The sequence below is a fragment of the Chrysemys picta genome, chromosome 5 (assembly GCF_011386835.1).
Source record: "Chrysemys picta bellii isolate R12L10 chromosome 5, ASM1138683v2, whole genome shotgun sequence".
NCBI lineage: Eukaryota > Metazoa > Chordata > Testudines > Emydidae > Chrysemys > Chrysemys picta.
In genome coordinates this window covers 38,633,827-38,778,005 of record NC_088795.1, presented here as the reverse complement: position 1 = coordinate 38,778,005, position 144,179 = coordinate 38,633,827, and the positions used below count along the sequence as shown (strand labels likewise).

Sequence of the window (144,179 nt, the reverse complement as noted above, 5' to 3'; positions counted from 1 at the left end):
TTTGAGTGGTAACAGCTAATTTAGACCCTATCATTTTATATGTATAGTTAGGATTATGCTTTCCAATGTCCATCACTTTGCATTTATCAACATTAAATTTCATCTGCCATGTTGTTGCCCAGTCACCCAATTTTGAGAGATCATAGAATCATAGACTTTAAGGTCAGAAGGGACCATTATGATCATCTAGTCTGACCTCCTGCACAACACAGGCCACAGAATCTCATCCACCCACTCCCTATCAAACCCCTAACCTATGTCTGAGCTATTAAAGTCCTCAAAGACTTCAAGATGCAGAGAATCCTCCAGCAAGTGACCTGTGCCCCACGCTGCAGAGGAAGGCGAAACCCCCCCCAGGGCCTCTGATAATCTGCCCTGGAGGAAAATTCCTTCCCGACCCCAAATATGGTGATCAGCTAAACCCTGAGCATGTGGTTAAGACTCACCAGTCAGACAACCAGGAAAGAATTTTCTGTAGTAACTCAGATGTCACCCCATCTAACATCCCATCACAGGCCATTGGGTATATTTACTGCTAATAGTCAAAGATAAATTAATTGCCCAAATTAGGCTATCCCATCATACCATCCCCTCCATAAACTTATCAAGCTTAGTCTTGAAGCCAGATATGTCTTTTGCCCCTACTGCTCCCCTTGGAAGGCTGTTCCAGAACTTCACTCCTCTGATGGTTAGAAACCTTCATCTAATTTCAAGTCTAAACTTCCTGATGGCCAGTTTTTATCCATTTGTTCTTGTGTCCACATTGGTACTGAGCTTAAATAATTCCTCTCCCTCCCTGGTATTTATTCCTATGATATATTTATAGAGAGCAATCATATCTCCCCTCAGCCTTCTTTTGGTTAGGCTAAACAAGCCAAGCTCTTTCAGTCTCCTTTCATAAGACAGGTTTTCCATTCCTCGAATCATCCTAGTAGCCCTTCTCTGTACCTGTTCCAGTTTGAATTTATCCTTCTTAAACATGGGAGACCAGAACTGCACACAGTATTCCAGATGAGGTCTCACCAGTGCCTTGTATAATGGTACTAACACCTCCTTATCTCTACTGGAAATACCTTGTCTGATGCATCCCAAGACCACATTAGCTTTTTTCATAGCCATATCACACTGGTGGCTCATAGTCATCCTGTGATCAACCAATAATCCGAGGTCCTTCTCCTCCTCTGTTACATCCAAGTGATGCGTCCCCAGTTTATAACAAAAATTCTTGTTATTAATCCCTAAATGCATGACCTTGCACTTTTCACTATTAAATTTCATCCTATTACTATTACTCCAGTTTACAAGGTCATTCAGATCTTCCTGTATGATATCCCGGTCCTTCTCTGTATTGGCAATACTTCCCAGCTTTGTGTCATCCGCAAACTTTATTAGCACATTCCCACTTTTTGTGCCAAGGTCAGTAATAAAAAGATTAAATAAGATTGGTCCCAAAACCGATCCCTGAGGAACTCCACTAGTAACCTCCCTCCAGCCCGACAGTTCACCTTTCAGTACAACCCACTGTAGTCTCCCCTTTAACCAGTTCCTTATCCATCTTTCAATTTTCATATTGATCCCTATTTTTTCTAATTTAGCTAATAATTCCCCATGTGGAACCATATAAAACGCCTTACTGAAATCGAGGTAAATTAGATCCACTGCGTTTCCTTTGTCTAAAATATCTGTTACCTTCTCAAAGAAGGAGATCAGGTTGGTTTGGCATGATCTACCTTTTGTAAAACCATGTTGTATTTTGTCCCAATTACCATTGATCTCAATGTCCTTAACTATTTTCTCCTTCAAAATTTTTTCCAAGACCTTGCATACTACAGATGTCAAACTAACAGGCCTGTAGTTACCCGGATCACATTTTCCCACCTTTCTTAAATATAAGGAACTATGTTAGCAATTCTCCAGTCAGACAGTACAGCCCCTGAGTTTGTAGATTCATTACAAATTCTTGCTAATGTGCTTGACATTTCATGTGCCAGTTCCTTTAATATTCTTGGATGAAGGTTATCTGGGCCCCCCAATTTAGTCCCATTAAGCTGTTTGAGTTTGGCTTCTACCTCGGATGTGGTAATATCTACCTCCATATCCTAATTCCCATTTGTCATCCTGTCATTATCCCTAAGCTCATTAAAGACCGAGGCAAAGTATTTGTTTAGATATTGGGCCATGCCTAGATTATCCTTAACCTCCACTCCATCCTCAGTGTTAAGCGGTCCCACTTGTTCTTTCTTTGTTTTCTTCTTATTTATATGGCTATAGACCCTTTTACTATTGGTTTTAATTCACTTTGCAAGGTCCAACTCTACATAGCTTTTGGTCTTTCTCACTTTATCCCTACATGTTATGACCTCAATAAGGTAGCTTTCCTTGCTGATCACTCCCATCTTCCACTCCTCGTAGGCTTTCTGCTTTTTCTTAATCACCTCTCTGAGATGCTTGCTCATCCAGCGTGGTCTACAATTCCTGCCTATGATTTTTTCACGTTTCTTGGGATACAGGCTTCTGATAGTTTTTGCAACTTTGACTTGAAGTAATTCCAGGTCTCCTCCGCCTTTATATCCACAAGTTCTTCAGTCCAATCCGCTTCCCTAATTACTTTCCTTAAATTTTTAAAGTTAGCCCTTTTGAAATCAAAAACCCTAGTCACAGATTTATTTTTGTTTGGTTTGGAGGGTTTTTTTGTGACCAGCATGATGGGATAGATGTAATAGCAATGCTGGTAGATCAGTCATCTCCAACAGAAGCAGGATAGGTAACATGTAAAGGGGTATGGCATCAGCAGTGAAGTTCATTTTCAAATATTATTCTTGCGGAATGATATCCTGCACTTAGCTGCTCTGAACTTTGATATTTCCTGAATTTTCAGTGAGCTAGTTTGCAAACTTTTTAATGGCATTTTCCAAGGTTATTTTTTTAAAAAAGAAAAACAAATTAAAGAGATTGCATGTTAAATAACTTACTACAGAGCAATAGAATACTGTCTTGTGCAAGATGTGTACTTTAACTTTTGAAATATCCCATACTAACCTTTCAATATAAAGAGGTGTTTTTTTTCTTCATGTAATAAAATCACAGACTAAAAAAAATTTACAGCCATCTGTAATAGATACATTAGGACAGAATAATCTAGGGAGATTTGAAACAGGTGTCTTAACTCAGAACCTCTAAATATTGGATGGTTTTAGACAAACCCTTAATGCCTATGTAGGGAGTTTTGGTCTGTTTGTTTTTTGTTACAGAATCTTATAACAATTGAAATGCTTTGTAAAAGAAGCAAAACACGCATAAACAATTGCTGGTTGGAACCATTTACTGAACTGTGAATAAATGTCTGCGACAAGCAGAGCCCAATAACTTTCTATTCTTTTAACACATTAATATTTTATAGTGATGTGTCTGAGACCACAAATTACATGCTTTCACTGCACACACTGTATAACTGTGTACAGTACTGTACAATAATATATTGATGGCAAATACATTAGAAAGAAACATAAGGTTGATAACACTATCTAATAACCTACCCATTCTATAGAGTGATTGTGTTAGAAATCAAATACTAGTAAGTGAAGACAAAGTGAACTATGCAATTTGAAGTGCGTTATCTCTTTAAGAAGGGTCTAAATGCTCTGTTTGTTCACCACATTCTGTTTAGAACAAATTGTTATTTTAAAGCATATAGCTAATTCTCCAACTCACACCCAGAATCAGAATCTCCTTGTGTTTCACGTACTGTATGTACTCATGCAAAATCATGTGTAGGTTATTATTACCAATTTAAAAATAGCATGGTACTCGGCTTCTTTAAAACCGTGATGCATCAGTAAACAGTTTTCTCTACTATCTCACCTAAATGTATCATTTTTAAATATTAGTCTATTACTCATTTTGTTTTGTTTTTTAATTACTGGTGTCAGCTGTAATTATTTCCCCCCCTCTTGTATTAGTGCCAATCAAATATTTATATAGAGTTTTCCATGAATGTCATTTTTTTGTAATTGTGAAGATGGACAGTTCCTGGATCTCACTACGTCTGCACTGCATGGCTTCCCCAATGGAGATTTTAGTGAACAGAGATGATATGCAGCAATGAGTTGACATATTCTGCACAGTCTGGTGCCCCTTTGCACTACTGGGCTGTGCAGACCCAGACACACTGAGATACAGTCAGAAATCCAGTCTGAAGCTGATAAGTGAATAGCTCACTGTAGTCAGAACCCTATATAGGAGGAAGGGACAACGTTTCTAGCACTTTTGAGAAAGAAAAAGGCAATTTTTTTTGTCTTTCACATTAACTGATCTTCTTGGGAAAATGCCATGTTAAACAGGACCCTGAAACTTCATATCACTTTGAGGTGTAGGGGACAGATGCATTCAGTGGAAGGAGAAGATTATTGACTTAGCTAGTTCTTCAGAGCATATCCCCTTCTAACCAATGTTATTTCTGTCTTGCCCAGGTTGAACTAGTTTCAGCTGCTCTTCATCCAGTTTCTGATCTCTTATTGGGATTATAACATCCTTATGATGGTGTTGGTTGTGTTTGTGAGAAAGGAGATATATAAGAGTGTGTTGTGTGCATGTTGATGGCATTGAAGTCTGTGGTATCTCACTACCCCTCAATGTGGTCTCATGTAGACATTAAGAGGGAATGTCGGGGCAGGAGCTGGATAGTTCTCTGTGTGACTGTACAGATGAGGATTTGGGGGAAGATGAACAATTGCCTATTTCTACTCTGAATCTGGAGAGGATTCTGTGCTATTCACTGCAGGGATGTCATGTTAGTGAGCCTGCAGTACATTGTGGTTAACTGTGCCAAAAGCTGAAGAGTTAAGCAATAGTAGCTTTGAGCTGTGGTCTGCATCCATTCCCATGAGGAGCTTATTTTTTTTTTTTTAATATCAATAAGGCGGTCCCCAGGTCGGAAACCTGATTGTGGTGGAGCTTGGCTGTGTCTACACTCATGATTTTGGATACAATTTTCAAAAGATCCTAAATGAGTTAGGAAGTCCCAGTGGGTATATTTATACAGCATTTTGGAGTGACTTGGAGTGAGCCACTTAGATGGGGTTGACAGACTTGGGTTAGCGGGGCTCATGCTATCACTCTAGAAATGACCTTATAGACAGCATTTTGAAGTTGCAGCTTAGACTGGAGCCCACACTGTTATCTAAGCTTTAGAGCCTGAGCTCCAGCTCAAGCCGCAACTTCAAATGCTGTGTAGACATACCCCTTGACTTCCAATGACACTGGCTTCCAAGTCACTTCTGAAAATGGGACTAAGTCTCATTGTAGGTCAATGTAGACTTTGGCTTCTAAGGCCTTAGGAACTTCTGAAAATTTGAGCCTCTGTTGACAACAATCAGAATAACAGTATGTTACCAGGAATGAAAATAAAGCTTGATAGTTTCTCTAAGGCAGTGGTTCTCAACCTATTTACAACTGTGGGCAGCATATGCAGCTCTCTATGTGTTATGTGGGTTGCATCCACACAATATATATACTATCTGTATGGCCCGGAGGATATCACATGGGCCACAGTTGTGTGCTGATTGGGCCACAAGCTGAGAAGCACTGCTCTAAAGGAATAATTGTAGAAAACAGCTTCCATAGACTTTGTACAGTTTATCCTGAACAATTTGGACTACAACAAGGCATGTCAACTCTTGGCATCTTTTTTTTGTAGAAGGTCACAGATCTTTATGGTTAGATAGAACCCAAAAATATCAGGAATAAATAGCAGAGTAAAGGCTCATAAACCTTATCCTTATAATGTATAAGAAATGGCACTTTTAATTACATTGTTACAAAAAGAAAATCAATACTTACTCATCAATCTGTGGTTGAGAGTTTGTTACCTTCCTGCAGTTCAGTGAAGATCACTAAATCAGTGTCCCTTTTTAGCAATTAAAATTCTTCTAAATGTGAAAAATATTCAAATGGACACTATCCAGAATAGCTTAAATAGAGTTTTCAAATTACAAAGATTATTCAATTGTAGTCCAAACAACATAATTTTACTTGATGCAATTTTTAAACTCTTTTCTTGTATCAACGTTATTACATGGCACAGTTTTATAAAATGACAACTCCTCAGATTCAGGAGTGATGAATCCCCTCTGACATCACCAAAATGAATGTGGGGAAGCTGGAAAAAAAGATTCAGAGAAAGAAAGAATAAATATGATAACTTTAAGAATATCTAGTGAGAAAGCTATAGAAAGTCTAACATTAATTGCTGAATTTCATGCAATCAATTACAAACCATAACATAGCCATATTTTGCTTAATGATATTCCTACTCAATGGCCCCTACACAATGTATCCAAGTAAAAATTCAGTACTCACATTTGTATTAATACATAATGGATCTTAAAATATTGATATTTAATGTACTCTGGTGTTTACCTGTATCTTGGTACTAACTATGAGAATTAGAATGTGCAATAGCACAAATACTGAAGTAAATTTAGCTACCAGGAATAATTAACATCAAGATTTTAATTGTTTGTATATGACAAGTTGACTAGCATTTGGGGAAAGTGAAGTTAGAAATAATGTGAAATGCTACTGAAACATTATGGGTGAAATTCTGCCTCAGTTATGCCTATGCAACAACTTGAAACTAATGAAGTTGCCAGGTTGGAACGGAGGGTAAAAATGTATTGCTCCAGAATATCTTTAACTGAAATCTTCAATGGGAGAAAAACTATTCATGGCACATTAGCCATATTTTTCTTTAAAAGGGGGGGGAAATTACATGGATACTTGATGTGTACCAAGCTGACCATCCAGCAAAGACTTACTAGCAGTTCTTCCATGTATAGAAAAGGTATTATAATACCCTAAAATGGAGGAACCCAACTCCTTTACATGTCATAAGCATCTGGTTCCCAATATTAACCAAACTAACTGGCATCTTCTAAATCTAAAGGAAAAACTGTGAAAACTAGAGAGCTAAAAGGATATCTTATCATCTAAAGATAGAAATTCTTGGAAGTGAAAACCAGCAACTCATGGATAAATCATTTGTTGGTATCATTCTTAGATAGATAGATACAATTTTAAAATGGAAAGTATAAACCTGTGGAAAAAATCACATAAGGATGAGAAACTATATGCCTGAGATTCATGTTTTTTACTTAAGAGGACCCTGGTTTCAAATTAACAGCAACAGCTCCCCCAAATATCCACATGCCAAGTTTTTAATCAGCTAAGGATAAAAATATGTATGACTTCAGATTTGTACAGCCATCCAGTCAGAACCAACTGCTACAGTAGGGTTTCTGGTTCCGTTTGGAAATTGCTGAACATATGAAAGAACAGCATTTGCCATTTCAACACCATCTCATGCAAACCTGAATCCTAGTGCTGATTTGACTTCAGAACTGAATCCCAGTCCTCAGTTTTTCTATCTAGATCCAAACACTGCTTCCTCATTCCTTTCCTAATTTAAACATTGATTTACTCCCTATAGCATTTTTTTCTCATTTGATGCTTCAACGAAGCCATAATGTAGGATTTGTGCCATAACATCCATTTCCATGGGATATGAGAGAAATAGTACCCAATGCCCAGTTATCAACCGATGCTCAACGTTAATGAATATCCCACGCTATTTCACTGCTGATTGACAGTTGACAGTTATTTTTTATTCTCCCCCCCCACTGACAATGTGGCAAAATCACTCAACATGTTGGTTCATCCTGTAGTTTGCTGCATCAGTCAGACTCAGCAGCAGGCATCAATTGACAGGGAAACAGAATTGACATGCTGTTAAAGATGGATGTGACGATAATCAGTGGGACAGAGTAAAACTAGGGTACAAAATATATAGGAATGACAGAGTAGGTCACACTGATGGGGGAGTGGCACTACATGTGAAAGAAAGCATAATTTCAAACATAGTAAAAATCTTAAATTAATCAATCTGTACCATAGAGTCCTTATGGATAGAAATTCCATGCTGGAATAATAAGAGTATAGCAGTAGGAATATTCTACCAACCACCTGACCAGGATGGTGACGGTGATTGTGAAATGCTCAGGGAGATTAGAGAGGCTATGAAAATGAAAAAAACCCACAATAATAATGGAGAATTTCAACTGTCCCCATAGTGACTGGATATATGTCACCTCAGGACAGAATGCAGAGATAAAATTTCTATATTCAATTAATGACTGCTTCTTGGAGCAGCTAGTTCTGGAACACATAAGGGAAGAGGCAATTCTTGATTTAGTCCTAAGTGGCACACAGGATCTAGTCCAAGAGGTCAATATAGCTGAGCTCGGTAATAGTGACCATAATGTAATTAAATCACACATTCCTGTAGGGGGGACAAAACCAAAGAAACCTACCACAGTAACATTTAACTTTAAAAACAGGAACTACACAAAAGTGAGGAAGCTAATTAAATGGATATTAAAAGGAAGTCACAAGAGTGGAATGCCAGCAAGCTGCATGGAAACCATTTAAAAATACCAGAATAGAGGCTCAAAATAAATGTATGCCCCCAAATAAAGAAAGTAAAACAGTAAGAGAACCAAAAAAGCCACCATGGCTAAATAACAGAGTAAAAGAGCAAAACCAATGAGGAGTCCTTGTGGCACCTTAGAGACTAACAAATTAATGAGTCTCTAAGATGCCACAAGGACTTCTCGTTGTTTTTGCTGATACAGACTAATATGGCTACCACTCTGAAACCTATCACAGTGTAAAAGAGGTGGTTAGAGGCAAGAAGGCATATATGGAGATATACCTATCTCATAGAGCTGGAAGGGACCCTGAAAGGTCATTGAGTCCAGCCCCCTGTTTTCACTAGCAGGACCAATTTTGCCCCAGATCCCTAAGTGGCCCCCTCAAGGATTGAACTCACAACCCTGGGTTTAGCAGGCCAATGCACAAACCACTGATCTATCCCCCCCAATCTTTTACAAATCTGCATATTTTACAAATCGGAAGTCAAATAGTACTGAGGAAAATAGAAAGGAGCACGAACTCTGACAAGTTCAATTGTAAAAGTATAATTAGGTAGGCCAAAAAAAAAAAAAGAGTTTGAAGAGCAAGTGGCAAAAGACATGAAAACTAACAGTATTTTTTTAAAGTATATCAGAAGCAGGAAGCCTGCCAAACAATCAGTGGGGCCACTATAGGATCAAGGTGCTACAGAAGCACTCAAGGAAGACAAAGCCATTGCAGAGAAGCTTAATCAATTCTTTTCATCATTGCAGAGGATGTGAGGGAGATTCCCACAACTGAGTCATTCTTTTTAGGTGACAAATCTGAGGAACTGTTCCAGATTGAGGTGTCAATAGAGGAGGTTTTGGAACAAATTGATAAACTAAACAATAATAAGTCACCAGGACTGGATAGTATTCATCCAAGAGTTCTGAAGGAACTTGAATATGAAGTTGCAGAACTAATAACTGTATTATGTAATCTATCGGTTAAATCAGCCTCTGCACCAGATAGCTAGTGGATAGCTAATGTGATACAGATTTTGAAAAAGGTTCAGAGGTAATCCTGACAATTGCAGGCCAGTAATCCTAATTTCAGCACCAGTCAAATTAGTTGAAACTATAGTAAAGAACAGAATGATCAGATACATAGATGAACATGATAGGTTGGAGAAGAGTCAACATGGCTTTTGTAAAGGGAAATCATGCTTTGCCAATCTATTACAATTCTTTGAGGGTGTCAGCAAGCATGTGGGCAAGGGGAACCCAGATGATATAATGTACTTAGATGTTCAGAAAGCCTTTGACAATGTCCCACTTCGAAGACTCTTAAGTAAATTAAGCAGTCGTGGGATTAGAAAGAAGGTGCTCTCATGGATCAGAAACTGGTTAAAAGACAGAAAACAAAGGTTGCTAATAAATGATCACTTTTTAGAATGGAGAGAGGAAAATAGTGGGATTCCCCAAGGACCTGTACTGGAGCCTCTGTTGTTCAACACATACATAAATGATGTGGAAAAGGGGGTGAATGAACAATGAGATGTAAAATCTGTAGACTGAAAAAAATTACTCAGTATAATTAAGACCACGCTGTCTGTGAAGAATTACAAAGGGATCTCACAAAACTGGGTAACTGGTGAACAAAATAGCAGATAAAATTCAGCGTTGATCTGTGTGAAGTAATGCATGTTGGAAAACATAATCCCAACTATACATACAAAATGATGGGGTCGAAATTAACTGTTACCACTCCAAAAAGAGATCTTGGAGTCATCCTGGATAGTTCTCTGGAAATATTTGCTCAATGTGCAACAGAGGTCAAAAAAGCTAACAATGTTAGAAACCATTAGGAAAAGGGATAGATGGTAAGACAGAAAAAATCATAATGCCACTTTATAAATCTATGGTACACCCACACTTTGAATACTGTGTGCTGTTCTGGTTGCCCCATCTCCCGTGTTAAAATTAGAAAAAAGTACTGAGAAGGGCAACAAACATGATTAGGATATTTAACAGTTTCCAATGGGGGGAGAGATAAAAAAGACTGGGACTGTTCAGTTTAGAAAAAAGGTGACTAAGGTGGGATACAGTAGAGGTCTATAAAATCATGAGTGGTGTGGAGAAAGTGAATAAGGAAGTGCTATTTATCCCTTTACATAACACAAGAACAAGGGGTCACCCAATGAAATTAATAAGCGGCCAGTTTAAAACAAACAAAAGGAAGTACTTCTTCAGACAATACACAGTCAACCTGTGGAACTCATTGCCAGGGGATGTTATGAAGGGCAAAACTATAAGTGGGTTCAAAAAAGAATTAGATAAGTTTATGGAGGATAGGTCTATCAATGGCTATTAGCCATGATGGTCAGGGACACAAGCCCATGCTGTGGGTGTCCCTACACCTCTGACTGCCAGAAACTGCGCCTGGACAACAAGGGATGGATCACTTGATAATTGCCCTGTTCTGTTCATTCCCTCTGAAGCATCTGGCACTGGCCACTGTCATAAGACAGTATGCTGGGCTAGATGGAACATTGGTCTGACCCACTATAGACATTCTTATATTCTAATGTGATTGGAAAGCTTGGCAATTTTGCGAACAGGGGCTGCTAACAGGGAGTTTTGCAAGGGAGTTCTCCAGGTTAAGAAGGAGCAAATACAGCACCCTTGGGGTACGTGACTGTCTGTAGTGTGTGTTTGTTTGTGTTTGGGGGTTACTCACTGTGTGCTGAGCTTGTGTTTGTCCATCTGGTTGGTTGGTTAGTTGGTTGTTTGAAGGACCTTGTGCTGTGGCTGGCAGTTGGAAGCTGTGAACTTCAAAGGAAGGTTTGAAAGCTAGAAGCCTCTGTTAATTGGCTGAGCCTTAGTCAGTGGTCAGGGCTATCAAGCAGGTTAGGGCTTTATAAAGCAGGGCACAAGTGACCAGGGAGTTTTCGCAAGGGAGTTGGGAAGGAGGCAAGGGCCCCTTGCTGTTTTCTTTAAAACTATAAACTAAACTACATTCAAAACTTCTTGATTTAAACAAAACCCTTTCATTAACCAGGAGACCATGCAGGCAGAAGCCCAGCAGCAGAGTGGGGGCTATTCAGTTTATTGCGCTGAGTGCAGCATGTATGATTACCTGCCCTGTGGGTGGGTGTCGTATGTGTGCATTCGGTGCAAGGAGCTCCTGGCCTTCAGAGACCACGCACGGGCTTTGGAGGCCAGGGTGGCGGAACTGGAGGAGTTAAGGGAGACAGAGAGGTATGTTGATGAGGCTTTCCAGGACACTGTAGAATTGTCCCACCTCTGGTCAGACAGCCCCTGTGTGGTTGAGGAGGATGAAAGGCCCAGGGAAGCAGAGCAGTCAATGGGAGCAGAAGGAAACCTTCCCATAGTTGGGACCCTCCTTCCCAGATGGTGTTAGGGTATCCTCTCGCACTGAGGTTACCCCTCCGGGGGAGGGAACTCCAGTCACTAGGAAAAGGCAGGTGTTAGTAATGGGAGATTCGATCATTAGAAACATAGATAGCTGGGTTTATGATGACCGGGAGACCCGTATGGTGACTTGCCTGCCTGGTGTGAAGGTTGCGGACCTTTTAAGGAATCTGGATAGACTTATGTGTAGTGCTGGGGAGGAACCGGTGGTCGTGGTACATGTAGGTACCAATGACATAGGGAAGGGTAGGAGAGACATCCTGGAGGCCAAATTTAGGCTGCTAGGGAAGACACTGAAATCCAGGACCTCTATGGTGGCATTCTCAGAAATGCTCCCAGTTCCACGCGCAGGACCAAGTAGGCAGGCAGAGCTTCAGAATCTCAATGTGTGGATGAGACGATGGTATAGAGAGGAGGGGTTTAGATTCATTAGGAATTGGGGAAACTTTAGGGATGGGGGAGCCTATACAGGAAGGATGGGCTCCATCTAAACCAAAGTGGAACCACACTGCTGGCACTTAACATTAAAAAGGTTGCAGAGCAGTTTTTAAACTAGGAGATGGGGGAAAGCCAACTGCTGCAGAGCAGCATGTGGATCGGAGAGACTTCTCTTAGAGGAGAGTCTATTGATAGAGATTCTCTAGGTTCTAGTCAGGAGCAAAGGATGGAAGAGCATAATGTAAGGGCCAGATCAGGTGAGAAACATTCACATAACGAATCAGACACATCAGAAAAGGGCAGACAAATAAACAGTGACAAATTTTTAAAGTGCTTGTACACAAATGCTAGAAGTCTAAATAATAAGATGGGTGAACTAGAGTGCCTTGTGATAAAGGAGGATATTGATATAATAGGTATCACAGAAACCTGGTGGACTGAGGACAATCAATGGGACACAATCATTCCAGAGTACAAAATATATCGGAAGGACAGAACAGGTCATGCGGGGGGAAGGTGGGGGAGAGTGGCACTATATGTGAAAGAAAATGTAGAATGAAATGAAGTAAAAATCTTAAGTGAATCCACATGTTCCATAAAATCTCTATGGATAGTAATTTCATGCTCTAATAAGAATATAACATTAGGGATCTATTATCGACCACCTGACCAGGACAGTGCTAGTGATGATGAAATGCTAAGGGAAATTAGAGAGGCTATCAAAATTAAGAACTCAATAATAGTGGGGGATTTCAATTATCCCCATATCGACTGGGAACATGTCACCTCAGGACAAAATGCAGAGACAAAATTTCTTGATACTTTAAATGACTGCTTCTTGGAGCAGCTGGTAAGGGAACCCACAAGGGGAGAGGCAACTCTAGATTTAGTCCTGAGTGGAGCGCAGGAGCTGGTCCAAGAGGTAACTATAACAGGACCGCTTGGAAATAGTGACTAAATTATAATAACATTTAACATCCCTGTGGTGGGAAGAACATCTCAACAGCCCAACACTGTGGCATTTAATTTCAAAAAGGGGAACTATGCAAAAATGAGGGGGTTAGTTAAACAGAAATTAAAAGGTACAGTGGACTAAAGTGAAATCCCTGCAAGCTGCATGGGCGCTTTTTAAAGACACCATAATAGAGGCCCAACTTCAATGTATACCCCAAATTAAGAAACACAGCAAAAGAACTAAAAAAGAGCCACCGTGGCTTAACAACCATGTAAAAGAAGCAGTGAGAGATAAAAAGACTTCCTTTAAAAAGTGGAAGTCAAATCCTAGTATGGTAAATAGAAAGGAGCATAAACACTGCCAAATTAAGTGTAAAATTGTAATAAGAAAAGCCAAAGAGGAGTTTGAAGAATGGTTAGCCAAAAACTCAAAACGTAATAAGAAAATGTTTTTTAAGTACATCAAAAGCAGGAAGCCTGCTAAACAACCAGTGGGGCCCCTCGATGATCGAGATACAAAAGGAGCGCTTAAAGACAATAAAGTCATTGCGGAGAAATTAAACAAATTATTTGCTTTAGTCTTCACGGCTGAGGATGTTAGGGAGATTCCCAAACCTGATCCGGCTTTTGTAGGTGACAAATCTGAGGAACTGTCACAGATTGAAGTGTCACTAGAGGAGGTTTTGGAATTAATTGATAAACTTAATATTAACAAGTCACTGGGACCAGATGGCATTCATCCAAGAGTTCTGAAAGAACTCACATGTGAAATTGCGGAACTATTAACTAGGGTTTGTAACCTGTACTTTAAATCGGCTTCTGTACCAATGAAGAGAAGATAGCTAATGTAACACCAATATTTAAAAAGGTCTCTAGAGGTGATCCCGGCAATTACAGACCAGTAAGTCTAAGATCGGTACCGGGCAAATTAGTTGAAACAATCGTAAAGAATAAAATTGTCAGACACATAGAAGAACATAAATTGTTGGGCAAAAGTCAACATGGTTTCTGTAAAGGGAAATTGTGTCTTACTAATCTATTAGAGTTCTTTGAAGGGGTCAACAAACATGTGGACAAGAGGGATCCAGTGGACATAGTGTACTTAGATTTCCAGAAAGCCTTTGACACGGTCCCTCACCAAAGGCTCTTACGTAAGCTAATTTGTCATGGGATAAAAGGGAAGGTCCTTTCATAGATTGAGAACTGGTTAAAAGACAGGGAACAAAGGGTAGGAATTAATGATAAATTCTCAGAATGGAGAGGGGTAACTAGTGGTGTTCCCCAGGGGTCAGTCCTAGGACCAATCCTATTATTCATAAATGATCTGGAGAAAGGGGTAAAAAGTGAGGTGGCAAAGTTTGCAGATGATACTAAACTGCTCAAGATAGTTAATACCAAAGCAGACTGTGAAGAACTTCAAAAAGATCTCACAAAACTAAGTGATTGGGCAACAAAATGGCAAATGAAATTTAATGTGGATAAATGTAAAGTAATGCACATTGGGAAAAATAACCCCAACTATACATACAATGTGATGGGGGCTAATTTATCTACAACAAACCAGGAAAAAGATCTTGGCATCATCGTGGATAGTTCTCTAAAGACGTCCACGCAGTATGCAGAGGTGGCCAAAAAAGCAAACAGGATGTTAGGAATCATTAAAAAGGGGATAGAGAATAAGATGGAAAATATACTATTGCCCTTATATAAATCAATGGTACGCCCACATCTTGAATACTGTGTACAGATGTGGTCTCCTCATCTAAAAAAAGATATACTGGCACTAGAAAAGGTTCAGAGAAGGGCAACTAAAATGATTAGGGGTTTGGAATGGGTCCCATATGAGGAGAGATTAAAGAGGCTAGGACTTTTCAGCTTGGAAAAGAGGAAATTAAGAGGGGATAAAATCATGAGTGATGTGGAGAAAGTAGATAAGGAAAAGTTATTTACTTATTCCCATAATACAAGAACTAGGGGTCACCAAATGAAATCAATAGGCAGCAGGTTTAAAACAAATAAAACGAAGTTCTTCTTCACACAGCGCACAGTCACCTTGTGGAACTCCTTACCTGAAGAGGTTGTGAAAGCTAGGACTATAACAGCATTTAAAAGAGAACTGGATAAATTCATGGAAGTTAAGTCTATTAATGGCTATTAGCCAGGATGGGTAAGGAATGGTGTCCATAGCCTCTGTTTGTCAGAGGGTGGAGATGGATGGCAGGAGAGAGATCACTTGATCATTACCTGTTAGGTTCACTCCCTCTGGGGTACCTGGCATTGGCCACTGTTGGTAGACAGGATTCTGGGCTCTTGGACCTTTGGTCTCACCCAGTAAGGTTGTTCTTAGGGGAGGGATAGCTCAGTGGTTTGAGTATTGACCTACTAAACCCAGGGTTGTGAGTTCAATCCTTGAGGGGGCCAATTAGGGTTCTGGGGCAAAATCAGTACTTTGTCCTGCTAGTGAAGGCAGGGGGCTGGACTCAATGAACTTTCAGGGTCCCTTCCAGTTCTAAGAGATGGGATATCTCAATGTATTATTTTTTTTTAAGTAAATGAGATTGTATTACTCTGTGTTATATGGCCCCTTGCTCTGCATAGAGAGGATTAATTGGCATTGAGGAAAAGCTTCAGGCACTTTTCAGCCCAGAAGAGATCACATAATTTATATAATGGGAGGCTCCAGTGTGTCATAAATGCACTGATATTTGAACACAGAAACTGACATTGGTTTGACTAGACCTGAACAGTTTTTTTTTAATACAGTCAAATTAAAAGACAGTTACAGTTAACAGTACCGAAAGTCTGTACTCAACATTGCAGTGCAGTATAAAGTATTCTCCATTTAAAAGAGTATTCTTCATTTTGGGCTAGATGTTGAGAGGTTCTGTGAACTCCCAAATGCCATTGAAGTTAATGGGTCTAGTCCTGAAGTGTAGGTGCAGGACATGGTTTCATTCTCATTTACCTTGGTGCAAATTTCATTTAGAACATTGGTTGGGAAGTCAATGGGACAGATTTTTGGTTGCATTCCCCTTGCAAAAAGCTAGTTGCGAGGGGAGGGATTACCCCAGTTCAATTATCCAGTTAAGGTTCACATGGTTAAGGGAGCTCTCTGGGTTAGAGCTGAGGTACTTATGCCACCTCATCTCCCCTCCAGCCCACCCCGCCCCATACAGACCCGGGCATGTCGAGTTGGAGTTAGTTGCTACATTTATACATAAAATTCATGACAGTTTCTATAGGACATATTGCCAAACATTCAAAATGGTGATCTGCCATCTGCATCTCTGAGAAATTTCATTTACAACATAGGTAAAAGTCAGGGCATTCAGACGAGTAAATCCCATTGCCTTTCTGAAATGAATAGCTTTAACATATGAGTTTTCCTTTCCCCTAATATGGAAGAGCCAGGCAGTGAGAAATCATTGGTTGTCACCTTTACTGTGACAACTCCATCTGGATATATCGCTTGGTAGACTCTCTATATTATAACTTGTATCCCCTACTATATATGCTTTCAGTTTCATTGAGGTCTCAGACAATATAGTATTCCTTGGTAAGTCACAGGGCAAGACATACAACGGTTGAGCCTACTCTCGTGGAAGTCAATAGAAATTTTGCAGAATCATGCCCCAGCTTTGTTTGTACGACAGAAAGAAGCAGAGAAATGAAGGGAAAGATGGAACATTAGAATCCTCAGTATCACTGTTTAAATTGCTTTATTTAAGTTTTTAAAATATTGTGGGCACACTTAGGAAAATGAAGGGCAAGGGTGATATCCTGTCTCCATTGATTTTGTTGGCAAAACTCATTTGGACTTCACTGGGGCCAAGATTTCACACTGAATAGAGTATAACCAGAATTGGAATTAGGCCAGGATTCAGGGACAACACCCACATTCTTGTGAAAAATGCCATGGGTTCTTTAGTGACTAACAGTGGTGAGGAACTTATTTTGCATCTCATCTAACTGACAACTCCCCTGGCACCAGTCCTCCTAATACCACACTGTGGTATTCAGTACTAACTCAGAAGAAAATATGCTTCAATGGAATCCCCAGACCAATTTCCTAGAGGCCTCTCATTCAAATACTGTGGCAACTATACCCTAGTTATCTTATGAGAACTAAGAAAATCCCAAAACAAAATGGCATGGCTGCCATTGGAAAAAAACAAACATTTTGAGTGGGACCGAAATGTAGTCAAATACGTACTCACAACCCCAATTTACAACCAGAAAAATCCCCTATGTGCTTTATTTCTCTGGAGCAACAGTGACATCTTGTGGATTAGTTTTAAGTGTGCTCCATGTGTGAGTCTTAGCTACTATCTCCACTCCCTGCTCCTTCTGTTTAAAGCTGGCAGTCTGAATTCAAATGGCATCCACGGCCATCTGTTCAGCACAACAGTAGACATGACAGCAAAAGAAGTGATGGGTAGCAAAACTGCTCATAAAGTATTATGCCAAGGGCTTGCAAGGAAATTCAGTTAGCAGGGTTATATTATTTGGAAATAGTATTTTAATTGGAAACTGACTTGTTAGTAGATATTACACATACTATATTATGAACACAGAGTAAAGCTTAGTTTGTACTTGGGCAATAAAGAATTGAAGTATCTGTGAGTCCTTTGAAGATGACAATATTCTGTTTGCAAGAATGCAATGAATTATGAATGTTGTTTGGGGTCTTGAGCCTCTTCAGGTTATTAAAACTTCTCTTTGTTTTTTGTCAGCAGCATTGATCATGACTTTTTTTTTACTATGTTTATGAACGTATTAATCCATTTGTAGCTTTATTAGGCTCCAATCTTCTTATTTTTTACCCAGCATATTGAATTTGTTGCTCCAGAGGATTTTTCATTCCAACTGGGCTTCAGTTATTCCTAGGATTCCCCTGGGGCTCTATTTTGAGTCTTTCTGTGATTTGCATTTGTAGACTTTCAGTGGATAAACATTATTGCCTCTCAAGTTCTCTACTATTGTATCTGTTCAGATGGCATTCAGCTCCTGCTGATCTTGTACAAGAGCATGGTGTTCTGTTAATATTCTGCATGACATTCAGTTACTTAAATCTTCACTTTTTAAAAATTTAATTGAGAGAAGACTGATCTGCTATTAATTAGCTGTCCAATTCTAAGGAATCATATTGATGTTAATGGTTTCCTTTGGTTATAGTTTTATTCCTACGTAACAAAACATACCATACAATTGTAGAGTATGAAACTTATCTTAAAGGGACAATGTCATATTGAATATTTGTAGATTGATCCATTTTAAAATTAGTCTATAGAGTGTTCTTAAAAGAACAAGTTCTGAATGTTTTAGATATTCATTTAAAATATATATATAATTACATTTGAGATAATATACCTGTGTGTGTGTTTGTATATACACACACTGCTCTAAATATATATATGCACCACAAAATACACATTTTTGTTTCTCTGTTGATATTTAGAAGAATCTTTTGGGCCTGGTTGTCCTCCCCATCCCCAGGGCTGGAGCACCCATGGAAAAAAAATAGTGGATGCTTAGTATCCACCTGCAGCCAGCTCCCACCATCTCCTCCCAGCGCCTCCTGTCCACCGGAGCCCTTCCAATCAACTCCTCCCTCTCCCACCCAGCGCCTCTCTTCTGCCGTGATCAGCTGTTTTGTGACATGTAGGAGGCACTGGGGAGGGAATAGCTAGGATGGGAGAGGGGGCAGAACTGGGAAGGAAGAGATGAGGCAGGGCGGAGTGGAGGCTTGGGGAAAGGGGTTGGGTGAGGGTAGGGTATGGGGTAGAGTGAGGGTTTTTAGAACCCCCAGGGCCCAGAGGAAGCTGGTGCCTTTGTTAACAGGAGTGTTGTAAGCAAAACATGAGAGGTAATTTTTTCACTCCACTTGGCACTGATAAGGCCTCAGTTGGAGTACTGTGTCCAGTTTCGGGCACCACACCTTGGGAAAGAGGTGGACAAATTGGAGAAAGTCCAGAGAATAGCAACAAAAATTATTAAAGGTCTAGAAAAAAAATATTAAAGGACCTATGAGGAAAGGTTGAAAAAAATGGGTTTGTTTAGTCTGGAGAAGAGAGGACTGAGTGGGGACATGATAACAGTATGTAAAAAGTTGTTATACAGAGAAGGTTGATAAGTTGTTCTTATCTACTAAGGACAGGAAAAGTAGTAATGGGCTTAAATTGCATCAAGGGAAATTTAGGTTAGACATTGTGAAAAACTTTCTAACTGTAAGGATAGGTAGTTAAGCACTAGTACAAATTACCTAGCGAGGTTGTGGAATCTGTGTCTCTGAAGATTTTTCAGAACCGACTGGACAAACACCTGTTAGTTATGGTCTACATCATTTGGTCCTGTCTCAGTGCAGGAGACTGGACTAGATGAGCTATCGTGATACTTCTAGTTCTACACTTCTATAATTTTTTGTTGTTCTAGTGCATGGGAGATCCCCCATTTTTCTGCTTTATCACACTCATGCACAATACTAGTGCTGCACCCACAAATAATACAAAGTGCTTTAGTGCCAATCACTAGGGTATTTGGGACCAGTATTGCAACTCAAACTTGGATTCCCTGCCTGGCAGTGCATAAATGCATGTGAATTATGCTGCATGTTTTTGCCTGTTCTGATAAGGGGTTAACAACAATTTCTCAGTATCATTACTCATCAACTTTCTTGTAAAAGTAACGGCATCTACAAGGATTTACTTGTTGGAATCAGAGCTTTAAAAGTGAATAAATGTTAGAGATGGCCACAACCCAAAAATCTACTAATCTTCTAAAGTGGTAATTCATCATATTTAGAAAAATGATAAATCAAGTGCTTTTTCTGCACCTCTAACAATGCATATATTTGTTTGGTGTTTTTAATCTATTAAAAAGAAATTGAGAGAGAGAACAATCCAGCAATTTGTCAGTTCCAGAAGTGGATTGTGTTGGATTCTAAATGTCAATTAATTAAATAATATTATAGGTGCAGTTTGTAAGTACTGTCATCATTTTTATTACAATCAGTAGTCCTTTTAATATTTCTAAGCATTATGATTTCTATTATTCTCTTGATGTACACACATTAATGTGACAGGGAGGTATGTATCAGAACAGAATATACTCCTACATCATCACTCACTATTTAGTGTATGTCTTTTGGCAAGAAAATGTCTTTTTAGAGATTAATTTTGCAGTTCAATTCAACCTGTCACTTTTTTTCAGCTAAACCTACCCTCATTATTTTGTACTGATCAATTTTTACTTCTGCATATTTACACACCTCAGTGAATCATGAGCACAAATACATTATTCTTGTTAATTATTGAAGAACCCACAATTATGCTAGGTGTTTTCCATACACTGTATAGGAGGATAGAGTTCTTTCCCTAATGGATGGATATCTAACAGTCACTGATATGCAGACAAAAAATGTAGATAAATATATCACTGCTAATATTTGTGCTCTCTATGAGTTGTATGTGCAAATATAGAGGCCACAGGTCTATTTGCAGGGAGATCCTCTTAGATTCCCTGTTTACATCTCTTCACTATTAGCTGCCAATATTTATGACCACTCTTTCAAGGAAGGCAAAATAAAGCTTTTTCTGAACTTAAACCAACTCGACAGCACACCAATTGTATTGTGCATGGTCCTATTCAGGACATTGAACAGTGGTCAGGTAGGCATATCCTGTGACATAGCTTTAACTGCATTTGTCATCTTTGATATCTTTGGGTGGATTGTTTCAGTCAGCTGTTGTGAGATGTTTGTGATATGAGAAATGCTTTTAGTAAAAAGAGAGATTAACGAAATGATGAAGGAAAAAATGATGTCAACATATTCACTGTATATCCTGGAGATAGATCCAAATGGCAGAGTTCTGATTTAGTCAAACTCTCCCTAAATTTAAGGTACTTATGATCTGCAGTATGGGTTAGGCCCCCTTGCAAAATTCAGGTCCAGAGTTCAGGAATCTCCAGATATAGGGTTTTGGTTCAAACGTATTTCAAGTACATACCTAATCCTCCCTCAAAACACATCCACTTTCCCATTTATCTCCATGTGTTCAATATATTTAATAGTACTGGTGATCTTTAACAATTTTTTGCTATGTAACTCAAGTGTAAAAACCTTGGGCTTTCTTAATTGTGGCTATGAAAAAAAATTACATTAAAATTCTCTGCAGTAAATAAAAAAGACAGGCCAAGGTTTTTAAAAATAGGCATCTATAGTTAGGCTCTGCCATCCATGTTTAGACTCCTAAACAAGTTTCCTGAGGTCCATGAGACCTGCTGGGTGCTCAGCACTTTTGAGAATCAGACCACTTATTTAGGAGCCTAAATACAGATTGCAAAGCCTAACTTTAGACTCCTGTACTTACACAATGTGGGCAAGATTTTTTTTATGGGCAATCCTATTACAGTTTAAGCCCATTTTTCCACTATACAATTTCAGGATAAATAGCCCTGGCAGAATTCAATGTTGTATTTGTTTGTAAATTTTATGGCTTATATATATTTTTATTTTTAACCTTTTAATTTTTGTTTTCAATTCTAATTTTTCAGTTTCATGGCACTGCAGGGGGTTCCCTGCATGGCCACAGAGTTGGTGATACCAGATCCCTGAAGGAGCAAGGAGTGGAGAAGGCTGAGGTCCTGGTTGGGCAAAGCAGAGCCCCCTGGCCAGGACCACAAGGAGGATGATGAACCCCAGGCTGCAGGGGGACAACTCTGCTGCTGAACGATTACTGCCTAATGACTTTCCCCATGGCTGGTGAATGAGCGAGCAGGGCTGTGACTGTGGGCACAGAGGGCTCCCTGTGCTGCTGTGGGGTTGGGATATGGGATCCCTGCAGGTGCAAGATGTGGGGGAGGCTGCACTTGTCAAATCATATTGATGGATATTGTCTCATCAATTTTCAGCGTGTCAGGTGAAACCAGCATTTGCCACTGACTAACACTTTAAATCTAATCCCACCAAGCCTAAGTATAGGTGTAGGATTATAAATGTAGGATCGCCATAAGCAGAATGGCAAATTGCACATTCCAAGGCTCTGAAAAAATTCAGGACTTTCCTTCATCTTTGTTCTGATAAGAGTAGGGTGACCAGATGTCCCAATTTTATAGGGACAGTCCCTATATTCGGATCTTTTTCTTATATAGGTGCCTATTATCCCCCATTCCCTTGTCCTGATTTTTTACACTTGCTATCCAGTCACCCTAGATAGGGGTTTTTCACTCTATCCAAGTTCACTGAAAGGATATCCTGTGACATATTCTATACTATAATAATATATATATATATATATATATATATATTTTGCATCTTTCACACTCAGAGTACCTAAAAGTCATTTTACAAAACAATGATGCAAAGCAGTAGAAAGCTACTGAATGACCAAAAAGTACCTAACAATTGCTTCTAACTATATGGTTTGGGGAATCAGAGAGAGTCACAATTACATAAATTACATAATTTCTCTGTTCTAAATATGATGCTGCTTTAAAATTTGGATAAAACATAGTGACAATTCTGTTTTATCACAGCTTTAAAGATGCTCTTTGATTAAAAAGAAAGAGAATACTAGACTGATTTTATGCCAAAATACCTATTCTCCCCAAAGGGCAGCAGCTATATCTACTTTGGTTTGCATTTCTTGACTTGAGGAAGTAGGATGCTTTTGGATCTAAGGCACATAGAGATGGGTTTTTATAATTATATAAAATTATATATATATAAACTGCAAAATGAAAAATATAAATTTCCTTAAGTGCCTATGTCCATTTCTCAGAAGAAAATACATGTAATTTTACTGTGTTCAAAAGGAAAGGAGAATCTGTACTCTAGCTGCTGTTTCCTTTTAGTTTGCAAATAGGGATGTGCCATTTAAGTAATGGAAACTATGAGGCATCACTGTACTTTTCCATCTGTGCCAGCTGGTATCTGTTTCTGGGGGCTGAGGAAGATGTTTCTTTAGTCTAGCATTGCATGCAGTGTTATAAATTGGGAGAAATACAGTCTCATTACAGCAGTGAATGAAAGCATTTACTGTACCTGTGAATGATGGGTGTTCTCTCACCAACAGAAACAAGAGGCACATATTTCACAGTTGTCTCATCTTCCTTTTCTGAAAGCACTTTCCTGGGAAATTAAAAGTGAAAAGTGGTGTACATCAATGCATCTTGTGCATTTAAAATACAATATACTCTTGCTGGGACAAATCCTGCATGCCTTATGAGTCATCCCAGTTAGATCCATGGACCTGCTTGTGTATGCAAAGATTGCAAGATTTATCCTCTTAAATGCTTGTCCACTTACTGTACCATTTTTCTTCTCTAAGAGTTATAAGTGAAGTGTCCTGGCTTACAAAATATACCCAGGCTTACAAGCCCCTTGTTAACACAGCTGTCTTTGGGCTCCCTACCTCGGAATCTCATCTTTCATTTAAAATGGAAAGAGGTGTGGGAAGCAAGTCTCTGTAGCCCAGTGATTCCCTCACAGTCGTCTGTAGATCATTGAAGTTCCACAGAACAGTTGCTGTGGTCCGTGAAGCGCTGGTTGGCCACAGGGTGTTGACTCCTCCCCCTCGTCTCTAGTTGATAAACCACATTTAAATACTGCTTTAATATTACCTTCCATGTGAGCAATTGCTGTAGTTACCACAGGATAGTATGTGGTTGCACATGTGAGGAGAGGTAGTCTGCACAATGACACATGGGAGGGGAGAGGTCTGCAGGACAGTATCTCTTTATCTGGGTTATGTTTGGTGCATGTATACTCGCTGGTGGGGATGACGAAAATGTCTTCCAGATCTGCCTCAAAAACTATGGTTTCCTCTGCTTAAAATGTTCATACCTCTGCAGCTGGGCCTCAGCTGACCACTGCTCACTCTGGGGCTTATTTTGCTACCTTTAGTCATGCTGAGGAGTATTTTAAACTGATGTAATCCTGTTGGTTTAAATGATGCAATTTGCGGAGTAAGGTGCAATTCAATGTAAATGTGACAAAATAGGGACCTTGGGCAGCTGTCAAGGTACAAGTGCACCTTTCACTGCCATGCCAGCTGCTGCAAGAAGTACCTTCCACCAGTTTGAGTAGTATATGGAAGGTGCCCATTATGTGTGGGAGACTGGAGGATTTTTGTGTGGGGAAGAGTAAGGGACATACAGATTTGGGGGGAGAGGAGGGAGGAATTTGGAATTGATCGATTTTCTGACAGAGGAAGCAGAGTATAGAATTGGTGGATCTTGAGGGAGCCAAGATGAAAAGCACTATATCCAGCTGAGGTAAGAAACTTTTAAAGTAGTTCCTTTTTAAAATATTGACAGTACATTACAGTTTTAAAGATGATCCACTTTACTTCAGATTGCAAGAGTTAAAATGTCAGCAGCAATGTGGACTGATGAGACCATTGTCATGAAATTATCAGATGGTGATGGCCTCACTTATCTGTGCTTTAATGGAGAGCAGGCCATATTCCTTCTGCCTGTAATATCTTATATGTCGAGGCATTCCCCACAGACACTTAATTTGTTCTTTGCCTTTCATAATTCCAACTTTTTGGCATATCTTGCTTTAGGTACTGTTTTATCAAGTTGTCTTACTGCTGCAACTCTATCAAGACATTTTTAGTGTCAGGAATGTACATTTAAGTTCCATTCTCAATATATTTTTAGCACCATTTTCTATAATGCTAGACTCTATGTTTTGTGTCAATCGATTTATGAAGTTTTTATATTAGAACATAAGAAGTACTACAAAGATAATAGTGTTGCAGTTGATACCCCCCCAAAAAAGATGGACAAACTTTACACTGTGAGTTTTTAGATATAACCAAAAACTGCATGATCTGCTTTCTGGTTATTATGGTGAATTTATTATTAATGTGAAAAGTTAGTTAAATGTGTTAAGTTCGCAAGTGTGCTGCCTTCCTGTTCAGTATAATTGATGAAAGCTTGCACAGTGTTCAGATACTTAGCAAACTAATCTCTTCTTGAGTTAGTCATTTTACATTATAAGGACCTCTGCAAGTTTCTGCAATTGATCTAAATTGTCATATTATGCTAGGGTTAGGATTACACTAATACTGTAATATCTGCTATAATCTTAAAAATTAAAACGTCCATGGCCAAATTCATCCCTAGTGTAATTCCATTAACTTCAATAGCATTGCACTCAGAAGGAATTTGACTGAAATCTTCAAACTACTATTCTTTTAGGAGAAGAAAGTTGATTTATTATTATTTTTTTTGTGGTTGGTTTATTTGATGATGATGATTTAACGGTAATTCTTATCTATCTGAGACATAATCAGGTTTCACTTTTTCTCATTTTCATTTTTAAATTGATCATCAGGTTTATTTTCTTTAGAATTGTTTTAGATATGTCATAATTAATTATGTATAGACATTGTTTGTGTTGAAGTTGGCTTACAATTATATGCCTGATTTTTACACACATACACCATCTTAGCCAAAATACAAGTAGTCCATTTGAAATTGAATGTTTCTTGAAATTGTGAGGCTAGAAAGAGAAGACATTTGGGAATCCAACAAAATCTAGGTGTTCTCACTTCTTGGAAATTTCTTTTTCCTTTGCTCAATAAAACCTCAAAGAAACACCAAATTTGGTTTAATCTGTTGATCTTGGTGAGGAGTGATGTCTTTGTATTTGGAGTGTGAGACAATTATTTATTATAATGGACCCTGAATATATGAAATCACTTCATTAATCTCATGAGAGCTGCTTTGTGAACAATGCATTAGTGTGACAAGGTGGGTGAGGTAATATCTGTTACTGGACCAACTCCTGTTGGTGAGAGACCACATATTTCAAACGACATATTGCTCTTCTTCAGGTGTGAAGAGCTCTGTGTGGCTTGTTTCCATCAGCAACAGAAGTAGGTCCAATAAACGATATTACACCAACCACCTTGTGTCTTTAATATCCTGGGACTGATATGGCTACAACTACATTGCATACAACTCAGCGTCATGTTTATCTGAGGATCTGCTATTTCAAAATCCTTTCCCACTGCCTGTCTCTGCTCTAGCTCAAACAGTTTCCAAGCTCCTTGTGAGTCTCTGTGCATCCTGTAGTTCCACAAGGTAGTCCAGTCACTGAGCAATTCTCAAAAATTACATTAATGACTCCAATTCAAGAAGTTACCTAACTGGCCTACTTTCTCCCTTGTTGACACACTGATTATAGAGTAGCATTGATACAACGTAGCCCGAATCCAACGTTTCTCAAACTAAGGAGCAGTCAAATTAGTACAAGGGAGAGGTGCAGGGTACAGGAGGGCAACTGGAAGTGCAGGGGAAGCTTCATGACCTCAGCTCTTCTGCAAACATTGTACTACATCTGAGGTTCTGTGGGGTCACTTGTCTTCCCTATCAGATTCAACAGTAGTCCCAAATAGGTAGTAGGGCATGTCACACGTGCGGAGCTGCATCACAGAAACCAGGGTGCCTTTGAGGAAAAGTACATATGAAAATGACAATAATCAAAGTTAAGAGAGAAACTCTGAATGATAAAGCTGCAAGAAACTCATTTTAAAATTGTAAAGTGGTCACAATCACCGTGCCCACCCAAGGAGGTGTATCCATTCCTGACTTGTTTTCTTAACACCAGGTACAGATGAAGTGATGCTGAACACAGTTTCACTCTAAGTCTAGACCAGGACAATCTTCTCCACCAATTCACAAGCCACAGTCCATCTCTGCTCCACATACACACTTCAAGATGATTTTTGAATGGGGGTTGTCAAATGCAATAGGTCTTTGTTATAATTTCACTCCAAGGACTATTATGAGCACATTGAGTGTCTGACATGTCTTAGTGCATAATTATATACCAAAAACTATTCTGTGAATGGTAAAGGGCTATATTTATAACAGCAAAATATCAACTCTGGCTTTTCTTTTAGGGGAAAAAAACCCTTTAAAAATAGTACTCACTTTAGGGCTTCTCCTGTTCTTTTTTAGTTCCGTGGCAAAATATTCTTTGACTTCAATGAGAAGATGATCAAGCTCTTTGTTCTACACGTGTATATGTTGCATTATGCCAAAACTGCATACCGTAACTCTATATTTAATTGTATTTTAGAGAGCTAGGATTTCTAGTACCTATAGCATCATAACTCTCTATTTGAGAAGTTGAATAACGTTTGATTTAGAATGAACATCCCAATTAAGCACTCACAGCAGTGCTAAAATTCGACACCATTTTGCATGTCTGCTATTTTGTGTTGTGTATTTCTTCACGTTGCCGCTTAGAATTTGTAATGCATTGTATATCTCTTGAGGTACGACGTCTATGGATTATTTATATGCATACAGGTATCTGTGAGAGTCGCCTTGACGCAACACAATCTGCAAGTAGAAGATAAATGGTATTAATGCCTATGACTACCCTGCACCCATTGCCACAGATATCCTGATACACAATATCTACACTTTATGTACAAATGTATGGATGCTATAAGCTCGCTCCTCACTGAGTTCCCTAATGGAGCCAATAATAAACACAGCCAGTGAAGGGGAAGGAAAGTGGAATATAGGACTGCATCTGCAGGACAGGCTGTCAGCCTTCAGCGGTGATAAATCTGCCAAGAGCTATAGCACAGCTGCTGAGCCACCTGCAATCCCCTCACATTGGGTGTGTGTGTGTCAGGAACTAGACATTGCTGCAGAGGTGGGGGCCAGCTGAGAGAGATGTACCAATTTGGCACATCTCCCAGAGAGCTTACACTTGTGGGACTCCCTGTAGAGTCCTGGTCATGTATTAAAGCTGACCTGCTCTAGAAAAATCTCTGAGGGAAGGAGCAGTGCTGACTCCTGCCCTCACCCTGGGTGAATGCTTCCATGAGGACAGCTGCCCTCATTCTCACAGGAGGATGTAATTGGCATCCCCTGCAGTGGGGTAGGGGTGAGGAATGAATTCTTCCCTAAGTTTTGGAATTGAACCTTAAGGGAAAAAATGCTGAATCTTAATCACCTATTACTTGTTTCAGCTAGTGACTAAGTAAAGTACTTGCATTCATTGAGGAATTGATATAGGCAGAATGTATTTTACTAGGTTTTACTTTCTGCTATAGCCTCATAGACATCTTATTGATTTGGGGGCCAGAATTCATGCAATGTTGTTCAAGAATATTTCAGAGCAAGGCAAACATTGCAATGCAGGTCACTCATTTCCTACACCTTGGAATTGTACTCTGACAACCCTTCTTAAAGTAAGGGTTTAAAGGTGTATTTGGAATTTAGGCAAGATACTGGGTTAACATCCCTGCTTTTGCCATGGGAGCATTAATGACCACAAGTGTTCAAGACCTCTGTTCTATTTCTCATCCAAAAGATGCCTGCAGCAATAAAGTGTGCCAAAGTACTAAACCACATGGTGGTTTATTGATTCAGAACTGACTCAGAACGGAGAGTGCAATCTCCATAAATACTTCTATCACTGTTGCTCCTGGGTGTCTCTGGGAAGTCTCCCATCCAAATAATGAAGACATCCAACTGCTGAGCTTATGAGAACTGACAATATCATGGTTTGAGTCAAGTCTGGCTTCCGGCTCAGTCTTGCTATGTCATCTTCTTCATTATTGTTATATTTGTGTGTGTGTGTGTGTGAACTATTTAACTTTCAACCACATTATTCTTGAGGTAGGCTCAATAATGGTTTGATTCCATCGAGCAGAACAAAGGTCAGCACTTTGGATGTGACTGAGAGAACAGTTACATAGCTTTTTTTTATTTAGAAGGAAAAAACATGTTTTCTTTTCAAAGTGTTTATTTATTTATTTATTTATTTATTTATTTGTAGAAACCTCCTGTCCAAGAGATACTGGGATTTTTATTGTGCAAATTTGAGGAAGTTTTGCTTCCCATTCAGTAATACAGAAGTAAAGAAGTGTTTTTTTAGGTAACATGGCCAGCAACCTGTGGGTATTAAATCTAGAGCTGGTTGGGAATTTTTCAACAAAAATGCCAATTTGTTGAACCCTGAACCTTTCACGGGAAAGAGTTGGTTACAAGAAAGATTTTTCAGGTTCAGGAGAAGGAGAGACATAGCGCAGAAAAGCCATTAGCTGGTTAGGGTACATACCTTGAATATGAGAGAACCAGATTCAGGTCCTTGCTCTGAATCAGGCAGAGGATTTACATTTAGATCATGTAGGTTTTTTACTAACAAGGAGATGTAGCAATTCAGTAGCTATCAGTTCAAGCCTGGAAATGTTTCTTTCATAGTAGTTTCTGCTTCTTTACAGGCCACAGCACTCTGTGTTATTAGCCTTAACTGGTGTAGAATCAGATGCATAATTGTGCCCATGATGGTGGGTAGAATGAGGCTACAGTCAGCTTTCTTTACAGAGTTGTTAATCCACAATCATTGTCATAGGATTGTAGACAAACTGAAATGTGGATACAATGGCCAATTTTGCTGGTAAGATTCCAAAAAAACAAACTAACATTTAATGAAAAAGACAGTTATTGCTGGAAAGTTATAACAAATAAGAGAGCTACATAACATTATAAGAGTGCTCCTTTAAACATTCTCAACACTTGGGTTTCCTGAGCTAGCTCTCTCGCACCATTTTTATGGTAATAAGACTTCACTAAATATTTGTATGTCATACTTGTGTAATGGAGTGCTGGATCAGGCTCCAGGGTTGAAATTCTGGCTGATTGAAGTAAATGGGAATCTTGCCACTGACTTCTGTAGGGCCAGGATTTCAACCCAGCTGTTTATTACTTGAAATCATTGTGCTCAGTATTCTTTTCTCTTCATCCCTCCTCTCCTTTCTTCCTCTTCTTCCCTTTACAGCAGCAACAAAGAGCTCTGTTTTTGTTTTTGTTTTAGTTTTTTAAGTTCATTGTTTTCCTATTGATTGTGTCCATCTCTTTCTGTAAACTACATACTTAGAGCAGCCCCAAAGGGTAGAAAATTAACCCCTACAATCAATGAAGCTTCCTGGAGTGTTCAAAGTGCAAGGGTGAAAGCAGTGTGGTTGTCAGCTTCCCTTGGGATGCAGAATGAGCCACGTGATTCAACTAGCATGGGGACTGACAGCCTTACCTTATTCCCAGTGCACCACCAGTCTAGTGTGTTTGGGAAAGCTGTCAGGCAAACTTGGTTAGGTTTTTGCAGCTCTGATTTCCCTATCCCCAAGAGTGCCTTTGCTAAGAGAAAGCATTGATTTTTCCATCCAGTGTACACACCTATGAATATGATTCATTCTGCTCTATTCCAAGTTTTGAGAGTTGTTATTCTTGCTAAAACAATCTTTTTTTTTTTTTTTTGAAGTCATGTATTTTCACCCAGCACACACACACACAAAAAATTACTTGAAGTGAAATAAACACTTTTTGAACTGGGAAAAATGTATTTAGTTGTACAGGATGGTTTCTGAGATAAGTTAATTTTAGACTTTTATTTGCGCATTTAAACCAATAATATTATCCATTTGGTTCAAATATGTGATATACTAAAACCCAGCACATTATTCAAAATAAGCATACGCAGTTTGAAAATAATTTCTTTTTCATCAAGTTGTGTCCCGTTATTGTGAAGTACACAATTAAAGCCATGTTCTGTCATCCTGACTTGTTGAGTAATACTTTGCTTGAGAGTGGGAATGGGATTTCTTGTGTGAGTAACTGGTCAGTATTGGGAATAAAGTGTTTCCCATCTGGCCCAGAGTCAGGATCTACCCATCATGAGTAACATTTTGTCCCTTAGCATCAAATTCTGCCTTAAATTTCATTCAGACTACCCTGTTTGTTAAGTATAAGTAAGAGCAACATTTGGCCAGAAATTCTTAAAATGCACCTCTAATGTTTCATGCATAAGAATAGCATTTAAAGAAAATTATTATCATTCTGAGGTTCTATAACTAACAAAAAAGGATCATACAAAAAGAGAGTATCAAAGAAATATGTAAACAATGTTATGAAAATGTGGGTAGAAATGTAAAATTACACAGCTTTGATGTATATTGTAAATAACCTATATTGCAAATAACCTAATATTACCAGAGCAGTATTATAGGAAAAATCTTTTTTTAAACCTGTCATATACACATTCTACTTTATTTTATATTTTCCACTTCTCCTTCCCTCCCCTTCTAACTTCATATTGAGCAGCAGCTGCAGAAATACCAGGCCAGGAAACCAGTAGTTTGAATGAAGGTACTTCTGAGTTTGGCTTTAGTAGAGTTGGTTACTAACCACAAAGCAAAACTGTTTTTATATTTTAAAAAGTCTAAATCATATGATAAGAAAATTTTGTAATATAAAATATTATCTTGCAGTGAAAGAACCAGAAATATAGAAGAGGAAGACATTTTTCTGTTTTGTATACATATTCTTTAGCTATTTACGCCATATATAGTGTATCCTCCAAACTTCAGCTAGTTTGGGAATGTTTTGAAAACTGCCATTTGCCTTATATTCAAGCCATAAGGCTGTATGAAAAAATCACATACAAATAAATACCAATGAATGGGCCTTATTGGTGTATGCTCCTTTCAACTGCATCCCAGCAAGAGAAAGTGCTGTGTTAGGATGGATATTTTGATTTTGTATATCAATGAATTTATCTGGACTTGATTCTTTAAGATCTTTTGACTCAGATTTTCAAAGCCCTGTGTATACAATTGCTCATGTACATTTACGTTCACCAAACCTGAGTTTGCAAATACCCAACATGCAGAAATCAAGTATTTTGCCCATGCATATGGCCAGATAGATGTGAGAACATATGGGTAACTGAGAACTTAAGTTAGGCCAAAGATATATAGGAAAAGGGGTTGTATAGAAAGAAAGGTCCTGATGAGAAAGCATCTTGTAGATTAACCAGAGAGATCCTGATATTATAACAGGAAACCAAGGCTAAAGAAAGAGGAAGTTAAAACTGTAGATGGGGGTATGATTTATTGTGGAATGAGAGTGGTAGGTATAAATAGTACAAGTTACAAGATCTCATGCACGTTCAGGTGTAAAAAATAAACTACAGAGGTCCTATTTTGTTAATAGAAGGAATTTAAGGTAGAGGAACCCACTTCCATACAGAATAGGCAGCCTTCATATAACTTCTTTGATTAGGAAAAACTTGTTGCTTTGCCAAGAGGACCATGAAATACATAGCCTTGGGAACAAGACTGAGAAGTCTGAAACAGGAAGGATCCAGGTGAAGATCAGGCTAGCAAGAGCTATGTGAAGTCATTGAAAGTCACTGAAGGAGTTATAGAAAAGAAATGGAGACTTGTAATTTACAGATTATATCCTCCCCTTTCCCCCCCACCCAACACACAAAATCAGCAGAAAAGCCTGATGAGCTTTTCTGAACAATTAATTCCAGAAGAAAACTGTTCAGTCGGAGCAAAAAATCAGAAGGGAAGACCACTAAAGACAGGAAATCCTGTAAGCTTCACCTCCTTACGCAGCATGGAGTCATCATGACTATCCGCGTTGTCTTCTCACGAGAGTCTCTGTCTTTCTCTTTTACTTGAATTAAACCATCAGAGAATTTGGCTCATAACGTTTAGATATTTTAAAGAGAGTATTACCTAGAAACATTTAAGTGCTGGAATTTGATTATTCTGCGGAGGTGTTTGCAGTCATTAATAAGAAATTCTTCTCGTCTGCTATCCCTTAACCCATGTGAAGTGAAAACATCCTTGAGAGAGGAGGATTTTCTGCAGGTTAAAATTCAAAATGTTAAATACAAGCATGAGAAACTAACAAGAAAGTTATATATACAAGAAAAGCCTAGTAGAAGGAGTCAAAGAAAAGTATTCATAAGTTGCTTTAGCTGGTGTTTTTACTAGTCAAGGATGAATCACGTTTCATTTTTGTGTAGAGGAGCTGTAAACCTAGTTTAACAATAAAGTCTTTACATGTAGAGGAAGTATCCTAAAGGTGTATTGGAGACACAGTCAGGGACAGAGCTAGATGAAGTTCTATGGATTCCTTCCAGATCTAACAACTCTGTAATTTTAATATTGGTCATGTTGAGTAAAGGTATTCTAACTTCAAATTGTCAGGCACTCCTATTGCACTAACTCCACTATCCAGTAAAGCTGGCCTCTTGGGATAGTTTTAGAACAGCAAACCAAATTCTTAATACTTTGGTTCACTCATTTGTTCCTCTTTTGCCTCTCATTTTTGTGAGGAAGCAGAGGATGCTGTAGAGGCCCTTCTGTCAGAGCTCCTGACTTTCGCTTGCAGAATTTCCTTTCCATTGCCTGTGATTGGTACAGGAATCTGTCTGTAACATATGGGGAGAACAGGCAGCAAAGCTTGTATCAGAAGCACTGGAGAATTGGACTTTGGGAAGAGATGAGAAGTATCTCAGAAATGCTTCTTGTTTCAATCAGGAGGACAGAGGAAGAAGCCAGAAGACACTCCTAATACTGGGCAAGGAATGGGAAGAGGAAGAAGGAGCCCTTTCAGCAGCCAGAGGATGGTAAGAGTAGAGCAACAAGATTTAGGGGAGAGGGAGCGTACAGAGGGAAATGCCTCACCTCCTGCAGCCTGTAGAGGCAATAGTGCCAACTCAGGATCCACTTCTCCATTGCCATCAATGCAATGAAAGGACTAAAATTGTTTTTCCATTGGTTCAGGGGAGACTGTCATAATATTTAAAAGCAATTATCTGGAAAAGTGTCATAAGGCAGGAGACGGTAACAGTTCCCAGAGGTAAAGTCAACATTATGACCTAGAAAGAAACAAGCTTCAGAAGGGATGAGGTTTCTGCTTACTATAGTTTCAGCAGAGTAAGGAGGGCAGCAGCCATAGAGGAGCAATTTGGATAACAAATGTATGATGAGATGCTGTGTGTAGCAGTCACAAAGAGGAAGATAATGTAGGATTGAGAAGGGCCTCAAGTTGGTGGTCAGTGATTACAGTAACTGGACTATAGTTTAGAAAGCATTGAGCTTGAACTGCTGGTCAAGAGAGCTGAAACCTTTCTGAAATCTAGTAAGTCTGCTACTTATATCAACCTATATTAGACTGTAATGGAAACTATCAGAATCTGGCTAAGGATGAGAGAAAGAGTGATCTCTCTAACTAGTTTGAAAATATAAAGCTAACAGCTTGTGTGTGTTGGTTGGGGTAGAGGATGTGGAGAGAGAAAGTTTAGGATCAGTTAACTAAATGTATTGTTTGTGTAAGATTGGAATGTGATTGGCTGGTGGCAGATCTGATCAAATATGTTGACTGAAGATACATATTTTGAAAGCTGTGCCAGTCAAGGGACTTTCAATCTTTTTAAGTGAAAGGCAAACAGATAAACAGGAAGGAGTAAGTAACTTTAAATACGTTGAATAGGTGAGAGCAGAATATGAATATAAGGAAAATGCAAGTTACTGTACTGTGCGGTTTCAGGTGGCATGAGAACTATTCTGTATAGATTGAATTGCTGTATGTAGACTGTATAAAGGTAGGAATACGCGTGGGATATAGAGGTACTGGTCTCATAATGTCCAGGGAGCTGAGTGTAAACACTGACTGGCGCATGATCTGGGCACTGAAAAAGGACATAGCATTGCTGTTTTGCAATCTGCCAGCTGGAAGCACCAGAACTTATGGAGTGTGCTGACAGCTGGGTGCACTAGGAGGGAGTTGGGCATGCAGGCAGCACACACAGCAATTCTTAGATATATAAATATTTTTTATCATAGATGGTGAATTAGTGTAAATAATAATCCCTGTATTACATACTGAAATATAAACCTGACAACTTCTGATCATAAATCTCCATGCATAATTTCTAATCTATTTTACACTGAAATTTCTGTGGCAGAATGCCTTCAAACACTGGCTGCATGCCCATCTGGTTGCAGGAGACTTGCACCATGAGAGCCAGAGGAACAGCAGCTATGCCCTCAAAGAGAAATGTGCAAAGCATATGGCCTGGCAGAATTCCTTTACCTTGGACAGGCAGGGAGCTTATTTGGGAGGGGAAAGAGTGTGTGTGTGTCGGGGGGGGGGGGGGGGGGGAGGGGGCAGTTCAGCATCTGGGGCCTTGTAAATGAATGGCAGTACATCTTTCAGCTTAACTTTTCCAGCAGCCATTAGGAAGACTCACTCTAATAAAGGTGATTGTTCTAGTTAGCAGAACTATTATAAATGAGATCGTGCTCTGTGATAGATGAGGCTTAGAGGCATTTAAATTAAAAGGGCCTGATCCAAATCCTACTGATGTCAATGTTTTTTTCCATTGATGTCAATGGGCTTCGGATCAGACTCAAAGGCAACCAAATCCAGATTTGTATTTGTTTTTTCTCCTTGCTGCAAAAGAGGATTGTTTTCTTGCTAAAAATTTGGAAGAAAAAATCATTATACATTCAAAAATAAAACGGACAGCAATTGTTACTTCAAAAAATGAGGGAGTTTAGGCCTATGGAAATATAATAAAGGTTTTTCATTAGGGAGTAGTAGTTAAAATAATAGTCTTGTAGTTAAGGCACTGGATTAGGACTCAAGACCGCTAGGTTCAATTTCTGTCTCTGCCATTGATTTCCTGTATGAACATAGGCAAATCACTTGCATGCTTCTTCAACCACATAACTGATTATTTACTGTCTCCAACCTGAATAATCTTTCAGAAAGCAAGACAATTCCATTAATAAATTATTACATTCAGTGATAGTTTGTGGGGAGGCAAAAAGGACCAGTGCATCATTTATAACTCAGTATCTTATTGTGGCTATTGTCATGGAAATGTATTGTAAGATGGTTTAAAATAGATGTTTAATTAATACTAGATAAATGGTTACAAAATGCATAAGAGAGAAAAATTAATTCTAATTGATCTGTCTGTATAAACTCTTGGGGAAGCTGTTTATATGCCCAATAACCTGAGCAATATCTAATCTGAGTTTATAGCCACAACTGTCTGATCATTTGTTCTATTGTGCAATACCCATTTATAACAAGTGGGATTTTCAAAAGTCCCTACAGGACGTAGCCACCCAGCTCTCATTGACTTTCAATAAGAGTTGGGTATCCTTAATCACTTTTGAAAATCCCACCCAGGAAACCCAACACTTTTCCTGGTTAACAAATTGTTGATTTTAATTGTTTGTTTCATTCCTGGGGAGAATGGGGAGGCAGTATAAATGTTCTTGGAATTGCATAACATTCTCTGAAGGAAAACAAACAAGAAATATTTAAGAGGGGTAGGGCGTGGGAAGGCAAAGCTTTGTTTCCCATGCTCCAGGACACACACATCAGATCAGTAAAAGAGAGTTCTCAGAACATGGAGCCAGATCTTCAGATATACCTGAGCTTTGCCTGGTGCAGTTGAACAGGGGCGAGAAGGTGGTTGTATGTCAACCTTTGTGCTCCTCTGATGCCTGAATGCACCTCAGGGCTCGACGTTACACCATCTTGTAACATTTAATTCCCTCACAACAGAGAGTTGGCTGGTCACATGGTGCTGGTTCTCCTCATTGGTTCCAGCTGCCGGATTGCATTAAATGACAGCATTAAACAATATTACTTTTTGATGTAGTTGCCCCAGGGAGGGATATAATGCATTTACAAATGGAATGAGAGGTGCTCCAGGAGGCAATCTCTGTATTAAGATTATACATATATAAACTTCAGAATTTATAGTTTATATCCATATCATAGTTGTTAATCTCTTTTATGTTGAACGAGCAACATTTAATTTAGCCCTCCTCTCTGAAGTAGTCCAAGATTATCTAGTTTTCTCATTTGCCACAAATCATTCTGAATTCAGAGACAGTAGCTGCTGTACCATATTTACACCAGGATAGAATCTGTTGCTCTGCCAGTCAGCAGCTCACAACAGTTTTGCGTCCACATAAACAGCAACCTCAGAAAGAAGCTGATTGGGTTCCTTTATCCCTGAAATTATCCAACAGTAATAAAATCTGGGAACTTCAAATTATTTAGCTGTTTCACAAAGCCAATGAATACATCTTTGCAAAGGATTCTCAAAGCAGGAGAGGCTCAGGGCTGGGATAACAGGACTGTGAAGGTCAGGACTGGCGTGTATTGGTAGTTAGCTCTGTGTTCTGTGCACTGCGCCCTGCGTGCACTATTCATAGCTCTAGTATCAGTCCTTTGCTTCCATGTGTGCTAAAATTCAGCAATAAATGTATTTAAGTAAAGCAGATCTTTGACCCCGACAGCTAGTGCTGCTTCTAGGACAGAAGTTCTTTGGAGGGACAATCAAGTATTAGTGTACTCCCACTCAAAGAAGAGATCTGACAATGCTATATATTGTCTATTTTATTTGAGCTCCTGATCCATTCTGACAAGATCTTTTATATTTCTGTCTTAAAGGTCTAAGCTGTTTCTCACCAGTGATGACTGATAAATGAAAATATTGGTTTTTAGAAAAATCACATCCATAATAGGTTAATCTAATCTTTATCAACTGAACTTGATAGAATGCTCTTGAAAAGTGATTGGGGATATCCATTGTAAGCATCATCAAGTCAGTGAAAAGCTTGGTTTAAGCTCCTCTTATAACAGACTGTAAAACTGATCAATGTGATACCTGAAAAATATTGGTGGATCAAAGTGGATGCCAAGTTTTTATAGTCAGAGTCTTCTTTCAGTTTATTGTATCAATGTACTTGACCGTATCACAAAATCTTCACAGATCCCCTCCAGAACAGAAAACAGCAGGTTTTAAAGTTCTTTGCTGCTCCTCCCCCACAAGCAGACTTGTAGATGAGTCCATATTTTAAAGTTCCTATGGTATGTGAGATGTATCCAAAGAAGCTTAAAGCAGCTTCACAAAGAGATCTCTACACATCAGTGAACTGAAGGCTTATTTAGTGTGTTGCAGGTTTCTTATATCTATATTTTCTTGCAACTAATTATAACTTCGATTTAATATTTTTGGTTCACTGTTATGTACAGCTACTATTGTTACATACAACATATACAGATCACTGCATTCTATTTTGCATTCTATTCTGTGGGATTGCATTCTATTTTGTGGGATATTCTCCCATGGCAGAAAGTATATATAGTAAGCAATGTCTAGTATAGAATGAGCATTTTAAGGGTATTGAGTCATGCCTCAGTGTGCTCATGTAAATCCCACTGATAACTGATTGTCGTTACCATGGATGGGAAGATCTGTATGGTTAAAAACCAGAATTTCTCCTGCCAAATCCCTGATCCTTCACCCAGTTCTAGAACTGAACTTGAATCGGTTTTTATTTTAAGGGTTGATAATGTTCTGATTTTGTGTTTTCCTTTTTTATAAGTGTTTGCACTTTTGGCTTGGACAAGGGCCTGAAGTGAAGTTATGGAAGTACCTTGAGAGAGTCTGTTGCTATGGCTAGGATCAGTAGTGGAAATCACATCACAGACAGTCTTTCAGGCTTTCATCCCCATTTTGTAGATTCTAGAACATTTCAGATAAACATCTACATTCTCACACACACCATATAAAGGGAGACTACACACTTGTGTGGGTTTCTGTATAGGTTCTATTGGCACTCAGCCAAGTTAAGCATATGCTTAATTTAAGCATGTCTATTCCTATTCAACAAAGCACTTAAGCAACTGCTTTAAATGCATCACCTGCTTAAGTCCTATTTAAGTCAATGGATTATCCACAAATGGCAAGCCCATGAAATACTCAAGTAACTATCTAAGTACTATATCAGTGATACATTTTATTATTAAGCATATTGAGACAGGTATAAATTACATTGCTGTAGATTTATTTTACAAGATAAGAAAGAAAATGCTTTTTATATTAACACCCCCACCTTCCAAACCCAAGGGGTCAGTTTAAAAATTATGTGAAGAAAATATTAACAGTGCCACTTCATAAGTAATATTCAAGAACATGTACAGTAAGAGCAGGGGCGGCCCTAGACTAGCTGCCAGCAACTGCCACCCTAGGCGAACCATGCAATCGGCGCCCCCTAAACCCAAGGGGAGATCTAGGGTGAGGTTTTTGGTAAACTTGGAAACATTTTGCCCCTTTTTTTCCTTTTAATATTTTTAAGCATTTTTTTTTTTAAATAGAGGCTTAATTATTCGGTTTGTCCATCCATCTGTCTGTCTAACCAATGTTTCTGAGATCAGATAAAATAGAGACATGAAATCAGAATAGATTTGTACACACAAATAATAGATTTGTACACGACAGCTAGATGATATTTCAGTCTGATTTCAAATAAAAATGCATTAAAAATGTTAATTATAATTTCTATTATTACAAATCCAAAATCATCCATTACGCTATCCTGCTTTAATTGCCATTACCACCACATCCAATATAGAAAGAAATAAGAAAATTCTTCAATGACCTTTAATCTGTATTAACAAAACACTCCAAATAAAAAACAATCTGTGCTCTTAAAACATGACTTTTCTTGCTTTAAGTTTTAAAAATTCAGTCATTAGTTCTTTTAGATCCAGTTTTCCAGCTATTTCATGCTCTGTTGACATTGTGGCAAGTCCAACAAGTCTCTCTTGCACCATTGTTGAACGCAGATATGTTTTTTATTAATTTTAACTTTGAGAAGCTACGTTCCCCACTACTACGGAAACTGGAAAAGTTAAAAGAATGCGTAGAGCTATAAAAATGTTTGGAAAACTGTGAGTTTATTTTCACAAACAAACTTCAGTACTTCTTCAGGAGTGGAATGTTTCTTACGTCATCTTGAAACAGCCTGAAGCTCAAATCTGTAGCATCAATGTCTTTTGAATTTTCATGAGTCAATGCTGACTTCGGTTTTATACAAAATTCTCTTATCTGTTTTTGTTGTTTTCTTTTGCAAGCTGTGGATATCATATAGAAAGACAAATAGTGACTCTAGCTGCTGCATCTGTTGAAATCTTTTGTCAACCAAGTGAATAGGTTGGATATTAGGAAAAGCTTTTTCACTAGGAGGGTGGTGAAGCACTGGAATGGGTTACCTAGGGAGGTGGTGGAATCTCCTTCCTTAAAGGTTTTTAAGGTCAGGTTTGACAAAGTCCTGGCTGGGATGATTTAATTGGGAATTGATTCTGCTTTGAGCAGGGGGTTGGACTAGATGACCTCCTGAAGTGCCTTCCAACCCTGATATTCTATGATTCTATGATTAATAGTGGTATAAAGGACTGCAAAGTAGAAATTCACTTTGAACCTTTGTTTTGGGTTCTGAATGGTTGTGTCTCATCCTTCATATGAAAACTGCTGTTTCTTTTGCTGAATACGAACTGGCTCTGGTTCAAATTCTGTCAGAAAGTCTATTTCTTCAGCAAGCTCGAACCGTGTTCTTTTGAACCGTTCATCACTTCTGAATTCCTCCAGAATATGTTTAGTTTATTGCAGTTTTTGAATAGCAGAATGAATGTTCAAGTTCTTTTCCTGAAGCTGCTTACTAATGAGGTTAATCTTGAAAAGGATATTATACCACAAAATGAGTGAAGTCACAAATTTTAACTTGGAAAGGCCATTTGCAAGAGCTTCTGCAACTGAACGTACCGTATTGCCAGATGATCCAATAAAGGTAGTATCATCAGAAATTTCAATTAGGGCATTATAAATGTTTCCAAGTTCATAGTGAAGAGGCTTCAAAGCATCAATTCGACTCTCCCATCTTGACTGACTAAGTGGTTTCACAATTAGAGAGTTCACATGGCGAGTCAGAATCTCCCAACGGCGTGTTGAGCCTGAGAAAAACATATAAACAGGTTGCACCAGGTCAAAGAAACTGCTTGCCTCCAAACAGCATCTAGCAGCATCATTAACAGCCAAATTCAGAGAATGCACACTGCAAGGAATGAAAAAGGCCCTAGGATTGATTTTCATCATTATCCTTTGCACACCAATGTCTTTACCCTTCATATTACCCCCATTATCATAGCCTTGGCCACGTAAGTTTTCAACAGATAATGACGTTGTTTCAAGCTCTTGTAGAATAATTTCAGTCATAAATGCTCCAGTCGTTTCCTTCAGTGGTACGAAACCCAAAAAATGTTCCTTTATGAGCACTTCAACATTATCTTCATCTGCAGATTTTTCCATATCCACAAAACAAATGATCATCGTCATTTGTTTAACATGACTCACATCTGGTGTACAGTCCAGTATTTTTGAAAAGTATTTTGCAGAATGGGCAGCTTCTACAATTGTCTTTTTAATGGCATTTGCTAAGATTTGAATCCGTTCATTCTGCATATTTTTTCCTAAGTAATGAACCTGTGTTTCATGATCAGTTATTTTATGTAGATGCTCCTTCATGACTGGATCAAACAAAGCTAGGTATTCAACAAATTTTTAAAAGTTTCCATTACCTGGAGTGTATAATCTTTCATTTCTACTGCAGCCGCAGAATGCTAAATTTTGCCCACTGAGAACGCTCACTAAAGCAATCAGACGCTCTACTATTTGTTGCCAATATTCTTCTTTTTCCTTGATCGCATGTAAATTTTCGATAGTTTTTCCTTTTTTCAATCATAATTCAAGTTCTTTCCAATTTTGAAAACATTCCAAATGTTCTGTACTTCTTTCATGTGAAGAGAGAATTGAAGATATGTTTTTCCAGTCCTTCGAACTATTTTCAGTAAGTGATGTACCAATTGCTTGTTTTCTAAACAACTTGCAGCAAAAGCAAAACACAGAGTCCTTCGACACTGAATATTGTTTCGATTAATTTCTTCCCCATTAATGAGTTTCCTCTTGTAATGCTGAGCAGAGAATTTTTTTTATTTTCATCCTTAGGGAAGGGAAATTCATGAACTTGTTTGGGTCCATGTTCCACGAGAATTTGCTGCACACTGTCATCACATCTGGGCCATGAAGCTGGGTCCCCATACTGTAACTTGTTTGTAACTTCCTCATCCTTTCTTCCTTCTACTTCATTTACTTCAATTTCTGCATGTGTCTCTGAAGGTGAATAAATTTTCTCCACTTCAATATCAGTCTGATGCTGTGATCTGCCTTCATCTAGAATTAAGTTTCCATCATCTTGAGTTTCCAAACTGCTTTTTTGTGGATGTGAGCTACTCTCATCTCGAAGTAATATACCTTCATCTTGATGTTCCAAATTGCTTCCATGAGGATGTGAGCTAACCTCCTCTCCAAGTAAAATGCATTCATCTGGATGCTGTGAACTGGTTCCATCTTTATTTGGATTGAAGAGAAGATATTTCAGGAAGGATCCCTGCTGTTTTGTTTGGTCCTTTTCCTTCTCAGCCTTTTGTTTACGATACTCAGCTCCTGAGATTTTCTTTTTCCTCTTTCTGCCATGTGGCATTTGAATATTGTTATGTACTGTGCTCCCGACTGCAAGCATTATAGCGTTAAGGATGGCTGACACACCCACCACATGGTTGGCAATTTAAACCAGATTGTAGCCATCCCAACATGTCTTTTCACCGCTTAAAGGTTCAATGATTAGTAACGTACACTCACTTACCTATTAAAACAGTTAGTTACAGCGTTTACACGGAAACAAAATGACCTTTTTTGATGTTATAACCCGACAACGGTTGTTTGGAACGTAATCTCCTTCCTCATGGTTATCTGCTTGGAGTGTGACATCATCACTTTCGTAGTCTATTAAGCGTTAATGCTGTTACTTTTCTTTTATGGACCTTATTTTTACATGTGAAGCAGTCATAACAAAGAAAAGTTCATAATTATACAGCCCGATAATAACGCTAAGGTTTAATAACGTTTACAGATACTCACATTTTGGATTTATAATGCTGAAAGATGTTATTCTTTATTCTTTGGCACCAAGAAAAACAATTTTCCACAGTATTTGCTCGATTCTTAACCATCTACCTGCGATGTGTATTAAAATGACCGTTTGACATGTATCCACCCATGATACCTCTGCTCTACATGCATTTCTGGCTATGCGACCTTGATATATATTCAAGTTAGGTGTCACCAGCATTGCAGCTCTTGCTGGCAGATGTGTTTCATTGTGGCTGAGTTATTGCTTATCAAAATTGAGGAGTGGGTCATCTTGATCCCATGTCACAAATTGAAAAAAAATTCGCTAAAATATTATTTATTTTTGCAGTAAATAAAAGATTTGACATATTAATAAATTCTCAGAAATGTAGAGAAATGAATTATAATTCATATTCCTTCTGTACACGCATGGGAATTGAAATAATAACATCTTTGCTTTTCATTTGTATTTTTTTCATCTTTTTCATTTTTTTTATTTTCATTTATTTTTTAATTTGATTTTTTCCTTGAATTTGGAATCCCATTTACCTTGGCACCCTAGGCGACTGCCTAGTTTGCCTATATGGCTGGGCCGTCCCTGAGTACGAGGCTTGACATTAATTTTTGTGAATGCAGTGGACCAGAGACTGTTTGAAGTGCTGTATTTTTCTTTTATAACAACGCTCATATAGTAAATGCTATGAAAGACAAAATACAATTTATGGATTCACTTTTAAAATTTTAAGTTGACACAAACAGTGATTATTAATAACAATGAAAAAAGGAAAGCTGTAACTTGGCTTATCTCTATTTAGAAATAAGAAGTGTTGGAAGTTGGAGCAATATTGAGTGAGCCTCATTCACCCTTGTGTTATTCCAGTTTTTCATTGATTTAATATGGAATTACAGAAGCATAAATATGGAGTAAAGTACAGGGGAATCAGCCCTTGGATATGCATTTCTCCAGAACAATAAGCTCATGACATATGGGTAGTAGGTGTATGTTCAGTAGAAGAGATGGTAAAATTTAAAATAAGAAGCAGCATCTTCGAAATAGTTCCACTAAGTTTAACTTAAAAGATGAGATCCTACAGCAAATGAGCAGATATCCAGTGAACATAAGAAAGTCAAATGGAGAAAAAAGGTGGCACTCATGAATTTCTCTGCTTGTCATCATACTATCTGCAGCATTAAGATACTAGGGTAAATTCTTAGCCCCACTGAAGACAATGGCAAAACTCTGGAGGAGTGGAGCCAAGATTTAACCTCTATAGTACTATTTACTGGATTCTACTGAAAACACGCCCGGTGCTGAAAAAATGTCTATAATATGTAGAGATGGAGCAAAATTAAAATCTTTGGAGCAGATCTTAAACTGACAATTTAAACTATCTGATAATCTGCCCCTTAATCCCCCTTAATTTTGGATGTTTGGAGAAACTGGATCCTAACAAACCTTGTTTTTTACAGAATCAAGACCCATCCAAGACAGATGGATTTTGCAAATCCAAAGCATTATCTCTTCAGTCCATTTCTACGAATACAGGTAAAATATTCCAGTAAACTTTTGTTCTCTTACTGGTAGTCAGGAATCTGAAGGCAGTGAGAGGCATTGTGGGTAGATCTCAAAGGCCAATTCCAAACCACTCCTTTTGTAACTACGGAATTCATGGGACACAGCATGGTGTCACTCTTCAAAGGATCGGGGACAGAGCTGATGGAGGGGCCATGTAAGGTATGGGGAAGACGCCGAGGTATAGGCAGGCCAGGGAAGGTGTGAAGATAGGTCTGGAAGATTTATGATATGTGGGTTCTTCCCTCTTTTGCTTAAGAAGATGCTGCTTAACTGCTGTGTGGACTAAAAGAAATACTTCTCCCAACATCACCATTCATCTGCCCAAGGACTCAGAACAGGTGCAGAGTTATGGATTTGGCCACATTTTCCTAGTCTTATTAAATTATAATAATTTACTGTCATTTTACTGTACTATTTTTAGTCTCTCTAGCCCTCTCCCATGGCTGAACACTACCCATCCCATGTGCTGTCCATAAGGATTGCATTGGCTGTGGCAGAATGTTCCCTTTTTTTCTGTTCAGTGATGCTCCAAATCACATTTTTGGTCAGAATAGTTTTAATGAAAAACATTATATAGAATAAACATCATGAGCCAGATTTTTTAAAAATGCATCTTTTCCTTGATACTGTAATGTGCACCCATAATGGAATTGGGGGTGCATCTCTAAATATACAACTGCATATGGAGATCACATAGTGAGAGGTGCAAGCACTCAGATCAACACCCACAATTCATTTTGTGGCCTTCTACAGGAAGTCTGGGCATCAGTCCTTCTGAAATGTCACCCCATATTAATATTTACATTACAATATGAAATAGTTTAGATTAAACCAACACCATTTCTTCTTTTTCTCTCCAGCCTGCACAATAGCATGAGGCACAGAACACGTCTCATTTCAGTAAGAAAATATCAGTGAGAAAATATGATTTTCTCCCATCACTGGTTTCCCCAGCTGTGAGAAGAATTAAGCAACGAGGTAAAATAATTGTTTAAAATTACTGAAAATGAATCTTGATCACAACCTCAAAGCCAAGAATCCTGATCACTATATTTGCATTCTCATGAATGTTCATTAACTTATTGTTGTGTACCAGAGTAGGTATTTGTGTATTAACTTTATCAAATTTAAGTGTTTGTGATATCTCAGTGAGCATGAAATGTAGTTACTTGGTTGCACCTGTTCATAATAATTGGATTCAATATTCATGAAAGATTTTTCCAGCAGCCATGTGCATGAACAGCGATCATTAAGACAGGCTTGCAGGCTCCCAAATGTTGTACTGCAAGTGATCCGCAAGCTCCATGAAAGCAAGTGTTTATTAAAAACCAGCAGAGACTTTGAAATATATGCACAGGTGATTCTGTTTCACTTGGCCATGGTAATGAATCCCTACTTGTTTACATGTGGGGATTCACTTGTGTGTAACAATTAGGGATGATGTCAAGTGGAATGGAACACTGTTTAAAGTAAAAAGTTCACATCAAATGCAACAACTGTTACCTGATTTTGAACCAGAAGCAGACTGGGGAGTATAGATTATAAATATTTATTGAAAGGTAAATGTGAAAAAACCCTCCCAAAGATAAAGAATACAACTTGATGTACCCTATAGTAATGAAAGCAAATATTCTGTCTTTTAAGGAAGCATTTATGTGCCCTGAAGATTGTGCTCTTGAAAATGAAAATTACACAAATCCACCAAATGCTTTGTTAGATGGAAAAGCATGGGCCAAACCCAATACTGTTTGAGTTACTAAAAAAAAGCATTTCAGGGTTGCATTGGTGGGAAATCTGCCAGAAAAAGAGGATTTGGCTGTGAAAAGTGGTCCCGATCTACTTACTCTGGGGAGCCATAGCAGCCTTATGTGTGCTGACCAGGAATGGGGTATGACCAAGGTAGCTAGGAATACAGTGATTCAGTGCATCTTCTCAAAATGAAACCATGATGCTTTAATCTCAGAACATTATAGGTGGGTGCACAGTGGGATCAGGTCCAGATAACATTCATGCTTCCAGTTTGTTCATGTTCATCCTGATAATTATAGAGATGGAAAATAGATGTTGCATTAGTCGATACACCACCAGCCCAGCTTAAAGTTTCTACCCCCAGTTCACAATCTCAGCAGTTGATGTGTAAAATAGGCTATGTGCAGTATTAGTGCCTCAATGGAGCGGTGGTGCTTGACTTCTAGAACACATAAGACACACAGCTATTGTATGGAGGGATCATTCTTCAGTGTGAGACAGCAATTGTTATACATCTGTGCAAGGATAGTGTCACTTAGCGCCTGATCCGAAGCCCATTCGAGTCAATAGGAGTCTTCCATTGACTTCAGTGGCCTTTGGATCAGACTGATTATGCAAGCAAAGACAGATCATTAAACTGAAAGATACATGGGGTTGGAGTTACCACAGTGGGTAGTTGGCACCCTGGAGTCACAGCTATACTTCATGTGGGAGTCATCTAGGATATTGCCAGCTACCTCTAAGAAAAACTTATGACACTATATAATAGTTTTGTAATTGACCTGTGTAAAGTATGGAACATACAGTTACCTCAGAGTTAAGAGTGTGCATGTAGATTAGGCAATGAGGCAAGTCAGTCCCCTTAAACCATTGCTGCATGAACACAAGCACAAGAAGCCATCCTTTTGCTGCCTCCACTCTCTTTCCGTCTCACCCCCAACTAAACCAGATCTACACTAACAATGAATTGTACCAGCATGCAAACTGCATTATTGTCTCACCTGCTCCAAATGACTACTTGGACGATGTCTACAACATTTCACCAACCTTTTACAGGGCCTGTGAATCAAGTCTCACAGCATATAACTCAATGTGCTTAGCCAATTCACAATGAAGTGAAGGGTTTGAAGAATTGTATGAACAAATGGGATCTGGATCACCTTTGTTTTAATCCTGTTTAATCTAGTGTCATTCTGCTGAAATCAGTGAAGTTACATCTGCATAAACTGGAGTAATATTGGTGAATCAAGCCCTATGGAATCCAAGAATCATTGGGCTAGATACTACACTGCTGAATCCTGTACTGTCATTTCTAGTTGTACCTAGAAAGTGAAAGTCAGTGTGAGTGGAGGTTTCTCATTTGATAGCATGTTATACCCACATTCACTTTGCACATATGGAAATGGAGTAAGCAGAAATAAAAATGGGGCGCATATTTGTTAAAAAAAAAAAAACTATTTGCAGACTCTTAGAATGTAAACTTTGCAGGGCAGGATTGTGTCTTAGGGATGTCTGCCAAGGGGTTATGTAAGGTTTTTCCTGCAAGACATTAGATATTGTGTAAACAAGAAAAAATTCTACTTGTAAAAAACAGTTTTATGTGTGAAAAATAGCAATATATACTCTTCCTGACATTTTCTTTCTTAGTCAATGTAGAAAATATATTATGTCTTTTGACAGATATTCATTTTAAAAGAAAATGAATATTATTCCATTTCAATGAATTGATTAGCCAGTTAGGAATATTCCAATTATTATGATGTGGAAAAAGATGTATAATGCTGCACCTACATTTTTGCATCCAATTACTGCAAACACTCCTAGGAACTTGGTGTTTGGTGCCAGATCCAACTGTTACTGGGAATATTCAGATGGCCTTCAGTAGGAGTTAGATTATACCATTAAACACTTAATTAGCCATTTCTGTATGCAAATATTTGACCTAGCTTTGCAACTGAACAATAGCCCGTCCAAATGTAATTGAAGAGTTGTACATACATATTTTCTTTGTGGAACACCTTTAACATTTTTTAATATGTTGATCATAATAATAATCATCTGTCAATGAAAGGACACAATTTTTATATTTAATTCTATGCATATGCTAATAACATGTTAATTGCAAGATAGTTCTTCCAGTGCTACTTGTAAAATACACCTAGTTAATGTAAGTGGTCTATAAATATTACTATATATGTATACAGTAACTCCTCACTTAAAGTTGTCCCGGTTAACGTTGATTCGTTGTTACGTTGCTGATCAATTAGGGAACATGCTCGTTTAAAGTTGCGCAATGCTCCCTTATAATGTTTGGCAGTCATCTATTTTGTCCACTGCTTGCAGGAAGAGCAGCCGTTGGAGCTAGCTGGTGGGGGCTTGGAACCAGGGTGGACCGGCAACCCCCTGATCAGCTCTCCACTCCCCTAAGTTCCCTGTGCGGCAGCCGCCCAGCAGGCTATCAATTGCCAGCAGGTCAGCTGTCCCTCCCCACGCTGGCATGTGCTGCTCCTGCCCTCTGCCTTGGAGCTGCTCCCTGGAGCCTCTTGCTTGCTGTGCGGGGGGGAAGACAGAGGGGGGCTTATGTCAGGGTGTCCCCTCCCCCCTGCTCCTACACCCCGCTTACTCCATCTTCCATAGAGCAGGGGGGACACACAACAGAGCTCAGGATGGAGGGAGCTTCCTGGCAGCAGCTGCCATCTCAGCTTGCTGATTTACTTAAAAAGGTGGTGTACTTTGAGTAGGGTCAGCATACTTAAAGGGGCAATGTGCATCTCTCTCTCTCAGACAGTGTGTGTCTCTGTCTGCCATGCTGTTTCCCCTCCCTCCATTCATGCTGCCTTGTAGAGTGTGATGCTACATTAACAACAATGAGTTAACCCTTGAGGGCTCAGCCAATTGCTAGTTCATCATTTAGCAGTAAGGCATTTCCTGGGAAATATCCCACCCTCTGACTTCACCATCTCAACCAAGCCTCACAATCATCACCACTGTGTACCAGTATTAAATTGTTTGTTTAAAACTTATACTGAGTGTATATGTAGTCTTTTGTCTGGGGAAAAAATTTCTCTGGAACCTAACCCCCCCATTTACATTAATTTTTATGGGGAAATTGGATTCATCATTTCACTTAAAGTTGCATTTTTCAGGAACAGAACTACAATGTTAAGCAAGAAATTACTGTATATTAAAGATAAATATATATTTATCTGCATGCCTAACAATATGTGCTGCTCTGAATGTCTATCCTAGCTAGATATTGTGTAGGATTAACGTATAACATAACCTGAGTGCTCGTGTTATGTTATGCACCATCCCAATAGATCATAGAAATTTTCAATTTACAAAATAAATAATCTTTACTTTTCCATTTTATGGATTTTAAAATTTCAAATGAAAAGTGTCTTTCTTACTTTCTGTCTATCAGTTGTACTGTCAAAAGGAGTTCTACATCTCAGATTTAAACTGCAGAACCAACTCAAGCATAGGACTATATCCTGAACACACTTTCTGCAGGGTACAGTGTTTAATCATGATAATAAGCATTATATTCTGTACTAAGCATTTGAAGGATCAGGCCCTTATTTTATAATTTAACGTTCATACTTTTAGACCCAATTTGTAAAAGATCAAGCACAGTGTATTTTGAAAGTAAAAGTTAAAATGATTTTCCTAACTAACTGTACCCCAGTTTGAAGGGAAAAATAATAAAAGTAATTAGGGACTTAAAAGCCTGTCTCATTTACAAATGTGATTCAGGAGTTTAGAAGCTTAAGTTCCATTGACTTTCATTGAGACTTGGCCACATTTTTAAAGATATTTAGGAACTCAGTGGGATTTACATAAATGCCTAAACAGATTAGGTTCTTAACTTCTATTGAAATCAATGAGAGTTTTGTTATCAAAATAGCAAACTAACTTCAGGTTTCACCCATTTACCTGCTTTCCATGGAGCTTTCGGTCACCACAACCGCCCCCCACCCTCCAAAAAGTCCCAAATGTTAAGGAAATGAGTAAGCCTGAGTTATGGCCACACAGAAATAGAGGTTAAAGTGGATTATTTTTAAAGTTTATTTGGGGTAAATTGTTTAATTCTCAGGGACGGGAATATGGTTATTTGTGGAAATTTTAGTAACGTAAGCTTCAGTTCAGGAAAGCATCTGTGTTTGGAAAGCACTTAGGCATCTTTCAACTTTATACATAGTTAAATTTTAAGCATGTGTGTAAGTGCTTTCTGTCACTGGGAATTTAAAATGGTAATTCATTTTCAGCTGCTGTAACCTATTCTCTAGCGTACCAGTAATATCTTTGGAAGATTGCATTAAAACAAAGCAAAAACAAGCACGTTCCATGCCTAAAGAAGGTATTTTAAAAAACTATATTAAATCCACTCCCCATCCTCAAAGCTCCATTTTTTGCTACAATATTGGACATTTATTGAGTTATTGTACCCATTATATCAAATTGCAATACAATGTCCCTGCCATATTTTAACTGTTCTGTCAAAACATGGGGTTGGGGCCTAAGCTGTGAAGTTCAGATATAGATTTAAATTGATACCAGATCTTTCTGAGAGTTCAGGTGGTGGTGGTGGTAAGGGGGTAACTTTGGGGGGTTCCAGTTCCAGATACTCTGATTTTTTTCAATACACGATGTAAAAGAAAAGCAGAGAAATTCAGCCAAGAATGATTTAAAGAGAGAGAGAAAGATGCCTAACATTAGGTCCATATATCTAGGTAGCTAGATGTACCTAGCATTAAGTCTATGTTTAAGCATCTGAATAAGTAGCCTGATTTTCAAAAGTTTTGAGCATGCAACTCCCATTGAAGTTAATTATGTCACCGTTTAAATGCCTAAATATGGATTTAGGAGACTTAACATCAGAATTTTGTTTTGTCCTAAAGTTGCCTAGTTAAGGGGGTAGAGGAATGCTGACAGGCATTAATATTTGAATGCTGACTATCATTAATCTTAAAATTACATACATTATCGAAAGGAAGTGAACAAACATTTATTTTTACTTTGCTTTTCACCCTTCTGTTTGTTTCTTTTATATGTTGTACATGTATATTGGTTAGTGGACTTTATAAATCTAAATAAATATTGGACCCTGATTACGCAGCACTGCTTGAAAAGTAGAGGATAAAAACTCAAGTTGCTTATTGACTATAGCATAGCACTAGCAACACAGCTAGCACACCAGGCCCAAGTTAACACAGTTAATGGCAATCTCTGTGATTTAGTCACAGCTGTATCTCCAGAACACTTGGACTCCTCTTCCCAGAGCCTGTCACCACACAACTGCTGCACGGTCAGGGGAAGATGTGACCAAAATAATTTAACATATGAATTTAAATCAGCACCATTTAGTCTTGGTCATTTATCAGATGCTTCCTCTGACTATTGTCAATGGAAGAGAAATGATTCAGCAATGAATGGTTGACAACAATACTAGAGGAGTTTATTGACATGACTGCAGGTCATATCACCTGTTACTAACAATCATTCTGCTCAAGCCAACCAGCAACTGAATCCAATCTCTGTTTTTTAAGCAAAAGCATGTCTTGGTTTAGTTGCTGAAGGTGAAGGTCCTGAGACAGGATTCAAATTAATCTCTGACTCTTACTCCTTACCAGAAAGGTGCTCAGTAGTTTGCCATTCTTCACAATATCACTCTGAATTGGGAGGGGTTCAGATACTTCTGACAGTGCTCCAGGGGTCCGCACTGGAGGAAGTATGATGACTACATAGCCAGAGGAATGAATGGGCCAACTGGGACTTGGCAAGGGGAATGCACATTGTCCCATCTCCAAGCCCTTGGAATATCGCTTGAAATGATAACACAGCCTCAGTTATATTCTATTTTCTGAAGATTCCTCCTCTTCACCAAGAGATGATGGAACAACTTCAATAAAGGCTTCTCCATGTGGAAGGATCCCGCCAGCTGGGGGAAGAAAGACAACATTTTTTTTGCAGGGGCCAAACTGCAGCCCCCTCAACAGGAAGCCATAGGAGGAATTTCTGTGAGGGGATCCTTATGGAGGTATCATTCCCATAAATCCTGCCACAGCACTTACCAGGGAAAGGGATGTTCTGGTCCCTAGAGTCTGTTTGCCAGAAGTTGGGAATGGGCAACAGGGGATGGATCATTTGATGATTACTTGTTATGTTCATTCCTTCTGGGGCCCCTGGCATTGGCCACAGTCGGAAGACAGGATACTGAGTGAGATGGATCATTGGTTTGATCCAGTATGGCTGTTCTGATGTTCCCCATTTTTTATATTTAACAGAGAGATTGTCTCAGGGACTGTATCTCCTTCCAATCATGATTATCCAGACAACCTCCTTTTCCAGTAGTAAATGGAAAACATCCCTTGGCAATGAAAAATTAGGAAGGTACTAAATGATTTTCTTTTCATGACATTTAGTAGTAACAGTCAAAGGAGAGAGACCATCATGTTATCAACCAGCTTGTGTAGTGCACCACCAGTGGGCCAGAGACCACATTTGTGATCCATTAATTAATTCAGAGTTTACTTTAAAAGTGTGGGTTTAGATTTAGAAAGGAAACTGAAATATTTGAAGCTCAAGTTTTATTTGGATCTCACAAAATCTGAGTGGTTGCATTTTTTTTATTCTCCTGGCAGACCTAGAAGAAGGCAAAAGTTACTCTAAAAATAATCATTTTTAGCACATTTCCATTTTGTGTATATACAGACATATGCACATAGTTAAATTTCTAGTCCAAAATAATGGTTTCAATTAAAGAGGGATTTTTTTCTGAAATTCAAGTTTTGTGAAATAATTTTTTTAAGTTCTAGACTTTGTGCAAAACACTTAGGATCAAGTTCCGATATAATGTGAAAAGTGCTGTAATTTAGCCCCCTATACTCAAATGTGGTAGGTTGCTTTCACAGTAATACTGATGTTTAAGTCGTCTAAGTTGGGGCTGCAAATCTGATAAGGGGCTAAAAGAACATGTAGATTACATCGATTTGGCCTACCTCTCAGTTTTTTTAGACTGATTTGATGATTTTCTCTTGAGTTTTCCCATTCTGGAGTACAGAGACAAGATTAAATCCATTTCCATCCCACCAGCTAATGCTGAAATTCACACACTGATATAAACATTTATATTCTTAGGGGAATGAGATCTGTGGAAATAATAGCCTTCTCAAAAGAGTTCCATCTGGGTTATTTTTAACCTTTTTCTCTAGCATGTTATCTCATACTGAATAGCAGAAGTCTTGTGTTTTTCATCTTATTGGAAACAATGTGAATTCAATGTGATTTTGAGACAATTTGATAGACTAATTATAACATGTCAGCTCAAAATTCTGAAGTAAAATAATCCATTTTATCTCACCAGTTTACTTAAAGGGGAACATTCAAACTCAGGAAAACTTTTAGATACCATACTATTTATAAACTCACTGGCATTCAAACTTTTCAGAAGTCCAAAATATGGATCCAAGGTATTGGTTACGCCCAATGTAAAGAAAAAAAAAAACAGCTGATAAATGTAAGGGTTAATTGACACATAGGCCAAAGTTCTGGTTTGGACATGTCAGGTTTTTTTCTTGTGTATTCCTATACAAAGATAATCATGATAAATTTACATCCAATAATTTTCTCAGCAGCGTGGTGTAGTGTGATAAACATCAGATTATTCCACTGAAGAACATTTTCCTTGATTGTACTCCTTTGCTAATTCAGTTTTTAGGTTCACTGGTACCTTCAGACTACTGAAACTGCAGTTGTCAAGCTTTAGGCCTGGTCTACACTATGAGTTTAGGTCGAATTTAGCAGCGTTAAATCGAATTAAGCCTGGACACATCCACACAACGAAGCCCTTTTTTTCGATTTAAAGGGCCCTTTAAACCGGTTTCTTTACTCCACCTCCAACGAGAGGATTAGCGCTAAAATCGGCTTTTGCGGGTCAGATTTGGGGTAGTGTGGACGGAATTCGACGTTATTGGCCTCCGGGAGCTATCCCACAGTGCTTCATTGTGACCGCTCTGGACAACACTCTCAACTCAGATGCACAGGTAGACAGGAAAAGCCCCGCGAACTTTTGAATTTCATTTCCTGTTTGCCCAGTGTGGAGAGCACAGGTGACCACGCAGAGCTCATCAGCACAGGTAACCATGATGGAGTCCCAGGATCGCAAAAGAGCTCCAGCATGGACAGAACGGGAGGTACGGGATCTGCTTGCCATATGGGGAGACGAATCAGTGCTAGCTGAACTCCGTAGCAGTAAACAAAATGGCAAAATATTAGAAAAAGTTTCAAAGGACATGAAGGACAGAGGCCATAACAGGGACGCACAGCAGTGCCGCATGAAAATTAAGGAGCTAAGGCAAGCCTACCACAAAGCCAGAGAGGCAAACGGAAGGTCTGGGGCAGAGCCGCAAACATGCCGCTTCTACGCGGAGCTGCATGCCATGCTAGGGGGTGCAGCCACCACTACCCCAACCGTGTGCTTTGACTCCATCAATGGAGAATCACGCAACAGGGAAGCGGGTTCGGGGTACGAGGAAGATGATGATGAAGACAATGAAGATAGCTCACAGCAAGGAAGCGGAGAAACCGGTTTCCCCAACAGCCAGGATATGTTTATCACCCTGAACCTGGAACCAGTAACCCCCGAACTCACCCAAGGCGTGCTCCCAGACCCTGAGGGCACACAAGGAACCTCTGGTGAGTATACCTTTGTAAATATTACACATGGTTTAAAAGCAAGCGTGTTTAATGATTAATGATTAATGTGCCCTGGCAATCACGGCCAGTACAGCTACTGGAAAAGTCTGTTAACGTGTATGGGGATGGAGCGGAAATCGTCCAGGGACATCTCCAGAAAGCTCTCCTTCATGTACTCCCAAAGCCTTTGCAAAAGGTTTCTGGGGAGGACTGCCTTATCCCGTCCGCCATGGTAGGACACTTTACCACGCCAGGCCAGTAGCACGTAGTCTGGAATCATTGCATAACAAAGCATGGCAGCGTATGGTCCCGGTGTTTGCTGGCATGCAGACAACATCCATTCCTTATCTCTCTTTGTTATCCTCAGGAGAGTGATATCATTCACGGTCACCTGGTTGAAATGGGGTGATTTTATTAAGGGGACATTCAGTGGTGCCCATTCCTGCTCGGCTGAATAGAAGTGTTCCCCACTGTTAGCCACGCGGTGGGGGGGAGTGGTGAAGTGATCATCCCAGAGAATTGGGTGTGTGTGTGTGGGGAGGGGGGTAGTTCGGTTTGTGCTGCATGTTAACACGGAAACCGCAGCCCCTCCTTTTACATTGCAAACCCATTTTAAATGGCTAACCCAACGGGTGCTTGGTATGGGAAATGAGGGCGCTACTGTTTGAAACCATTCCCATATGTTAAGAAGGTTAAAAAAGCCAAAATACTGTGGCTGCCTGCAAGCCGAAATCTGTTGCCTGTCACTGCGTGAGTGATCGCTCACACCAAACCGGCAGGCCCTCCATTTAAAAGGAAAAATGCGACCTTGTAATGAAAGTACATGTGCTGTGTAATGTGAACAGCAAAATTTAACGTGAAAGAGTGTACTCATTGTTCTCTAAAATGTCTTATTTAACCACCTCTCTCTTCTCCTCCACCAGCTGCAAATGTTTCTTCTTCACAGAGGCTAGTGAAGATTAGAAGGAGAAAACGGCGGACTCGGGATGATATGTTCTCGGAGCTCCAGATGTCCTCCCACGCTGACAGAGCACAGCAGAATGCATGGAGGCAGTCAATGTCAGAGTGCAGAAAAGCACAATATGAACGAGAGGAGAGGTGGTGGGCTGAATCGCGGGCTGAAGAGAGCAAGTGGTGGGCTGAAGAGGATAGGTGGCGTCAGCTTGCTGACAGAAGGCAAGAGTCGATGCTCCGGCTGCTGGAGCATCAAACTGATAAGCTCCAGCGTATGGTTGAGCTGCAGGAAAGGCAGCAGGAGCAGAGACTGCCACTACAGCCCCTGTGTAACCAGTAGCCCTCCTCCCCAAGTTCCATAGCCTCCTCACCCAGACGCCCAAGAACACGGTGGGGGGGCCTCTGGCCACCCAGTCACTCCACCCCAGATGATTGCCCGAGCATCAGAAGGCTGGCCTTCAATAAATGTTAAAGTTTTAAACTGCAGTGTGTCTTTTCTTTCCCTTCTCCCCCACCCCTCCCGGGCTACCTTGGCAGTTATCCCCCTAGTTGTGTGATGAATTAATAAAGAATGCATGAATGTGAAGTAACAATGACACTATTGCCTCTGCAAGTGGTGCTCAAAGGGGAGAAGGGAGGGTGGTTAGTTTACAGGGAAGTAGAGTGAACCGGGGGGGGGGGGAGGAGGGTGGAGGGTTCATCAAGGAGAAACAAACAGAAGTTTCACACCATAGTCTGGCCAGTCACAAAACTGGTTTTCAAAGCTTCTCTGATGCACACCACACCCTGCTGTACTCTTCTAACTGCCCTGGTGTCTGGCTGCGCGTAATCAGCGGCCAGGCTATTTGCCTCAACCTCCCACCCCGCCATAAATGTCTCTGCCTTACTCTCACAGATACTGTTGAGCGCACAGCAAGCAGCAATACCAATTGGAATATTGGCTTCGCTGAGGTCTATCCAAGTCAGTAAACTGCGCCAGTGCGCTTTTAAACGTCTAAATGCACATTCCACCACCATTCGGCACTTGCTCAGCCTATAGTTGAACAGGTCCTGACTACTGTCCAGACTGCCTGTGTACGGCTTCATGAGCCATGACATTAAGGGGTAGGCTGGGTCCCCAAGGATAACGATAGGCATTTCAACATCCCCAACGGTTATTTTCTGGTCTGGGAAGAAAGTCCCTTCCTCCAGCTTTTGAAACAGACCAGAGTTCCTGAAGACGCGAGCATCATGTACCTTTCCCGCCCATCCCACGTTGATGTTAGTGAAACGTCCCTTGTGATCCACCAGGGCTTGCAGCAGCATTGAAAAGTACCCCTTGCAGTTTATGTACTCGGTGGCTTGGTGCTCCGGTGACAAAATAGGGATATGGGTTCCGTCTATCGTCCCACCACAGTTTGGGAATCCCATTGCAGCAGAGCCATCCACTATGATCTGCACGTTTCCTAGAGTCACTACCCTTGATATCAGCAGATTGCATTTGCTAGTTGGATCACAGCAGCCCCCACAGTAGATTTGCCCACTCCAAATTGATTCCCGACTGACCGGTAGCTGTCTGGCATTGCAAGCTTCCACAGGGCTATCGCCACTCGCTTCTCAACTGTGAGGGCTGCTCTCATCCTCGTATTCTGGCGCTTCAGGGCAGGGGAAATCAAGTCACAAAGTTCCATGAAAGTGCCCTTACGCATGCGAAAGTTTCGCAGCCACTGGGAATCATCCCACACCTGCAACACGATGCGGTCCCACCAGTATGTACTTGTTTCCCGGGCCCAGAATTGGCGTTCCATGCCATGAACCTGCCCCCGTAACACCATGATTTGCACATTGCTGGGGCCTGTACTTTGTGAGAGGTCTATGTCCATGTCAATTTCCTCATCACTCTCGTCGCCGCGTTGCAATCGCCTCCTCGCCTGGTTTTGCTTTGGCATGTTCTGGCTCTGCATATACTCCAGGACAATGTGCGTGGTGTTCATAGTGCTCATAATTGCCGCGGTGATCTGAGCGGGCTCCATGATCCCAGTGCTATGGCGTCTGGGCTGAAAAAAGGCGCGAAACTATTGTCTGATGGAGGGAGGGAGGGAGGGAGGGAGGGGCGAGTGACGACATGGCTTACAGGGAATTAAAATCAACAAAGGTGGCTGTGCATCAGGGAGAAACACAAACAACTGTCACACAGAATGGCCCCCCCTAAAGATTGAACTGAAAACCCTGGGTTTAGCAGGACATTGATTTCACAGAGGGAGGGGGAAGCAAATGAATACAGAACAAATCTGGTCCATCTATTTTTTACATCTTAAGCTGGCAGCAGATGGTGCAGCATGACTGATAGCCATAGGCATCTTCTGGAAGTTTGGCAGAAAATGCTGTATTACGACTGCTAGCCATCATCGTCAAGACGGTTGAATAGGACTGCCGGCAGAACTGAGTCTCCAGGAGAAAAAACATATCTGCCCAGGTGCCTCTGACCGAACTCACTGAGGAATATGATGATGATGGATATCAATCATAATACACCATCCACTGCCAAAAGGCAAGGAGCTGCTGCTGTATAGCAATGCAGCCCCACGTCTGCCAGCACCCAGATAGCCGATGACGGCTACCAGTCATACTGCACCGTCTACTGCCAAAAGGCAATTAGCTGCTGCTGTGTAGCAATGCAGTACCACGTCTGCTGGCACCCAGATGACATATGGTGACGGTGAGCTGAGCTGAGTGGGCTCCATGCTTGCCGTGGTATGTTGTCTGCACAGGTAACCCAGGTAAAAAGGCATGAATCGATTGTCTGCCATTGCTCTGACGGAGGGGGAGAGGCCTGATGACATGTACCCAGAACCCCCCACGACACTGTTTTTGCATCATCAGGCATTGGGATCCCAACCCAGAATTCCAATGGGCGGTGGAGACTGCGGGAACTGTGGGATAGCTACCCAAAGTGCAACGCTCCGGAAGTCGACGCTAGCCTCGGTACTGTGGACGTGGTCCGCCGACTTAATGCACTTAGAGCATTTTATGTGGGGACACACACAATCGACTGTATAAAACCGATTTCTATAAATCCGGCTTCTATAAATTTGACCTAATTTCATAGTGTAGACATACCCTTAGTGTGTTACTGATATACCAGTTTATTAGAACATGCATGTGTCATGCAGTTTGCCAGAAGCTGGGAATAGGTGATAGGGGATGGATCACATGATTACTTGTTGTGTTCATTCCCTCTGGGACATCTGGCATTGGTCACTGTTGGAAGACAGGATACTGGACTGATGGACCTTTGGTCTGACCCAGTATGGCCATTTTTATGTTCTTATGTCCATGTGTGCTAGAAGTCTTGATATTCCTCTATGGCTGTATGTGCAGCCAGAATATTTGACAATTTAAAATTAATACAAAATGTAGGTTGCTAGCACTTGACCAGACCCTAAAGCTGGGCAAAAATGTGGAAAGTGAGGACTATTTAACCCCAGTAGAAATTGCCCTAACAGCAAGACATCTAATTCTGCATGTCTCTGAAAAACATCTGTTTCAATTATGTTACTTACATACCTCCAAGACAGAAGCACAGGAAGTGCCATAGTATATTTCTGAGTAGCAGGATGATTTAAGAATGACTAAAGAAGAGAGAGCAGAAAAGATGGGGATGTGGATCAAATTTGTAGTGGAAAGAGTGTGGACTACACAGAGCAGAAGAAAGAAGCTACTGCCAAAGACTTGTCTTTGTAACTAAAAGGAAATCTGCACTTCTTCTTTAGAATAAGACAGGAAAGCTTAGAAAAAATGGAAGCAAGTAAAAATCAAATGGAATTAAGGAAGACAAGGAATACTGAAGTCTAGTAGGACTTGTTTGTAGTGTTGTTATCACCATGTTGGTCCCTGGATATTAGAAAGAGACAAGGTGGATGAGGTAATATCGTTTATTGGACCAATTTCTGTTGTTGAAAGAGGCAAGCTTTCAAATCTGAAGAAGAGCTCTGTCAAAACCTTGTCTCTTTCACCAGCTGAAGTTGGTCCAATAAAAAATATTACCTCACCTGCTTTGTGTCTCTAATAGGAATTGTCATTTATTTTCAGGGAGGATGGTTGTTAAGGATCTATTCCTGGCTATTGTAGGATTAGACGAAGCCTGTAGAATATCTAGAAATAGACAAAAATTTTGTCTCCATTTCCTAAGCCAGAAAATTTAGCTGGGGAACTCTGAAGTGGAAAGGAATTCTTACCCAGACATAATGTATTAGCAGTGGGACATAGTTTCTGGTGTAGTCTCCACGGTGTTTGTGCCCTTCCATCCTCTATCTAAAGGGAAAAGGCAAGGAAGATAATGCAGTTGTAGTTCCTCTAGTCTAATTCTACCCTGCCCCAAGTCATCCCCTGAAAAACACTGTGCAGAGTTGCATCAGAAGCCTCTGTGGAACTATGCTGTGAAACTCACAGGGTGTGGATACCTATGCTTGCTGTTGTCATCCTGCAACTGCTTTTCCACACTTGCACATGCTGTAGAACTGCAATGTTTCATTTCTGTCAGTGACCTCTGCCTCCATAGAACTGGATGCAAGATTTGCCCCATAGGAAACATTACTTCAAGTTGAATGCAATACAGTATTGGTGTTCTTTGGGGTTTTGGTATTTCTAGTATTGAATCTGTTGTATTGCTTTTGCATTTAGATTTGATTTTGGATGTGTGGAATGGGGAGGGGAATTGTATGTAATCAAGCCTTCAGAACTATTAATTGTAAGTTTATATCAGTAAGTACGTAGCAAATATGAAATGCAAATATCTGTGGATCAGTGTGCTCACCTGGTCCTCTAAGTGCTTTTTGTTGCATATTTTATACCTCAATATTTTTTAACAGTATTTTGGCATGATAAACCATAGTGGTCATTTGCAATTAGAGAATTTCGAATGTGTCACATCTCATCAGCGCGTCACCTAATTCATCTTCAGCCATTTAGTTTCCAAATATGACATGACCTACCTAACCTAAGCAAGACAAACAGCCCATCTGAAATGTGACATGCTGCATTAGTGTCTTCCATTACATATATTTGATAGAAGTACCATATATGCAGAAATTTAATGTTCCAGAAATGACAGTATATGAAGACAGGCTACTGAACATTTAACTTGAGTGCTAAAAATACTGTTCATATGATAAACAACTATGTATGGATATGGAGAAAAAAAATTAAGTGAAAGATTGTAAAATTTGGTGTTTGAGAGAATGCCATTTATTAATGCTTAGCAACATCAACACGATATTCAGCTTTATATTTTCTGATTCTTCCAGGTCACTAATGGCAGCCTTGGATACATTGTGACTTTATTCAGTAAAGTTAATTTTTAGGAACCAAGTTTTCAAACATCAGCACCAAAGTTGTGTCCATAAAATATCCGTGTGCAATTGTAGCTATAAAACATATGATTTTGGGATGCCCCAGTTTTTGGGCACCCAGTTTTAGCCACTGCAAAGAGGCCTGAAGTTCAGTTTATGCAGAACATCCAACCTGTGAAAACCCTGAAAACGTGTTTGAAGCTGGGCACCCAGAAACTGATATCACTTTTGAGAAACTTAGACAAGATGTGCAATAGGGTCAGCTAAACACTGCAAAAAAACAACAGTTTGGGAATCTTGACTTTTGAGTGTTTGACCTTTCAATCTTAATATTCCATTAGTATAAGGGTCTTGTTTGTTTTTGTTTTGCATTTAGCAACTAGAATCCTTTTATTTCATCTAAATTATATATGATCTAATGTCTGAATATGTCAATTCACTCTTTCTTTTGTTTTAAATTTTATTTATTGGTTTCCACCTTGTCTAACATAGAAATTTTCCTACTTAGCCCCATATAAAAGGGAAAACAAGTGCTGACGAATAATATTGGAAAGCCTATGCAGTCTTTTGATTGCAGAAATGTTAGTTTATGAGTTATTCCCTCTCTCTCAAGCTTGATACACAACTATGTTTGGATATGGGGCCAATCTGGGAGGTGGGGAGTACTGGCAGATAGAGTTGTCAGAGCCATGGAGCCCTAAACCATGAAAGAATTCTTCAACAAGAAAGTGATCTGTGTGATCACTGGTGGTGGTAATGGTGGTGGATGTAGTATAAGGAATTGTGAGTGGAAAACAGGGTGGTCTTTGAAAAGGGCCAGATTCCCATATCTCTCTATTAAGATTTGATCCATACTATTAAAATGTTTGCCAACTGTTGAAGTGTAAATGGAAAAAAAGTCCCATCCATATCATGTCAAACATAAGCTGTTTATGTCTTCACTTTCACGCCCTTCATAGTCAGTTCCTCCTTATCTCTCGTTTCCTATTGAGCTGTTGATGCTCACCTCAGATTGGCCCACTGTGCCAGCCTAATCTGCCCACTCGTTAAATTTTCAAGCACACACCCTTGTGCTTTCTCCCATGCTGTCCCACATGCTAAGGAGGAACTGCTTGTAAAGTTCCACAAAATTACCATATTATCCACCTTCAAATCCCTCCTTAAAACTCTCCTTTGCAGTGATTCCTACAAAACTGGTGATGGTTTGTCTGCTGGTATGCTGAGCCTATCACGCAATATTAACTGATTGCTCACTTATACTCCCCATCTTTCTGTATCCATCTGTTGTCTATTGTTTTAGATTGTAAGCTCTTCGGAGCAGGAACCATCTTTTTGTTCTGTGTTGTGTACCTGTCAGGACACAACAGGTGTTTTAGAAAATCCCACCCCTAATTCTTAGCTATTCAACCTTAGTTACATTACATTTTATGTATGCATTGGCTTGGCAGAATTTTTTTTCCCAATGTTGATAATTAATACAGATTTTATTGAACATTTTGTTCAATTTCTAGTTTTAATTTGAATGTACAAATTGTGGAGAAATTATGGGGTTTGGGTGAGGCCAGCACAGACTGTGGGGCTGTAGGGAGCTCCCAGCACTGACATCATGGAGGCTCCCAGCACTGCAGAGAGGCCTGGAACACCAGGGTGCAAGGTACAGGGGAGGGTGTGGTCCTGGCCCAACTAAGCAGAGACCCCTGGCCCTGGGGGAGGGAGGTTTCGGGCTGCAGTATGATGAGAGAAGTTATGGTAAAGGGGCTAAATGAAGAGGGATAGCAGGGGAGGAGAGAGAGGGTGGGGGCTCAGGGAGAGAACATGAACAAGCCTCTGGCCACAGGGGAAGGGGGACAGCTGTTGAATGGCTCCTGCCTGTGGATGACCTCCGCAGTTGTGGATGGTGATTGAGTGCGTGGAGCTGTGCCAATGGAGCTGAAGAGGGCTTCCTGCCTGGCCTCAGGACCAGTGACACTGGATCCTTGCAGGCCCAAATTGCAGGGAAGGCCCCGGTCCTGGTGGGGCAGAGGAGAGACTCCCAGCCAAGGTCATGATGAGGAGGACAAGCTGCTGACTGTGGGGAAGGCCACTGTGCTGCTTAATGGCACCCATCCAAGAATGGGCCCCATAATCCTGGTGATGAGTGATGCCATTCAGCAGGATTGCAAAGAGTTCCCTAAATGGCCAGGGGAAGGGACAGTAGATCTGTCCAGGCGCTAGGGGGTGCTGCGCAACTGACTTATTGATGGGTTTTTTTTTGTCAATTTCCATGCAGCAGGTGAAATGAATGAGTAACTATTTAAATTTAATCCTGCCAAGCCTACCTATATAGCACTGTTGTTCAAAAACACTGGTTATACAGGTGCAATATTCAATGCAGGGCCGGCTCTGGCTTTTTTGCTGCCCTAGGCAAAAAACCCACCCGCCGCCTCCCCGCCAGCATGGCAGGGGAGGGCGCCGAGTAATCCCCCACTGGCCGGAGCGCTGGGGGCAGGGCGGCGAGCCCGCTGCGGCTCTGCTCTCCCCGGCGGCCAGAGTGCCGGGAGGAGGGCGGAGAGCCCAGCCGTGGCTCTCCACTCTCCCCGGCGGTCAGAGCGCCGGGAGGAGGGCGGAGAGCCCCCGGCGGCCAGAGTGCCGGGAGGAGGGCGGAGAGCCTGGCCGGGGCTCTCCGCTCTCCCCGGCGGCCAGAGTGCCGGGAGCAGGGCGGAGAGCCCCCGGCGGCAGGAGCGCCGCGGGGAGGGCGGCGAGCCCAGTCGCGGCCCCGCTCTTGGGGGCTGGAGCGCCCCGCCGCGCCGCCCCCCTCCACCCATGCTTGGTGGGCTGGTGCCTGGAGCCGGCCCTGATTCAATGGCATTTAATTGCTACTGAAGCATACAGCTTTATCATGGCCATGTCTTCATATTACTTTAATAAATTACCTGTAATAATAAATAAATTGATACATTTTATAATATTTTAAAATAGTGAGTGATTTTAAAAGTCTTTCTAATTACTACACCATTATGCACAGGGCTGTCCTAAGGATTTGGGGCAAGATGATTCTTCGGGTTACTCCTGAAACTCCACCCACTCTTTTACTCCTGGATGACTTCTGCGCAAAAACCCCCAAAATTATAAAATTCTGTGCATACTATTTAAAAATTCTGTATATTTTATTTGTCAAAATAACACAATATAAGTATGCCAGTTTCAATTATTTTGGTAAATTATTTCAAAATATCAGTCAGCAGGTATGCCTGTAACAATACAAACCAAAAAAAAAATCTTTTTTTTGTTTTGACAGATGGATTCCTTACTAGGCATATTAATACAGGACTTTGAGTAATTCATTTAAATTACAATACAGAAATGTATTTCCTGCACCTGTCAGAAGCAGTGCAAAGGCTTGGGAGTGTCAGGAGTAACGGAGGCACTGAGGGAGAGGGAAGGAGCCTAGAGTGATCCTAGAAGGTTGTTGGGTGTGGTGGGGGAAGTATGGAACAGGTTTATTTGCATTGAAGGGGGGATTGTTAGGGAGTTGGGGAGCCTCCCCCATGAAGACCCTGGCTTATCCCAAGCCTCTCCCATTCAGTCAGGCACATCTGCCCTGTCCCTGCACCCCCCATCCAGATGGGTCCCTGAAGCCTCCTTCCCCCATCCCCATATATCCATGCACCCCCACTCCCATTCAGCCTCTGGCTCAACGCTGTCAGCCCAATAGCTCCTGAATCCATGTGCCTCATTCTGTCCTAACCTGGCTTCATGGGCCAGGTTCTCTGATGAATTTCCACTCCTGGGGGAATTCTGTGCCACTGAACAAACACAGAAAATACATTGTGCCTGAGAAGTGCTTCAGTTCCCGAGCAGACAATGTGGCACCAGAACAGCCTGCTGCGTTCATGCTGTTGGCTGTTCTGGCACCACAGAGGTCTCTGGTGGGTGAAAGGTGGAACTGAAGCACTTCTTTGGCACAATGAATTTTCTGTGGAAAAAAATAAAATTCTGTGGGACACATGAATTCTGTGCATGCGCAGTGGCACAGAATTCCCCCAGGAGTAACTCTTTTTTACATAAATAGTGTGCATTTATGGAGGTGGATTTTTGGACAGGGGGAATCTTTCAGCTGCAGAAGTGAAGTTCAGCTGCTTGTATCTTTCAGGCCTAGCAATTAGTCCTCATTGGTTTATATCCATTTTCAGTTTCAGAACGATCTTGGAAGAAAGAGTTGGAAATTTATATTCTTTTTATGCTGAGATTATCTTTTATATTTATATTTTCCCCAAGATTGGGGGACATTGAAAAGGAGGATGGGACATTTTCAGCCATAGGGTCCCAAAGGCTGTCTCTTATTCCGAAGAATTTTATTGTACATTTACATGGATGGCATCTCTGTTCATTGTTTTCAGTAGGGGCTATTTGTGGAGCACATGGGAAAATGGATAAGTAGGATTTTCCCTTGCAGTGTGTCAGCTGTATCCTCAAACTGAGTGAGACCAAACATGCTATTCTGGCGTAAATAGATTACCTTTAGCACTGAAACAGTATTATGAAAGCTTCATTACTGAGCTCCCTTGTTTTTAAAAGAGGATCACACAAAGCAGAGATTCACTTGAAGGACAAAAAAATCTGCCTACAATTATAGCAAGGCACTTTTTTGCTTCAGGAGAAAAGTTTTTAATTAATTGTGCCAATAAAGGTTTTCATACTTTTAGAAGGAAGTTGGCTTTAGGGTATGTGAAATCTCTCACCAATTCTCGTGTTAATCTAGCTGTCTTTAGAGATTAGACTCATAGACTCATAGACTCTGCCAACAAAAATGAACAAAAGATCTCATTCTATTACTGGGTAACATCTATTGTAGGTATTTTGTAGTAATTTTGTCTTCCCGCAAATGATACAAAGATTTCCTTCCTGCGCCCGCATGTTTATCAGTCTTTTACATGACATCAGTCTGATATCATTTCACTCTTTCTTTTTTCCCTTATGATTAGAAGAAAACAAACAAACACAAAAATCAACAGGGAATTTTCTCCTCTAGGATGCCCTAATACATTATCCTTGGGAGACAAATCCAAATGAAAGTCCAGGGCTCATTTAATTTTTAAAGGATAATGGAAAATGCATGAGTGTCACTTTATATTTGTTGCCTTATACTGGGCTGCTTTTCTATTTTTGCTTATATGCGAGTAGAATTAAAAATAAATAGAAAACTATAATGTAGCAGAAAATGACCCCAAAAGATTCTGACAAGAAACCAAACTGAAACATTGGATGTTCAATTACATAGAATTAGCGTAAACATGCATAGTTTTCTGTCTGTTTTTTTTATATTACTGTCATATTAGTTTTTCTTTGAGGGGAAAAATGTGTTCTTTGTTTTGCTTGAAATGCAAACAGTTTAAGGGAAAAATTATGTCTATTCCCTGTCAACCACAAGAAAGTTCAGATCACTTGTCCAGAAATAATCTTGTATGTATTTCTTATTTTTGTAGAAGCCATACTAAGTTATCCAAACCTGAGTTACTCCTCTTCTCATTCAAAGGCTGACTTATCCAAAGCTAGCAGCAGGAACAAACTGTCATCTATCTCTAACTGAATCCCTGATTCAGCAAGCTACTTAAGCACATGCCTGATTTTAAGCATGAGAGTAGTCCCCCTCAAGTCAATGAGATTTTACATATTTAAAGTGAGGCATGTGATTAGGTGCCTTGTTCAGTCAGGGTCTCAGAGTGTATGTGTGCTTGTTTCCCCCCACAAAACAGGTCATCCTATAACAGTCCTACAGGCAGTCCTGTTATTGTTGTGTTCCCAACAGACACATCTGTTCTGGGACACATTGGTTAATATTAAGCAGGCTGATGCATAGCTTTCTTTATGTATATATTAACATGTTTTCTGTCCAGCGGAATCTGACCCTTACATAACCTCCCAGGGGCTATGACAAATATGCAGTAAAATTATATTAAAAATCCAAAGATGACAGGAAGAGGAAGATTCATACCCACTGAAGCTCTTAAAACTTGTGTTTACTGCCATCTGGTATTGTAATCCCTTGAGATACTGACCTTCATTGCCTCTTTTCGCCCTCCCATTCCATGTCAGTATTTCATGAAACAACTGCTTCTGCTGCCATGCAGCTGAATGAACTTATTCTGTCCTCCTTGCCCCTTTTTCCCTAGGAGATTATGCTTGATATAGATCTTCCTTTAAGATAGCACAGAGAGCTCCAAGAACTCCATTAGTAGATAATAAAAGTAGATTTCCTTTTTAAAATAATCTGTGTTCAAATTCTGTCATGTCTGCCAACTGCTTGATATGGTCAAGCAGTGGAAACCCCCGGGTGCAGCTCCTCAGCTGTAACAGTGTAAACTGTTACAGTTCCATGTAACTCCATTGGCTCCATAACAGCTTACACCAGCCGAGAACGTGCTCTTTTGTGCCTATTTCTGACATGTTATCACAGCTGATACCGAGACAGAAGGTTTCCATAGTCTACAGGAATAAGATCTCCTAAGGGAGACTTCTTCAGGCCACATTTGTAAAATCTGTGCTGCTAAGCTTGTCCAAGCTTCAAGCTGTATTTTTGTATTTCTGACACACAAGCTCTCCCTGTTCTGATTTAAATAAGTTTTTAATTGAAACAAAAGCTGCATCTTCCATTCTGTTCAGGTAAGGTGAACAAAAGCAGAACTTCTCTGCTGGTGCCTGGAACCCAGACTGTGCAGTGTATTATGAAAACCTCTCAATAGCAGGAAAGGGAGGTTATAGTCAAGCATTCATATTTCCACCTCACTGAACAGTACATTAAAAGTAACTGACCTGCTCAACTACCTTGTCTTTTTTAGAAGTACTTCGTAGGGGAAAAGTATATCTGACAACAGCCTTCTAAAGGTCACTGTAAGCAGAGGAAGTCTGGCACCATTTCTTTCTGCTTCTGTCATCTGGCTTAACTGCTACATTTATTGCAGTCCCTTCTGTTGAGAATTAAGCATTTGGTCAGTTATAAATCACAGAGTTACCATTCCTTGTATCAGAAACATATTACAAAATTCTATTGTCTGGACTTAACAAGAAGATTTGGCTTTCTAAGCAAAAATGACTAAATGCAGAATCACAGGTATCAGCTGTAAATGTCCTTCAGGCAAAATTTTGTCAATGTTTTCCATGTATTCACTGACTGTGCAAGCCAGATTGGTACCCTCCATGCATGTCTACCAAAGACAGCAAACTCTAATCACTACTTAGCATTTCAGGACCCCGGAAAGGGAACTGTTCTTTGATCATATTGAATTCACTCTTGGAATCCAATGTACTGTCCCTGACATGGTATAACTATTTTTCTTTCCATGTGGTGGAATAACCTTTTCTGTTGCCTAAAAATGTCAAATTTGTGGTGTTAGTTGTGAATTTTTAGAGCCACTATTCAGGATGGTAACTAGGGGCATATAGCAAGCAGATAAAGATCTGCGTAAACAGAAAATAAAGACAGTCTTGCATTCACCCCAACCAGTGGCCTGGGTCTCCGTAATTGCTATAGGCCCTTGGCTCTTTTCACTTAATGGAAGTAAAAACTTAATGTTAGCTCCCTATAATACTGTCATGCATGGATATGACCACTGGTGGGAATAATTCCACCGTCCCATCCCTTGACATTTTTACTAATCTGTTAATGTCCTCTTCACTGTGGTTATAGGACAAATGCCTTTTCAGTACCGGGTTACTCTTCTGCCCCCAACTTCACTGGTTGGGCCTCTGCTGACACTGAATTTAATAAGCAGACAAAACTTCAGAGACACACAAGATACTTTAAACATAATGGGCCATATGCCCACTTGGTGCAATTTGGTGTACCACCATTGAAATGTATGGGATGCACAGCCCTTATGAGCTGCATTGACTTACATCACCCTTTTAGTTACATTTGGCAGACTAGTAGCAGATTAAGGGTTAAATCCTTGTCACATTTCATTTTTTAAAAAATCATCCTGCTTTCTCTTCTTTGATTTCTGGATGTTACACTGAGCTTCAGCCCATCCAATCCACATGCCACTCTTCCTGTATTCACTGGCAGTTCCTATGGGATCTAATGAATTTATACGACAAAGGTATTAAGTGCATGAATGTGATCATTTGTCATGATTCTACCTAGAATTCACCTGCCTCCAACCCCACCCAATAGGTTGTATAATAGTTTATAATTACATTAGGTGAACGCCTGTCCCTAATGAAGCAGATTGCTTCACCAGGTAAATCCTTAAGACTCCAAAGGAGTTTTACATTCCTTGCAGCCTCAACTACAAGTGAAACTCAGGCATTGCAAAAAGTATGAAATGAAACTAAAGAAAGATGTTCATGAATTTGTGAAAGGCCAAGCTGTTCTGCTTCAGGGTCACTACCTCTGGGAGGATTATACAGAGGGTACATTGGGCTATCTGGTAGCATGGTCATGACCCCATTTCCTCCCCACCCTACTCCACTCCCTTTTGTGATTGTTTGAACTCTTGTGGGCAGTAGGATAGAAGAATTAATGTAGCTATGAAGGTGAATTATCAGGACAGTTACTACGTGAAGAGTTTACCTGTGTTTAAGCTTCTGGGCATTCCCAGTGTGAAAAAAGGTGTGTTCAGAAGACTGAGCCATCCCTGTATTATGAGTTGGGTGCTTGTACAGTTACTCAAAGTGGTGTGAATTTGATCCAAGCAGCCTGCCTCCTGTGTGCTTACCAAACATTTATGTAAGGCATCTAGTCAAATTTGTCAGCAGCATATTCTAAGTCCTGTCCATTTCTTTCTTTGTGGGTATATTGTGACAGACCCAGACCAGTGGGGTACAGGAGTCTGGTAGAGGGCAAATACACTGGTCACTGGATGAGTAGTTTTCTGTTCCCTGAGTGACCAGAGCAGGGGCTGCACTAGAGTAATCAGGGACCTGCTAGAACCAGTTAAGGCAGGCAGGCTAATTAGGACACCAGGAGCCAATTAAGAAGAAGCTGCTAGAATCAATTAAGGCAGGGTTTTAAAAGGAGCTCATTTCAGTTTGTGGGGTGAGTGTGAGGAGCTGGGAGCAAGAAGCTGAGAGTGAAAGGGTGTGCTGCTGGAGGACTGAGGAGCACAAGCATTATCAGATATCAGGAGGAAGGTCCTGTGGTGAGAATAAGGAAGGTGTTTGGAGGAGGCCATGAGGAAGTAGCCCAGGGAGTTGTAGCTGTCATGCAGCAGTTACAGGAGGCACTATAGACAGCTGCAGTCCACAGGGCCCTGCACTGGAACCCAGAGTAGAGGGCAGGCCTGGGTTCCCCCCAAACCTCCCAATTGACCTGGACTGTGGGTTCTTCCAGAGGGGAAGGTCTCTGGGCTATTCCCCAACCCACATGGTGAATCTCTGAGGCAGGAAAATCTGCCAATAAGTGCAGGACCCACCAAGATAGAGGAGGAACTTTGTCACAATATATAAATAAAATGACCAGTACATAATGGTTCCATATGTAGAAAAAGGAATGGACACCATGTAAGAATTCAAAAATGTTAATGGTTAAATCTATGTAGCCTTAAATGCTTTTTTTTATATGAAAGTTTATTCTAGCTTCTATCATTCTTGTAGTCCATGGAGTTGCAGAGTTGGATATTCTGCCATTCAGAAAGATGATAGTGGGTTATTGTTGAGAGGAAGAAATGTGGTATTTGAATCAAAAGTTGGGTAAATGAGGTAAATGAAGTATAAAATATGGTCTAGATTTTTGCTTGATGCAGGGGAAGGGGGTATCAGGAAGGTGGATGTCCCTCCATGATTCTCAGGACCTACACTGGCCCCAGCATAAAGTTGATAGTAGGCAACTTTATGATGCACAACAATGGTGGGACTGAGCTCACAACACCCTTCAAGTCTTACAACTCCCAGTATACCTTCATGCCGGGTGGCAAGGGTTGGAAGACCAGGGACTCAACCGAACACATCTGCATAAGCAGGGAGCTCCCCTCTGATAAGAGAATTCTCTGGTGGCTAGTTGTGGTTAGTTTCCAGTCCTTTGTACTTCCCAAGTGATGACAAGGAAGCCAGAAACTAAAAAGAAAAACTGAAATTATTAAATGTAATCTATAGTTCATATATAGGTGAGTGAAGAAAGGTTATAATGATGTGTAATGAAAGATCCAAATGGGGAAACCAAAACAAACGAGCAAAACATGTCTCCTTTAAGAAGGTCTGAGGGAAGGCGTAGCCTTAATAAAAGTTCTCACAAATATTGCTCTAAGAACCCATGGGGAAAATTTTCTTCAAGCTGTCCAAAAAATTCAACATGTTTTGGTTGGTGTAGTCTGGTGGGACTGTTCCTCCGTGTCTCAGGGAGGCCACACCGTCTCACAATTTGGTCTGCCAGAGCCTTCTCCAAGCAAAGGGAAAAGGTGGATGATGGGGGGGAATTAGCAGTTCTCAATGGGCTCCAGCCTTCAGGCGGGGCAGGGCCATAAACAGTCTGGGCTCTGGTCTGCATCCCAGCAGAGCAGTAGCAGTTTATTCACCCTGCCTTTAAGCAGGGCAGGACAGCAAGCAGTCAAGGCTCTGGCCTGCAGTCAGGCAGAGCTGTAGCACCAAACCCAGCCTATGAGGCTCAGGTAGGGGTAACTGAGGAGCGCAAGCCTCCTGGCCTAAGGAGGGGGAGTACTGCCATCCCAGGTGTGCGGTGGAAGGGGGATGTGGGACCACCTAACTCCACTGTGCCCTAGCCCAGGACCCTAACAGGGGCAGAGTAGTCCACCACTGGGGCAGCAGGGATCTGCCCACAACACGCCTGCTCTGGCCCGCTCTGAACCAGACTATTGCCTGGTTTCCCTGGGCTGCTTCTTACTCTCCCACTTGTGTGTACCTGTGTCCATGGGTCATCCTCAGTCTCCCCGGGATACACTGCCGCAACTCAGTGGCAGATTGTCAGGGCTGTCTGGAAGCTCAGGCTAGTCTCCGGGGCATCAGTGGTTCTCCTTGGTGTTTCAATTCAGCAGCAAGGAAGAAACATCTGTCCCCTTCCACTTCCTGTCCCACCCCTCTGCTCCGCCCACCAGGTGGCTTGCATCTGAAGGAGGCCATGCTTCCTTGCTACAGTTGGACTCCACCCAACAAGAGTAGAACTGTACAAGTTAGATCAGAGATGCTTTGCTCATTGATAGGGTCACAGAAGTCAAAAAATGGAAAAATATCTCTAACATCCTTTTTTTTTTAAAGCCCCACAAGCTAAGCAACTAAGAGAATAAAACAGTAATCTAGTAGCTCTGTTTAAATTTACTCAAGGTTGTAATTAAAATTAGTTTGGTAGTGTCACTGCAATCCTCATTAGAGAATATTTCACATCACAAACTTGCCACATATAATCTGGCACATAAGACAGTTTCTGTACAGCAGAGGCCCAAATTTCAGCTAATGTGTAAAAAGAACTACCTCTGACCTCAGGAGAGGCAAGTTCATGTTGTCATTCAAGTAGCATAAGGAATTTTGTATCTATGGATAAACTAACAATTTCACATCACAGTATGTTCCTCGTTATTCTCTACCCATTGTTTTGCTGATAGGTACTATTACATACAGTAGACTAGTTTTAACATGCAGCATAGTGATTTAAAATTCGGTTTACCTGAGCATTATGTATTATAAAAAGTTAAAAGTAGCACATAATTTTATAAATAAAAGTATGAACAAATTTAAACAAAGCAATGGAAGAACTGCCCTGATTTCAGTTCAAATAACAAACCTTGGAGATAGGATTTAAGATGTTTTTCTTTGTTAATATCTGAGGGCCTGATCCTGCAACATGTTCATGAGATTCAGCCTTTGAAGAATCAGATTGGTATCCTGGATCAAAATATAAATGTCAAAATCTAAATATAAAATATAAAAGTCAATGTAAAGGACGAGAATCAGAAACTTGTCACCGTTTTTCCAAATTGTCTTGAGCAAATGTTAATCATGTTGGCTTGTGTGCTTCAGTTATTTCATGATTTCAGCATAATTAAGCAACATTACATCTCTTAAACTCATTTCCAGTTTCTTATACCATTCAGAACTTGTTTGTCTTTATCTGTTTTAATATGGTTCTTCTTGCTCTGTCTCTTACCTTGGCAAATCTCTCCCTTCCTGGCTCTAGCAGCACACTGGCTGTTTTATTGTCATTGTTGTGGTCTGCTTAGATACTCAGAGGTGTTGGCTTATTTTCTCAAACATATGGCTGTTTAAAGGGAATGACTCAGATCTTTGACAATAGCCAAGGAGACCACAGATCAGCTCAGGAGACAGGGTGGGAGGATGGTGGCCATTTCATCTCCTTGTTCCTGGGCTATCAGTTACATCAACTGCCAACAGCCTGAAGGGGCCAGTAAGGTAGCTAAGGATCAAGGGAGCTTTGGAAAGCCTTGCCTCTGTGATCTTTCCCTCTGACAACAGCCCTGCATTGGCAGCAGGGTGTGGGTTGGCATAGCAAATGCTACATTGGATCTACGTCTCTGGAAGATCCCTCTATGTTGAGGTGACCCTTGTGGCTCAGTGGCTCTAGGGACACAAGTCACAAGCAATGCAGAGCAGAACTGATCTACTCCCAAATACTTTGCAAGTCAAAACTCAACTTCCTGTCCATTGTGGCACGATAGTGTGTTAAATTCTCTCCTACATTTTTTTCTTTCCTTTCTCTATATTGAAATAAATATGTAATATGGATACAGTGTGTCTGTATTAATACAGCCATGTTTCCCTTACTGAACAAAATATCTGAGTGCCACGGACTTTTTAAAAAAATCTTTAGAATGTATCTAACTTTGGGGGATGACAGCTGAGAGCAGACAAAATATTCATAAAGAGCTTTTACAATTCCAGTCAATTAGGGAAGAGACACCCAGGCAGAGGGGTTTGTGGTCTCCCCATCATCTTGCATACAGGAATATCAGGGTATTTTTGATAGGCTGGTATCATTTGTCCAGCTCAATGTTTTGAACTTCTGTTTTCCTGAAATCAAATCCTCCTCTGGACAGAATAATGGTGTCTCCTCTTTCCCTCCCCCCCACCCCCGCCTTGATTACACTGTGATTCAGCAAAGTATTCAGGCACAGGCCTACATTTGAGTATGTGAGTTATCCAGTTGGCATCAGTGGGGCTACACCTATGCTTAAAATTATTAATACATACCTTGCTTTATCAGGGCTGTAGCACTTTCCTCACATAAAACTAAATAACTCTGTCAGATTGCCTGATCTTGCAGTGAAACCTTGGGGAGGAGAGGCCAGGTCTGAAGAAAAAATAGTGTTCCACAATGTTATTCTGTTGAGGGAGGGGAGCTTTCTACCCCCAAATAATAAGCTATAAGGCTGGTCCTCAAACTCTGTGAATAGCCTGGGGAACCCACAAGAAGCCAGTGCTATGCACACAAGACATTTGCTGCTGTCACACTACTAGCAAAAATAGTCATAGGCCAAAAATCCTGGCCCACCAGTGGTTTTCACAACTTGACTGGAGCTATTGGGCCCGGTTGTGCTCTTCATTTGTGATAGGTTACATGTATTCTAATGGTTTTCACACCCTTTTCTAGACTTCATCATAAGAGAAGCTCTGCTGTAGCTTCTCAGCCTTGTCCTATCTCCCACTGTGTTCCTGAACTACCACAAACTATCTGATAGTCTTGAAACTGGGGTTTGATTCATGTGGAGGCAATGCCTCTCCAACTGCACAGCATAGGGGTTAGACTCCCCTCCAGCTGAATAACTGCCAAGGATTAGTGGACTAGAGCCAGTAGACTTCTGCCTTCTCTGAAAAGGAAATGACAGCTGGGAGAAGATGGATCCAGAGATCCACTCCCCATAGGAATTGTGGCTGGGCCATGGGACACCACTATTCTGTCCATAGGACAATTTGATTTCAGGAAAACAAAGGTTCAAAACACTGAGCTGGAAAGAGACAGCTTCATCCTCTTCCCCAGGATCTGAAAATCCACCTTCAACAGTCAAAACCTTTTAATCCCATTTGGGATCCCATTTCCCTGTTTTTTCTACAGTGACTGCACAGGATTCACTGCTGCAGGTCATTAGAGAGAGAGAGACAGGGCCGGCTCCAGGCACCAGCCTGGCAAGCAGGTGCTTGGGGCGGCACGTCCAGGAATTCGGCGGCAATTTGGCGGACGGTTCCTCATTCCCACTCGGAGTGAAGGACCTCCCGCTGAATTGCAGCCACAGATCGCGATCGCGACTTTTTTTTTTTTTTTTGGCTGCTTGGGGGGGCCAAAACCCTGGAGTTGGCCCTGGAGAGAGAGAGCACAGATTCTTGGAGAGTCTTCTGTGGGGCAGGGCCTCCTGCCAAGCGATTGTACATTTTGCTCCTGCAGTAAAGATGTACAGCTCCTTGGCTCCCGTTCTGCTGCAGGCCTGAAATCTTAAAGATCTACAGAACTATAAGGGATAAGAAACGATAGGGAAGGTGCTAGTAAGAGGCTACTCCCATATAACCATGGAACAGGATTTAGTCCCAGAAGAACATGTCTAAAATCAGAATGCATTTCTCTTTCTATTCATTTGAAAAAGCACAACACAACAGTGCATTTTTGATGCTCTGTGTTTATTGCTCATTTTCTGTCAATTATCTGTAACAGTGTGAAAATATTTAAAGTGAATAAAAGGTCAGGACGCTTTTTGATCTTTTTTTATTGTGTTAGAAAAGGTAGTGCTAGCAGATAAAATATTCAGGTACCAGCTGAGAGCAGACAGAACCAATAAAATCAGAAATAAAGGGTGTTTTATTGTGCTCTGGTGGCTGGGTAAATTATGCCTCTGAAGCATGTTTCTCTGTGCACTGGTCTGATGGTAAGTCACCCTCACTGTAACTGGTGCTTAGTGTTTGCTTGGATAGAGCAACATGATGTAATAGCAATAATGTCCTGTTTGAAACTCTTTTGATGGTCACATAAAGACCAGAATTGAGGTCTTTTAATGGACCTGTAATGACTGAATACAGATTTGCAGCACATTAAAGATGATCCTTGAAACACGAGGTGTGCTGTCAGTAAAGTAAGCCATGTTCCAGTCTTTCTGAAGTGCAAAAGAAAAGGTCAAGAATACTATGCAGATTCATAAATGTTAAGGCCAGAAGGGATCATGAGATTACCTAGTCTGATTTCCTGCATAACACAGGCCAAAGACTTTCACACGCTTACCCTGATAGTAAGCACAATAGCTTGTGCCTCAGTAAATCATATCTGCTACAAAGGCATCCAGTCATGATTTGAAGATATCATGAGATGGAGAATCCACCATTCCCATTGGTAGTTTATTCCAGTATGTAATCACACTCATCATTAATTAAATCAATAGTAGAAGTTAAGTGCCTAATTCATAAAGTCACTTTAGAAAATCCATCTGGATCTTTATGCACTTAAATATCTTTGAAAATGTGGCCCAGACTGATTTAATTACATACATAGGGTTAATAAGAAAACATGGCTAAAAGAACTGAACATGGAAAATTCATGAATGCTAATGGATATGATTATATTTTTCTTGACTCCTGTGAGGTTGTCCTGGAAATGATGGAGGCCAATAATATTCTTGTGTACATAGATAAATGAGAAACTCAAAGGGATTTCTGATATTGACCACAGCGCTGGAAGCCCTAGAATGATATGGAATGCCATAAGCAACAGATGACTCATACACTATTATAAGGATTTAAAAATGAACATTTGGGGTATGTTGGCAGTGACAAAATAAATAATTCTACTTTAAAGTACAAAAAAGTTTATTCCTAGTTACCTGACTAGGAAACATGTTTGCTCCAGAATATGTAAGTTGCCTTTAACAGCTTAATTTGGAATCCAGTAATACTGCTGTATTGGAGAAAAAACAGCAGAGAAATTAGCCCAGTAAAAATATTCAAGATGCAAAGCTGTAATTTTCTCAAACTGAGGTCAACCAGAGATTTGGGTGAGATAAATGTAATGAGCCAGATCCTCAGCCCTATTTTCATTTACTTCAGTGGAGCTCCATCAGCTGAGAATCTGTCCCCATGTATTTAACTAGTATTAATACACATTGCACCCCAATCACAATGAGTGAGGCCTGAAAGAGTCAGAGAAAATGATTTCCTAGAACAAGCCACCCTTTGAGATTCACCCAATCTCACCCTGGTTAGTGACCTCAGCCCATATCCCCAAAGGTATTTAGGCACCTAACTCCTATTGAAATCAATAGAAATTTAGGACCTAAATATCTTGGAGTATCTGGACCTTCCTGGAATATCAGGGACTTCACAGAGCAATGATGCCTATACAAGAACAGCACAATGTGGAATGAAAATGATATTGCAGCATCCGTATGCTATTTTATTAGGAATAATCCAGCTGAAAAGAAATTGACTGCACTTTCTGAAGTGCAAAACAGTGTAGTGTGATCAGTATAATAATGGAAGTCTAATTAAACTCACAGTCTAATAAAGTGAGTCTCTTTTGTAAACTGCTGCACTAATTAGAACTCGACCTATTCAGTGGCAAAAAAACCTATGTTAATGCTGAGTTAAGGTTGCTTGGTAGTATGTCATCCCTTTGCAGAATGGTGAGCTAAGTAGAACGCAAACTTCTGAAAACCAGGATATGCAGATTGCCCATGCAACTTTTACTCTGCCTTCTTCCAGCAATGACCCAATATGCCCCATTAACAGACATACTTTTACTCTGCCAACCTCACACTTGCTGAAATGTACAAGTTTATCATCTCCTTTGATAATCCATTCACTCTCACCCACAGGATTCCAATTAACACTATTAAAGGACAAAAAAGAAAAGAGTCATACCACCTTCCCGCTTTTTTTATGGAGGTGGCAGTAGCCAATGGTAATTATTTGATTATGCTGTAGGTGCAAGTCAGTGTGGCACTTCCAGAGTGAGGACTGAAGGGTAGTTGAGGTACAGGGCAGTTGAAGTGCACTGGCGGAGCTGGCAGGGAGGGATCCAAGCAGGTTGGCATGCAGGAGGATTGGGGTGCACTAGCAAAACTTTGGAGTGCAGGAGAGTAACAGAGTTGGAGTGTAGGAGGGGTTGGGGTGCACTTGCAGAGCTACTAATGCAGGGGATTGGCAGAGCTGGAGTTGCAGGAGGTTGGCATGCCGGGGATTAGGGTGCACTGGCAGAGCTGCTGGTGTGTGTGTGGGGGGGTTGGGGTGCTAGATGATTGAGGTGCACTGGCATAACTGGGGTAAAGGAGGTTGGGGTGCATTGGCAAAACTGTGGCATGCAGGGAAGTCCAGGATGACTGGGGTGCACTGGCAGAGTTGTGGAATGTAGGAGGGGTTGGGATGCAGTGGCAGACCTGGGGTTGCAAGGTGGCTGGGGTATAAGATTGGAGTGCACTGGTAGAATGGGGTGTGTGTGTGTGCCAGACATCCCACTCCTCCCCATCATCCATCCGCATTGAACCTCCTTCCACTGCAACCCCAAACCCCTCTCCCCCTATTCCTCCACTCTTTTGCCCCCTAATATTTCTCCCATCCTAGGAAGTATTCACATGTCTAATATTCCCCAAAGACTTTGATTGCATTCCCCCTGTAATGGGGCTTACCCCTGTGCAAGGCAAGGGAAAGAACACCAATTAGTCTTGCTCCACACCTGTGGGGTGATTAGCTAATTGTCTCCTGGTCAGAGGATGTGACGCTAGTAGATTGAGGGAGGCCAGTAGGCTACAGATTGCAGAGAGTGCAAATTTCTGGTGGAGTGAAACCCTGGGATAGACAGGAGGCAACAGAGGAAGAACTCTACAGAAGCAGATTAGGCCTTTGAAGGAGAATGCCTGTTGTAGGGTCAATAGGGGAACAACATTGGAGTCAGAGAGGGGTAAAAGGGGTATTAGTGTAGACTTGCTTAGACTTTCAGTTGGACTTGTTTCTCTTAGTCTGGAAGGGGTTTAGACTGTCATGTGACTTGGCTAGAGGGCTAAGCCATAGACAACCCAGAGGAGGAGTTAGGAGAAGGAAAGATTGGGAACGGCTGTTGCAGGATTGAAGGAGAGCTTGAGTGTATGTAGGTGTTGCAGAAATGAGGACCCTCTGCAATGCTATAACTAGAGATAAAGGGGTGCCTATCAGGTGAGGCTATGCAATTATAACTCCCCAAATTAAATGGCAATAACCTTCAGACACTTATCCTCCCACATAAAACAAAAGGAATTTTGGAGTATGTTAATTGAAGGGTAAATTCTCCACAATTACGAGGTATGATTCACTGACTGAGTCACTAGTACCTTTCAGTTTAATAGTACAAGGCGGGTGAAGGAAACTTTTTTTGGTGGGGGCAGAAACTGTAACTTGGGGGAATCTGTCAGTCATGTGATGCTAAATCTGCATCACGAATACTACCCTATGCCCTTGGGATGCACACCAGTTTTCAAACCAATCCATTCATATTCTAGAGCACTTACAATGTAGTGGAAGGGGAAATCCTCTAGATGTCTTTCTGAACTGGTGTGGAAAACATACATTTTCCTAGTTACTATTATCTGTTTGGGCCCCCCAAAGATTTAGTGAGTGCCATACACTGCGTTGGGTAAATCTTCTTGGATTATCCCATAGTATATCAATAGCTTGATTTTTAGTTCTGGGGGGGAAAAAAACTAACAATTTTTAAAAACGGCTCTATTTCAGGGCTTCTGTCTCTGGAAACCTGGGCTCAAATGACTCAGACTTGGATCAGTAATCCCACCATGCACTTTCCTGAGGTGCCCCTTCCTGAGGCTCACCATATTTCAAAGAAAACTAACTATGCCTGTTGATTTTTAGATGACTTAGAAAGGTCAACCATTAAACTGATGTCGTAATGCAGACATAACTATAGTGTTGTTCCCATGCCACTATAGTATAGATGGCACTTGTCAGATGGCTGCATAAAAGGGGACTTTCAAGAATGTAAATGCTGGGAGTAGGGTGATTAGAATGCATGGATACATCCGTGGTGCCAGAAAGCCACGGTGTTTCAAATAACGTCTTATCTATATACCTGGGATGAAATTGGCTTCAGTGGAGGCAACAATGTCAAAACTCTCATTGGCTTCAATAAAGCCAAGATTTCATCCCTGGCTTCCAAAACTCCTCCATCTCAGGCTTTCTAAGACACACTGAATGGGAAAGGAGAAATAAAAGTAAGGTGACCTCTCTAAATCAATGTCTGAGATGGCAACCTCTGAAGTTTAATGGTGAGAGGGGAAGCTGCAGTTCTAGGCTCCAGAAACACCTGTTGGCTATATCAAGCTCTGCGTACCAGTGTGAATGTTACTAGTTTTTCTTCACTATTTTACTACATGAAAGACTTCTAGCTTTCACCTGAGAATCTTTAAAGGGTCAGGCAGTAACCCAAAATACAGGAGAAAATGGTTTCCCAAATAAAACAGAATTGCCTGTTGGTCCATCAGGGTAGAAGATTCCCCTTGAGGAACTGTTGGTAAGGGGCAACTTGTCAAAATCTGCAGAATAAACTGTTTCCCAATAGCAGCACAGCTAATTCACCAGTATAGACAACTTTATCTCCCCTGCCACCCAGGTGGATTTGAAACAAGGCAGCAGGAATTAATTGATCAGCAGTAACGAGTGGATTTCTATAGGAAATCTAAAACTAAAGCATTCCATAGAGTTCAGCCATTTCCTCACTCTTCCCAGCAATGATCTATAGCAGGGGTAGGCAACCTATGGCACATGTGCCGAAGGCAGCACGTGAGCTGATTTTCAATGGCACTCACACTGCCCAGGTCCTGGCCACCGGTCCAGGGGCTCTGCATTTTAATTTAATTTTAAATGAAGCTTCTTAAACATTTAAAAAACCTTATTTACTTTACATACAACAATAGTTTAGTTATATATTATAGACTTATAGAAAGAGACCTTCTAAAAACGTTAAAAGGTATTACTGGCACGCAGAACCTTAAATTAGAGTGAATAAATGAAGACTCAGCTACACTTCTGAAAGGTTGCCAACCCCTGATCTATAGAAACCAGACCTCAGAGTCTTCAATAAGAGATAGGAACAGGAAAGAGAATGGAGTGGATTGGCTTCTCTGCCCATATTCGATAGCTCTTTAGGTGTACTTTATCTTCCACTTTCTGTAGTAGAGGATAGTATGTGGCCATCTGTTAACAGATTTTCCAACAAGTATCAAATGCCATACTCCAGTAATCACTTTGATGGGTGTAAGTGAGAAAGTGACATAGGTACGGGATTGGTGTATTTAAATAACCTCAGAACTGAATTTTCAGAAAAAAAGTGTTTCCCTGAGAATCTTTCTTCTTGATTTTAAAATTAAACAGAACAAAAGTAATTATTAGATTATTTCCTAATGGTATATACATTCTGACTAGATGTCTAAAGCCAGAAGCAGAAAAATCAAGCACTAGTGGAAAGGCAAAGTGGCTGATGCGGGCAAAGGCTCCAGATATAGTACAGTTTTCCACAGTACATCATGAATTTGTGAAGGTCAAGAAAAATGTGTAGACCACATTCTATTATGTTCTGAAATTACTGAACACAACCTATAAAATTGTGTGGCTTATGAGACTTGTGTATCCTCAAATGGGCCATAATTACAAACTGTGTGGAAATTGATATAATGCTCTTATCTTTGTCTGTTCCCCAATAAATAATAACTTGTTTCAGAAAAAAAATGATATTTAGACAGTGTGTATATCCAAGAACATTTCCAATACCTTACTGTGCTTTGGGATTACAGTCTACAATAAAAAAATGGTGGGCCATCCAGAGGGATGTCAGATATATTGGTAATATAAAAACAGTAGCCACAGAAACATCATAATAAAGATGATAGATGTATGGATTTAAACTTTCAGCTCTTCCTTGATATAAAAATTCTGCTGATAATTTATCAGAATGGATCTCCTCATTTCTAAGACAGACATTGAGATTTTCTATGGTTCATTTAATAAGAAACTATTTTTTCTCCCAGTTGCATATTTCAACATTTTTGGTTAATAGAAATAGAAACTGTTCAGATTGTTCTCCTTTCCTTTCAAGGGCAGATACACACATTGAAAAGAACTCTGAAAACAAATCAGAGGGGAAAAAAAGATAATCATGTGGACTTATGCTTTCAGATTCTGTCCATAAGTGTACTATCTGGCCTGATCCACTCCTCAGTAGAAAGTCTCCCACTATTTTCAGTATGTTTTGGATCAGTCATGAGTGATTTAGTATAACACTTTTTTGTTAATGTATGCAATAACTAGACCTTCTCAGCAAATAAATGTTAATATTTGGAAAGAGAGATTGGGAAGTTAATATACTCATCAGTGTACATTTATATATGCATGCATATATAAAACAAATTCTGGAACAGTGTGGAGAAAAAAGGAAACACCAAGAAAATGGAATTTTATTCCTTTTAACACACAAGTGAATAATTCCTAAATTTAGTTACATTATGACACTTCAAAATTAAATGGAGAAACTTTGTTTGAGTGTCAAAAAGAGGACTACAACTATGAAGTTGCAGAAGGGATGCATTTGCCATGGTGGATTTTTCTGTATCAATGTGAAGCATATTTGAAGATTCAGAAGATGTTTCATCTAGATCTCCCCCCCCCCACTTTTTGCTGCAAAAACAATCCCCCAAAAAATCAAATACTGACACAGGTACTTGTTAGACTCTGCAAATAACTGTTGGGGGTGCGAGGGTTGTCACTGGAAGTGGTGGTGGGGGGAAATCAGGAAATGATTCAGGGTGAACAAAAGTAATTTTTTGAATTTTCAGCAAAATGAAAAATGGTTATGGGTCTTGTGTGACCTGAAATGAAATATTTCCTTTTAGGTATTTTAAATCTGTGGTTTTAAGAAAATAAAATAAAATAAATTGAGGTCTAGATTCATAAAACAGAAGTGGTGGCTATTATACTCATTAGCCCCATGGTTAAAACATTCAGGTGTGATGTGAGAGACCAGGTGAAAATCTCTGCTTGAAATAGTTGAATAGCCACTGGGGCAGAGAAAGTGACTCTATTGCCTGGTGTTGAGTTCTCCACAGGGTTCACGTCTCTGCTTCAGATCTGGGATGCGAAACTGGATCTTCCACAACCCATGTGAGTGGACCAGCCACTGGCCTATTCCATAAAAGGAGGGGTGGCATGGTGTCCTCAGTTTTGTGATTTCCCCTTATGAATCTAGCCTGAATAATCAGTGTTTTATTTGCAAAAAGAACAAGAGTACTTGTGGCAACTTAGAGACTAACAAATTTATTTGAGCATAAGCTTTCATGGGCTACAGCCCACTTCTTCGGATGCATAGAATGGACCATGTATTGAGGAGGTATATATACACATACAGAGAGCATGAAAAGGTGGGAGTTGTCTTACCAACTCTGAGAGGCCAATTAAGTAAGAGAAAAAACTTTTGAAGTGATAATCAAGATAACCCAGTACAGACAGTTTGATAAGAAGTGTGAGAATACTTACAAGGGGAGATAGATTCAATGTTTGTAATGGCTCAGCCATTCCCAGTCTCTATTCAAGCCTAAATTGATTGTTTCTAGTTTTCATATCAATTGAAGCAGTTTCTCATTGGAGTCTGTTTTTGAAGCTTTTCTGTTGCAAAATTGCCACCCTCAGGTCTGTTATTGCGTGACCAGACAGGTTAAAGTGTTCTCCTACTGGTTTTTGAATGTTATGATTCCTGATGCCAGATTTGTGTCCATTTATTCTTTTGCGTAGAAACTGTCCAGTTTGGCCAATGTACATGGCAGAGGGGCATTGCTGGCACATGATGGCATATATCACATTGGTAGATGTGCAGGTGAATGAACCCCTGATAGCATGGCTGATGTAATTAGGTCCTATGATATTACTTGAATAGATATGTGGACAGAGTTGGCATCGGGTTTTGTTGCAAGGATAGGTTCCTGGGTCTGTGTTTTTGTTCAGTGGTGTGTGGTTGCTGGTGAGTATTTGCTTCAGGTTGGGGGGGTTGTCTGTAAGCGAGGTCAGTCTCCCAAGATCTCTGAGAGTGAGGGATCATCTTTCAGGATAGGTTGTAGATCTTTGATGATGCGCTGGAGAGGTTTTAGTTGGGGGCTGAAGTTGACAGCTAGTGGTGTTCTGTTATTTTCTTTGTTGGGCTTTCTTGTAGGAGGTGACTTCTGGGTACTCGTCTGGCTCTGTCAATTTGTTTTTTCACTTCAGCAGGTGGGTATTGTAGTTTTAAGAATGCTTGATAGAGATCTTGTAGGTGCATGTCTCTGGATTGGAGCAAATGTGGTTGTATCTTAGAGCTTGGCTGTAGACAATGGATCATGTGGTGTGTCCTGGATGGAAGCTGGAGGCATGTAGGTAAGTATAGCGGTCAGTAGGTTTCCGGCATAGGGTGGTATTTATGTGACCATCGCTTATCAGCACAGTAGTGTCCAGGAAATGGATCGCTTGCGTGGATTGATCTAGGCTGAGGTTGATGGTGGGATGGAAATTATTGAAATCATGGTGGAATTCCTCAAGGGCTTCTTTTCCATGGGTCCAGAGGATGAAGATGTCATCAGTGTAGCGCAAGTAGAGTAGGGGCATTAGGGGATGAGAGCTAAGGAAGTGTTGTTCTAAGGCAGCCATAAAAATGTTGGCGTACTGTGGGGCCATGCGGGTACCCATAGCAGTGCCGCTGACTTCAAGGTATATATTGTCCCCAAATGTGAAATAGTTGTGGGTGAGGACAAAGTCACAAAGTTCAGCCACCAGGTTAGCTGTGACATTATCAGGGATACTGTTCCTGATAGCTTGTAGTCCATCTTTGTGTGGAATATTGGTGTAGAGGGCTTCTACATCCATAGTGGCCAGGATTGTGTTTTCTGGAAGATCACCGATGGATTGTAGTTTCCTCAGGAAGTCAATGGTGTCTCAAAGATAGCTGGGAGTGCTGGTAGCGTAGGGCCTGAGGAGAGAGTCCACATAGCCAGACAATCCTGATGTTAGGGTACCAATGCCTGAGATGATGGGGCATCCAGGATTTCCAGGTTTATGGATCTTGGGTAGCAAATAGAATATCCCTGGGCGGGGTTCTAGGCATGTGTCTGTACAGATTTGTTCCTGTGCTTTGTCAGGGAGATTTTTAGCAGATGGTGTAGTTTCCTTAGGTAATCCTCAGTGGGATCAGAGGATAATGGCCTCTGGAATGTGGTGTTAGAGAGCTGTCTAGCAGCCTCTTGGTCATATTAAAATTTATTCATGATGACGACAGCACCTCCTTTGTCAGCCTTTTTGATTATGATGTCAGAGTTGTTCCTGAGGCTGTAGATGGCGTTGTGCTCAGCATGGCTGAGGTTATGGGGAAAATGATGTTGCTTTCCCACAATTTCAGCCTTTGCACGTTGACTGAAGCAATCTATGTAGAAGTCCAGTCTCGTTTCGACCATCCGGAAGAGTCCACGCAGAATCCTGTGGGTTTTTTTTTGTAGTGCTGGTAGGGAGAATTCTGTGGGTTAGCATGCTGTTCAGGGGTATGTTGGAAATATTCTTTGAGTCAGAGATGTCGAAAGTAGGATTCTAGGTCACCGCAGAACTGTATCATGTTCATGGGTCTGGAGTCTTTTTAACCAAAATGACTCACCAAAATCAACACAAATTCTCAAAATGTTTGTCATCCCAAACCTGCACTTTCTACAGGAGGAAAGTTTTGGCCAAAATTTTCTGTGCAGCTGTAATTATAATACAACTCTGAAATATTGTTACAGTGATGAGGTGTACCAGGCTCAGAGCCCCCCCTACTGGAGGCCTTAGGGCCCTGCTACATGTGTCCCAGGAAGATAATAGTAGAGGAATCCTCCAAGCTCCATAGACAAACTGTGTGGGATGTGGCCAATTTGGTGTGTGTGTGTGTGGGGGGGGGGGGGGGGGGGGGTGTGGTGACAACGCAGGAAAGGAAACAGAACACCAGGTCTGTGGTAGCCGAAAAGCCCCTCTACCTCCAGGAACTTTTCCTGGGGCTTTTATTCTTTACACTTCCCTGCTTACAACGCTTCTCATTGGTACAAATCTTGCGCATAGAAAAGCCAGGCAGTATACATGCACATAAGATAACGAACCCATCTCTTGAGCGCATGAACACCAGCTGCGAGGGTACAATCAAATCAGCCAAATAAGTTTCCCAAACATAGGCGCTAGAACAAGGTCACTCCTGCGTCACTGCCAGGGGAACAGTTTGCCGTTCTTCAAGGCTTGTGATTAGGGAGGAACACATTCCTACATCCCCTCCTATTTTATTTTATAGATACAGTGTTTAAACAAAACACTCTCGCAGGGTAGCATACACAATGCCACTAGATTGGGTATACATTAAACAAAGCAGCAAAGTAAAACATCAAACATCAAAACTAGGACCCCATACTATAAAAGGGTCTTCATCTACTTTAAGGGTGGCTATAACTAGATATAATCTCACCAAGGAGGAAAAACGTCTTGGCGGATGGCTTAAGCATAACATTTCAGCATATCAATTTGCTATTGCATGCAAAACTATTATCAGTAAGCTTAAAACAACACATTTCTTTCACTGTCTCACATCCCAGATGTTGCTGGGTGGTTTACAGACAGGAACAAGGCAGGTACTTAACAGACTTTGCATTTATACTTTTCATTACAGAAATAATGAGGGACAGCTGCATTTTGTTATACATAGGCCATCTTGATATCTTAATTCCTTACTTGTTTTGACTCTTGCCAACATACAATATTTTCTAGACCTTATCTACACAAGGTCACAATAACTTCTCACACAGTACTTTCTCACCCGCCTCACACAATCCTCGCTTCTACAAATCTCGCGTTATCAGGGTTACAGTTAGCCTGACTCTTACTAACAAACTGTCATGCATAACAGTTCTTTTCTGACAGTTCTTTCTCTGCTTCCACGACCCCTCCCCCCCTTTTTTTACTTCTAGTACAACAAACATTCTTAAATCTCTATTTGCATTAAGCCCTGGACTTCAAATTCTACATCAGATGCTTCAGTCTTAGGGGTTCTGATTGGATATAATGACAATGCATGATTAGCATAAACATAAAAGGTATTACTATTATTACGTCTTTTACAACAATGATAACATAATCCTAAGATAACTAATAGCAACACAAGCAATAACATTCCCATAACAATAATATAATGGGGCTGTTGTACAATCTTAATCATAAAGCACAATACATCCTACTTAGTACATAAAATGGATACTCTATAAGCTGTCTGAAAAGCATACTTTTCAACTTAATATATATTATAAAGCATGTGAATTTGCCCTTGTACTTCAGAGATTTTCTGAATCTCTGGTAACAGTGAAAACAAATTCTGAAATCTATCAGGTACTAAACTAGTCCAATTAAAAAGTATCTGGAACCTAAGGGCTACTTGAAAAACTCTATCTGCAGGCCAGTAAATAATATGATTGCCTGCAGTGGTAATGAGATTAAAATGTATGTCTTGCAATGTGGAGGCTTTAACATACACACAGCTATCATTAGCTTAAAAGAGTAAGTGTCCTGTCAGGGTAGTTCCTTGTCCCCTACCCTCCCAGCAAACGTAGTCATAAACAGTGACAACTTCTCCTGGCTTCAGTTTACATATACACTGAAGCTGTGGGGGTTCTAACGGCCAAAATGTCCATTGACTCCCTAACCCCATCCAAATGTCAGGTGTAATCCCAGGAGCACTTACTAAAATCAATTGGGCATACCAGGTAGTCTAATTTCCCAGATGTCTTGGTGAATTACCCAATCCCACATGCATCCTCCCCATGGACCCGGCAGGATTCGGTATGTGGGAGCCCACACCCCCTCAACCGGTCCATATGCTTGGAAGGAGCACTGAGAACGTCTGCACTTCCACCCAGAAAGTCTCCAAGTATGTCTTCATGCCACAGATCAGATGGTACTCCTGATGTGTCTGTAAGGGCAGTGGGCCAAGCCTGATGCTCTAGATCATTCCGAATGACCATTAGCTAGTCATTCAGGAAATCCTGAATTTCTGAACATGCTAGATCCCACTGCAATGCCTTCCCAGCCTTAGTGATATTCAATACCATCTCTGTCAGCAACTTCTGGGTCATTGTCTGTATTTGGATGTGTTACAGGGGTAATAGTGTAATAGAGGAGATGGCAGGGGCAATGGCAACAAGGTGCCTTTGGTACTTATCATTTAAAATCCAATTAGGGAGGGCAATACATGCTGAAGGACTTATCCAAAACACAGGGCGCAGCCTGTAAAATAAACCTTAAAATCTAATCAATACCACGTTCCCAAGCATGGGTCCCACAAGTTTCTTTTTGCTAGGGTATAATTCTTTGTTTCTTCACCAGGGCCAGTTCTTAATGTCTTTTGTAGTCAGGAATTCCTGGACTTTATGGTTTCAATTAAGCAAGTGTTCCTTCTTCTCTTTTCCTGAAACAGTGTGGTTTAGCATCATGTAGGGGAGAGGTTACTAGCACATCACCCTGTAATGGTTTTGTGTCTTTTAGAAAAATTCAAAGCAACAGTAGGTCTGTCAGTGGACAAGGGAGAGGTTACTAGCACTTCACCTTGTTCTCTTTCCCTGCTGTCCAGGAGGCACAGCAGAGCTAGAAGACGAAATAGGCTGATTAGCAGCTGGAGAATCCTCTCCAGGTGGAGGGGTCTTTTTGCAGTGAGAAGCATGGGTCCAGGTGGGCAGTCCTTGGCACTTCACAGCAGTGTTGGTGGTTAACAGGACTTGGAAAGGGCCTTTCCAGTGTGGAGCCAAAGCAGTCTTTCGTTGATGGACTTTACATAGACTCCGTTTCCTTGTTTCAATAAACGGCAGGGCTGCTAGGGTCTTTGGGTAGCACTTCTTTTATCTGTGAGAAAAAAACCTAACACATTTCATTAGTGCCTGGCATTGTTTTACAAATCTCAGTTGTTTGGGCACATTCAGGCCCCCCCTTTTCGTGGCTGTCAGCCAGGTCTTATCTTTGGACTGAGCTTGCTAGCTATTTTTTCCTCAGTTAACTCATTCCGTGCTTTTTCCTCTTCTCCCTTTCTCGGCTTCTTTTAACCTACAAAGGAAACTTTCACTCTTCACTTATACACTTTTTTCTAACAATGAACGCATACACATTGCCATTATACAGTACATTAGTCTTATTATTCAATGTATGCCATGTACACTCTTCCAGTAAAATAACTTTATTACAGAGCTTTGGAGCAACAAACCGGGACAAGCACACCCACTTTTGAGGAGTCCACTCAGTACAACCTCTGGTGTCCAATCGCTTTCCTCCCTCCCCAGCCCTCTGGCTAGAAATCTGAAGTAGCCAGAAGGATCCCATGGGCAATATGGGGAGTGGGTTAACCTTCCATGTCCTTGTTTCCAAAGACTGTTGGTATGCAAATTTTAACAACAATTTTGCAATTAAAAATCTGGCCAATGAAGTTTCTTTTTCTTACTTAAGCAAATATATTAGACTTTAGTATATCACATTTTCCTGATTTATCCAAACACTTTGTATTCCAAGATGAATAAAACAAGTATCTGCTTTTTGATTTAACCCTTCTATTTAAATTTGAGCTAGACTGTCCTATGAAAATATTAAATCAATTCTGGCCACAAGACAAACATCACAAGACAGGACAAAGAACACAAAAATAATTCCTATTGTACCAGTAAATGCATGGTACATCGAATGCTATTCAGCTGGCATCCGTTTTCTCTGATGATCTGAAAGACAAAAGAACCGAGGTCTACCCCTTCTGGGCAGTCAGTCATTACTTAAAATATTTCCTTTATATACACATACTCTTGTTGATTTTAGGCAAAACAGAGAAATCACCACATATTTCCTTGTATTTGTTTCATATGCAGCCCAGGTTTCAGTGGCTACTACCTTATTAGTTAGAAAATTGCATTAATACAGATGCTTTCTGGCTTGCTTCCAGATCCAAAGCTATCCACGGCTTAAAGATTCTTACTTAAAAAGGGACACAATTAACTTTCCCGGACTTTTGATTGCCTTTTACTTCTTTACAGTGATCTGAACAAGACAACACAACCTATATTGGTAGGTTTGCATTTCTTATACCTCTACTACAATATATACTGCACGTGTTTTCCACAATTCAATTTCCACAACACTAGCCACATCAATTTCTACACAAGGTGTAACTATTTCTTTTTAAACACCGGGTAAAAGCCATTTACTTAACATATAATTCAAAGAGCTATCCTTAGAGGGTTTTACCAGAGAGTGTCTCCTTATCCTATTAGGACTCACCTTATCGGAGCACGAACCCCAGGGGCTGCGGTGAAGCAGAGAAAAGGGGTGAAACACCCCGTTGGCGCCGTTCCCAGTTCGCCGCAGCCGTCCGGAGTCCAATGTCCGAGCCAGGAGAGTCCCGGCGGAGTCACCAGAAACTGTTACCGAAATATCGGGTCCACCTGGCTGAGAGCCAATAACAGCCAGACAGGGATAAGGAGGAGTTGCTTTATTCTGCAGAATAAAGGAGAGCTTTGCACCTTGGTACAAAAACTCTGTATCATACACATTTTACCATTCCAATTATCATCCTGGGGATTTGAAATCCCCATGCCTATAATTACTTACTCCTTTCCTTCCTCTATGCCCTCAAAGTTTCCAACCTGTTTTCCAGTCAAGAAGCCATACCGACCTGCAGTCCGGATACCAGGGGCACTGGCGGTCTATTTCCCTTAGGGGGTCCTCAATATGAGCGACCGGGACAACGATGCATGATCGCTGCCGTGTAATCTTGAACTCTCTTGTGTGCTCCTTCTGGGCACTGGAAAGTTCGACCCCCATACTCACGAATAAGGGGCGGCAAACAGCCGCGGGCGCGCTCGGCATATCCAGCCGGTGAGTATGGGGTCGTCATGTCGGGGTCACCAGCTGTGGTGACAACGCAGGAAAGGAAACAGAACACCAGGTCTGTGGTAGCCGAAAAGCCCCTCTACCTCCAGGAACTTTTCCTGGGGCTTTTATTCTTTACACTTCCCTGCTTACAACGCTTCTCATTGGTACAAATCTTGCGCATAGAAAAGCCAGGCAGTATACATGCACATAAGATAACGAACCCATCTCTTGAGCGCATGAACACCAGCTGCGAGGGTACAATCAAATCAGCCAAATAAGTTTCCCAAACATAGGCGCTAGAACAAGGTCACTCCTGCGTCACTGCCAGGGGAACAGTTTGCCGTTCTTCAAGGCTTGTGATTAGGGAGGAACACATTCCTACAGGGGGGGGGGGGGCTGAAGAGATTGCAGGCTAGAATAAAAGGAGCTGCAGTGCTGTCTGGAGTCTGCTGAGGAGTGAAAGTGATGGTCCTAGTAGCCTGAAGGACTGCAGCACCATGGACAGCCCAGTGCTGGCAGGGACTGGGGACCCAGCAAGCACTCCTGGTTGGCTGCTGGGTCTGAACATAGAAGAGTCTGAGGTAAAGGAGAAACATTGGTAAAGGCTGGAGGAACAAGGAAGTAGCCCAGGGGACTGAAAGCAGTTTAGTTAAAGGGACATGGTGGCATGTGACTGCTATTCTTAGGGTCACTGGGCTGGGATCTAGAATAGTGGGAGGGCCTGGGGCTCCCCCCCAATAAGCCACCATGGAAGTGGGTTATAATTGGCAGTGATAAACCCCCAGCAGGGGATCTTAACAGTTAAGAGGCCCAGCTGGGGCCAGAACAATGTCGGTTAAGAGTCTGAAAGGGGGAAGTCCTGGCGACACAGCCCCTTACCGGGACCAGGGACACTTAAGACTTTGGACTAATACCCCAGAAGGGGTCTCTTTTTGTTGTGTTCCATACAGACTGTGTGACTTGGCCGGAGCACTGCGTCACTAGCAATGACCAAAGAAATTGCCATAAGGGGTCACCACAGACTGAAAGAAGTTCACAGACAAACCCAAACAAGGGGGCACCCATGAGACATCCGTGCCACCCTGTTACAGTGACCACTCATTTTAGTCATGTCTATGAGGAGATCAGCTTATACTTGATACACTAGTTACTTTTTAAAAATCAGAAAACAAACTTTCTGACATGTTTCATTCATAGCCTCATTCTGAATCTTTACCTTTCATAATTCAGTATGTTTCTGCATCATAATGTATCATAAACTGTCTACAAAATCAGTTATTTTATAGCTGTTATGAAGAACCAGTAAAACTTTCCAACAAAACTCAAAATTTCAATCTCTAAAACCAACTGAAGTTTATGGCTGTTGGTATTTAATCTACATGATTTGCTTTAGTGTTCAATCTTTGGCTTCTGCACACCAGAAAAACAGCTTGTAAATACATATCTTTATCCTTAAGATGAATGGAAATAGATAAATCATGATTGACCACCATGAAAGTGTTGTCAAAATTTATGTGATGTTAGCTCTGTGACCATAAGAAATACCCAACAAAACAGTTTGATGGCTGTAGACAATATGCAATTATGATATTGACAAAGGTTAAACGTAAACTTTCTCCTGAAATCTAAGCTTATGAGAGTTCAGGCTGGGATCCCAAAGATCCAAACTTTTAGTTCGTTCAGCAATATTGACTGCACTTGCATTAGAGATTATAATGTAATGACTATCTTGTTTGCCACTGCATGTGAGAGCAAAACTCAAATGATTAAGGTTCTGATATGCAGACTGATAACTTGATTTGCTTGGGCAGTTCTCCTATAATAGCCTTGCATAAAAGGGAACTGTCTGCCAAGGTATTGTAATGTGTTTTCATAACTTACCAAAAAGTAGAGATGACTTCACATGTGAACATTTTAGAAAGGAGGGTTCTGTTGTCAGATAATCATCTTGAGTAACGGAGTTAAATTTATATTGTTTTTTCCCCTGGTTTACAGTTAAACACTTTATTCATTGTTTTGGGATCCAGCCATGAAATATTCATATTCTAGCACCTAAGTTAATAGACAGCACATTAGCAGCACTTCAGAGACCTGCTGGGGTATACAAAGATCCACTGTACCTTGAGCTGACCCATTTGACATGGCATAGGACTAGGGGCCATATCAAATACTAAGGTTTCAGAGTAGCAGCCGTGTTAGTCTGTATCCACAAAAAGAAGAACAGGAGTACTTGTGGCACCTTAGAGACTAACAAATTTATTAGAGCATAAGCTTTCGTGGGCTACAGCCCACTTAAATGCATTAAATGGACAATTTACAAAGGAATAATTTAACACAGAACTATTAGTGCCATGTCTTACCTGGAATGTTGTATTTTATTGTTGAACAATACCACAAGTCATGCTATTAACTAGGTAGTTCCCCATAACTTCTAGAGATATAAATTTAAGAAACTTATATTTCCTTGTTCTTTTGCTTTCCTTTAATAGCAAAGGGTAATGCAAAGCTTGCTGTGTAACTGTTTAAATTCCACATTTAAAAGACGAAGAATGTAAAGCATCATTTTTGTTTATATATTAGGGAGGTCTGGTAGTACCACCTATTAATAAGGTTGACTGACACTTCCCATCATAAGACCCTGTTTTCAGTTGCTTAAACTTTGCCAAACTTTAACCATCTGAGCTGAGATTTTGCATGTCCGGTGTCTGCCTGAATTTGTTGGGAACGTTCACCCAAAATGGTTCAGCAGTTTCAGAGAATGGAGCTAGTGAAAATTGCATTGTCAATGTTTTTGCCCATGTTTTAAAAAAAAAATCTTCTTTAAGAAAGCTTTAGCTTTCTGTGCTTTGGAGAAGGGACTTGAAACTGATAGGGGGTAACCTTTGTATTATGGATGTGCCTTTTTCCTGTGAAAGCTACCCAGACTTGACCAAATTGCTAGTTTTTGAGAAACTGCCGTTTGCACTGGCTTAGCAGAGATTTCTTAATTTTTTTTAACAGTTAAATTAATCAAAGATTTTGTCTATATCGGGCATGCTGCAGCCTGTGTCTGAGCAGAATTTTCTCTGGAATTGCAGCTTTGGGCTCCTGTAACTTGTGGTAGGCCAGAGTCCAGGCACCAGAACTGAGAAATGGGAGCCTGTCTGTCCTCTGCTCTCAATGACTTCCCCTTCTCAGCCCAGGCAGCCTAGAGAAGGAAACTGCCTGATTCAAATGCAGTGGGGGCAAGGACTGTAGTGGAAAGGGATGGGGGGATAGATTGAGAAAAGGAGTTTAGGGATGAGAGGTAAAACTGGGACTGGAGGCCTGCATGAGGGGAGAGTGGACTAGGAGTTGGAGGCAGACTGCAACTGGCTGAGCAAGGAGGCTGTGACTGGGATAAGCTCCATAGAAACATTAATGAAGAAATTAATAATTCTGTCTTCAGAACACGCTATGAATAGTGTACAATAAATAACACATGGGGCTATCTTTTGAACAATGAAGAGAAAACAAAATATTGAATAGATGTTCATTAAGTGATTACTGCCCATTCTGTGCACTGAATAAGACAGGTTCTGTGGGGGAGAGTGTATAAACATATAATTAGATTGTAGTGTCATGCATATGCACAAGGTGACAAATTAAGGATGCACAGGCAGTCTTAACTGTGGCATTCTTTTGAGCTTGACTTTGCAACCTTAATGCTCTTTTAAACATCATTTTTGTGTAAAATGAATTGTCTTTATCAGCATCTTTGTTGCAGTAGAATAAATGTATGATTGAGGTAAGGAAAAATAAGCCAAAAATAAATTTGAGTGAAGATCCACCCACCCATAATATAAAAAGGAGAAAACCATGCTAGCATGTACAAAAATTAAGACATATGTTCAGTAGGCTAGTCATCAGTTTCAGAATGTTCCAGAGGAATTTAGAAGAGAACTAATTACTTGCTACAAATACAACTCTTAGGACTATGAAAAGAGAGACAATAAACATTGCTTCTGGGGAAGAGTCACTTGCATCACTACCAACTCATGTCTCCTTGGTATTTTAGCTTCTCCAATATGATTGATTACTGGACACAGACCTTTGAGACACCTTAATGGGAGAGGAGTCTCCCAGAAACTCTTTATTTTTCAACACCTCTCTATGGTTTTGAGGAATTCTTATCTCTTATAGACCAATATGTGTGAAGTTACCCAATGCAAAAGTTGTTTCAAAGAAGATATACTAAAAACAGAGAGTAGTTAAAAACAAAAACAAAAATACATAGCATGCATAGCATATCTTGTCTGAATATTTTAGAAAGCCTACAGTTCCCTGTAGCTTAGTTACAGAGGAAAAGCAACTAAAACCTTACATTTCTACAAATAAAGTACTCTCTGGCAATTCCGTTGTCAGACTGACAGCCTCTTCCTGCTCATCAGAGAAAATCCCTATCCCTCACCTGACCTGCTTGCCAAATTCTAGGGGTTAGAATTTAACATACCAAGGTGAGTCATATCAACACATCTGCAATGGAGTATTTGTTCAGGAGTGTCATCAGGTGCAATTGTTACAGCCTTTGTCCTCCACCCCAGGACTATTTTCCCCCACACCTCTGGGAGGTCCCCCCCCTATAGCCACACCCAGTATTTCACAGGCTATTTTGATCACTATCTTCCTAGATCCTATTCACCATTTGAGCTGATTGACTTTTGATTTGTATGTCCATTACTATCGGTTATAGGAGTTAGATCTAGAGCTTATTGGGAATTTTTTAGTGAACCATTTTTCCCATTAAAAAAGTCAATTAATCAGAAGCGCTCACAGGAAACGGTTGTTTTGACAAATCTCTCTACTCAAATATATTTGAACAAAAGTTGCAAATGAAAATTCTTAAGTTCCAAATTACTTTATTTTGGAAAACCTTTTGATTCACCTCAATTGAATTCTTGTTCAGACTAACAGTTTGCAATTTTTTTTTGAGCTTTCAACTTTGTGCTGATAAGGGATGGTGTGTGGGGGGAGGGGTCCAAAATCTCAAACTCTATCAAGATGGGAAAAGTTTCTGTCCTAGCTCCAGTTAAACCATGCCCTCATCCTGGAAGTATTCAGTGCCTAACTTAGTTGATCCCAGAGGTAGCATTGGTGGTGAACACACTTGATCAGTGGCTCTTGGAAGCTGAAATACCTCTAGGAGGAGATCACACAGTAGTATAACAATAAATTTGGTTGTGGCTTAATGGAACAGCAATGGTTCATAACATAGAATTGGTTTTGCTTTTTTATTAATATTGGTCCATTTCAGTAAAACCATACTGATGGTTTTTTTCAGTAATTTTCACCTCTGTTTTTAAATATTGGTTTTTAAATCTGCCAAAGTTATGCATATGCAAACTCCTCTCACACCATTTTTACAGCAGTGTAATTCCACTGGCTTCAGCAGAGTTACTCCTGAGTTATTCAGGTGGAAGTGAGAGGAGGACCAGGTCCCAGGAGTAAAAATACCAATTTAACTATAAGCTTGTGTACAGACACTTATTGATATAAATTATGTGAAAGTCATAGATGTCCTGGTGGAACTGAGCTACTAATCTATTAATGCATTGAACTCACATGAGGAGAAAAACAAATCTGGAGATCTGACAGGCTTATAAAAGCATTCCCATTGTGGCATAATCTTTTAGAAAAATTATAAATCATACCCAATCTTTTTGTAAATTGACCTGTAAGTTACTAGCAGCAAATCAATAGGATACAAATGAAAAATAATAATGCAATAACAGTGCTGTGTATTGTCCTGCACCTGAGACAAAAAAATGTAAAACAATCAATATGATAAAGATTCAGCACTGCTACTCCTTTACAAAGAAATGACAAAACAACACTGATACTAAAAGATCATTGTAAAAACTAAAAACCTGCCTTCAAAAAAGAAAAATATAAAACAGAATATTAAACATTTCCATGGTTCTTCCAGCTTTCCATTCATTTGAAATGGACTGAATCACAGAGCAAATGTGCCTGGGGGTGAGGAACCACTTTCTGTACATTTCCCCCATTTACCAACATCTCAATGTCATTGACTAAGATGATATCTCACTGGCATACTGTTAAGTGTAACAACAAGTAAGTGTCACGGAGGAGCCTATGCTTGTTTCATTTGTTAATGCTCTATATTCCAATACTATCTGCTGCTCTGACAAACAGGAGCCAAGTGGCTACAAAGCGTGGCAGCCCCCTGCCTCATTGGAACAGATAGTGGAGATCACATCTTATAGGTGCTTGGCCCACTGTAGCAATTTGCCATTCTGTATCAGCTTTAATTCAAAAATCTGATCCTCATCTTCAAAACTTTCCCTGTCTAGAGCCCAGTGATGTGAAGGACCACTATTCCCCTCCAATATTACAAAATATAAACTTGTGTGTGTGGAACAGATTATAAAGTGTAGTGGAACAATATGACAAGTGAGAAAACATTTTGAAAACCCTGACTTATGAGAAGTTTATTATAAATAAGAGAGTGAGGGAACTAGGCATGTTAGTTGAGAAAAGAATACTGAGGGGGCACCAGAAAACAGTCTTAACATAAGTTAAGGGCTTTTATAAAGAGTATGGTGATCCATTTTTGTCCTTCAGTGGAGAACTTCTAGTTGGCTTCATCTGCTGAAAGGGATGTTTAGGTTAGATATTCTAGCTATAAGGATACTTAAGTACTGCAGTTGTGGAATCTCTGCCACTGAAGGTTTTAAGAACAGGTTGGACAAACATTTGTCTGGAATGATGTATATATACTTAGTTTTGCCTCAGCATGGAAAGGATGGATTAGATGACTTCTCCAGGTCCCTTCTAGCTTTACATTTCTGATTTTTATAAATCAGCAGCAACTAGCTTAAACATGGGTATTAAGAAATAATATTCATTCTCAAACCTTATGCAGAGTAAGGTATTACTCCATTATGGATAAGGGCGGTAGGAGCAGACCCTTAAAGTTTGTAAAACACTTTATGTTCCTCAGAAAAGAGAGATGATATAACTCATATTTCATAATGAGTGATAAAGTGTAATACTTTAGAATTAAGTTTGCTTAGAGATAAAGAATCTACATTTTTAGAAAACACCCACAACAGCACATTAGTGTACAATATTTCTAAATATTTGCCTTATTTTGTTGGATCAGATATAATGGCATTCCAAAATCTCCCAAGGGGCTCGATTCACAAGGGGAACTTAGGGACCTGAGTCCAACATTTTAGGTGCTACTTGTATTCACAAAACACCTACTCAGCTGCCACCTAACCCTGTAAGAACTTAAATTCCTTAGGCTCCTAAGTTTCCATGGTCAAGCCATTAGGTGTCTACATTTTTACCAGTAGGCATTCACACAGCCCCCTGAGCACCAAGCAGTTCAGAGCCTAATTCACAAATAAGCCCCGACAAGATTCACAAACTGCCTTTCCTCACCTCTATTTCCCATATGGCCCAATCCAGTAGGCATGTTCATAGAATGCCTAACCCACACAAAAGGCAGCCGAGGAGATGGTGGTGCTTTTGGGTAGAGAGGGACAAAGCTATTAGCGCATACACCAGGATATTCTGGGGTTGGAATCTTATGGTGAACCTGTTCCACTGGGTATGAAATACTTAAATATTCATTGGACCAAATACAGTGACTCTAGGCCTGTGGTCAGGGCACTCATGGAAGACCTGGGTTCCAGTCTTTGCTCTGAATCAGACAGAGGGGATTTGAACTCCTCCTCTGCCTCTGACATCTTGGGTTAGCACTCTAACCACAGAGGGCTACTGGGCTTGCGGGGGAGGGAGGCACTACCACCATTACTATCATTTTGCATGAAATGGCTGACCTGGCTTAAACACCCAACAATAGAAAAAGGTTCAAGGCTGTGACTCCTGATAGCTCTGTTTGAGGGGTGTGTTTAGGGCCACACGCCCCATCTTGGTATTTCCTATTGGCTAGCTTAGGTGGTTCTCTGCTCAGTGTGCTGCCTTCTGTGAATCCCTTTTAGGCACCTAGTAATCCCCATACAATGCATGGGGAGCCTGGACACCTAACTCAGCAATATGAATTCTACTAGGTGACAGGATGTCTAAGCCCCCTTTGTGAATCTAGCCCTTGGTAGCAGGATCAAAACTCAAACAGCAGACTGTGCCTTGCCTTCATGTTCAGATTCTATTATCCCAATATAGTTTTGCAGCATTCAGGAAACATTGATTCCTTTCATTGTTCTGCAGCTCAATTCAAATAGGATATAAAAGCTTAATGCAGTTTGGCATCAATCACAAATGCAATATTAACTTTAAAAGGTTTTATGACTGGCCAGTCTTCAGGGAATGAGAAAAGGGTGAGAAATCACAGATTTCCATTGCTTTATCCTTCTCTCCATCCATCCTAAGTTTTGAGTGTACTGCATATAGATTTTCTACTTTTATAATTTAGGTGTTGCTATTGTTATTGTTCTTTTTTATTCTTTCTTATAAATTAAATTACTGTGTGCCTATTTAGATATGTAGGTTTGCATACACATCCTTATATACTATACATATTGCATTTTTTAAAAATACAATATGTAGAGTATTGTTTATGTTGGAAAGTCAAGCACTAACACCTGTGTGTGTATCATGATCATTTATATGATCACATACTATTTTTTTTCCACCTGACCCCTTAATCAGAGTACAGGATAGATAGCACTCAAAGAATGAATTGGGTATGTAGTGAATGAGGAGAATGTAGGACCTCTCTACCTTATTGTTGCAGAATTTGGAAGGTATATAGTGAGTGAGGCAGGAGACAACAAGAAGAGACAGGACAGCCTCGTGGCTAAGACTGTGACTCAGTTTTCCTGAGCGTCTCTCAGCTTTTCCATAGACTTCTTACATAATGTGCACCAATTATATAAACCACAATTTTTGTGACTGGCCACTAATTCTGTGCTCATTGCAATGTGAAGCAACAAGGTGCTGCTCTTCAGAATTACTGAGCACTTTAAATTGCAACAGAAGTCAATGGGAGATGTATAGTATTATTTCTCAAGTGGGCAGGGAATATTCTTCAAGATGCATACATTAGAAACATTTTGGGCCCTTTCTGGTATTTATCTTGCTTCCACTGAAATTAAAGGGTACATCTGCAATGTAATACCAAAAACAAAAACCTGTGGCACTGAGTCTCAGCGCCTGGGTCAGTTGCCTGGAGCACAGGCTGTAGGTCTATAAAATTGCAGTGTAGACACATGGGTTTGGGCCCAAACTCTGAGACCCTCCACCCTCACAGGTTTTCAGAGCCCAGGGTCCAGCATGAGCCCAAACATCTACACTGCATTTTTATAGCTGCATATGCCTGAGTTCCATATGCCCAAGTCAGATGACTCGGGGCCCGCTGTGGCCTTGCTCTGGGTCTTTTATTGCCGTGTAGATATACCCAAAGAGAATATTCCTGTAGTATTAAATAGGAGCAGAAGCACACCCTTAGTGAATTCTACTATATCTTTGTTGGGCTGATGGATTGTCTTGTGAGAAGTAATTATTTTCTAACAAAATCAAAGCTCTGGGTACACTAGAATCTTTAGACTAAGCAGATATGAAGCTGGACTAGGTTTAAACAATTTCAGAGTTTGTTTTCAAGTGATGGCAGGTACCAGGGGAAATTTTACAATCTTAAAACAAAAGCCTGTGCATCATTGGGTATTAATTTTAGAATCACTGTGAAATGAGTTTTCATAGTTCTTAAGGCTTAATGAGCTCACCCTTTTTACTGGCTAGTTTGAGCTTGTGGAGATAGAAAGAACAAGTGCTCCATAGAACTGAAAAGACATTTGCAGAGAGAAACCTTTCTTAAGGTTCAGTAAGTTCGGAATACTTCAGAGATAACACTGGAATCTTTTCAAATGTCCAAGAGCTGTAGTTCTGGCATCCGTCAAAGCTGAGGAAGTTGAAAGAGTGAACTGGAGGTTAAAGTAGATCATTTCCTAATGATCTTGATGTAAATTTAGTGATCTGCAACACTATGGAGATTTTGGACCTTAGATTTGTAAAGCATTTTTCTTCATCCCTGTAGCTCCACTGGTACTACCAGTGGTAGAAGCTGTCACGTAGACAGAATGCAGGCATGTATACTACCATGAAAGTGCTGAACTCTGTGACACAGGGAGATGTGTATTCTGACCTGGCCTCCTTGTATAGTTGCTCCGAGTTAGATGACATGGTGGTAAGAGGACCATGTTCCAACCTACAGTCCACGCTTCAACTATTGCCAGCACCCAAGGGGTTGCACCAGGGCAGCAAAATTGTTACCAATGTCCCTAGTGTAGAGAAATCCTTAAAGATTTACAGAACCCAGCAAGACAATAATTGAAATCAACAACTGACAGTCTATCAGAATATAAGATTTTAGGCATGAATGGATCTGAAGCATGTGTTTAAGTGCTTTGCTGAATCAGGAAGTTCTTAAGAAATGAGGCAGTAGACTGAATTCAGTATTTTATTGTTCAAAAGTGATTCATTCATACAAAAATAATTGCAACTGGATTGAAGAGTTCATGAAAACCCAAACTTTCAGCAGGAAGTTGGCTTAGCCCTCATAATCCGCGCTCACTCCCTCAAGGACCTGGGCAAATTTCAGGAACTACAAAGCTGTCAGCTTCAAGAGTGAAGCTCATGAAAACAGGAGGCAGGGCTTTCTCAGAAACAAGGTCCAGGCTCTGGATTCATTATTGGAAGAGATAAGAAAGACCATAAATCTCGCTGCCTTCAGAAGGAATCTAAAATTCTCTTTTTCAGTGTAGCATTCCATAAACATAACAGCGAACAAGGAAAAAGAGGAAGAGCAAGAAAAGGAGGTGACGGCAAGCAGATAAAAAGGAAGCCAAAAAGGGGTAGCAGAAGCGGAGAGAGTGTGTATTTATTTTAACCTGATTGTCTCAGAAGAAGCAGGAAAACAGCCTCAGCTTTCTGCATTAATATATTTTTGCTTTCTCCCTTGAGAAGCATTCAGCTACTATGGTGATGGTCATCATTAAAAGAAGCTAGATAAAATGAGATTCTAGTTTGAGGGGATTATCTGAACCTTTTGTGTTCATTCATTTTTAGTGTGATATATATTTATACAGATAAGGTTAAGGAAACAAGCTCCAGCGTGAAGTAACTTACTGGAGAAAGCTTACAGAAAGAAAATCATAGATGAGTACCAGTGGGTGAGCATGTGTATACACTGAATAATCATCCTTTTTAATATTGCCATATCAAGCATACCTCTAATGTTACTAATCCACCATCAAGTTGGCAAACATACCATGGAGAATTTGCATGACAAATCATCAGCACTAAATCCTGGAGACCAAGAGGAAATTATACAGAACATTGGAGTCACCTCATCTATGTACACAATATAACAGTCACTATCCAGTCAAGGAAATTTTGCCCTGAGGAGCTTATAGTCTACATTTAAGAGATACTCATAGTAAACCCAAGATAAGGAGAGGGCAAAGAAAACAGAGAAAAGGTAAATTTCTCTTCTGGGAATATTATTTACAAAAAAAATGTAACGTTTTGAGCTTGCTTTCTTGTCTTGCTCTTTATTATTCTCAGCTACTGCACTAGTCAACCTGTTCATGAATAAAAACATGCAAAATCATTTTCTTAATTTGTGGTAATATGGGCTCTGCTAAAACAATGTAAAATGACTTGGACAATGAACGTGATGTGGTAAACAGCAGTTACCCTTTGATCTTGCTCATATTTCTGTTCTGGATTTACACTGCAGAGGCAAAATAAAATGAATTCCTTAAAACACAGCCAAAAGCTTCTGTTTATGAATTTCACTTTGTGTACAACTTGGTATGTATAACAGTTTTGAGTGAATAAATAATGCTTTGGCATACAGATTTTCACAACTGCTTAAAGGTGAGCTTGAAGCCACTTTATTCCACTTCCATTTGGACTGCAGGCATCACTTTGAGAACTGTAGTTATTTCACTATCAATACATCTACAGTGGTTACGAGGACAGTTCTAAGATCCATAAGCAGCCCAAATCCCAATACAAGCTGCCACTTATGACTGCCATCTCCCATAAGTCATCAGCAGAAACTCAGTCCCCAGTCTCTCTCATTAAAAAGATGAGTCTCTACTTCTTGAACTAAAGAGCAAAGGCCACTAGCCAGCAGCTGTGAAAACTCATTAACTTCCCATGTAGACCAGCCACTGAAGAGGGACTAAGACCACACTGTATTACAATGGGTTAACAACTAAGCCTGGTTGAAAATATTCTATCAAAACATGTTTTAAACTTGGGCTTTCATAGATTCTAGGACTGGAAGGGACCTCGAGAGGTCATAGAGTCCAGTCCAATGGCCCGCATGGCAGGACCAAATACTGTTAACTGTGTGTGTGTGTGTGTGTGTGTGTGTGTGTGTGTGTGTGTGTGTGTGTGTCAGACAGACACACAGACTGCTTTCTGTGGAAAATTCAATGTTTTTGTTGAGAAACAGTTTTTTTTTGTTTTTTTTTTTAAACTAGAACTCCAAATGTTTCCATTTTGGTATTTTAGTGAAAAGTCAGAATTTTGTGTGGGGAAAATTTTCCAAGCAATCCTAGTTACAACTTATTTGCAAGGTCATGAGAGGTGAGGAAGTAGCCAGTGCTTAAGACATTGTAGATTATTTTTTAAAATGCAATCTACAATGCTTCTGTGGGGGGAAAAATCTATCTAATCACCATTACTTCTATCTATTTCTAATGTCCCATAATCATAGTATTTAGACAGAGGATTTGTGAATTGGGAGGGAAACAGCTGATTTTGAAAAAATCTTGCCATCCTTTAACCCACAGGAAGGAGGGCACAAGTAGCACTAAAGGGCCACACCATAATTACTTTTGAAGACTCAGCAGACAGGGTAGATGAGCCCTAGGAGCCTGTAACCTAGCTTCAGGACACTGACATATCTGATAAAGGGAGCTGGGATGGTTAGGTGAGGTGGCTGTGACTTTTGAGGGATGAGAAGAGAACTATTTAGATCTGTGCAGGGAAGGTCATAGTTTATAGTCATAAAATGTGGATAATACAGTAACTAGATGCTTATTTGAACCACACTAAAGTGTCAATGCTCCTATTGAAGTCAATGAGAGTTGTATCAAATCCACAATATGAAATTCCCATTAACATCAGGGATTCTAGGTATCCCTACAGCAGAACAGACCCCCTAAATGTCCCCTGCTTATGCTGAATAAATTTAGGTGGCAGTTTTAAAATTTTGACGATCTATATTTTCTCTTTTAGACTCTCTCAAAGAAGCTTTTTGTGTCCTCTTTGCAGATCACTTTGAAAGTCCTAACACTCTGTGTATTAATACTGAAATAACTTATTTCAGAGTAGCAGCCATGTTAGTCTGTATCCGCAAAAAGAACAGGAGTACTTGTGGCACCTTAGAGACTAACAAATTTATTAGAGCATAAGCTTTCGTGGACTACAGCCCACTTCTTCGGATGCATACAGAGTGGAATAAATATTGAGGAGATATATATACACACACATACAGAGAGCATAAACAGGTGGGAGTTGTCTTACCAACTCTGAGAGGCCAATTAAGTAAGAGAAAAAAACTTTTGAAGTGATAATCAAGATAGCCCACAGTCTATCTTGATTATCACTTCAAAAGTTTTTTTCTCTTACTTAATTGGCTTCTCAGAGTTGGTAAGACAACTCCCACCTGTTTATGCTCTCTGTATGTGTGTGTATATATATCTCCTCAATATTTATTCCACTCTGTATGCATCCGAAGAAGTGGGCTGTAGTCCACGAAAGCTTATGCTCTAATAAATTTGTTAGTCTCTAAGGTGCCACAAGTACTCCTGTTCTTTTTGTGAAATAACTTATTAAGCTCTCAGGGTGAGATTCTTTGCTGAACTTCTAAACGACACAACCTAGAATTTACCGCCCAAGTGGCAGTAGGGATAAATTGCCCTTAATCTTCTGTTGTACCTGCCTGAACATGGGATGTTCTAGGGACTGGAGCAGTTTCCTGTATAACTTAAGCAGCCTTTGTCTTCTGTAGTGCCAGCCCCAGGCAAATTCTACTGTGGCCACAACTGGTGGGTTTTGGGTCCTTTGATGTCACTCCAGCCCTCTTATGCAGCATATACCTAGACTTTAGTAAGGCATTTGATATGGTCTCGCATGCTATTCTTATCAATAAACTAGGCAAATACAAATTAGATGGGGCTACTATAGGGTGGGTGCATAACTGGCTGGATAACCGTACTCAGAGAGTTGTTATTAATGGTTCCCAATCCTGCTGGAAAGGCGTAACGAGTGGGGTACCGCAGGGGTCTGTTTTGGGACCGGCTCTGTTCAATATCTTCATCAACGACTTAGATATTGGCATAGAAAGTACGCTTATTAAGTTTGTGGATGATACCAAACTGGGAGGGATTGCAACTACTTTGGAGGACAGGGTCATAATTCAAAATGATCTGGACAAATTGGAGAAATGGTCTGAGTTAAACAGGATGAAGTTTAACAAAGACCAATGTAAAGTGCTCCACTTAGGAAGGAAAAATCAATTTCACACATACAGAATGGGAAAAGACTGTCTAGGAAGGAGTACGGCAGAAAGGGATCTAGGGGGTATAGTGGACCACAAGCTAAATATGAGTCAACAGTGTGATGCTGTTGCAAAAAAAGCAAACATGATTCTGGGATGCATTAACAGGTGTGTTGTGAGCAAGACACGAGAAGTCATTCTTCCGCTCTACTCTGCTCTGGTTAGGCCTCAGCTGGAGTATTGTGTCCAGTTCTGGGCGCCGCATTTTAAAAAAGATGTGGAGAAATTGGAAAGGGTCCAAAGAAGAGCAACAAGAATGATTAAAGGTCTTGAGAACATGACCTATGAAGGAAGGCTGAAAGAACTGGGTTTGTTTAGTTTGGAAAAGAGAAGACTGAGAGGGGACATGATTGATGTCCAGTCTTTTCCAATCATGTCTATTCATGGTAAATGCTGGGTAGATGCAGAAGGAATATAACAGAATAAAAGTAAATGTTATGCAGATTATACAAGAATTTGTGATAAGCTTTATGAAATACTCAGAATCAATCTTCTCTCCACAGAGTTTCAGACTAAACATTATTAACAATGAATCCTGTGTCATGGGTAAATCTAAATCTCTACTATTAGGAATGAACCTTTGTTCCCCCTCCATTCTGGCTGGATGAATTGTCAACATAAAGCTTGTTTTGGAAAGTAGGATTTGGGTTAGGTTCAGACTCAATCAAATCAGCATGTCAAAATTTGGCACTGAAGCTCATAAAATTAAAGAGGAACAAGAACTTTTTTATGTGTTATTTCTATGGTAACCACTCTCATGCACTAATACTAACATGCTTCTAATTTGTTTTGCATATAGAAATAATAACTATTGAACAAAAAATGATTGCACTCCAAAGTAGTAAAGTGTTGTACTAAAAAAAGTCTTTTAATTTCTCTATAGAAATGTGTCACTTAAACATTCTTTTTCTACTAAGCTTTGGCTAGCTAACAGCTTATGTTAAATCAGGATCCATATGTATTCAAAGGCCTAGTAGCAAGCTTTTCTCATCTTCCATAACAATAAGTAGGCTGTACAGTTTTTTACTTTGATTTTGTTATACTAGAGGTTTCATAGTTGCAATATATAATTATATGTGCAAATGAACTCACAGCCTAAATTGAGGAATTACTCAGTGTGACAGGGAAGTGCCTAGTGCTACATTGTCCTAACCGCATATAAGCTCAATTAATTTTGAAATCTGATCTGGTGCATAATTACCAGTGCCTAAATACTACAGCTGAGGTATCTGTGATCATTTCAATAGTCTGGCATAATGCTTTAAATCAAGTGGAACAGTTTCTTAATTTTTTCATTTTGGTTCTCAGGTGTTGTTTAGTTACAAATATAAAACTCAGGTTTTTTATTATGCAACAGGCAAGTGTTCAAATCATAAAGTCTGCTTACTCAGTGAGGAATGAAAAATTGTACATTCAGGGCATGATAGTTTCCAAAGTTCTTCACTCTTGTTATTAGCTTTTGGGCCAAGTCTATGATCTTTATTATTTTTGGAAGGATCTTAAGGATAACAAGGTGTTTTAAGTAACTAAAACATAGGATGGGTTTAGGAATGATTTTAATGATTTCATTTATTTCTTGTACATACTTAACTTAGTCTGTATTGAAGTTTTGAGAAATACACTGAACTAGTTTATCTTTTATAAGTTTATTAAAATATTAAATAAGCAGTTATAAAACAAATATGAGTTTAAACAAGATGTTAGCTAATTTAATTTATAACTAGCTAATTTTACTAATCTAATTTACAATAATCCAATGCAATGGTCAAATCAAGGTTATAATTGAAATATAATCAATAAGTCAATTTAATTTGTCAATTGTAATTAAAAAAATAAGAAAAACATTTCTCTTAAGGCTTTACAGAAAGGCTGAGGGCAGAAGCTGTTCCCTTTGATTTAAGCAGTTTAGCTAAGAGTCTGTTAAGGCAGAGGCTATTTCTTGCCATGGTTTTTGAGGAAATCTGGCTCTTAAAATGATTTCCTGGTAGCTTCCTTTTTTTAAAATCTGCTTTTGTCACATTGTTTCACGGTTCAATACAGCCCTGTTAAGCTTTTCTTTATTTAATTTATTTTCCCATGCTAGTTTAATACAATGTCTGCATTTTTGGCAATCTTACACAAATAAGAATAGCTATACTGGGTTAAACCAAAGGTCCATCTAGCCCAGTATTCTGTGTTCCAAGAGTGGCCAATGCCAGGTGTCCCAGAGGGAATGAACAGAACAGGTAATCATCAAGTGATCCATCCCCTGTCACCCATTCCCAGCTTCTGGCAAACAGAGACTAGGGACACCATCCCTGCCCATCCTGGCTAATAGCCATTGATGGACCTTTCCTCCATGAATTTATCTAGTTCTTTTTTGAACTCTGTTATAGTCTTGTAAACACTTATAGCAGCTTTAGAATGGCACGTTTAATCCATGGATCTGACTGTTTAGACAAGACTAATGGGTTTATTGTCTAATTTGGGAAACAGTTAACTATGCATTCATGCATACATACATTAATGGGCACTGGAGAAATTTGAACATCCTCAAATTGCCTTACAGAAGGATTTTTTACAATTTTAAGAAAAAGTCACATTTGGTCTTAGAAATACCAATAAATATTAATTTATTTCCAATCTATTATAGGATGAACTTGAAGCTTTTTACATGCGGGCAGGAGTCTGGTCTTCTTTCTTTGTTAGAAACTTCAGGCTTGGCTTAGCTGATTGTCAATATCTCACCTCTCCTCCTTTGGTTGGCCTGTCCAGGGAAGAGAGCAGGATACAGCTTTGGGTGATCTCATCAATGAGAGAGAACCACCACACCCTTCTTCCTTATTAATATGGTCTTTCATAGAGATCGTTGTCCCTGTACTCTGCCTCAGGAGACACCCCAATATCATCAAAGGCCAGCTGGATGGTACAGCCAGGTAACCATAGTTTTTACATGAACCAATGGCCTGGCATCTCGATGTCACATTGATAATTCCAGGTTAGAGTGTATGTGTCTTGCAGCAATTAGTTGATGATCACAAACAGATGTCTCTTAAAAACAGGATGCAAGAAGATGGCATGTAATATGGAGTTGTTAGACAAACCTCCCCTTGAGGTCAAGTCAAATGTAAAATTGTTCAAATATCATTAATGGCTTGTCAACATCCATACCTCCACTCATTCCCACATATCTTCATGATAGTGAGTTAACTATGACATCTGGAAAGTAACTCTGAGAGGTGGGGGCAGAGTCCAGGGCATGTGAGTCACCTTATTCTAATAACCTTTTAGCCTACAAGCCAGAAAGCCGCTTTTAACATCTCCAGTATTGTTATGTTTCATTAAACATTTTGCCAGTTTGTTATTGAGGCCTAAATCCTAATATGGACTATCTTCCCTACACTTAATATGTGAATATATAATGGAACAAATAAAGTTTCTACAAAACAGTTTCTGTTTTAACGATAAATAAGGTAAATATCTCCTAGGCCTATTCTAAAAGGAGAGACTCAGTTTGCTGAAAATAGAAAGTCTCTAGGGTTTTAATAAGTATTCCCTCTGCCATACAATAGTTAGTTAAAGCAAAGACATTAATCATGAAAAATGGAATTTAGGCCTCTTGGGTACATTTCTGAAATAAATTTACACTTGTTCCTCAACCATTCATTTACCATTCATATTGAAAATAAGAACATCATTTGAACTGGACTTCCTGAATGTGATCTTGCTAACACTGTCTCATCCAACACTGCAGTATGTTCTGATATATGAAACCTCTATGCTTTGTAGCAGACACATTGCAGTTCTATAGAAGAGAAATGGAATGTGTGATTTATCAGTAGAAAAAAGTGTGCTTTAGAGAGACACCTGCTGTAGAAGAGTTTGTAAAAAGCCACTCTATTATACTTTGAAATGTAGTAAAGATAAACTTAGACTGAATATCAGGAATAAATTCCTAACAATGAGTCATATTATGCTTTGGAAATGTCTGCACAAGGAAGGGGCTGAAAATTGTATTGGTAAGTTTGGGTTCCTCTGTACCAACTGCTCAGTGTGTGTTAGATATCCCACTCTGTGTTCTATCAGCAGAAGATAGCATGCACTACAGGTCTTACCTAGACCCCAGCTCATTAGTTCAAGTTAGAGCCTCAGGCTTTGGAGTTTCAGATCTGAAATTACCTAGGATTCAGTTAGGCTCCTATGCATCAGCCAAGATAGCTGCTTTCCAATAACAACAAATCTGATTACACAGCATTGGCATTATGATGATTTCAGAATCTTAGTTTGATATACCTGTAGTAGGTATTTTATTTTGTGGCCATGTATGAAGCTATAGGTAATACAAACTCACATCATAACCAGTGATTAAATGCTTTCAGTGATCCTAAAGGTCTTGTACATGTTTCTATTCATCATATTACACATTGATAAGGTAACCAATAGTTAGTAATAAGAATGGGAAATGGCCCATATGTTTGAGCCTTATCTTCAGGATGGTTGATCAAGGAATTATTATTAGTTTTATTAGGTTCAGAAACAAGCCTCTTAAGTAACTATTTAAAGTTTTAGGCTTTTTTCACTCATTTTGGTTAGCTGCTGTCATTCCCTGGCTCCCAATTATTATCCTGTGCGGATCTTATAGGTGTTTAAGACTGTTAATTGACAAAGCCCTGGCTGGGATGATTTAGATGTTGTTGGTCCTGCTTTGAGCAGGGGATTGGACTAGATGACCTCCTGAGGTCTCTTCCAACCCTAATATTCTATGATTCTATGTTTTTAATATCAATGATTGCTCATCTAGCTGTATACTTGATTTTTCCTACACTGATGTGATCCCAATATTTTCTCTGTGCTATTAGTCATGTCCCACACTCATTATTAGGAATGAGCATGAATCCTGATACTTATATTTTTCAGGGCCCATGGACTCAGGCTGTTTATGTTTATGTAACTCTTAAAGTGGTATGAAATATTACTAGTAGTTTGAAATTATCAAAGTTTCTAAAAAGGAAAGAACTCGTATTTTCTTAATAATCTTCCCTAGAAAGGAGAAATTAAAGGAAACAATTGGAAAGAGTTTCAACAACATTAGGCTTCGTGAGCTGGGAATCTAACAATTACTCATTGACTGGTGCTGGCACCTTGCCCTCTCAAAGGGAGATATTGACAATCTTTATAATAATGAATCCATTGTCTAATTCACAAGCTGAAAAGACCAGAACTGACCCCTGCTGTCAACTAGGAGGCAGTAAATGATTCACCATGACAAGGAAGAAACCGTCCCATTCTCCAATCCAGTCCAAAAACCAAGATTGAGTAAAACAATGTTTTGCATTAAAACAAAATACCTGGGATAGTACCATGATTGTCATGGAAGACATGTGATCCTGAGTTAATTTAGAAGAGATTATCCACATGAGCAAAAGTCTTAGTTACTTCAAGGTTACATTGGAGGGGAATTCATTCAATTCACACTAAATTCCAGAGATGCCGCAGGGTAGTCTGTACACTAGCATTATTCCAATTTGAATTCTAGCCTAAGATACATGCACAAGGTGGACTGCACTTAAATCAAATTTATGATTGGGACTAAAATTTCTGTCCCCTGAGTTCTGGTCTGGAAACTAAACTCTCATGCAGAGAATGCCAAAATAGGCAAAAGATCAAACACTTTTTTTTTTTTTAAATAAATATACAGCTGCCCCTGGCTGACTACAGGAAAAGGACCGTAGGTCAGGGAAGAGGAATAGAATGTACCACACTTTACAACAGAACAAATACTGGATAGACTGTTTTTTCCGTGCTCATGGAAGTATTTTTTATTGTTTATGAAACTACAGTTGATCTGAGGAACTGTCACTGCAAACAGCTGTCACACTTTCCCACACTGAGATTTTACTGGATAAACTATCCAGTATAAAATTGGAGTGGTTTGGAGATCAAGGTTGTTGGACCCAGGACATGGTATTTTTGTCTACGTACTCCAACCAATGCAGGGGTTAGGGATAATGATTTCGTAGACATTCTTAATGTATTAAAAACTGCTATTACAGTGTGAACTGTGGTCCAGTGTGCGCCACAGTGGTCCATAACCAATTAGCTGGACATGTGGTATTGGTTCTTCTCGTTGTTTTCAGCTAAGGAAAATAACAGATCACAATCTTCTTGCTCAACAGAGACTATAAATCTTTGGGGCAGGGATACTTGTCATGTGTTTTGAGGAAGGGGGCTGGATGCCTGTAGGCCCTGCTACAATAAAAACACATAAATGAAGTCAAAAGAAGGGAGCTAAAATACATGAATAGTTGTTAATATTATTGCATGAAAAATATTGTGCCAGGGATGTTATATTCTGACAAATGGGAGGGAAGTGGCCCATGAGATTATAAATGAGTGGGAGGAAGTAGCAAACCCCCCACCCCACCCCATTAAAGTGGACCAAATTATGTCAATGTTTTAGAACCTCTGTGATGGGAGAAGTTCCCATCTCAGTCAGGAAGGTGTTAAAGAGATTCTCTAGATGCAGTCAGCCCCAACCTACTGCACTTGTGAGGCCTGTCAAACCTGGAAAGGGCAGTTCCTTCAAAGGGAGGATCCAAGCCCAGTCCAAGATGGCATTCAGAGAGAAGTAAAACAAGCCCCACAGAGCAGAGCCTGCTTACCATGAAAGCTGCTTAAGAGTTTCTATCACCTGGACCCTATGACAGCCCCATCTCTATAATTAATTTATTTTAGGTGTTCAGGGATTTATTTATAGTCTCATTGACGGGAATCTTTCTATTGACTTCAATAAGTTTAGTGTAAGGCAGCATTGCTGTAGTTCTGAAAATTATCAAGTAAAAAACATACAGAATGAGATGTTTTCCTCAAATATTTGTCCTGGCTAGTTTAATGAGAGTCAGAGTGGAACTCAAACTCTTACGGTCCTGATGTATTGTATCAGACAGACTTTTTGAGACACTAACATAAAAGATGAATTCTCAAATACTAGACATGGGTGACAAGATAAGAAGCCCAGCACATTAAGTACAAGATATAAATGGATCCATCTGTCAGCAGTTATTTTATAAGTGAATTGCTTTCAATTATGTTAGAAACAGCATTTAATGAAATATGATTTTAAAGTACTGTGTAAACCAGGAAATGTTGAAAAGTAAATTTCTGACAATGAAAATTTAATGGATTGATGGATTCTGCTCTTATAATTGACAAATAGAATGGAGGGTTTTTTATACAGTCGCTGACAGGAACAGTTTTGGGGATATTGGTTTACTGGAATAACAACCTTTTTAATATGTCCAATTTACCTTCAGAGGTCACTTTCTTAGAGTACACTAAAATGCCATCAGAGAGACAGTAGCATCATAACACACGTTCCCCCTTTCCCCTCCCCCTCCACCAGTTGCAAGGATATATCCTTTCATTATAGTCCCTTGTTACCACATCAAAAGGGATCAAAATACAAAATCGAATGGTGGACCGATGTCAATGAGAAAATGGAAAGCTATACCTGTCAGTACATTTGAAATTGAATTAAATCCTACTTGCAACACCTTCTCTTGGGAAAGACCATAAGTAATTCATACTAACATATGCTTAGAAAACACTGGCACATATTTCAATTTCTTCTGTTTTTCCTTTAAACTACTTATGGCTTTTAATGTACCAGTTATAGTAAGAGAATAGTATGGAGAGGTGCTACCTTCTACATATTGAAGTCCAGATTCAAGAAGGTGCATATGCATGTGCCTAGCTTTAAGCATAATAGGGGATCCTAACAACTTTAACCCATCCCTGGATGGATTCAATGAGGGGTGAGAGGTTGGGTGTGTTTAATCTAAAATGCCTTAAATCAACATGTTTATTGAATGGTGTTTCTCCAGGGCAGAGTTGGGGCAAACAAACAACCTTAACTGTGCATTTCCAATTGGTTTTGTTTAGATGCTTTCACACCCTGTGATGCTTGAGGCAACCCAGTGTTTCCACGACTGTCGGTTTGACACATTTCCTACTGCATTGTAGTCTGTTTCCATGACAGTAACATCTTTCTCAATGGTTATGTGATGTGTTGCCTTCCTCCTTTTCTGTCTTCCAAGTGGTATCCAGGTAAAGGCTTGTCTAGGTTTTTTATTTCTGTATGACATCCCCAAACCACTTCAGCAATTGAAGACAGAAAGCGGTCTCTAATCTATTGGCCAGTCAACACATCAACATTAGTTACTGTATCCCAGCAGCAGACAAAGTATTTCCCTCCCTTAACATGTTTAGTTTTTGTCTAAGTTTGACCTTAACTGTGAACTTCTTGGGATTATATTACTTGTATGGGAGATAATTACAACATCCATTTAATGTATTTTACCTTAAATTACTTATATGTACTTGCAAACCTACCCTCATCTTAATGTAGATTATGTCTGGGAATCCGAGGCTCTGCACAGGTTGCATTATGTTACATTTAGGTTTGTTAGAAATACCTTAATTTTCACAAATATTGAGCTAATTGGCATATATATCTATATCTATATCTATTGAGAGAGAGACAGAGAGCGAGCAGCTAAGCTCAGTACAGTAATTTCAATGACTGATTTGTTAGAATTCATATTTACAAATTATACAAACCTAGTTTACTGATTTATATAAGACTTATAAGTTATTTCTGCTACTTGTGAAATGTTTTCTATGTCTTTTTTTTGTTCCTGGGTATGCTATACACTGACAGGAGTATTTCCCATCTGAAGTCGCTTTCCTGAAACATCTGCTGTCAGAAAGTTTAGCTGGAGCTTGCAATGATGGATGAATTTTTGACAGGTAATTCCAATTCAGATCAGAGGCAGACACATTTAGTACCCAAAAGCTCCCAATTCATTAAAATCACCTTTTGATTTATTTAAGCACCCCTTCTCTTTTCAACACCATTTAAAGATTAATCACTTGGGGATGGTGTTCAGGGCTCACCCAGCTGCTCATAATATGAAATGCACCAGTTTATCCAAACTTTATCTCTCAGCATTTCTGAAGTGGCTCTCACCTGAGCATCTAGCCATTGGTAAAAATCAAGGTGTTCATTTAGGGTAAGTCTTTTGTGAAATCTGAATGAAATATTTCAGACTTGAAGCTAATACTAATAGTGTTGCACACATTCTCCATTCTTTGGCTTTACTAAGGCAAATAAGTCCATTAACCATCATAGGTAATTGTTTATGGTCACTGGACTTTTCTTGACATAATAGTAGAGGGAGAGTTAGTCCTACTGAATGTGACTTATGCAGTCTGGACATAGCAAATAGATTAACCAATAAATTGTAATTGAATAACATATGTAAGCAAGACTTCAACACCTGGCCCCCACAGAGGTCTCAGAATTCAGCAAGTTTGTGTAGTATGTATAGTTAAAGCAACAGGAATCAAACAGAAAAATGGGGACAAACCCACCAACATGCAACAAAAGACAAATTCTTGAGCTGCATTAACACTACAGATGAAATGAAGTGAGGTGGTTTGGCATTTGTTTTTGGCTTCATGGCCTGAGTGTTTTACGCTTTCCATATATTGTTTGCTTGACAGATATTTGAACTGAAATAAAATAAAATAAAGAAGAAAATAGGATTATTGTCCTTGTTTTTAGAAGCAGAGAAATACTTAATGTTTTTAAAGCATGTACACTCTAGCATGAATATTGGGAAATTGTATGTAATATGCACTCAGTAAATCAGCCTCCTCATGTATATACACAACTACTCAGTGAGCCAGCCTCAAAATTGCAAAGTTCATTTAAAAAAAAAAAAGGCAGTAAGTCAGTTTTAGTATCAGAAAAAGGCAGATAAAACCAGTGCTAGAGAAACCTTAAGAAATTCAGAATTCAGTTCAGATTTACATTCACACTCTTGGAGTTTAAGTATGGATGCTTACTGATCTATCCAAAAATATGGAGATCTCCTGATAAGCCCAATGGCTTTCACATAACTTACCTTCCCCAACAGGAGCTGTAGCAAACCCTCCAACGGAGACCTCCCTTGATTCCCTATCTCAAGTTGCTTTCTTCAGGGAACAGCTAGGATTGGTAGATGGAAGGTCTGTTAGTTTTACAGGTTTCTTTCTGGGGTAGTTATATCCTTTTCTCACCCATCCCACTGATTTCTGAGCAATGGGTAGTACATAAGAACACCTGAAGATATACTGTGTGATTTGAATCATATGAAAGAACCCAATCATCCCAGCTTTAAACTGAGAAGTTGTATTTAAACTTTCATTGACCTCTAGGTAGTGAGAAAAAATGTAATCCTTATATTTATTAAAGTTTTATTGATTTGAAACATTTTATAGAAACATTGCATTTCCGTCAAATCAGAGTGAAGTAGGTTGTGACAATCAGATCCAGAAACCCTTAATGGAGAACAGGGGGACTGAACCCAAAGAATAAGCAGCTGAGTCAACTGATTGTGTATAATATTGTGCTATAAAGTATATTTGATAAGGTCTCTTATGAAAGCTTGTAATGTTCTAAACTTAATGGTTGCCATGAGATGTACACAGAATGTGGCTATGAATTTATGTAATGCATGTATATAGAAAGCTGTGCTCATAATATATTGTGCAGTCAGGCAGGGAGGAGCTGCCTCCCCAGTCAGATGAGATTAGTTTCAAACACCTAAGGTTGTACAACCCAGGAAAAGACAAATGATGGGCCATTAGGGTTAATAGGAAGATATTGCAACATCCCAGTAGATGTTTCTGACCCTGAATAACCATGAGTCACCATATCAAGAAGGGTGGGGGGTGGAGAAAGAAAAAGCCCTTTTGAAAATGAGGCTTGAAACTGAGGTCTTCAGCCAAAAATTGAGGGAAAGTCACTTGGTGGGTGCTGTTTATGAAAAGCTGGATCCTCCTTATGTCTCAGGGTACACTGGGAAATTATTCAAAGGAATAGGTCATTTGTACTAGAAAAGGGACTTTACCTAATGTGTAAGTGTGAAGCCTGAAGTTACCATCCTGTTTATTTTCTGTGTAACTTGAATAGGATTGCTCTCTCTTACTCTTACCTTCAAAGCTATGTTTCTTCTATAAAATAAACTGTTTATTTTTACCCAATAAGGCTTCTGGTGTGCAAACTTTGTAGTGGCCAAAGTGAACTGATAACAACGGGACTTGTTTCACACCTTTAAGCATGATGAATCAGAGGGGAACAGTTGAAGTGTCTCATACTTAAGAATGCAGAGAGGATGGATTTGGGAGTCTCTGGAGTGGAAAGGCTATTGGTGTTACCCTGCAAGGAATAACTAGGCTGGTAGAAGCAAGAGTGAGATCTTGTGGTTGGGGGTTGGCTACTGGTGTTAGGAATCTGAAGCAAAGCTGCACAGCATAAAGGCATCCCCAGGTTACAGGGCAGACGTGACAGAACCCCTTACTGGGTCTGAGGGATCCCGAAAACATCACATAGGGAACAGAATAAATTTCAACTTCACTACAGATATTTTGCTCTGCTTGTTATGAGTAGAAAGACTGTCATTAAGGCTTTAATAAAGATTAACTTTAATTTTCCTTTGCAATTAACATTCGTTTCAACAAATTAATATATTATATAGGCATGGCCAACAACTCTACCACAACTACATGTAATTAGCCAGCTATGAAAACAGTCACTCCATTCTACTATACATGAGCCTTCACTGTGTAACTATGGAATCTTTTTGATGCTAATACTATTTTGCCTTCACCATCCCATTCAACTGTCTCAACTCGTCATTATGCCATATCTAATTTTGATTGTTAAGCAGGAACCATTTCCACTTTGTTTTTCTTCTGTTTGGATGTGCCTAGCATACCTTAGGTATTGATATAATTATGTGCATTCACACAAATATAACCATATTGTATATGTTCTATCTATTTTAGAAAAGACACCAAGGCTTGTTTTCATTACCGGGGAGATTGACGCTGCTCCAGTTGATGCAGTGGGGGTTGATTTAGACTCACTAAATCGATGGCAGATCACTCTCTGGTTAACACTCATACTCCAGTTCCCTGGGAAGAGTAAGGTAAGTCAACCAGGGAGCATCTTTGGTCGATGCAATGCAATGAAGACACTAGGATACGTTGACCTTAAGCTACATCAACTCCAGCTGTGTTATTCACAGAGTAGGTGAAGCGTAATTTAGGTCGACTTACCCCAGTAGTGAAGACAAACCCTAACATATCTAATATTATTGTTTGTAATGTGTTCAGTGTCTGAGAGCCTCATTCATGGCCCAGGACACCATTGTGATTGTGTAATGCACAAACAGACTTTTTTTTTTTTTTTTTTTTACTCTCAGAGCCGAAGGACTTAGGTCATAAGTATAATACGAGAAATGGAAACAAATGAAGGGGAGGGAGGGAGCACAAGGAGACAGTAATGATGATAGGCAATGGTGTCAGCACACCAGCTGCTTAACCAATGTCAAGTTTTTGTAGACATCATGGCAAAGGAGAGTTTTAAGGAGGGCTCTAAAGTGAGATAAGATTTTTACAGAGAGCTCCTCTGATGCATGAAAAGCAGAACGGGAGACAGTACAAAGATGTTTAAAAATTTAATAAGTCGGTGGTGAAGATTAACATTACTGGTAGAGCAAAGGTGGGAGTCAACATCTCGGTAGCATATGGAGAGATGAGGTAGGACGTGTACAGACTGTGACAGGCCTCAAAATTAGAGGTTATGGTGATTTTTGGAGGTGGATGTAAGCATAGCCATTGGAATCAGTGGATTCTGACTCCTGCCAAGTGAAGGTGTGTAAACTGTAAACCACCGACCCCTATCGTATTACTGAAATTGGGAAATAGATGTATTTTACAAGTTCTCCTTTGTCACACCATAATTAGAGAGGATATTTTAAAGAAATCATTAGTCTGTGTGGATGATTCTATTGTGAATGCTCACTAGTCCTCTAGGTAATTTTAATTACAATATGCAGACAGCATCACTCTGTTGCATATAAATAGAGGTTTTAATTTTTACTGAAGTAATATTTTAAAGAAATAAACAAAACCACACTATTTCTGACAAGGCTGATTACAGAACATCAGAGCTAGGATTCTCCTCTCATTAGAAGAATGGTGTCCAGGGGATGAAAATCTATAGCACATTTAAATGTGTGTTGAAGATTCATGAGCAAGAGCCTTGGTGATTCATTTCTGGAAGCAGCCCAGTGAACAAATATGTAAAATACCATGTATTTTTCCAAGAGATAAATGTGAGTGTTAGATGATCAAAGAGTTCATAAATTCCTAAATAGGAAAAAAAAATCCAGGTTTGAGCAACTAATTATACAACACCATGGAACATGAAGCACAACTGGAGATAAAGAATTCTACTTTAGGATTCTTTAAAGGCAGAGTAGAGGGAAATGCTCTATTTGATGGTAGTATATGTTTTGCAATCTGTTCTTGAGCATGATACATTCAACATCAACTTCTTTCAGCTGCACTCTCTACTGCCCCAAAGAAGTCTGATCACTCTACATAATCTTGTGGATAAAAATAATAGTCCTCAGATATAGGCACCAGTCTTAGCGTTCCTCATGCTTTCCTTAAAAATGACCTTCAAAAAAGAGTTTTTAAAAACTTAGCTTTGTAGCTTTTTTACTTCTGTATCATGTATAAAGGGAGCCTGAAAGGTTTGTTGTTTTTTTTAAAGGATATTTGATCCAGTTAGTTATTTTGTTAGAAATATAAGGAATGTCCAGTCTGATCATCTTGGTTTGGCTCCTGGATCTCTTCAGGACTTAGATTTTCATAGATTCATAGATTCTAGGACTGGAAGGGACCTCGAGAGATGATCGAGTCCAGTCCCCTGCCCTCATGGCAGGACCAAATACTGTCTAGACCATCCCTGATAGACATTTATCTAACCTACTCTTAAATATCTCCAGAGATGGAGATTCCATAACCTCCCTAGGCAATTTATTCCAGTGTTTCACCACCCTGACAGTTAGGAACTTTTTCCTAATGTCCAACCTAAACCTCCCTTCCTGCAGTTTATGCCCATTTCTTCTCATTTTATCCTTAGAGGCTAAGGTGAACAAGTTTTCTCCCTCCTCCTTATAACATCCTTTTAGATACCTGAAAACTGCTATCATGTCCCATCTCAGTCTTCTCTTTTCCAAACTAAACAAACCCAATTCTTTCAGTCTTCCTTCATAGGTCATGTTCTCAAGACCTTTAATCATTCTTGTTGCTCGTCTCTTGACCCTCTCCAATTTCTCCACATCTTTCTTGAAATGCGGTGCCCAGAACTGGACACAATACTCCAGTTGAGGCCTAACCAGCGCAGAGTAGAGCGGAAGAATGACTTCTCGTGTTTTGCTCACAACACACCTGTGAATGATACTGAATGTGAGCTCTCTCTCTCTCTCTTGCTCCAATGACGGAGTGAGGGTGTTGTCTTTAACAAAGATATTTTCTCTAAATTGTTTCAGTCACTGGAGGTGAAAGTGCTAAAAACAATAAATCCTGTCCACACTGTTTAGCTTTGTCTCTTGCTTACTGTGCTGATTTCACTTGTTTTCCAGATACCATAGTGTGTTCTAGGAGACACAAGACCTATTTGGCCCTCTTTGTACATCATAAACTTGGGAACAGAAAATAAATTCTCCACTGGCTTTGAAGGATGGTTCTTTAGGATTCTACCTACTAGATATAGGGTTGCCAGGCATCTGGTTTTCAACCGGAATGCCTGGTTGAAAAGAGACCCTGGTCGGTCCAGTTATAGTAGTAGGATTTTATGTTTGTGTTTTGTATAATTTAGAAAGAAGGATAAAGAATAATGAGATAATCAATGTATGATTTGATCATATCCTGCCAGCCACCCTTTTTGAATAGAAGAAAGGAATGTGCCATTGGTAGAGATGAATCAGACAGAATCTGTGTCTGGGCTAATTTCAAGGCAGTAACAGACCTTTTAGGGTCACCACTGTGTTGAAGGTTACCATTTTAAAATAAGTAATATAATTGTTTTTCTTTTGCATTGCAACTTGATGTTCCTGTTCAAAATGTTCTGTATAAATCAGTTCTGTTTTGTGTGTGAATGAGGAATGTGTGTGTTAAGAGATAAGTATGAAGAACATCACTGGACCAGATGTTCTAGGGAGGAACCGAAGACAGATGCAAGAGTGCCAGGAGGCTGCAACACGCCCCTACTGAAATGTCAGAGGAGGGCAGATTGACGACTCTAAAGATGAGACAGGCACCTATCAATGGGGACAAGATAAGTGTGATCAAAACCAGCATGGGATAACTCCTTGAGAGCCTTGATGAAAGAACAAGATAAAGGACGAGAAGGATCATTTAAGAAAACAAGCACTTATCAAGCAACAATTGATTACAGCATGACAGTACAAAACTCATTGGTCCCAATGAAGGAAAATCACTACATAAACAGAGTGTCTTGCCATGAAACTTTGGGTTCGTCCTGCCAAGACTTCCCCTGAGCATCGTGTCGTGACCAACAGAACCCGGCTCCTACCTACCTGTGATCAACCTAGCTGGCTACTAGATTGATCCGGACCTTAGAGTGGTAACTAGAACATCAACTGGTGGGACTGTGTGTGTGTGAGAGAGAGAGAGAGATTGAATGCATATGCTAATTGTTGTATCTTCAATAAATGCAGCGTATTACCTTTTCCCCTGAAAAAGATCCCGTGTGCTTCTTAAAAGCCTCCTCCCACAGCCCACCCCCCCAGCCGGAGCCTGCATGCCAGCCTTCTACCCCAGTCTGGAGTCCCTTTCCACTCTCTGAACCCCTGGCCCCTGCCCGGAGCCCTCTCTTGCACCCCAGCCCAGTGAAAGTGAGTGAGTGATGGAGTGAGCAGGGGGGCTTGAAGAAGGGGCAGAGGTGTTTGGTTTTGTGTGATTAGAAAGTTGGCAACCCTAACAATATCACAAACCAATATGTCTGCATATTCTGAAAATTTGTGTATTGTCAGGAGCTTTTCTGATTTCATTGACCTTATGATTCATAAAATTGCACAAGAAAAACAAGATGCAAAAAAATGGCTGAGAGCAGAAGTAGGTGCATCATTATATCCAGAAGGGTTGTCCTTGAATCCGGTGGAAAAAAATCATTTTTTTATTATCAACTGTTTGTTTATGTATTTCCCCAGCCCTGTTGTAGATTTACACTTTTGTATAGGAAGATCATAAATCTGGGTGGGGGGGAGAGTGTCTCTTTTACATCAACATTTATCTCTGAAATTAGGTTTATGTTTCTGGGGAATTGTTCCCCCTGGCCTTGTTTTAGAGTCAATAAAGATCATGAATAGGGAAATATTATACTTTAAATTTCATATTTATTCCTATATTGTGTTAATGCATTTTTTCCCTTCCATTACTAAGGGAGTTTCAGATATGTTGCCCACAAACTCTCTCATGGTTCCAGCTTTTTAGCTGTTACATCAGTAATTATGAGTACTTAATTAGGCAGTTAGTTAATTATTAGGGGATCAAATAAAATCTATTAAACTGCATAAATACAAGTAAAAATAGTCTTGGCATCTATCAGATAGATAAAAGAAGTCCAGCACTAGAATGAGTAAAACAGTCCTGCTTCAAAAACAAACAAAAGACACACTTTAATCAGCCCCTTTTTGTTTAAAATGTTAAAAAGTTGGATATTTTTCACCTGCTGTGTTTAGCACAATACATAGAATAAAATCTTCAATTTTAATTATGAAGTCAAAGGACTAACAGCAGATGAGAGTAGAAGATACAGCATATACTGCAGAATGTAGCATGTACTATTTGCTATATATGACTTGAGGCAAATTGACATGTATATGCACCTGGTGGTAGCAGTTGAGGGCTCGTGGAGCCCAATACAGCATTTTGGCAGATGAGGGGAGACCTTTGTTAATAGGCGTAGCATAACCATTGTTGACGTAACTTGGAATTGGAAGTGTCAGTCTTCCTGTTTAAAAAAGCCAAACTTTCAGAAAGAGAGGGGGATCTGGTGGAATGGAGGGACAAACTACTTTAGCTGAAACTCACCTTTTGAGAAACAGAGGAGGCTAACTATTCTCACATTGAGAAAGTCACTCCAGGAGACAGGGATACGGACATGAGTGATAGACTGGCTGTGCCAACAGGGAATTCAATCATTGGGAAGAAAACAGAATTAAAAAAAAATAGCTGAATATGGTGACCATCAGAACCATTTGGTCTCTGTGTAGTCACGACTAACATAGTAGCAAACAAACTCCCTGAAATTATTGGCTCAGGACTTCTTACATGCTGATGCCAAGAAACAAGCTGTGTGCGGTCACTGAACAGAGCTTGCTGGGCTGATGTCAAGGCATAGGCCCCTGTGAAGCCATGATCTGACTGGACTAATTTCAGCATGACTAGCTTGAGCTTGTTTGACTGTTGCTGAGGCACAATTCTCTCTTCAGCCTATTAACAGCAGCTTTTCCCTTCTGGTCTTATATCAAGGATAGGCTCCTGAGACATACAGGCTCAGGGACTATTACTGGAAAGATGCTAAAGCACAGATTTTGTGAGATCACTATGCTGATATGAAAGCAGAGGTCTCTGAGGTTATTAGCTCAGCAGTGCCTTATTAATTGATCTGATCTAGTACTAAATGCTTCTTAGAATGAAGCAGAGAGAAGGATGTAAAAAAAACCACCTGTAAATGGTTAAAATCTACAGCTGTCATTGAATCTGTAGTCCAAGTAAAAGGTAAAGTTTTTAATCAGACCTATACATTTCATGGAGAGAAGTTGTGTTTGTCTGAATATATAAAGTATTTCACAAAGGACAATCTGTCTTTGAGGGAAAAAATAAAAATTAAAAAAAACCACCATAACTTCCAGTTTAAAACACTCAACAAGTGATAAGTGAAACATTTCAAAAATAGAAGTGCCTACATCTGTTGATGACAGTATGTCAGTGCTAAATAAATAAATATAATCTGCTTGAAAAGGCTAAATTTCAGCCTGTCCCCACATGCCAGTTATTTAAATTTCTACAGCTGTGTTGAATTAACAAGCCTTATGGCCCAGAAGATGGAGAATTTTTAAAACTTGCTATATATTGTTTATATTACAGAATTACCAAGAGGCCTTGTCAGGGTCAGAGCCCCATTGCACCTGGTGATATTTACACTTTACAATCAAATAGTTTATAGGAAAATTAGTTGGAAAAAATCTCTAATGACACATACTGAATAATAAACTTGATCACTGTAAATTCCCCATGTAGATACTTATGGACTGTAATCAAGTCTCTCTCCTTAACCACTTCTTTGTTAAATTCAATAGATAGAATCAAGGATCTCAATCACTATAAGGTGTATTTTCTAATTCTTGAATCATTCTTGTGGCTCTTCTCTGAACCCTCTCCAATTTATCAACATCCTTTGTGAATTGTGGATATCAAACTGGACACAGTATTCTAGCAGCAGTCTCACCAGTGCACCTCCCTCCAAAAAAAACATCCCAGATAAAATGACACCTCTACAGCTACTTGAGATTCCCCTACCTGTGCATCCAAGAACTGCATTAGAAGCTCATGGTCAACTGATTTATGATGGATAATCTCCTTGCCACACCACCACTGGATGTATGGCTTATTACAGCAATCTCTAACCCACTAACCACACTTTTTTTTTTTTGGTCCTGTGACTGCAAAGGTGTTAACCTTAAATGGTCTTTTATAATATACATTAACTATATCTGTTCCAACTTGTATTTACCTTTCCCAGATCTGAAGAAGAGCTCTGTGTAGCTCAGATCTTGTCTCTTTCACTAACAGAAGTTGGTCCAGTAAAAGATATTACCTCACCCATCTGGTCTCTCTAATATCTTGGGACTAACACACCTATAATGCTACAAAGGTCCTAGACAGTCATTGAATCTAGGAAGCAACAGTGGGAGGGGAATCAACGCTGCAACACAGCCTGGGAATGGGGAAAACCTGACACCCAGACAGGTCTATAAAAGATTATAAGGGAGCTGTCAACAGGAAATGTAAGGCAGGATGCAACTGGAGACTTCCACCCCCACCCCTTCCCCCACTTTGGGCAATGGCCATCTTCTCATACTTCAGGCAGTGCAGAGGAGAAATTTCATTCTGAAGCTGGGAAGGAGCAGGAGTGCAGAGGGAAACAGGGAAGAGGAGCAGAAATAGGAGCTGAATTTTCTTAACTCCTAGTTCACAATTTGAAACCCTTGCTATCCACCCTAAGAGTTTTCTAACTATTAACCTATTCAAACAGTAGCATATTGAAGGGTAAATGTGGGAAGACTTATTTGAGGGAATATGGAGTTACCCACTTTAAAAAAAAAAGCATTATACCACTCTGTTTAAGCACATTGCTATATTAACAGTAAACACGGAGCCAAACACTCACCAGGCTCTGGGGCTACTTCTGTTTCTGCTGCCACACCTATTAAACTCAATGGAGTTTTAACAACCCATACTTCTCATAACAGTATTAACTAACAGCTTCTAGTAACCCAGAAAGGGATGACTTTAGATCTGAATCTGCATTCTGAACATCCAGAAGTTTGGGGATGTCTGGATGTGAGGTTTTGATTTATCCCATTTAATAAAGAAAGACCTAAAATTTGCTAATGGCCTTGCATGCAGGTTTCAAGCACCTATGAAGTTCAGAGATGTCCAGAATCAAAGTTTTGGTTCAATCATATTTTCAAATGAAATATTGGGGAGATATTTTTGCAATCAACCACCATTTATCTGAGTTTACCCTCCCTTGAATTGAGGTAGGTTGGATGACTAGATCATGAACATGAATCATTCTATTTTCAGTTTGCAAAACAAACCTGGCAGACAACACACACACACACACACACACACAAAATGTCAAGGTTTTGCCTATCTTTGATACAATCCTATGTAATTGGATATTTCAGATTTATTCCTTTACAATCAGCCAGCCCCCAAACAATTCTCCAGTGGCGAGGAGCCAAAATGGAGCCACACACACTCATCTTTGCAAGATTTGGAGAAACAAGGTTCAGATTTGAGCCACACATGGTTCAGTTTTACATGACACAAACCAGTTTGTGAAGTTTGCAAAGCAAGACAGGCTCTATAGAAAACTTGCTCATGAGCCAAGTCTAATAAAATTCCATGCACACTAAATTTGCATCGGATGCAGTTAAACACCATACATTACAAGTACTGCACAGTACCCAGTCAGTACTGTTATTGCAAGCATGAATTTTCAGCATTTTATTAATGCAATGGAAATATACAAATCAAAAGCATACAAATATACAAATCAAAAATGTTCATCGTAAATCTAGAAGATGAGTCAACATATAACAAAGAATATATGCACATCCAAAAAACCCAAGCATCTCTTTAGTGATGGAATCATGGTAGCAACTTGATCATTGTTAACCAAGGTCGTGGTTACTATTATGTGGTGTACAGTACCCAAACTCACCTATTTCCCATCCTTCCTCACCTTCTTGTGCTGTAGTGTGGAACATTGGATGCATAGCTCCTACACTGTCCCACAACCAGGTGTTACGAGTCACACCTGGGCAAAGGGAAAAGAATCTTTATCCTCCACTCTCTGCCACTCCTCCTCCCTTGCCTCACCCCCAACACACTTGTGCAGCTGAGCTATTGACCTCAGTAAATAAGAGAAACAACTTCTGCACAGTCAGACGATGTTTGCAGTCCAACTGCACATGAGGAAGAAATAATACAATTTGTTGATTAAGTGACTTAAGTAGATTGAAGGTCAGGATTGGTTCACAATTTCTAGCTGTATTGTTTTCCCTTTATTTATGGGTTTATAAGGGGTGTGCGAGGGCAAGTACTAAAAACAAAAAAAGGCCAAACAGCTTTAGGCTACTGCATTACAAAGCTGTTGCTGATTTTTCTCCAATGATAGGCTATCAGACTGAAAAAAAACTCAGAAGGGATTCTCCCAAGTGCTGTAAACCTACAAAGCAGCTGTGAGAATTGCACAAGAGAAGGAAAAGTTTATTTGAGAAATGTTTCCAGTAGTAGAAAGTAATAGCAGCTTCTACTTAGAGTTTAAAATGGAAGTTTAACTGGAGCCTTTGTATTAAGAAGACAAATTCGATTTATTCAGTGTCTTTCATCCAGAAACATCCCAAAGCACTCTATAAATTGCATACATATAGGAATCATTCCACCTCGCCAGTGAAATATGGGCTCCTGCAAGTTGGAATACAGTGGCACTTCAAATGGGTCATGGCAACATTGCAATAGGTTAGATACAAATGAATAATAAAGCTCTACTAAAGCAGCTACTTTGGCAGAGATTGCTGTGGCACTTGTGCAAGAGAATGGATTTTTTTACATCGAAAAACTGAAATCTCCGACAAAGGAATTTCACAGTTAATTAGCTAATATTTGTACAGTGCTTTAAAAGCTATTATGGATGGTTATTCAGGGTAAGAATCTGTGGCTGTTTAAAAGACTTGGGTGAGGCAAGGAGAGTTTGCTTATAAAGAGCTAAATGATGGTGTTGCTAACAAGCACTAAGTACCGGAGCTGTGAATTTTTTGTTTTTTAAAGAAATAATTTATTTTCTTCCAACAAAATGCAGCTTTGGTCAACCCGAAACTATTTGCAAATTTACATGAGTTTGATGCATAGTTTTGGACAACTTTTTGGGATGGGAGGTTGGAACTTAGCTGCACCTGAAAAACAACCTGCTAAGAAGGGGCCTAGCTTATGATTTTTGAGTGAGTTGTTAGGGCACTCACCTGAGATGTGGGAGACCCAGGTTCAACTCTCCCTTCTCTTCACTGAGAAAAAGGATTTGAATTTGGGTCTCCTACCTCTTAGGAGGGTGCTCTATCCACTGGGATATTCTAGGACAGGTAGCTCTCATTTTCTCCTGCTTTAGATGTTCCGCTATTTATAAATCATTAAAGAGCAGTTGGAGCAGGGACTTTACTATGGTCTCCCCATCCTAGGTATGGGCCCTAACCACTAGGCTATAGTATCATTCATATGTTTTCCCTGGGCCACTGATTAATTCCAGGTTCCCTCCTTATTCCAGGGGGAATTGGGGAGCAAGGGGGGTAAATTGTGCCAGCCCTATACCTGGTGCAGATTACATCCCTCCTTGTGCCATCACAGTTGTGAGAGCTACTGCAGAGTGGGAAACCAAAGCTCCACCTACTTCCTGTCCCTTCTCACCTGTACAGGAGGGGGAGTAGTAGTCCTGCAGAGGCTGCTCTCCTCACATCCTATGATAGGCCCCCTTAATCGTTTATGTGGTATGTTATAAACTTGTAATTCCCTATGCAGACATGGGGACACATGATATGGATCACCATTGGGCCTATAACTGCCAGTTGTTTTAGCCAATTTTGGATTTAGCATTTCACTCTAATTAAAATGTATAGATCTCTGGATTCCAAATCCAGCATGCAATCCAGTTTCAAGATATGGTCAAAGAATTGATTACTGTGATGTAGTCATACTCTGATGGTTCTAATGGCCCTTGTCTTCATCTGCAACTGAAGAGGCTTTACATCATCTTTGTGCTCCCCTGATTCTGGGTCAGCTGAGCACTTTGATTAGTCAGCCAAGGAATTTAAATTTCATCAGATGCTATAGCCCCAAGGGTAATTTAAGGCAGCTGAAGAATGCAAGGACCCAAGGCAGTTCTGTCCATCCATCCTACATTGGCAATGTGGAGAGGGATGGCATAGGGATGGCATAGGAACCAGTGTACTAGCTCAACAATGAGATGATTCTCCCATGGTAGGCTGTGCCCTTGATAACACTTTCACTAGAGATCATCAAGGCCAAGAGGAGGGAGAAAAACCATCCAGAGGGAGCAATTCCATTTTGCACGTTAAGTAAAATGAAGCATGATAATGGTTCTCACAGGGAGGGTTTTTGGGGGGTTAAAAAGAATTTTTTTGATTAAAGATACTTGACATGAAATATAAAAGCAAAGAAGAGGAGAATTTCAATTTTTTTCCATAATTGTCAAAACAAGGAAACCCTCTGGAATTTAGATGGTGTGCTAACTGTTCACATAGCCCTTTATATTCACAACATGACACAATATGATCAACTCAAACAACTACACAGATAGCATTGCTTCTTTTTTCCCCTTCCCAGAATATTCAGAATCTCAAAGTGAGAGAGGATAATCTATACTGCTAGTATTAGGTGTGACTGCAGCTCAAATAGATGTACCTGAGCTTAGTTACCAAAGCAGTGAAGCTGTAACAACATGGGCTTCAGTTTGGGTCATATAAACCTACCTACAACCCTGGGTATTTACCCAAGACTAACCACATCGTGTGATTGCAGTACAGATATACATTAATTCTGCTCCAGTTACCTAGGTGTAACTCCATTGTAACTCTACCAGCCCTTTGGTAAAATTGCTTTTTCAAAGACACACGGCTCCAGATTCAAGGTAGGCCAGCCTGAACCAAAATAAAGCTCTCAGATAGTAAATAGGAATGCATTTGATCAATAGAATTTAGCCCATAAAATCTCAAACTTACAAGTGCAGAGCCTAAATGTATAGAGAGACCTAATTCAGAGAGGAGTCAATATTAACGCTATTAGTCTAATCAGTTTCCCCAATCTGTAAAGTGTGGATAATGATACTGAACTCCTTTGTAAAGAGCTTTGAAATCAGTGATAAGCGCTAGGTATTACTGAAAATAATTGGAGTACAGATTCATCTCCGAGTCAGGTCATCTTTATTCCTTTTCCTTCTCGAGCACCTATTACCATTTTATGATCCTGGCTCTACTTGGTAGGTTATCTTTCTCAGCTTGCAGCTGGCTAACCAACTGCTCTACCCTGTGCCTGAGTACTTAGACCTAGATGCTGCAACTCTTCGTCTGGTCAAAGTAGGATTTGAAGGCTGCTGAGCTCCAGTGCAGATGTAAACATAGGTTATATATGGGCACAAGTAAATTTCAGTGCTAGAAACAGTCCTCTGCACCAAGCAGTAGTTAATCTCAATTCTGCCTCCTACCCCCCATGCATTGCTCATTAACTCTCAACAGAACAGTTTTTTGTTTGTTTGTTTTTTAATGAGAGGGTGGGACTGAATTGGTTTTAGGAGAGAAGGGCTCATAGAAATGTAGGGCTGGCAGAGACCTCGAGAAGTTATCGAGTCCAACCCCCTGAGCTGTGGCAGGACCAATTAAACACAAACCATTCCTGACAGGTGTTTGTCTAACTTGTTTTTAAAAGTTTCCAATAATGGGGTCTCTACGATTTCCCTTGGAAGCTTATTCCAGAGCTCAACTACCCTTCTAGTTAGATATTTTCCTAATATCTAGCCTAAATGTCCCTTGCTGCAGATTAAACCCATTACCTCTTGTCCTATCTTCAGTGGACATTGAGTACAATTGATCACCATCCTCTTTATAACTAGAGCCTTGCAAATCTGCAGATATCCGCTTTATAGCCTCAGATGTGGATATCCACGGACCATGTTTGTGGACTGCGGATGGATGCGGTTCCAAATTTATATCTAGAGCCCTGAAAATTTGCGGATATCTGCTTTATATCTGCAGACCATTGGATGCAGATACAAGTTTTGTATCCACACAGTGCTCTATTTATATCAGCCCTTAACATACTGAAAGATTTATCAGGTTACCCTTTAGTCTTGTTTTCTCAAGACTGAAAAAAACTGGGCATCTTTAATCTCTCCTCATAGGTCAAGTTTTCTAAACCTGTTATTCTCTGCTGCTCTCCTCTGGACTCTTTCCAATTTGTCCACATCCTTCCTAAATTGTGGTACCCAGAATTGGACACAGTATTCCAGCTGGGGCATTACCAGCAGGACAATTACATCCTGTGTCTTACATACAATACCCCTGTTGATGCCCGGAATCATATTAGCCTTTTTTACAACTGCATCACATGGACTACTCCTAATCAAAGTACTTTGCATTTGTCGTTATTTAATTTAATCTTGTTGAATTCAGACCAATTCTCCAATTTGTCAAGGACATTTTGAATTTTAAACCTGTCCTCCAAAGTTTTTGCAACTCCTCCCAGCTTGGTGTTCATCTGTAATTTTTATAAGCATACTCTCTACTCCATTATCTAAGTCATTAATACAAATATTGACTAGTACTGTACCCAGGACTGACCCTGGCAGGACCCCATTAGATATGTCCTCCCAACTTGAAAGAAAAGCATTGATAATTACTTGAGTAATTATTTGTGCACTCACCTTACAGGAATTTCATCTAGACCCCATTTCCCTTGTTTGCTTATGAGAATCTCATGCAGAACTGTGTCAAAAGCCTTATTAAACTCAAAGTACATCATGTCTACTGCTTCACCTCTATCCACTAGGTCAGTAATTCTACCAAAGAAGGAAATTAAGTTGTTTTGGCATGATTTGTTCCTTTCCTTATAACTCTATTGTCCTCCAGGTGCTTACAAAGTGATTGTTTAATAATTTGCTCCAATATCTTTCCAGTATTCAAGTTAGGCTGACTGGTCTATAATTTCCTGGGTCCTCCTTTTAAAAAGACATATGCTATGTTTACCCTTCTTTAGTCTTCTGGGACCTCTCCCGTCCTTCAGGAGTTCTCACAGATAATTGATAATGACTTTGAGATTGCTTCAGCTAGTTCCTTAAGTACCCTAGGATGAATTGCATCAGGCCCTGCCAACTTGAATACATTGAACTTATCTAAATATTCTTTAACCTGTACTTTAACTATGTTGGCATGCATGCCTTCCCCTGGTTGTCAATATTAATTGTGCTAAGTATCTGGTTACAAACCTTTATAGAGAAACTGAAACAAAATGGGCATTCTTGATGTCATAAGTTATTAGCGCTCCTTCCCCACTAACTAGAACCTACACTTTCCTTCTTTTTTTTCTTGCTCCTAATGTATTTCAAGAACCTCTTATTGCCTTTTAAGTTGCTTGCCTTTCCATCCACTTCAGTGGGTTTCAGATCAGATAGTATGGTCTGGTTCTACAAAGGAACTACTTAGGCATTACAATGCTCAACACCTAACTTTTAGGCACCTTTTAAAAAAAAATCATAGGAACAATGGAATCCACAAAGCCAGAGTGAGACTCCTAAACAAAGAATGCTGAGAGAGGTACTAAGAATGCAGTCCATAAAAGCCATCTTGCTAGGTAGGGAGCCTCTTGAGTTAGACAATAGGAGATGCAGATGACACGGGGCGTCTTAAGCCCCACCCATTTCACATAGGTAGGTGCCTAAGTCTGGGCTTTAGGGAGATGCCTATCTCTGCTTGCAGTGCACAACCAGGAACCTCTCTCCTGGCATCAGAAGGTGGCTTAGGTGCCTAACCCTAAGCTATTTATTGAGAGAATGAGTTAGGCACTTGCCTCACTTCACATAAAGTGACCAGAAAAGGTGGTGCCACTTCCCACCTCTTAACTTTTAATGTAGGAGTTAGAGCACTCACCTGGCATGTGAGACACTCAGGTTAAATTCCTCCCAAAGGCAGGGGTGGGGGAAGAAAGGATTCGATCAGCTTTCTCCTACTTAGGCAAGTGCTCTAATCACTGAACTATTGGGATATTCTGATGTAGGATTTCCTCACTCTCTCCTGTTGAAGCTGTTCCACTTTGTATATATAAATTATCAGAGCAAGAGGCCTGGATCCTGGGTCTCCCACACCTCTAGTGAGTGCTATAACCACTGGACTAAAGTTTAAGGTGGGCACCATCATCTCCAGCCAGATTTTGAATGGGACCCAATCTGGTTAGCAGCCTCTGAGTATGCCTACTGGATTGGGCCTCCTGATTGAGACAGTTGGGGGAATGTCTATCTTCTGCTAGATCGCTCTGGGGCTTAAGTGAGAAATCAGCATTCAGAAGCCTAGCATGAGACAGCAGTACCCATGCCCAGAGGCAGAAACATAGACAGCTAGAAAGTTTTTTGAAAATTTACACACCTGCAAGGTTAGGTGGCAGACAAGTGGGAGTTTTGTGGATCACAGTGGCATCTAAAAATGGGACTTATAGGCCCAGATCCACAAAGGTACTCTTGGCACCTATGGGTACTGAACACTAGTTAAAACATCCAAAACCTTGGAAAAGTATGGCTGACGTCTGTGTCTTTTCTCTCCTATGCTCTCAAACTTATGGATCTCGCAAATTTAATCAAACTACATTACAACATTTAGATTACACATACCTTTGTAGTTGCACCCAGCAGATTTCTGGACAACCATCAGATGAATTTCTCCCCCCACCAAAAAAAACCCAAACGAACAAACACCACGAAAGAACCATTGTGATCTCAGTGGGCAAAATTGCTATTAAAGCAGATAGTACTCGAGATAGGTATCAGAAGAACTTGAATTAAGTCCCATATCCTTTTAAAAAAAAGTAAACCTCATTTGCTGCAACATTAAATGTTGGTTCAATAGTTGGTTGAAATGTCTTGATTTGAGATCTTGAAAACAATTAATGATTTTTCAACAGTTAGTAAAAATGTTTTAAATTTTGAATTAAAAGAATGAAAATATCCACACAATAAAATGTGTGCATTATTTTCCTGTTACTCCTCAACTAGTTTTCTGGCACGCCTATCTCATTGAGAAATATTTATTAAAAACACTAATAGATTTAAACTCACAAACAAGTTTTAGCATTTTGTAAAAGTGCTAAGAAAGCATTAACTTGTTATTTTTTTACTCCCGTTATTAAAAAAGGTTTAAAGTCTGCACAGTACATATTTTTGGTATTAAAACAATAACTCTGAAGTTGTTCAGATCTGAACATTAAGAACTCTGAATGTGCAGTCTTTAATTTGTTTTAAATAGTCGTATCCTTGTTACAATCATTATAGCTCTTACGTCCTGGATTTAACTTTTCCACATACATATTATAGTATTACATATATTTTGTAAATTGTTTAAATGTTTGTCATTTATCAAGTACAGGCAGCAATACCAGTTTCTAAAATTTTCTGAGTATATGTTTATATGACAGATTGCGGTAGTTCAGAGTTGTGTTTTTTTAAGATACTTACATGTCCTTCCCCCCTTTCATATTATAGTAAAGTAAAAAGGAAATCACACTACAGAAATGGGTTTAAGATAATATGTAACATGGAGACTGCAATTCATATCCACAGAAATTCAAATTCAAAGATGCATTTTTGGTCTAATGTGCTGTCCTGTTTTGCTTATGTATAACACCAGGATCAGAATAATTTGTGATTTTACATATCAGATATGCTGCAACATTGGGCATAGTGGATGTGCTAATAAAAGGGTATCCATCTCAGCCCAGCATTTCAGCCTTAAATTTATAAAACAACACTATAAAGTTAAGGTAGCATTACTTCAAAGTAATTTTTCTAATTTAATTTTATATTTATATCTTTACTCAGCTGCAAGATATTTTTCCAATAAATAAAGAGAAGTGCTATGAATCTTGCATTATAGTTGTAAATTCTTGCAACAGGCAACATTTTTAGTGCTGCAAAAGGTTGAGTATCAGTGCTGGTTTTTCTGTGGTAAATATATCAATGTCTGAACCCCCTGGTGGAAATATGGCTTCATTTTTTTTCTTAAGAAACAGGGATCAATCATTGGTGCCCATACTTATTCTGTTCTGTCAAAATGTTTCAATTATTCTGAAGTATCTTTAGAGAGTTTGAGAACCACTGTGGCTACTCATCTTGCTATACTTCTCTACCACCTTCGTTTTCAACATGGTGCTTCTTGTTATGCCTTATTTACACCTATTTTTGACAAAGATAAATCTGATTAATACCTGACTCTTTTAATGGACACAATAAAATAACCTAAGTTACATCAGCATTCTCTCCAGACCCTCTTGGAGGTGCAGCACAGAATTTTATCCTAAAAAAGATGGAGATTTCCACTTCGGCTTAAATCCAACTTCCACTGAATTAAATGAGAACTTTGTCTTTTACTACAATGACAGTTGGTATTTTGCAAAACAGTCCCAGAAAGTTTTATTTGTACTGTCTATAGGCATTTCTGTGGTGCTCATCTGCATAGCATCTGAGTGTCTGACTTTTTGCAAAATTAGTGGTTTGAAAATATTTGATAAATGAGAAACTTCTTTAAGGCTGGAATTTTTAGTGGGACCAAAGACTTAAAGTCAATGGAGTTAAGTGCCTAACTCCCTTTAGCCCCTTAAAATATCCCAGTCTCAATAAGTTATATATTGTTTTATTAGCTCAGTTGGATGATGGAACAAGGAAGCTCACAGAAGGTGCATTATTTAGATAACACTAAACCCGTGGGTAGGCTTTAGCATTTTGTGGTGCAGGACACTATATTCATTACCCTGTCATAATTAAATTATGTTTCAAGATGTTTGAGATGCATGTAAGGGAAGTTTTGAAAAAGAGAAGGTGCTGGGAGGGAGAGAAAAAAAACAAAAATCTCCAGCCTCCACCGAGTTGAAGTTTACTGCTACACTCTTGTCTACCTGCATTTTAATGTATTTAAGGGGTTTTGATTTCTCTAACAATCCATTCAATAATAATTGACGGGTTCCTCCTGGGGTGCCACCTGGAACTGGGATACCACTGAGACTTCTGACTCACTAACCTGGGCTCCTTCTCACACTATGCTGCTGTGACAAGCTACAGATCTATTCCTAGTCTTACACTTTCACCAGCATTCACACAGGCAGGGACACACCCATCTGTATTTACATACAGGCTCTCTGACAGCCATGCATGAACCAACAACAGAAAGGCTACGGCCAAGATAAACCCCAGTACCCCAGGGATGCTCCTCCTCTAGAGTATAAACCCAAAATTATACCATCTTGCACTGCACAGGAAACTGTACAGCATAAGCTCATAGAGTTCACCCCTCCCTCAATGTGGAGAGGAAATGCAACAGCCTCTGTCCCTTGAGCTATGATTCCCAAGAATTTCACTCCAAACTTACTGGTTTAGATTAAAACATAAAATGAATTTATTAATTACAAAAAAAGATAGATTGAATGATAGCACCAATATTCTTAATGGTACTACAATGCAGTTCATGTGCTTGAAATAAGAGCTATATGATACATACTTTAAACTAACAGGTACTGTTATCAATCCTGTTTGCTCAACCCTACCACTAGAAATGTGCTACATACATAAATGTCTACTGTACCCATTATACAACCAGCAGCTGTGCAGAACTCATATCATACGTGTAAAGATGAGGCAGCTACCATAAATAGAATAGCATGAGGTAATAGTACAGGAGCCAGCAATAATGAGAGCTGTATACATTGTGGTAATAGCAGTAATAGCAGCTGTTAAGAGCTAGCACAGGTGAGTTTTATATACAAGTATACCACAGGTGCATGCAATCAATGATTAATAGGACTAATGACTAGCAGTTACATTCCCACCTGCAATGCTTCATGGAATTACTTGCTAAGGAACTGCATGGTTAAGGCCACAACTAATACAAAAATGGTTCGTGCTGATAGCATTAAATAAGAGCAACATGCCATTTGTGAACACTTGTTATGATATGCAAGGACAGGTATTTTGCTGTTCAAAAGCTCACCCTATCACTATATGGTCATATGTTGCTTATGGGCTATCCGTTGATAGTAGAACAGTGCAAAGAAATTATTCACTAACATTTTAATGAATTATAGTTCAAATTTTGTTTGAGTGTTCTCACTTTTTTTTGGCAAACAATCATGCAAATAAAGATTTGCTGGAAGGAGTATTTGCAGGAAACAAACACCATGTCAAAAAAGTCAATTATAAAACAAGATCAATTTTGGGAGGATGAGCTTTAAATACCATGACCACCACCACAACTCAAATATCAAATGAAAAATATCAAATTATCACAGCACTGTTCAAAGAGAACATTTCATGAGAACAACCATAAGCTGGAACACATTTGAACAAAACATTCAAGCAATTCTGAATAGCAAACGTGTAAACACACCATTGTTATGAATGAGAAATGGCATGTGGTGTTGTCACAGAGTCACTAGCCCTTTAAATGAAGATAGGGCCAGCCACACCTGTACCATAGTTAATTGACTGCTTCCAGTTTGAGGGTGAATGAAGAACAGTACTAATGGGTAGAGGAACCTCTGTTTGTTTGGGACTCTTTAGTTGGACTCCTGGTGTCCTGGAAGAGGTTAAGTTTATTACTTGGCTGGAAGGCTAAAACATACATCTGACAGACTAATAGCTGTATGCTGAGAAGACTAGCACTGGGGAGGGAAACTGAGGCCGGAAGTACCAGCTATGCCATGCTTTACTGGACGGGGTTGCCACAAAGCAGATAGGCCATATAACTGTTGTTCATTGTGAACTGTTTGCCCAACTTTAGCTGCTAACGAGCAGGTGCTCACATCTGAACCAATTTGCCAACTTTACTCTGCAGAAAGTCATGTAAATGGGTAATCCAGTATATAAACCTGGTAGTAATTAAAATTGGTTATTTCTGCTAATGAATGGTTATTCCTATTATCATTGCTAAGCACACAGTTTGTAGATTATATCTGAGGTTGTTTTTTTAAATGTATGCTATGACATCTTCTCTATGGGGGGAGTACAAAACACAGTTTTGTAAGTTTTATATCTAAAATATGCACTAGTAGATCTCATTGTCTCCAGTTTTGAATCAGGTGCTGAAGGAAGAGAGCTAAGGAAAATTAGAAGAGTTTATACCCTATTAATCCAGGTCACTGGCTTGGTCTGGCTACACAGGATGGGGTCTTCAAGGTATTATTCCACCACATTTCAAGTGACAAATATTGGATGTGACAGTGGGGTGCATATGAAATAAACTGCTCCAAAAGTACTTTTGATAGCTGGGTTGGATCATCTGTGGGCATGGCCTGACAATCCATGGCTTTGCATTCTTGTGGGTTTTGCTGGTCATTTCAAAGAACACATTCAGATGCACCAGTGATAAGCTATTATTCTTGATGGGTATTTTAGAAAGGCAAATAAATAAAATGATTTTTTCAAAGTGGCCAGAGATCTGTGGGATGACATCCATACTTGTATGAAAGTCATGTGAGGTTACACATTAGCACTACTGGTAGATAAGGAAAAGGGCCATTAAATCTAATATACTAGCTCATTTTTGTCTGTAAATGCTTACTGACCAATGTGGTGGTGTCAGCACTACAGTACATTCTATATGTGTAATATTTGCTTTTTTTTCTGGATTCCATATAACTTCTTATAGTTACACAGACTGCCCTTAAAAAAGGAGCCACATGATACGTTGTACATTAAATGGCTACTCACTGCAGATTGTGACGTAGGCCTTGCTTGACCTTAGAAGGTCTACCAACTTCTCTGGCTACTGTATGCCCATTGCAGCAATACCTGTTAATCTCAGTGCTGGAACAAGCATTAAAATGAGTCTAATGTATAGGACTGATGGATATTTTTGGAGGGTCAATGTTGAATCATAGGTTGGTAGTTCCACTTGGGCTGTGCAAACTACCACATCCTCCCTCCAGACAGTTGAATGCAGCTGAGCTGCCAGTACAGACTCTGGCCATAAGATCATAGGACAGTACTCATGGAGGAAGAAGATCACATGTGTAAAGCTGTCACAGGGAGTTGTCTCCACAAAACACACAGCTTCTGCAGTGACAGCAGATAAAGCCTACCCCCTCATAACTGAAAATTTGTGCTAAAAATATTCAGCAGCAAAACAATTAGGATGATATACTGGCCCTATTGAAATCAATGGCAAGACAACCATTGACTTCAGTGGGGCCAGGATTCACCCTTACTATGTACTATTAAATTGTCAGCCTTATGTTTGAGTCATCACCTTTGATATATGAACACACCTCTCCAGAGTTATTGATCCTAGCTGTTGGTAGTCTCAGAAAAATGGTAGCAGTCTAACTCAAGTATTCCTTTCTACAATCTGAAAGAACTTGATTTAGAAAAATATGAAAGCCCCATAATAGATTTTCTTGCTGAACAGGTCTCTATTATGCCAAACACTAAAATTTCTTCTTCCAAAAAATCAAGTGAAATTCAGCCAATAAAGTAATTTTGAGTTAATTTTTTTCTGCAGGAAGATATAATATGAAAGGTTATTTGAAGACATGCAGATTTTGTTTTTTTAGTCATGAAAAAAATATCACCAAAATAAACTTGTACTCCTGACCTAACAAAAACACGTCTGAGAAGCAAGTTAAAAAAAAAAAAAAAAAGGAAGCCCTAACCAAAAAAAGCTGACATGAATTAAAAGGCGGTTAAAGGGAATGCAGTTAGTCATTGTGTAATATTAGCTCTTTGAAATAGAACAATCTTGGAATTTCACACTCATTGGGTTAAATTCTATCCTGAATTAGACCTGTTCACCACACAGATGAGACCAGTAGGGTTCCATGAGTGTAACACAGGGTAGAATGTAGACAAGATTTTTTTTTCCTTGTAAGTTAATAATCATGAAATCATATAACAAATCTGTAAACCAATTACCAAAAGTCAGAAGGTGCCCTGATTAAACTACACACATTTGCTGGAACATGCTAGATTCACAAATTAGCCCTGTGTTATTTATAGCTCCTCAAGGCACAATAATATAGAAAGTGATAATGAAATCTGAAGGCTTGCATGTCTCCCTTATATTTGAATGTAAATCCCAAGAGTCCCATCTATAATCCAAGTTAAAAAAATACTGTTTTAAAAAAATAGGTTCTATATTTTAAAACAATCTATAAAGTAAGTTCTTACTTTCCAATCCCATTTTTTCACCACAATGAAACTTCAATATTGCTGCTTGAAGATTTTGCATGAAGTTAAATATTTTATTTTGCAGAACTATATAGTTGAGCCAAATCGTGAAAAGAACAGCCTCCATTTATACTGGGGCAATTTACTTTGCTGACACAAGTTGTAGCTTCCAATTCATCTGCACAAGAAGCATAACTTACTTTCCTGTACAACTATCTCTAACAACTTCACACCTACCTCTTGGATATAGCAGCCAGTTACTCAAGTGCACTCTCCATGCATCACAGCCCCACAACTATGTGAGGCCTAGGGTCTAATAAATCTTGCATGATTGCAGATTCCAAGAAAAAAAATCACATTAAATATCTTTGGTTATAATAAAGGTCTTAACCCATCCACTAAGAATCTTGAATGGAGTTTTCCCAAGTCCCTGAAGTTCTCCAGAAACTAGGTCATTGAAAGACCACTAAAATTAAAAATATATCTTTCTTCCATAGGTAACTATATATCTTGTGGGATTTCACTCAGTGGAGGCCCTAATTTATATATTTTTAATTTCATTCTGCTAAGAAGGGAGAAGGCTGCAGTTCCAAGGTAGACACTGCCTTAAGCTACCCATTTTTCAATCAAAAGTTGAATCCTCTCCCATTGACTGATGGAACTTAGTGAATATAAATTCTTTGCTAGTTAACACCAGTATTGGCCAGCTGTTGGAAGCTGTCACAATGGCTCCATGCATTGTGGTAGGAACCAGATGTAGAACGCATTAGATGGGTACAAGTATCCTATGGGGCCTCTGAGATTTTTAAGGAAAGGAACATTTTCAAATTAATTCATATTTGGGTCAGAATGCAAAGCTCTTACTATCTCTTCCAGCCCAGCACTAGCCTTCAACTCTATTTGTTGCCTTCCTATATTTATTCCGTTCACTGATGATCATAAAGGGACTGTCTATCATATCATTCAGATCCTCTCAATTCCATGTTACTAACATAAATACTTTTGCTCTTTAATATTCCTGCTATTCATGTTCACGCACGTTCATAACATACTGTATGCACAAAAGATTTTATTAAACATGCAGCAATTGTACAGAAGCATTTATATTCTTTTGCATTCTGTGATGTGATGAATTTGTCACATTATTGCATGAGGACAAAGCAATGATGAATGGTCAATCAAACAAAAGTGAGGCAATGTTTTTATCATATTGCAGTCGGTGTCTTGAAAATCTTATGAAGGGGCTCAAAGGAAAGAGAAGATTGCCCATATTTTCTCATGTGTTTTCCATTTGTGGGATGCAAACACAGAGGCTACAGCAGACTATTTTTTAACATATACTTCAAATGCTGTAGTAGTGGAAATGATGCATTCCAAAAAGTTAGAATTTCAGATAAAGCATTGGAGCTGTTGTTTATTTATTTTTGTTGCTCTTCTCTCTCTCTCTCTTTGAATTGGTTAGGTTTTTCTTTCTTGTGTTGTGGAGAAGTTATTTCAGGTGACAGAAAAGAGCTGGAGGCCATTGAAAAAAAAAAGCATGCTAGGAGCCAGGAGTTGCTTCTTTATATTATTTTTACAGTCCTGACTCTTAGCCAGAGGGCTGGCAGATAAGCAAGTGATGCCAAAACATATTTTGAATTAAAACAAAATTACACTGGCTGTTTTTGGGCTGCTGTTGAACTACATTGACCTCAGGAACTGTTTCTACCTCTTCATTGTGCCCAAATATAAACTATACTAATGTTTAATTTGTCTGATTTAAATATATCACATAAAAACACACATTTTCTTGTCAGAGATGTGGATAATAGGAACTGTTCTTCTAAAAAAGAACTTCACAGCCCTCTTAACACCCCCCCCACACACACACTAAGAAACAAACCAAAAACACACACAAAGATCTTTTTTATCTGGGATTTGTAGCGCTCTGAAATATATTGCTACTTTTTTTTCAGCATTTCTTATTATGCACCTCTGACCTTTTGCATTTCATCCACAAAGGCTTTTCTTGTTTTTCTGGTTCAGCCAGAAAAAGGATGCAGCAGAATTCTCCTGAGAAACTCTGAAGGGTATCACCTCTGGTAAATGTAGATTGAGACATAAGGATTTGCATTCCGGGGGCTTATTGAGACATTTTTCATTTACTAGAGGCCTAAGTCACCAGTCTGTTTTAGTCTAAGTAGTCTATAACTTGATATTTCTTTTAAAAACTGTGGCGTTCTCTCATATTTGATGGCAGTGTTGTCTTAACAAAAATATTCTAATTAGAGCTAATAGATTCACAGTCAATAGACTTGTGCTTACTTAAGCCAGATGTGAATTTGACACATCATAGGGAAGGAAAAGACCTTAAGTCACTTAGGCCACCTTGTGCCAATGCATGACTCTTCCCTACAGTACATAGGTCTATCTAATTCTTGATTTGCCAAGTGATGGTGCTTCCATCTCTTGCCTTTGGAGGCCATTGCACAGAGTCATATATTTCACTGTCAGGATGTTTTATTTGCATGAGTTAAAAGCTGACAGCACAGGCTGCAGAAACTTAGTTTGGGTTCCATTTCATATTGACACCTGTGAATGGTGCTTTCATCTTTTAACTCATGGACATAAGCCTTGCATAAAGTGTATGTCAACTATGCAGTGTAAAAGCAATTCTGATTATCCCCCAGGTCTGCATGACTCTTTCTGGTGTTTGAGAGGTCAAAGTTCAAATATTTTTTAAGGGTGAAATTGCAGAATGTTAACATTTAATTCATCCCAGAATGTAATTACCTTTCCTTTTCTGGGTGGGACTAAGGTGCTAGGAGGTAAAAGATTGTCTTTTGTTGGGAGAAGCAGACTCTTGAGACTCTATAAGTTATTGTGCTGTTAATTTTGGCTAATTCCCCTCTTTATGGATGCCTTATTCTGCTGTTTCACTTTGACTCTCCATTAATGCTGAGGATTTAATGCATTTTTTATCATACTGAGCAAAATGCTGATGGTATCTTTGTGCAGGCTTTCTAATGGCAGAGAGAGGTTATTATCCTCCCCTTTTTACTACATCTGTACAGTGTAGAAATCTATGCATGCACTTCATAGCCACCCACTTTCCAGGGGAGTATGAAGAAGTTGTCTTGCATTATTCACTACAAAAAGGATATTGGTAAAAATTGACTTAACTGTCCATTTTAAAATTTGTGCATGCGTAAAACATTTCTTTTACACAGAAATTAGTAGAATGGCATCAGTTACACCTATCCTACCACTGAAATTCCTTTTCAGCTTAGAAGTAAAATTAGATGTGGTTTTAAAATTGGTTCATGCAAGAAAAGTAATTTGTTAGCGAGCCATTATGTTAATTGCCTTCATTGAAGGAGAAGTTCTACCCCATATAGAGGGCAAGCAAAAGGTCTATGCACAACTGGAGTCCTCAAAATGGGATTTTGCAGGCCCTGTGCGTAAGAGTAAATTTCACTCAGATTTTAAGGTTCAGTCCTTCACAGTAATTCAAATGACAATATTCAGTACAAAACAATTAACAAACCCAATCAGAATTCCAACATTAAGTTAAACTCACCATATAATCAGATTAACAGATCTGAGTCAAACCCCTTCTTCTGCACCCATCTGCCTATCATGAATGCTGAATACTAGGGCAGGGCAGACATCCCACTCTTTGGATTTGGGTGTAATGTTATTCAGATAGCTTTATTATTCAGATAAAATTTGCCTCCTTTTCTGACTTCTATGCCAAAGTCACACTGATCTGCTGGGCACCTGAGCATTGTCCTAGTGATCTGGTCCCAGTCTTAAATCTTGGAGCTTGGCTATTCTCTTTCAGGCTTATGGGCATTAGCATAGGTATTGAGAGGACCCCTGTCCCTCTGCTCATCTTCCTGAAGTGCTGATGCATGCGGAAAGGAGGCTTCATACATTTCTCAGAAAATGACTATGAAAGAGCTTTTCACTGTTGGATGCTGCCTCCAATCACTTGGATAAAATTCAAGTGAGGACAAGTGAACACAGACCTCCATCTGCAGCTGGTACCAGTTACCCAGTTGCTACTACTCTGGCCCTATTAAGTATACAAGAATATATTCTATATGCTACCACTATCTAGCCAGGCCTGAATCTACAAAACTACCAGACACTTGGCTACCTAAGGAAGAGTGAGCTGCCTCCTTCCTACTACCAAGCTAGCATACTTCCATTTCTTTGTCCAACCCTCAAGTTCCCACCCTCTCTGATATACTAAGAGTATAAATAACATGATTTTCTGAATACTTTTAGCTGATATGTTGACCTTACTAGCTCATTCAATGTATTATTCTATCCATCCATATGTGATGTATATATAAAGGACAGCTGGATGTTAAAAACAATTTGCTTTAAGAAGCTGTTAAGAATTGTGACTTTGCAAAGAGATTATGTGAAAATAAAAATAGTATAGAACTAAACATTCATCTAGAAATTCTGCTTACTTATTGTGCTATATATTTATATAAATTCATTTTCCAATTGGGGCCCATGAGAATTTTCTGGGGGTACGTTTTCATGCTGCTGAAGGTAACGTGATGATGATTTTCAATGAGCATACATCTGCTGTTTCTCTAAAAGTTTGTCTATACTTAAGCTTGGCAGGATTTGATTTAAATTGTTAGTCATCGATAATGGTGGATTTCACCTGACACCGAAATCAATGATAGCTGTTATCCATCGATAAATTGGCAAGCACAGCCTCCCACAAACCTAGCACCTGCAGAGATCAAGTGTCACGGGCTCCAGGGCCATGCAAAGAGGCCTCTGCAGCCCTGCCAAATAGCCCAGCTCACTCACTTATAGCTGGGAGAATGGGGGCTGTAC

General features: G+C 39.8%; 1 long non-coding RNA gene across 1 annotated transcript; it reads right to left on the bottom strand.

Moving 5' to 3' along the window:
* Nucleotides 1–65,325: 65,325 nt before the first annotated feature.
* On the bottom strand, nt 65,326–115,750 carry LOC135983604 (uncharacterized). The gene is made up of 4 exons (XR_010601310.1): nt 115,603–115,750; nt 72,962–73,062; nt 71,127–71,283; nt 65,326–69,307 (listed from the first exon to the last, which is right to left on the bottom strand). It is a non-coding gene; the product is annotated as an uncharacterized LOC135983604 (long non-coding RNA).
* Nucleotides 115,751–144,179: the final 28,429 nt, after the last annotated feature.